The sequence below is a fragment of the Macaca thibetana genome, chromosome 6 (assembly GCF_024542745.1).
Source record: "Macaca thibetana thibetana isolate TM-01 chromosome 6, ASM2454274v1, whole genome shotgun sequence".
Lineage (NCBI taxonomy): Eukaryota > Metazoa > Chordata > Mammalia > Primates > Cercopithecidae > Macaca > Macaca thibetana.
The window spans coordinates 157,989,609-158,133,787 of NC_065583.1; the positions used below are offsets into that span (position 1 = coordinate 157,989,609).

The 144,179-nt window shown below is 36.5% G+C and overlaps 1 long non-coding RNA gene across 1 annotated transcript; it reads right to left on the bottom strand.

Moving 5' to 3' along the window:
• Positions 1 to 11,599: 11,599 nt before the first annotated feature.
• LOC126956278 (uncharacterized) lies at positions 11,600 to 82,704 on the bottom strand. Its single transcript, XR_007726271.1, has 4 exons — positions 82,652 to 82,704; positions 80,805 to 80,832; positions 47,099 to 47,186; positions 11,600 to 11,895 (listed from the first exon to the last, which is right to left on the bottom strand). It is a non-coding gene; the product is annotated as an uncharacterized LOC126956278 (long non-coding RNA).
• Positions 82,705 to 144,179: the final 61,475 nt, after the last annotated feature.

Genomic DNA, 144,179 nt, shown 5'->3' on the forward strand with positions numbered 1-144,179 from the left:
GTGTTCTATCAACTTCCTCTCTTACCTTCACTGTGCCATTTCTCTCCATGCAGGCCAGAGTGATTTATTTTAAATTTTGAATCAGGTTATGACATTTTCCCATTTAACACTCTCTGATAGTTCTCACATCACAATCATTAATAGTAATAATAGCTAATAATCCTCATTACATTTAATATTACTACCAATGACAGCTAAGGTGTCTGTAATGTTTACCATGTGTCATGCAGAGTTTTAAGTAGGTATAAATACTTACAAATACTCTTTCTCCAAATATGATGGTTACTCTCAGGAACACACAAGAAAAAAATAGTGCTGTTGGTTAAGCAGCCTGACACTGGTAATACAGGATAGAGCTAGAATTGAGCCAAAGAAATTTGACTTCCATCTTAACTTTTAATTACCCTTTGTTAACACAAAGGATAATTAAACTTGTGTTACTATAAAGGAATATCTGAGGCTGGATAATTTGTAAAGAAAAGCGGTTTATTTTGACTCATGATTCTGCAGATGGAAAAGAAGCATAGTGCCAGCATCTGCATTTGGTGAGAGCCTCAGGAAACCTACAGTTATGGAAGGAGGCAAAGCGGGATAAGGTGTGTTACATGTCTTCTAAACAACCAGCTCTCATGTGAACTAATAGAGAACCCACTCACTACCACAAATACAGCACCAAGCCATTTATGAAGGGTCTGCACCCAGGACCCAAAAGCTTCCCATTAGGCCCTACCTCAAAATGGCGGGGAGGGGGCACATTTCAACATGAGATTTAGAGGAAACAGATATTCAAAATATATCACCCTTCTACATACATTTTCATTTATGCCCATAGGGACTTTTATGACCTCTCACCTGACAACTTCTCTCACCCTATCTCTTATCATTCCCTGCTTAATTAACTTTGGTTGATACAACTGAGCCTATTTCTCTCTATCAAACATGACAAACAGGTACTTACCTCCCAATTCCAGGTAAGTTCTTACCCAGGTATTTTCAGAGCTTGTTTACTTGCTGGTCACCTCTTCAGAGAAACTATTTGTCCACCTAGTCTACTAAAAATACAAAATTAGCTGGACGTGGTGGTGCATGCCTGTAATCCCAGCTACTTGGGAGACTGAGGCAGGAGGATCTCTTGAACCTGGGAGGTGGAGGTTGCTGTAAGCTGACATTGTGCCACTGCACTCCAGCCTGGGCAACAAAAGCAAAACTCCGTCAAAAAAACAAACAAACAAACAAACAAAAAAAAAAACCGGCATCCCTTATCAATCACTATTTTTTTCATCATGCTTTATTTTTTATCAGAGTACTGATCAGCATGTATGCAGCATTAAAATGTGAAGTCCGAGGCGGGCGGATCACAAGGTCAGGAGATCGAGACCATCCTAGCTAACACGGTGAAACCCCATCTCTACTAAAAATAGAAAAACTAGCTGAGCGTGGTGGCGGGCGCCTGTAGTCCCAGCTACTCGGGAGGCTGAGGCAGGAGAATGGCGTGAACTCGGGAGGCGGAGCTTGCAGTGAGCCGAGATCGCGCCACTGCACTCCAGCCTGGGCAACAAAGCGAGACTCCGTCTCGAAAAAAAAAAAAAAAGTGAAGTCTTCACTGGTATATGTTTCTATAATAAAATTAGTCTCTAAAGGATGGAAACAAAGGAAGATGTTGTGTGAGCCATAGAAGTAGCCCCACGAAACTCATGCACTTCAGGCTGAACATTCCCGGCCTGAGGAAATAAGAACTTTAATTCTCAGGTTGCACTGACAGTGAAATAACTGATACTGAACCTGATATTTATACATAGTGGTTAGAAAATGACTGTCTGGATCAAATCTTTAATTTGCCTCAAATCTTGTCGTGGTCTAACTTAATATATGGTGCTCACGTCTCATCAGATAAATATAGATACTCAATTTTGACACTATGACATTCAACAAGCATTAATTTATTAAAGATTAATTGCATTGTGGAATCTGAAAACATGTAAACAAACTTTTTATACAATAATTTTAAAAATGTTATTCTGTCTTGCATTTTTAACGGATCTTTAATCTGTGCATAATTTTGTATCATCGGGTTCTTGGTTATTTGGAAAGTATTCATTCACTGAACTATACAAGTTTTTCAAATGTTGATGTATTTTATTAAATAATATTTTTAAACTCAAAATTATTCTCTACACTGACTTGATGAGCAAATCCTTCAAGTTGAAAGTTGTCAACCACATCGTGGCAAATAAGAGTTTTGTAAAATTCTAATTTTTTAACTTGAAAGCTCATATTTTATCATGGACTACGAACCCTTGTTTTCCTACGAGTGACAGGTTCACTTCATCTACTTTCAAGAAACTATCACCAAATGCAGAAATCCAATTAAACATAGTTTATCTGTCATTATTTCAAATAAAAATAGTGTTCCACTTTTTTAAAGTGGCTATTTTAGTTTGTAGTCCAAAAAAAATCTCAGAAGCATTTTCTCTTTGAGAGACAATTGTACTTTGGTATGCGGCAAAATGCTTTATGAATACATTTTATTTCATCACTCAATGTATTAAAAATGTATCTGTCCAAAATTTGAGGGTTTTGCTGGTTTTGTTGTTGTTGCTGCTGTTTCTGCTAAAAGAAATGCCTAATTGAAACCGGTGGCTTCTTCTTTCTCCTCCTACCCATCCTCCTCTCCTTTTTAAATCTTTCCTGCAAATGCAAAGACAGTGTCAGCACTGGGAGCCATAGTAAGGCACTAGTAGTTTCACCTACAATTGCTTTTGTACCATCAGTCCAAATATCAATACCATAAAAAAGACCAAAAATAAGTCTTAGCGTTATTTTGAAAGTAATTTTAGCACACAAACTACCTGAATGAGTCTTAGAGTTTCACAAGCATCTATGAACAACACTTCGAGAACTATAGCTCTACAGAGCAGTCAAGTGAGAAGCAACTCCTTGCACACCAAGTCTATGACTACTCTCGAGGTACTCAACTGTAGTTCTCTGAGATTGCATTTTAGGAAATTTCAATAACAATATTTAAATAACTATGTAGAATGAAAGTATTTAAATAATACAATTTTTAAAGTCTTGGGAAAACAACAAAAATTCACAATTATCTAGAACCCACTGAACACAATATCTGAAGCAATGGTTAAATGCCAACATTATGCATGCAAGATATGCCCAAAATCTATCAAGTAGGCTGAAATATACACCATTGGCACTCTTTCTTGGGAGTATTACAGGGTGATAGTTACTGTGAATAATTTCACTTGAAGTCAAGAATAGGCTTCTTAAAGAAGGTTTTTCTAATACAGAAAACAAAATAAACTGAAATAATTATGTGACTTTTTCTTCCACAAACAGAAAACAAACTATTGGTTCATAACTGAATACTGACTTTCATAAAACCTGTAGGATGGTAGGATGTGTTTTTGTTTTGTTTTGTTTTATAATGTTTAAATTTAGTGAAATTATATAAATAGAAATTCTGTTAATCAAGGCTGACTACATTTGCTATAAAATATTTTTCACTAAATTATCATTATTTTCTGCAAACTTCAACTAATTGTTTTCCTTTTGATTGCAATTTTAAGTTGTGCATTAATTAGTTTTCTATTAAATCCAGAGTACCCATTACAGATATAGAGACTGTTGACACTTAGTTTTAGTCAGATCTATGTGTGGGCTTGCATTCAAAATAGTAACATCACCTTTTGCTCAAATTCAATAAAATATGATCTCTGAATAATTAGTTTTCCCTCTTCATTAAATTCAATTTTAATTGTGCAGGCAGTAAATGTATTATTCTTTTTAATAAGGTTTTTCCTTCAAGATAGCCCAAACTTCAACATTGACTGTGACCTCACAATCTCACTGGAGGAAACAATTATTATTTTAAAGTGTATCTTTCAGACAATTTTTGTGCATCGACAAACATAAGTGTATCCATAAAAACATAGAATATTACTTAGATTTAATTTCATTTTGTAAACATTGATACTACACATATTATTATTAGAACTTTGTCAACACAGTATAACTTGCTTTGGAAATACATTCACATTGTTATACACACACACACATACATACATATAGAAAATTAATAATTTTGGTCTATTTTTTGCAATTACATTGTATTCCATAGTATGACAGATGATTTAGTCACTGCTTTATTTAGTTTGCCACAAATGTATCATGATTATTATTATCACTGTTATTATATGCTTTATTTTTTGTTGTTTCTCTTGAAGATTCCATAAAGCAAAATTACTGGATCATACATATGTAGGGAAAATACTCTTAAAGTTCTTATTTTTTTTGGTGGGGTGGGGAAAGCGCCTCACTCTGTGGCTCAGGCTGGAGTACAGGGGTGTAATCTCAGCTCACTGCAACCTCCACTTCCAGGGTTCAAGAGATTTTTGTGCCTCAGTCTCCCAAGTAGCTGGGACCAAAGGCATGCACTGCCATGCCCAGCTAATTTTTGTATTTACTGGGGTCCAGATTTCGCCATGTTGGTCAGGCTGGTCTTGAACTCCTGACCTCAAGTGATCCACCCACGTTGGCCTCCTGAAGTGCTGCTATTACAGGTGTGAGCCACTGCACACACTCAGCCTACCCTTAAAGTTTTGATAGAATATGTTAATTAGCCTACAAAGATGTAATTTTTCTATATGTTTAATAACATGTGATGTGATTCTACATTGAAACCTATTATTTAATTTAAAGCAGATGCTACATAGTATTAAGACCATTTTAACATTTCAGTGTTACTTGCCCAATGTCAAACAACTGTAAAAACTACAACCGTAATAAAAACCATGTTGGTGATATAACATCTTCCTGTTAATATTTTCACTTTGTGTATACATGCATGTTTACATTGCATTGACACAATAAACACAATATTTTCAATTACAAAACTGACTTCAATTTCTTAATTAAAAATATTGTGTTTACTGTGCCATTAACTCTTCGTGTACATGGAGATCAGGGTTGCCATGTAGAGAAACCCACAACTTGGATAGCGAAGCGATGGGTCAAATTGTGCACAGGGGTATGTCACCAAGAGAGATGGGCTGAAGGAAATACACCAGCACTGCAGCACTAGGGTCAAAGGGTATAACTGCTACTATGAAACATTTCAAACTATATTTTGCAAAATGCCTTCAGCATTCAAAATCCTGAGCAGGATAATCCCATTGACTGAAAATGTACCTTAGCTGTGGGTCGACAGAAAAATAAAGGATCTGGTTTTTGTGTCGTGAAACCTTCTCAGCATATATTTGTTACCACCAATAGGTTATTCTTGCAAGTTAGGGAGAGGGTTAGGTGTTGGCTATCTCTAAAAGATAACAGATTTCTAACTTGTTTTTACTCTTTACTGTCTGCATTAATGTATAATGTTGTAGTTTTCAAAACCCATATCATATAGCTTATAATTTTAATTTTAATAAAATAATACAGTTTTTATTTAAACACCAAATTGTACTTAGACCAAAGTTATTGTTAAAACATTTATGTGGTCTTTATTATTCTGTTGATAATATTACACATTTAGAATGATGGTGGATGCTTTCACTACAAACTTGGTACCACAGCATTTTCCGTTTTCTCTTGGAAATCTCTGAAGTTTACAAGACTATGGAGAATGAAGTAGGAACTCCACTGTGAGAAATAAGAAAAATATACTATAAAATATTTATTCAGGTTGTCAAAAGCTTTTTGCATTTTATAATAGTCATGCAAAAGAGAAGGAGAGCAGCCTTGGAGAAATTTCAGTGTTGTGAGCCCAATGTCAGAAAGGAAGAACAAGAGTAATATTTCTGATTCTACCCCATTGATTAAGTGTACAAATAGAAGACAAGCCCGTGTTGAGATTCACAGATAAAAACTATGTGAAAATGTTCTTGTCTTTGAGGCAGTTGAAAGGAAGAAAATCTTTGCATTGTGATTTTTTATTAAAAAATAGATAAACTAAAACCAAACCACTCTGGAATTATGTCTTCCCTAGGAATTCCTTACAAGTAATTGAACTAGTAAAACCTAAATTATTCTGTGAGAGCAACAAACAGTTCTAGAAAACATATTTTGCCAAGGAGCAGATTAAAGTTTTGAACAAGTACTTCACATCGGAGGCTGAAACTAAATTAATCTTTTGGTGCAGACCAGCAAAAATGCAACAATATCTCCTACCGGATGTTTAATAGAGATCTCAAAAGTAATATTGCTAAAACAGAATACCTGATTCTGTTTGTTTTTGAAGAGGCATTCCCCCATTCTTCTCACATTCAATTGCCATTGATATATTTGATTACATAATAATTCCTAGTGTCATTCTTGAGCCCTTCTTATTCTTTAGCAAGACCCAAGAACTCTAGCTCTATAAATTATTTAAAATTCTAAAAATTGTGGAGATTCATAGTTGTCAGCAAAATGTTATGCATATTGAACATTATGTTTAAAAGATGTATTTTTAAATAGGATTTTCACTAGAGAGTCGTTTTCAGCACAAAGAATTTAAGGGTGCTGTACTTGACATCAAAAATATATTTTGTGGGCTGGGTGTGGTGGCTCAGGCCTGTAATCCCAGCACTTTGGGAGGCCGAGGTGGGTGGATCATCTGAGGTCAGGAGTTTGAGACCAGATTGGCCAACATGGTGATACTACATCGATACTTAAAAAAAAAAAAAAAAAAAAAAAAAAAATTAGCCAGTTGTGGTGGCAGGTGCTTGTAATCCCAACTACTCAGGAGGCTGAGGCAAGAGAATCATTTGAACCTGGGAGGCAGAGGTTGCAGTAAGCCAACATCATGCCATTGCACTCCAGACTGGGTGACAGTGAGGCTCCATCTCAAAAAATAATCTGTCTGCCATCTGACTATCTATTATCTATCTATCTATCTATCTATCTATCTATCCATCTATCTATCTTCTATCTCTATCCATCCATCCATCTGTCTATCTACCCGAAATGAGATGTCCTGGTACCACTGAGAAAATGGTATATAAATAAATATGGTACATATAATTAGACATTAGGCCCAGAGGACTTCTCCAGTGCTCTGTGCACTTTTGGACTTGGCAATAATTGGAAATACATCACTTCATTGTGGATGTGCACATAAACTTTCATTATGTAACACTATCAGAATCCATCAGGGAAGAATGCTGCATTCTGACCCTGGACAGCATCATAACTTATATTTTCCGGAATTTGAAGAAATATCTAAAGGTTATTTGTTCTCAATAGCATAAAAATAAAATTAGCTGCATTCATTTTAAGACATTGGTGAATTTACTGTTTTATAGCCAATATTAAGCCTAATCCAAGAATACTCAAAAAACCCAAATCAAAAAAAAAAATTAGTTTATATATTCAGCACCACAACATGTATTACTTTTTGTGAGTACGAATACATATTGAATACAAGTAAATAGAAGTGTAAATCTTCTATTTATATAGTTGTGTAGCATTAAACCATTTTACCACTTAGATTGTTGTGCTAGGTTCATCAGAGACATGTACACATACACATGCACACACATATCTCATTTGAATAAATAAAATCATTGTCTTTCACATTAAATGACATGATATCGCTAATATGGCTATTAACTTGAAACAATTCAATTAAATAAGTTAAAAAACACAGAAAGTCTATAGAAAATTACCAAAAGTATATTAATTTTATTATTATTATTATCATTATTAGAGGCAGACTGTCACTCTGTCACCCAGGCTGGAGTGCAGTGGTGTGATCTTGGCTCACTGCAACCTCCACTTCCTGGGTTCAAGTGATTCCTGTGCCTCAGCCTCCCACTAGCTGGGACTACAGGTGTGTGCCACCACACCTGGCTAATTTTTTTGTTTGTTTGTTTGTATTTGTAATAGAGATGAGTTTTCACCATGTTGCCCACGCTGTTCTCTAACTCCTGAGCTCAGGCAATCCACCTGCCTTGGCCTCCCAAAGTGCTGGGATTACAGGTGTGAGCCACTGCGCCCAGCAAATGTGTATTATTTTTAATAGTTGTCATATGTTTTGTTCTTCCATGGCTAATGAAAAATGCATGTTTCTATGATGTAAATAATTATTTTGCCATGAAATGTTATATTTCTCAAGAATATGTTGAACATACTGAAAAGAGAATAAAAAATTATGGAAAATTCATTTCTTGTAGAGGGTTGATCAACTGGATATTGCTTGAATCAGAATAAAACAGCAGCATTTTCCAGACTATACTGAATAATCCAAAAGCCTCCACAACTTCTTCAATTGAATTCAGTACAAACTGAAGAATGATGGATAATCAGCACTCCTAGAAACATTTACTATCAGAAAAATAGTTAATATAGTGCTACTAAAAATACTTAATGGAGTAAAAAGATATTCTCAAAAAAGTACTCATCTTCCTTCTCTGAATTTGCAAACTGATTATCTTCCATATTATTGGATCAAAGTGGGCTGCAAGTTCGAGTCTCAAAATTTTACTCTCATTCTGAATCTCCTGAATCACATCACAAAAGACTGGTTTCCTGAAGATCCATCCTAGGTAACGTTGCCAGAGAAAATACAAGACACTCAGTTGAATCTGAATTTCAGATAAAAGCAAGATGATATTCCAAAATAAAAGAATCATAAAGGCTTCATGACATATACTAACATATTATTTATTGTTCATCTGAAAAATAAGTTTAACTTGGTGTCCGGTATGTTTATTTGTTAAATCTGGCAATCTTAATTTTAAGAGAGTGCTTATAATTGATCAGTATTTGTGTGGATATTTCCTTGTGGATGTAATACAATCTCTACTACATACCTAATTAGAATAGTTCATGCTTTTAACGTGTAACTCTTTTTTCAAGTTGCTGTCTCATATTTAGCCATTCAAGGAAGAAGACGTAGGTTTTCTTCCTGTTGTAACTCTGTAGATGTGCTAAAAATGTTTACAAATCAGAAATAAGAGAGACAGACTATCCTCACAAACTAGCCGTGTTTGGCGTTGTGAGATTTTTGATTCCTCTACCTTGTCAGAGATATTGTCAAACAGTCTGTCAGGAAATGGGGACTAAGAACAAATTAAAATTTAAAAATAAATGGAAAGCTGGCAGAGTTGTGGTGTTTCAGAGAAAAAAATATTTAACAAAATAAGCCTTACATTTAATTGAATTTGAAAAAAAAAAAAAGAGGTAGAGAGGAAAGAAAGCTTTTACATTTCCATATATATCTAAAACAAGTATCTAATATTTTACTTCCTATAAGGAGTTTTCTACTAGTTTCACTCATTCATTAACATGTGTGAAGCAGCTGCTATATTTCAGACCCCAGGTTAGTTGCAAAATGACGGACAAAATAGGTCTGGCCCTTATAGCTTTTAACATCAACATTAGAAGGGAAATTATTAAATAGGCAATGACAATCAGTCAGTAAGTTCGGTGGATGCCACTTTATGATTTCTGTAAGTAGATACCTCTTTTAAACCACACAATTCCCTATCCTTCCTCTTTTATTCTTTTTTTCCCGACTTTCTTTTTCTGTGTGTGCATGACTGGGTCTTGGTTTGTTGCCCAGGTGGAACTGTAGTGGGATCATAACTTACTGCAGCCTTGAAGTCTGGGTTTGAGCCATTCTTCCACGTTAGCCTCCCAAGTAGCTGGAGTAGTGGGACTATAGGCACTTGCCACCACATCTAAGTTTTTGTTTTTGTTTTTGTTTTATTTTGTAGAGATAGAGTCTTACTAAGTTGCCCAAGTGGGTCTCAAACTCCTAACATCAAGCAATTCTCAAAGTGCCGGGGTTACAGGCATGGGCCGCCATAGTGTCCCATCTTTTTTCGTCCTGTCTTTTTTTGTATGATTTCTGTCTTACCATCTGTTCACTGACTTTGAAATTGCATTGTTAACGTAGGACAACAACACAAAGAAAAAAGTACCTTTCTGTTGTTGTTGGTTCTGTATAAGATACGGAAGGAAAAGTTTTTTTTCAGAGAGAGACAAATGTTCTCAATTTCCATTTTTTTCTTATGGGTCGAAATCTAAGACTTATGGTAACCAAGATAGGGCTGGGGTCCAGAAACCAATACCCCAAAATACAGTGCATTGACGTGGTGAACTGTAGAAGCAGCTGCAAAGCTTGTGTGACCTTCTTTTCACCTGCTCTGTTCCTCAGTCTTCTATCTCTCCCAAAGCACAAGATGAGGCTGTTGTATGAAGTTTCTTATCTACCTAGAAAGCAAGCGCCCAAAAAGGAACAACATTGCCTTCCATCCCCTTCCTGACATCTTATTATCTATCTTAGAAAAGAAAATTGGGGAATGCAACCATACCTGGACATTTCACAAGATAACATCTGCCTCAGAGGCTCATTCACATTCTAAAGAGAAATATTTATAACTTAATTTTGGTCTCCAGATGCATTTATTTTCCCTAAAAATCTTTTACTCCTGCTCCCCTACTCCCTTCTCCCCAATTAAAAGGGCATTCAAGCATCAACCATCTGGCCCTTTTCTTATGTTTTAATGTTTTGTATGACTTCCATATTGGCGTGCACATATGTGCATGCAATAATTGTGTTATGTTTTTCTCCTGTTATCCTGTCTTCTGTTATAGGGGTGCTGTTTTAGACCCTTTATGATGAAAAGTAAAAAAATCGCCACCTATCTGCTCCTACAACTTTAGCTTTCGTGAGTCTTATTAGCTTCAGTAAATTTATATTTTACATGTATAAAGGGGGAATAGAGGAAAATAATGGTGCATAGTCTCTTACTCTTGAATCTACATTTTATATAAAATGAAGTAAACGTGAAAAGACAGCAGAGAGGAAATGAGGCTATAACAATGAGTTCTGAAATTACAGCTACTTGTTTGGGGATAGAAGAAAAACAGTATTGGTGATTCAGTTCCCAAGCTTAATTTTTTCTTTGGCACAGTGAGTTTGGGATCCTGGGATTCTATTTTGCTTTCACATATTGTAAATTCTTTCTTATCTTATTTAAGATGTAAATATTGAGGGGGAAAGGTTTTTTGACAGTTTTACAACACAGGGATCTCTTTCACAAGAATCTGAGAGCCATTGCTTTGAAATGTCATCATCAGAAAGTATCCACATCTCTCTGTTTCTATGAAGGGTGGAAGTGTATCTTTGTGGGCACCTTGCTCTGAGTTATAAAGCAACCTCCTGTAGTGAAGATAAGAAAAAGTTTTCTTCTTCCTTGGGTAAAGCCAATACACATGATCTATGATCCTTCAAACCCCATCTCTTAAAAATACTCCAGCTTCTTGTTTCATGGAAGTTGAGCTCAGACTGTGTTCCGGCCTCTCAGCCCTCCTATAGGAGCCTTCTGCAGAGTGTTCTTTCACTTTAACTTTGTCTTGTTCAACTTTTGCTTTGACAGTTGATTCAAAAGAGTCACAGAACATGATATAAACAAATAGTTCACCAGTAAGAAATAAGACATAATATAAGTGAAGGTTTCACAAGTCAGAATGTGAAAATAAGAAATTCTTCTACCATATCTTGAAAGAGATTTAAAGTAGTTGAAAATACTTTGAAAAAGAAAATATTCAATTAGGTTGTAGTTAAAAATATAGAAAGTTGCTGGTGCTGCACTTCCATTGGAACTCAGGTAGAAAGGTGTTTCATTGAGTATCTGTGTCACCATTGAGTGAAATGGAAGTGTACTGTATTTACACAGAAAGGGGCATAAAATAGTTACCCACCCTCACAGACACACATAGTATCACCCCCACAGAGTCTACCTTGTTTGTTTCATCAGAAGAGATATTTTCAAAGGTTCTTTCTCCTCTCAAGTAGTCCGAGTCGGTACAAGAAAGCCAGTACATCCGTTAAGGCTTCATCACTGAATGGGGCAAGGAAATCATTCACTAAGCTGCAGGTTGGAAAGACAAAACCTGAGAAAAGGAGGGAAAGCAATATTACTGAGTCTCAGAAATTACCAGCATCAGCAAAGAGTGGAATTGAGCCTTATCTTCAGGGAGGGTGATATGGTTTGGCTCTGTGAATCCACCGAAATCTCTTGTCAAACTGTGATCCCCATTTGTTGGAAGACAGGTTTGGTGGGAATTGGATCAAGGGGATGGATTTCCCCCTTGCTGTTCTTGTGATAGTGAGTGAGTTCTCATGAGATCTGGCTGTTTAAAAAAGTGTGTAGCATTTCACCCTTCTCTCTCTCTCTCCTGCTGCCATGTGAAGACCTGTTTGCTTTCCCTTTGGCCTTCCACCATGATTGTAAGTTTTCTGAGGCCTCTTTCCATGCTTCCTTTACTGCCTGTGGAATTGTGAGTCAACTAAACCTCTTTTCTTCATATATTATATGGTCTCTGGTAGTTTTTTTATAGCAGTGTGAGAACGAACTAATACAGAAAATTGGTACTGGGAGTGGGGCATTTCTATAAAGATACTTGAAAAGGTGGAAGTGACTTTGGAACTGGGTAATGGGCAGAGGTTGGAACAGTTTGGAAGGATCAGAAGAAGACAGAAAGATAAGAAAAAGTTTGGAACTTCCTAGAGACGTGTGGAATGGTTTAGACCAAAATGCTGATAGTGATATGAACAATGAAGTTCAGGCTGAGGTGGTCTCAGATGGAGATTAGGAATTCTTTGGGACCTAGAATAAAAGTCACTTTTGCTATGCTTTAACAAAGAGACTAGTGACATTGTTCTCCTTCTCTATGGATCTATTGAAATTTGAACTTGAGAGAGATGATTTAGGGTATCTGGCAGAAGAAATTTCTAAGCAGTAAAGCAGTCAAGAGGAGGCCTGGTTTCTTTTAAATGCCTAGATCATTTGCATTAACACAGAAATGACATGAAACTAGAATTTATATTTAAAACAGAAGCAGAGCATAAAAGTTTGGAACATTTGCAACTCCACCTTATAAAAAAGAAAAACCCATTTTCCGGGGAGAACTTCAAGGCTGCAGAAATTTGCATAAATAAAGAAGAGCTGAATGTTAATAACCAAGACAATGGAGAAAATGCCTTCAGGGCATTTCAAAGACCTTCATGACAGCCCTTCACATCACAGGCCTGGCAGCATAGGAGAGAAAAAAATAGTTTTGTGGGTCAAGTGCAGAGCCCCAGTGCACTGTACAACTTTGGGACATGGTGCCCTGTGTCCCAGCCGCTGTAATTTCAGCCATGGCTAAAAGGGGCCAAGGTACAGCTTGGGCTGTTGCTTCAGAGGGTGCAAGCCACAAGCCATGGTGGCTTCCACGTGGTGTTTTAGCTTGTGGGTGCGCAGAAGGCAAAAGTTGAAGTTTTCAAGCCTCTGCCTAGATTTCAGAGGATATATGGAAATGCCTAGATGTCAAGGCAAAAGTTGGCTGCAGGGGCATAGCTCTCATGGAGAACCTCTATTAGGACAGCACGGAGAGGAAATGTTGGGTTGGAGCCTCCACATAGAGTCCCCACTGGGGCACTGCCTAGTGGAGCTGTAACAAGAGAGCCACCATCCTCCAGACCCCAGAATGGTGTATAAACCTCCAGCTTGCACCATGCACCTAGAAAAGCCACAGACACTCAATGTCAGCTCGTGAAAGCAGCAGCTGGAGCTGTACCCTACAAAGCCACAGAGGCCAACCTACCAAAGGTCTTGGGAGCTTACCCCTTGCATCAATGTGGCTTGAATTTGAGACATGGAGTCAAAGAAAAGTAGCTTTAAGATGTAATGACTTAATGACTGCTCTGCTGGGTTTCAGACTCGCATGTGGTCTGTAGCCCCTTGGTTTTGGCCAATTTCTGCCTTTTGGAATGGGAGCATTCACCCAATGCTTGCACCCCTATTGTATCCTGGAAGTAACTTACTTGTTTTTGTTTTACAGGCTCATAGGTGGAAGGATTTGCCTTGTCTCACATGACACTTTGGACTTGGACTTTTAAGTTAATGCTGGAATGAGTTAAGACTTTGTGGGGTTTTGGGGAAGGTGTGCTTGTGTTTTGACATGTGGGGAGGACATGAGATTTGGGAGGAGCCAAGGGTGAAATGATACAGTTTGGCTCTATGTCCCCACCCAAATCTCATGTCAAATTGTAATCCTCATGTGTTGCATGAGGGGCCAGGTGGGAGGTGATTCAATCATGGGTGAAGACTCCCCCATTGCTGTGCTTGTGATAATGAATGAGTTCTCTTGAGATTTGCTTGTTTTGAAAGTGTGTAGCTCCTCCTCCTTCTCTCTCTCTCTCTCCTGCTACCACGTAAAGACATATTTTCTTCCCTTTCACCTTCTGCGATAATTGTATGTTTCCGGAGACCTCTCAACCATGCTTCTGGTACAGCCTACAGAACTGTGAGTCAATTAAACCTCTTCTCTTCATAAATTATCCAGTCTTTGGTAGTTCCTTATAGCAGTGTGAGAATACACTAATAAACAGAGGGAAAGAGTGAAATAACATCAATCCATTTCTCTGCTTTCTCTGGACAGAGTACATAATACAACCTACACTACTACTAATGCTTTAGCAAAATAAATTGTTCAGACCCTTCAATTATTGGAAGAAGTGGCATCGAAGTTGAATCCCAACTATTGGTGTTATGGAGGTAAAGAGAGTGTCATAACCACATTTGCATTTAGTTTTCCAATTATGCCTGAATTCTAGAGAACAGGCAGGAGCTCATCAAAATGGAAGACAAGAAGATCACATAGGATAGCCCAGAAGTAAAAGGCCAATTAATAAGACATGTTTGAAATAGTTTATGCGGAGAAAGAGAACACTGCTGGAAAAATGTAGCTAGATGGGTGGAAAAATCTGATGTCAATAACTGATAATTATGAGTCTCAATATCTGATTATATTGGGCGTGGCATATGAATATATGTTTTCCAGAAAAGAGTCAAAATGAGTCAAAAATGATTTATAGGTTTCCAGTATGGGCGACTCATAGACACAAAGAGGGTCATGTTATTGACTGAGGTAAGGAATGATGGAGTAAGTTTTAATCACATTCATATTTAAAAACCAGCAAGGTATTAAAGTAGAGCTATCCATTGGGTATTTTGATATAGGAGTATGCATTTTGAAATCTGAATTGTAAATGTAGATTTTGATATTGTTGAAGCCTGAAAATAAATCTTTACCCAAAACTTTAAAATGAAAAACAGAAAGATGATTAAGTTTATACTAATATTTAATATCAGAAAAGAGGAGCAAGTACAAAAAATACCAAAGAAACACCAGAGACCTAAGAAGAAAGGCAACATAGTACCATGAAAGCCAGGGAGAGCATTTCATCAAGAATGGAGTAGCCAGGCAGGTCCACATTTTCAGTAAGTCCAGTAGGATAAAAAATATACGAGTCAATTAACTTTAAATGTGAAAATTTTACTTCATATGTTGAACTTGGACTTTTAATTTAATAAACTTAAAACTAAACTTTTGATAATAAACATTAGTCTTCTCGAATTATAGGTTGAGAAATTGCATCACATATTGTATAGAGCAAACAACTTGTGAAGTTGCTCTACTCCAATTCTCTGGCTCTTTCCATTCAGATATGTTGTCTTCTTCTGGGGAACAAAATATTTTCAATATTTGGGAGAACAATATTTCAATCTTTTGTAACATGAATGTCCCCTGGAAAGGAACACTTTAGTCAAAGAGCTTCATTGACTCAGTCTAATATAAGGCCATGGTACCTACAACCATATGATGGAGACCTCGTGTATTTTTTAAATGAAGATTATAGGAAACGGTATACTCCATTGCCTTACAGTTGTGCTAGGATGCAGTAAAGCCATAGTTAGAAGAAATGTAGAAACAACCAATCTCTTCTAAATATCTCAAGATTTTTGTCATGCTTCTCTAACCCAAGTTAAGCTCAACAATTCAAGATTCCTTAAAATATAAAATAATAAAGCCATACAATTGGCATATCTAAGTAAGGATATTTAAATGTTTCTTCAAGATAGCAGTTAATGAATCCTAGCTATGCCTCTAATCCCCAGAGAATTTCTGTAGATATAGGCATGCCAGGTAATCACATATTTAAGTGCACTCTCACTAAAATAAATTAATAAAAAGTAGATAAAATAAACTAGAAGCCATAGAATCTCAGATATTTTATCATCACCAATAAGTTAGCACTATGGTATCTAGTAGCCACGGGTGATTTTTGAGTATCAGAAATCTGGCTAGTCTCAGTTGAAAACTATTCCAATGGTAAATTCTAGATTTCAAAGAATAGGGTAAAGTAATCCTTTTAATAGAGTTAGTATGGATTTTATGGGTAAATTGTAATACATTTACATATAAGATTAAGTAAAATGTATTATTAATATTGCTATCACATAATTCTTTTTACTTTTTTTTTTTTTTTTGAGACGGAGTCTCGCTCTGTCACCCAGGCTGGAGTGCAATGGTGCGATCTCTGCTCACTGCAACCTCTGCCTCCCAGGTTCAAGGGATTCTCCTGCCTCAGCCTCCTGAGTAGAATTCTTTTTACTTTTTAAATACGAACACTAGAAAATTTACATATATGGCTCACATATATTGGACATTGTGCCTAAAGTATCATCTTACTAGTCTTATTAATTTACATGGTTTTATTCCTTCTAAAAAAATCTTAGAAACTCCAAAGCAATCTTATCACTTTAATATTACTGAGAAAATTGGAAAATCATCTAATTAACTAGAGGAGTGTAACAAAAAAGGAATAATAACAGGGTTATTTTGAATACCACTGGTCATATTTCAGAAAGAATAATAAAGAACTAGACTAGATAGGAAAGGAATTAGAACATTGGTAGCTGCCAGATGTAGCTAGTTATGATCCTAGAGCTTTAGAATCTATCCCTTGACTTAGTCAAATAAGTGTTCTTATTGTGTTTATAACTATTTTTTAAAGCTTAAAATGCAAAGTAAAGTCTAATTTGAAGAGATCAAGCCAGATGTTTTTGTTTCAAATAACTAAATGCATGTATGTACTCAGTTAAGAAACACAGAATTCAGGCTCAGTCATCATTTATTAAGACCATTAAAAGACAGGTTGTCTCCATGTTTATTTCATTTAATTTTGAATTAAAGAAAACTTTTGATAATAAATGTTATTTTCTTAAATTATAGGTTAAAAACTTGTGTCACATATTGTATGGAGCAAACACCTTGTGAAGCTCCTCTGCTCTAATTCTCTGGGTCTTTCCATTCAGATATGCTGTCTTCTTTTTGGTGTTGAAATATTTTCAATATTCGGGAGAACAAAATTTCAATCTTCTATAACATGAATGTTCACTGGAGAGGAATCAAATTTAAATTCCAAAAGCAAAAATGATTATATCAAAGGTAGAGTTTACATATAATCAGTCCTTACTTGCTCAACATTGAACTCAGTAGAGTGCTACATTCAAACTTATTTTTTATCTCACAAAATAAATAAGTGTATTATACTTTGCAAATTAAAAATTTTAAAGGTATGTAACCATGGTTAGTTGACTCTCATAAATAACCCTGGCAACAAAGAGATGTAGATTTTAGTTTTCTAGTTGAAGAAAGTGAGCATACGTGGCACATGACTTCTAAAAGACCAGAATTATTGTCTTATTTTCTTTCCCTAGGTTCAACTTGTGCTAATAGTTATAGATTCTAATTTAATTTTTAAAATGTGTTCCTTTGTTAAGTAAATAATGTAACAACTTTTCAAAAAGGAAATATTTTTGTATAAAAATGTTGGGATTAAAGATTTGTAAATTTTTAAAACTTGCCTATGTGAAATTAGGTGCATAAATAAGTTTGATATTGAATTTATGATAAACTTGAGGGATACATATGACTATATAACTCTTCATCATTTGCAGAATACTATCACGTAATTTTATTAAATTTGATGCACATAAATTACCCTTATCTATTATGCAAAGTTGCTTCTATAAATGCCAACATAGAACTATATAATGGGATTTCAGTTGTACTTGTTATTAATGAATATTTAGCCTAAGCCTTAATTTACAACTGGTGACCTTTTTCCACAAAGAAATTTTTCTAGTGATGTAATATATGCATTCACTTTTGCATGTATTCACTCTAGAATCTTCAAGTTCATTTAAGTTGTCTAAGGTTATTTAAGGGAAAGTGAATACGGCTTGGGTTTCAGACTATGCTAGAGCTCCTGATATTCAGTCTCATCAATTCACTGTGAAGAGTCCCATCAAATGCTTTGCAGGGTGCCACATAATTTCCAAGGTCATTCATGCTTATACAGGCAACTGCCTGATGGCAGACCGGTCAGATACGTGAGAGTAAAAACAAGGAAAGAGCTCTATGAAAGATGCTTTAGAGGCAAGGCATTGATCCCAAATGAAAAACATGTTCTATGAATAAATAGGAGCACATTGATTCAATGAATTCTCTGGTGAGTACTAAAGTTGTTTAATCACGCTAATTAGGTGCCACTTGATGACATTCGTTTATTATCACCATCACACGCACTGTCATAAGCAAAATTTTCTACAGCTCATTAATGAGTATCTGTGTCATCACATCTTAGGAACTTTATTATTACCTTGTATTCTTTAGGTTTAATGATGCCTTGCTCCTACTGAAAAAAGATCATTCAAAAATACATATGCTGAAAGCTAAAATGTTTTTAATCAGTTATTAGCATCTCACAATTCATTTTTTCGGTTCCAAAAGAATATTTTGATTTACCAAGTAGTGACTTTAAAAAGTTTTTTTTTTTTCTTTCTTGAGCATTCCCCTTAGGCCTACTATTTAAGTATTCTGTTTTTGATGACTTCTTAATGACAATCATTTAATGTTTATATTATCTATTAGTGTTATGGACAATCTAATATACATCAGATTCATCTGGAGAAATTTTCAAACATACATGCAGATGCCTTGTTTAATGTGCCTAAAAATGGAGCTGGAGGACATTTGTATTTCTTAAAAGCTCCAAATATGAGTAACCTTCCATGTAATATATGATCTCCCATCTTATCTGTCTTGGCTGCTGAATTTAGTGATTCTACAAGTACTCATTTCATGTTCTATATTCTTAAGGTATTTCAAAGATCTGCCCTCAGGGAACATACGTTCTCAGGATAGATAAAACATAAAACATAATAGGCTAATCACATAAAATATTTTTAAAATGAGATTCTCTTAAGAAAATCTATACCATTAAAAAAATGAAATTTGTAAAGCATGCACGGGAACAGCCACACATACATGTATGTATATATGAACTTGTCCACAAATATGCGCACATACACATTCATGTCCACGTAAGCATCCATATTATTTCTACATCTATATGTTTGTCTCTATCTGTATCACCTGTATTATACCTATAACGACATATACCTGCCAAACCCCCAGACTTACCTTCAAAATGCAATTAATTCCAAATTGTTAAGATTTTCTTGGCACCTGTTTCTTTATTGTTAAATGATGTATTTATAGTGCTCTTGATTTGTCAGTTTTAAACATCAATTACTTGCTTCCTGTAATGATAGTTGATGATTAAACTCATCTTAAGAATTTGTTATATTAGAAGTAAATTTGTGGTTTTATTCATGACTGAAAAAGAAACCTCTATTCTGCCTTCACACTAGCTTTTTTGAGTTTTGTTGGAATTTAAATACTGGGTTAAAAATATTTTTAAGATATTGTATCCTAGCATTTTGGTATTCAATATTGCTGATGAGAATAGTAACATCCGCCTGTTAGGGGAAGACAAATCCTTAAGGTTTCTCGTATATGTATTGCAAATAGAGGCCTTGACCACCCTGTTCCAAGCTACATCTTCAAGGATATTTATAGAGTAAACATCTATGGAATATAGAGATAATGTCTCCATCTGGAGCAGTGGATATGCATATTTACTGCCCATTATAAAATCCTTTTCCCAAAGTGGCTCACTGTGTGTGCAATTGTCACATGGTTCCCTTCACCTTACTTTCTAAAAATTAAGGTTCGGGAAACTGTGTAAGACAATGCTGTTACTATGGCTAATCCTATTGCTGTGAATTTGTTTCTGACCAAGGAGTCTCATATCTTCGCATTCGTAAATTTGTCACAGGTTTGCATGCTAGCTTGAAAAAAGGGTAAAATTTAAAGAGCCTTCAATGTTCTCAACAATATCTTAGATTGCCTCTACTCCCTCCAGCACCAGAATTTGCCAACATCAGGCATAACTTTCCCAGGCCTGATAGAGGAAAATGTATATTTTCACAAGGCACAATCTCTCATTTCCTCAATAATTGTTCCGGAACATATAATTTTTGCAAATTATAGGACCTACCACTTCCCCTTCATCTCCAAGATAATTATAATATGTTTTACTCTTTAGAATTTTAACTTCTGAAATAGATATATTAAACATTTCTCAAACACCCCTTACTTTTTAATACTTTATCTTGAACTATACAATTATTAGCAAACCAACAAGGCAGTTTATTGTTTTTCTGCCAATTATCCTTTATTACAAAAATATTAAAATTTTTATTACATTTTCTTCTAAGCCTGGCTTAATTAAACTTCAATGTTTCTGAAACCATCCTAGGCTACTAAAGTCCTACCTACTCTTATTCCACTCCTACTCCGTGGTATGGTAGCCATGTCCTTTCTTTAAGAATTTCTTTTTTTTTCTTTTTCTTTTCTTTTTTTTTTTTTTTTTTTTTTTGAGACAGAGTCTCACTCTGTCACCCGGGCTGGAATTCAGTGGCAGTCTCGGCTCACTGCAACCTCTACCTACTTCCCGGGTTTAAGCGATTCTCCTGCCTCAGCCTCCCGAGTAGCTGGGATTACAGACGTGCACCACCATGCCCTGGCTAGTTTTTGTATTTTTAGTAGACACACGGCTTCGCCATGTTGGCCAGGCTGGTCTCCTGACCTCAGGTGATCCGCCCACTTCGGCCTCTCAAAGTGCTGGGATTACAGGCACAAGCCACCGCACCCAGCCCTTGTTAAGGATTCTTAAACATTCCAGATGAGTTTTACACCACGGGTGGTACAAGTTTTATACCTCCAAATTCAATGTGCACAATATGGGATTCTTAAAATATTTCCATGCCTCCACTTATTATCTATTTTAACTACTAATGTAGCTCATTCATCTGAATTATACTCATAAAAATTAAAGTAAAATGTAGTTTGTTTATTATTTTTCAAGTAATTAAGAATCCTAAAATTGTTCCAATATTTACTTTAATATCAGTGGCCAACATATATACTACTTAAGTTTGAGGCACTTTTCTGAGTGCTTTACATGTACATAGCTCCTTTAATTACTACAACAATTAGAAATACATTTTTTGTTGTTTTTTTGTTTTGTTTTGTTTCTTGTTTGTTTGTTTGTTTTTTGTCCAAGGACAGTGGCTTATGCTTATAATCTCAGCACTTTGGGAAGTAGAGACAGGAAGATAGCTTGAGTCCAGGAATTTGAGACAAGTCTGGGCAACATGGCAAAACTGTCTTCACCAAAAATACAAAAATTAGCTGGGCATTGTGGCACGTGCTTCTAGTCCCAGCTACTTGGGAGGCTGAAGTAGGAAGATTTCTTGAGCATAGGAGGTAGAGGCTGCAATGAGCTATGATCATGTCACTCACTGCACTCCAGCCTGGATGACAGAGCAGAACCTTGTCTCAAAATAAATGAATAAATAAATAAATGTTGCCTTCTCATTAACATTAATTTTTAAGAAAAACTTTCAAATAGATTTTTCTGTATTATATGTTCCATTATGTACATTTAAAGACTGTGTCATATAATTTATTACAAAGCACTTGAGCTATATGAGACATAATTCAAATTTTTACAAATATAAGAAATTTTATATCACATATTCAGTTTACAAACTTATAGATTTTTGTGTGCAGATGCAGACTCAAATCATAAATATTTCCATTGAAATTTAGAAATGAAAATATTGAAGTTTTATGACACAAATCTAAAAATAGAATTGTTTCTCTTAATTTGAAATGTAAAAGAAACTATGTAGAATTGGATTTGTAAGTGAGGTCCTACAGTTACAATCTTAATCATCCAAATGGACATGCATATATTTCACATTTAATTAGTGATCCCAGTTACAAATTGTGTGGTCGTTTGCAGAATTCTAGGGCAATCTTTCAAGACAAATATCCTTTGAGTTTATTCCCCTGATGTTTTTTAAGTTTAATTGGGAATTTGAATCCATGTTGAAAGTATCAAGGGACATATATAAATTGTAAGTAAACCCATCTCCTGGATACAGATAAAATACCATAAATTGAAAAGTTTTGTTAGAGTGAACTTTATGGTGAGAAATAGTGAAATGAATTATAGGAGATGCCAGAGCATGGTTTCAAGTAAAGGTCTTTGAGCGCATTTTTCTGATCATTTTCTTTAGTATTGTTCAAATACAGAATGCAATGAAGATATGAAAGAAGAGGAAAGGCCCAAATAGTAAATAAAAAAAAATTATATAATACAAAGTGGATTTGATCCACTATGTACAGAAATAGAAAGTAGTTAAATATGCTGAATAAGTCTATGACTTTTAAATTTGAAGGCTATAAAGATTATCTCGGTGGCATTATAACAATTAAAACTGCTAGGGTTGGCTAGAGTAGAGCGAGTAAGTTCCACCTTATCCACAGAAGTGGCTGTATTTTTGGAGGGGAGGGAGAGGTTTCTTGTGTATTTCCCATATATGGTGACATGATGGGCTCGAGCAGGCTTTTTGAATGTGGGGTCTGCAGATACCTGGGGCTCTGCTAGACACTTTTAGGACTTACCTGAGGACGAAATTAATTTACAAAGCTGTTATCTTGTCCTTTTTACTGTCATGTTACCAGTTAAGTTTCCCAAAGTTACGTTAGTTGTGTGACATTATCATTCTCACAGGTAATGGAATATGTGGTTAGGTACTTTTCTGTGTTTTAATATTTTCTTGTTTAGCATATTGCATTTATCTACCAATAGAGCATCGAAGTTGATCATATTTTGTTCTCAGTACCCCTTTTAAAAACTCTTAAGTTATTGATGACTCCAAAATGATTGACGGCAATTGGAAGAGAAGCCTAGGATTTGTGGACAGATAAATAGAGATAGATAAATAAATAGAGAACTAGCTAGATTTTGTTTTCTTTCCTACCTGCTTAACCATCCCATCTCCTGATAACAGAATCTCTCCTGTGTGGTTTAAAGAAGCTTACCTGATTCTCTCCTGACATAACGTGAAGCACAGGGTCTCATGAAGCAGATCAGAGAACAGCCATTTCCTGGCCATTGTGATGGTTTAGGTTCGAGACCTGACACAGTCAGGCCAACCAAAGCTCTTATTCAGAATTTTTCTAGACATTGGGGAGTTCTGTGCTCTAAAATTTCTGAGAAACAAATAAGCCTGAACAAATGACCAAGAAGTTTACTATAATATAGAGATATCTTTACTGAAAATAAAGCCAACAGCTACAAAGACCCAAGTGAGGGATGAATAGAATAAAATCGTGCTGGCATGATCTGTACTCCTAAAGTCCCACCAGTCAAATCTCTGTATATGAATACTTATTGTATTGTATTGTATTGTTTGTTTGTTTAACTATTCTGAATTTGATTTAAATGACCTATGAATGAAAGAACTCTGACAAATATAACTTGATTATTTGGATATTTTAGGCCTTATGATACTTTATTTTTGAGCACATACTGTGCTGAGTGCATTATATGCAGTAATCACAATTAATCGTCCAAACTACAATGTGAAATGAACATCCTCATTTTCAAAATAAGCAAACTGAGACACACAGTCATAGAGATCATTAGTTGTGCAGCCAGATTAAAAATCTATAATTTTCTTTCTCTAGAGACTTTGATTTTATTTACCTACTACAATTTCCTTTATTTCATACATTAAACTATGGAAAGTAAAACCCAATAAATGAAAAACTTTGGGAATACACCAACTCCCCACTGTTTATGCAGCACTGTGCATCTCTTGCTGCCACAAGTCATGTAACAAATTCATTTTCCAAGTTCAGAGCATGTGAATCTGGTTGTTTTTAATTAGAAAAATTGCAGGTAGTATCATGGCACGGTGGCTCAAGCCTGTAATCCCAGCACTTTGGGAGGCCGAGACGGGCGGATCACGAGGTCAGGAGATCAAGACCATCCTGGCTAACACGGTGAAACCCCGTCTCTACTAAAAAAAAAATCAAAAAACTAGCCGGGCGAGGTGGCGGGCGCCTGTAGTCCCAGCTACTCGGGAGGCTGAGGCAGGAGAATGGCGTAAACCCGGGAGGCGGAGCTTGCAGTGAGCTAGTGAGCTGAGATCCGGCCACTGCACTCCAGCCTGGGCGACAGAGTGAGACTCCGTCTCAAAAAAAAAAAAAAAAAAAAAAAAAAAAAAAAAAAAAAAAATTCCGTTTAAGATTTAAGAATTATAAATTTCAGCTTGAAGTGCCCTGGAAGAAAATTAAAGCTGCAGTTTTCTAAGCCAGGAAGTTCAAATGATCCCTTCAGAATTATTAAAGACTTGTTTTTATAAAGCTACAAACACCTTTTTTTTTGTATCTGATCTAATTTTTTTTTCACAAGTGCAATCTCAGGGCAGTTCTGACAGTATTTCTATCTCGTTGTATAAATGAGGAAAATAATGAAAATAATGGCTTAATCTCTTTTTCTTCAGTCAAGGAAGGACGTGACAAAAGTCTCAAAAGAGTCATCCTGTAAGGAGAAATAATTCAAATGAGTCTGAAAATTTCACAGAAACTGTTTTCGTAACAGTCAAACAATTTAACTTCCACATTGGAAAATTGCCAACAATGTGTTCTGCATATGTATATTCTGCTCTAACCCAGACATTTGTGGAAGTTTTTAAAAAGTTCCTTAAAAATTTCAGCAATTAGATCTGCTGTAAATCCAGTTATATTTGTGTAGGTGGTTGGATAAAGTCCTGGAAGGCAATTGGGTGGACCACTATTTGAAACTCAAGCTGTCCTATATTCTTGTAACTATCCAGAGGGACACAATGTGACAATACCATTCATATTATTCACTCCATTGATGTAGCAAACTTATTTATTTGCATTAATTTAAGATAATTTCTACTTTTGAGAAACAATGTCAGACTAATAACTTCTTAATATATATGGTCATTTGATCATTTAGGAAAAGGAAAAAGCATCGAGGCCAGTGTTGATATGAGGCAAGTCAGTTCCTCTAGGGAATATTCATCTCCTCTAGTAGAATTAATCAGAAGGAATGAAAAGGGACTTCTAAGTCCAGAAACATTTTCTCCTTGACCTCAACATTTAGGCCTTCAAACAGACTCCCAATTACATCCAACTGAGGTGGTGACATCTGTCCTCCAGAAACATACGAAATAATTAAATCTCTTTATCTGTGAATTATTCAGTGCCTTTCAGGATGTAATGGTCAATAAGTAAAACTCTCCACCCTTCATCCAGTGACACAGGATTGTCTGCACATTTTAGAAACTAGTGAATAACTGTGTTACTCATTATTACTGATTGTGCTTCTGCTCGGATCCTCCAGGAATCTTTTTATTCAAATTTCAATATAAACTTCCTTTGAGTGTAGAGATGGGAGTAGAGGAGGGAAGCATTATATGATACAGATTTCATTTTGTGCTATAGTTTCATATAAGAGCATCTTGAATTCACTCAGTTCTCGATGTCATTTATACTATGGGCAAGGTATGATTCCAGTCCCTATGGACAAAACTCTAAGCAAAAATAGAAGATTTTCTCATAGAGCTAACCAGCTACTTTTGGCCATACTTATTTTAGAGTTTGTGAGTTCTGTTGTACTTCAAGTATTAATAAATATAATAAGAATCAAAACATTTAGATATTCATCGTGGATTTACCAGTAAATATTTGTTTACATTATTTTCCCCAAATCTCTTCACTTTTCCATATCGAGATGTTCAGAATATACAAAAAATATTCTTGATATGGTTTGGCTCTATGTCCCCCCACAAATCTCATCTTGTATCTCTCATAATTCCCATGCATTGTGGGAGGGACCCAGTGAGAGATTATTGAATCATGGGGTGGGTCTTTCCTGTGCTGTTCTTGTGATAGTGAAATGCCTCATGAGATCTGATGGTTTTAAAAATGGAAGTTTCTCTGCACAAGCTCTGTCTTTGCCTGCTGCCATCCATGTAATATGTGATTGCTTCTCTTTGCCTTCTGCTGTGATTATGAGGCCTCCCTAGCCCTGTGGAACTGTAAGTCCAATAAACCTCTTTCTTATGTAAATTGGCCAGTCTCAGGTATGTCTTTATTAGCAGCATGAAAACTGACTAATACAGTAAAGTGGTACCAGGAGTGGGGTGTTGCTGAAAAGATACCCAAAAATGTTGAAGCAACTTTGGAACTGGGTAACAGGCAGAGGTTGGAATCGTTTCGAGGGCTCAAAAGAAGACAGGAAAATATGGGAAAGTTTGGAACTTCCTAGAGACTTGTTGAATGGCTTTGACCAAAATGCCAATAGTGATATAGACAATGAAATCCAGGCTGAGGTGGATCTTAAATGGAGATGAGGAACTTGTTGGGAACTGGAACAAAGGTGACTCTTGTTATGTTTTAGCAAAGAGATTGGGCACATTTTGCCCCTGCTTTAGCCATTTGTGGAACTTTGAACTTGAGAGGGCTGATTCAGGGTATCCAGTGGAAGAAATTTTTATGAAGCAAAGCATTCAAGAGGTGACTTGGGTGCTGTTAAAGGCATTCAGTTTCAAAGGAGAAACAGAGCATAAAATGTTGGAAAATTTGCAGACTGACATTCCAATAGAAAAGAAAAACCCATTTTCTGAGGAGAAATTCAAGCCAACTACATAAATTTGCATAAGTAACAAGGAGCTGAATGTTAACCACCAAGAACATGCGGAAAATGTCTCCAGGGCATGTCAGAGACCTTTGCGGCAGCCCTTCGCATTACAGGCCCAGAGTGCTATCCAGAAAAAGTGGTTTCATGGGCTGGGCCCAGGGTCTCTGTGCTGTGTGCAGCCTAGGGACTTTGAGCCCTGTATCCAAGCCACTCTAGCCATGGCTAAAAGAGACCAACACAGAGCTCAGTCTGTGGATTCAGAACATGCAAGCCTCAAGTCTTGGCAGCTTCTATGTGGTATTGAGCCTGCAGAGTGCACAGAAGTCAAGAATTGAAATTTGGGAACCTCTGCCTAGATTTCAGAAGATGCATGGAAATGCCTAAATGCCAAGGCAGAAGTTTGCTGTAGGGGCAGGGTCCTCATGCAAAACCTCTATTAGGGCAGTGCAGAAGGGAAATATGGGATGGGAGCCTCCACACAGAGTCCCTCTTGGGCACTTCCTAGTGGAGCTGTGAGAAGACAGCCACAGTCTTCCAGACCCCAGAATGGTAGATCCACCAACAGCTTGCACCATGCACCTGGAAAAGCCACAGGCACTCAATGTCAGCCAATGAAGGCAACGGGGAGGAGAGTTGTACCCTGCAAACGCACAGGGGCAGGGCTGCCCAAGACTATGGGAACCTACCTCTTGCATCAGTGTGACCTGGATGTAAGACAGGGAATCAAAGGAGATCATTTTGGAGTTTCAAGGTTTGACTGCCCTGCTGGATTTCAGACTTGCATGGGACCTGTAGCCCCTTTGTTTTGGCCAATTTCTCCAAATTGGAATGGCTGTATTTACCCAATGCCTGTACACCCATTGTGTCTAGGAAATAATTAACTTTCTTTTGATTTTACAGGCTCATAGGCAGAAGGGACTTGCCTTGTCTTGGATGAGGCTTTGGACTGTGGACCTTTGAATTAATGCTGGAATGAGTTGAGACTTTAGGGGACTATTGGGAAGGCATGATTGGTTTTGAAATGTGAAGATATGAGATTTTGCAGGTGCCAGGGTCAGAACGATGTGGTTTGGCTCTGTGTGCCCACCCAAATCTCATCTCATAACTTCCATAATCCCCATGTTTTGTGGGAGGGACCCAGTGAGAGATGACTGAGTCATGGGGACAGGTCTTTCTCATGCTGTTCTAATGATAGTGAATTGGTTTTATGAGATCTGATGGTTTTAAAAACGGAAGTTTCTCTGCATAAGCTCTCTCTTTGCCTGCTGCTATCCACATAAGATGTGACTTGCTCCTCTGCCTTCCACCATGATTGTGAGGCTTCCCTAGCCATGTGGAACTTTAAGTCCAATGTGCATCTTTCTTTTGTAAATTGCCCAGTCTCAGGCGTGTCTTTATTAGCAGTGTGAAAACTGACTAATATGACTATCAAGCACTATTTTTTTATGGTTGGAAGTATGTTTGAGTTTTAACAATATTTGAAGTTTTTGTAACATAACAAACTGCATGCTAATTTAAAAATTATATATTTCATGCTTTCTATTAAGGATGATCTCTGATACTATGAAGATTGTAAAATGATATAGCTCCTATTTGGGATACAGTCTGTAAATAAAAAGCATCAATTACTAGGATATATGGTTACTTTATATAATTATTTAAATGAATATAATAAGTTATTTACATTGGCATAAAAGTTTTATTCCAAATATTTCTAATGTTTCTTGAACTGCACATTGAAACAAAATACTACTATCAGAAGATGAGAGAATAATTTGGAAGTACTTACAATGAGAGATTCTAGATAGAAAAATACATTACAAAAAAATTAGATATACAAAACTATTAAATGTCAACAAAACACTCAAGAGGTTATTGTGGCTACAGAATGTTTGGTGAAAATTGTCTAGACCAGTGCTTCTCAAACTTTAGCATATTTAAGAAACTTTAGAGGTGAAGTTTGGCAATCTGTTAAAATGTACACTAGTTTAAAACTAATGATTCATGTTGAATTTTGTCTTCTCTGAATTGATTTCCTCAAGTCATTTAGTACACAGAATTTTCTCTCCTAAAATCCGGACTCATTAAACCAGGGTGTAAATCTGCAAGCTGTCTTGTATAGCTAAAACAGGCATCCCAAATTTAACATTTCCAAATACTAGACACATGATTTCCTCACCCAAACCAGCCCCTGTTTCCTGCCTGTTATATTTCAATAATAACCATCTGATTGACAACTCTTTTAGTCTAATCTCTTTGAGTCATCTTTCACTTATTTCTGCAAATCGATGTAAGAGAAAATACCAATGGCTCTAACTTATAAATATATCTACAGTTTGATTTATACTCAAAAGCTGGACCACTATTCTATGAAACCAAACAACCATCATCTCTCAACTGGACTACTGCAGAAACCTTCTAATTGGTGTCCTATCTTTCACCTTTGTTCTGGTTAGTTATTTGACTATCCCAGAGTAAAAGAAATATTTTTAGATGTAAGTCACATTATTTATCTTCTTTCTTTACCCAAATTTGCAATGGTTTCCCATTTCATTTAGAATGAAAACTAAATAAGTCACCATGGCCAACATGGTACTGCAAGATCTGGCTTCCTTTAACCAGTAAGAAATTCTCTTGTATCAGTCTCATCTTACTCGTTCCAGACTTGCAAAAGAGAAGCCTTTGATATTCTTTATAGACAATAATGATTCTTCTTTCAGAACCTCTCTGTCTATTCTTCTGCCTATGATGGAATTCCACCTTAAATATCTGTGGCTATTTCTCATGGTATGGTTAGATAGCATACTCAGTGATACTTTATCAGAAAGAATTTTCCAGAACATCGATACAAAACAGCACCCCCATCCATATATATACATTTTGGCTTTATGTTTCTTTATTAACAGTAGCTGATCTGTTTTATATACATTAATTTATTTGAACATCAATACAAAACAGCACCCCCATCCATATATATACATTTTGGCTTTATGTTTCTTTATTAACAGTAGCTGATCTGTTTTATATACATTAATTTATTTGTTTATTTTCCTTTCCCCCAAGTTGAAGTAAGATCCAGGAAAGTAGGGTTTTTGTTTTCCTTTTTTTTTCTTATGGTTGTTTCTCTTTGTTGGAACTCAAGAATATTAAAGAGAGTCTGAAATAAGTCATTGCTTGTTATGAGTTGAATTTTGTAACCCCCAAAAATGAGTAGGTTGAATTATTAGGCCCCAGGACCATAGAATGTGATGTTGTTTAGAGATAAGGTCTTTAGAGCAGTAATCAAGTTAAAATGAGGCTATTAGATCAGGCTTAATCTAATATGCCTAATGTCCTTATAAAAAGGGAGAATGTGAACAAAGAGTTGTGCATAGGAACAGATGATATAAGAGACGTAAGGAGAAGATAGCTACCTACAAGTTGAGAAGAGAGGGCTTGAGACAGATTCTTCCCTCACAGTCTTCAGCAGGAACCGATTCTGCTGTCTCCTTCATTTTGGACTTCTACTCACTAAAACCATGAGACAATAAATTTTTGTAATGTAAACCACCCATTGTATGGTAGTTTATTGCAGTAGCACTAGCAAACTAATACATTGTTCAATACGTACCTATTTGTTGAATAAATTGAATGAGAAAATATTCCAAAACCAGGTATATAAAATGAAATGGATGCCTCCCCAGCTTTCTTATAACTCATGTCACCTCCACAATTATTTAGTAAATACTGCAACTATGCATAAGTCCTTCCAGCAAAACAGGTAAAAATTATAAAGAAATCAGAATAGAGCATATGTACTGATACTACCAAAAAAAAGAAAAAAAAGAAAGAAAACAGGAAAAGAAACACAAACATACTTGCAGATGAAAATGAAAATCGTGAAAATTATGTAATGAAACAGAAGAAAATTTTAACACAGCACTTATCCATGAGCTTAACAGTTTTGAAGAAGATACCGAGCTTTTGAAAACAAGAGCTTGGATACACAAGAAATATTGTCTTAAAAAATAGAATAAAAAACGGCAGCACTCAGGAAAGGAAAACTAAAAAAAATTATGAAAATGAAAGCTGCACTGGAGAATTAAAAAAGTTAAATAGGAATTGCTGAAAGTAGGGAGGAGTATGATTAGAAAACTTAGTCAACTTAAATACATCTCAATTAAAATGAAATCATTTTAAAGCAAAAAAAAAAAAAAAAAAAAAGGAAACTGTGAACATCTCCATAATCGTTTCTCTTGAATTAAATACTGTAAGGATGAAGCACATGAAACAGAAATATAGTTTTAAGACAGGATGCCCTGTTAATAAAAACATACTATCTGAGGGCATGACAGAGCTGAGGGATTAAAAAATAGCTAGCAGCTGGTCACTGTGGCTCACACCTGTAATCCCAGCACTTTAGAAGGCCAAAGTGGGAAGATCACTTGAGCCCAGGAGTTTGAGACCATCCTGGGCAACATAGAGAGATCCTTGTCTTTACAAAAGTTAAACAATTAGTCGGGTGGTGACATGCACCTGTAGTCCCAACCATTTGGGATTCTGAGGTGGGACAATCATTTGAGCCCAGGAGTTTGAGGCTATAGTGAGCTTTGATGGCAACACCACACTGCAGCCTGGGAGACAGAGCAAGACCCCATCACTAAAAGCTAATCAAATAAATAAAAATAAAATAATTAACACCAAGTTGTATTTTAGTGAAGTTACTGAATAATGGAGAAGAAGGTGAGAAATGACACAATGGGTCAGATATGCACCCTCCCCTAAAAAGTCACCTAAACAAACAAACAAAAAATGATTGGCTTAAAATTGTACCATGCAAAGTTAAGTGCTAGAATACTATGGATCAGTATCTACAAAGCCACATGAAGTAGATTCTTTAAAACTGAAACATCCAAAGATTCTTTAATCTGGCCATATTTCTTGGCGTATCAATTTGCACCCGATAAATGTATAGTAATTAAATGTTCTTAGCAAAACAATTGCTTGAAGTTTAAATCCAGCCAATAAAATAAAAATAGAAAGCTTAGTTGTTTGTTGTAATGGATTAAAAAAATGACATAGCACAGGTGGTAAGCATTAGTATAGATCAAAGGAGAGTTTTTAGTCTTGCTATGCAACACAATCACCTGAATATCTGAGATTGTAAACACTCCTGGCATAATTCCAATATGCTGCCAAGGTTGATAACTACTCAAACTTTTAGCACCTCTGGGTATTACATACTATAGCACACAGTTAGGTGTGTTATATCAAACAATATTGTTTAATACACATTAAATACATAAATATTGTTTAATACACATTTAATAAACAATATTGTTTAATACACATTACACATCTAAATGTGTGTGATCTTGGTAATGTGTAAAAAATAGTATGTAAAACAAAAATCATATAAAGGAAAGAAAAAAAGAATTTGTGCGAAAGTGTTGAATGGTCATTATGTTTAGATGGTTTTCACTTCATGGTGCTGAAAATGAATACACAATATTTACAGGCACTTCTCAGCACTGACTCTCAAATGTGGCTGTATATTGAATTACTTGGGCTTCAAAAATTCCTGGTATCTGTACCTTGCTCTATAAGATTCTGAATTAATCATTTTGTGGCACAGCTTAGATATCAGCATTTGAAAGCTCTCTTTAATTTACACATGTGAAGTCATAGATTTGATAGCAATGACTACTAAAATTGGTATGCATTTCAAGCAAATGTTGGGAGAAATGGGTAGATTCCCCAAACTCAAAACTTAATGCTCATAAAATTGATTTCTAAATAGATCATCACTTCAGATGTAAATAGTGAGAGTATTAAAATATTAAATTAAGATTTGGGTTTTTCCTACATACATTCTTGCATATGACAAGACAATCTGAGCAAAACAACTATATATATATATATATATATTCATACAACAATGAATTTAGTACATAAAATAAAATATTCTGCAAAATAATGGAAAAGATAAATGACAACATGAAAACAATTATCAGTATCCATTTTATATGAATGTTTACAAATAATGAACCCTAAAAACTATAAAAATGAAATCAATAAATTTATTTTATAATGTATTCATGGCATACAGGCATTTGAAAATATGTTCAACCAGTACAACAAGCCAGATAAGCCTAATTAGTATGCCAGTTGGTATGTCTTTTCACGTTACCTTTAGATGATAGGTTTTGTTGAGAGGGAGGTGATAAGATTTGGTTTACTATTAAGATTCAGGATCCTTTAGAAAATTATGATCTTTGAATAGGATTAGGTTATTATGCAAAAATAACACTAAAACTCTTTCAGGCACAACACTTTAAATGCTGTGACTATGCAAAATTAATTGATTAATTTATTTATATATTCCTGAGCTACATTTATCTTCCACAGCATCATGTAGTAAGTATATTGTTAGATTAAAAAATTAAGAATAATCTATCCAGTCCTTTGAAAGTATAATAATACTCTGTCCCTGGAAGGTCACCATCCCATCTCTTCAACGTCAAATGGAATTATCCATATAAAAAAATGACGATTTTTAATAGTGTAAAAGATAAATTCAATATATTTTATGAAATTAATCACAAATAATGTCAGTTGGCAAAGCATAATCCTAAATTACATTACCATCCCTACCACATTTTGAGTTTGTAGAAGTTTAACTTGAGAGGGAAATTTTTATTTCAATAAATATGTATAAAATTTCAGTACATATCTATGACTCTCAATAGAAGTTGGTTTAGAAAAAAATACCAATAATATTTTGATCATACATAATTCATTCCTCTACATGTATAATTTTTAAGAAAATCCTTCTTCCTTCTCAGGGTCACATCATAAAATTATCATGGTTCCTTTTGGGCAGATATCTTAGTTCAATTCCAGTGGGTAAATTAAAAATGAACTCCTACAAAGTTTATTTTATCATTTTCCCTTAATACTAGAGTTTTATCTACTTATTGGCATTCAGATATATAACATAAATGTATAACACAGGAGGCAAGATCTCAAGTAACAAAATGAAATATGATATTTAGTTTCAATTCTCTATCAAATATGTAAAAGTTGATGCACAATAGAGGAAGTACGGCAGAAAATTTTCTTTGTTTATTTCATATAAGTAACTTATCTTCTCCATTGGAGTTAAAAAAAAAAAACTTTACAGAAAACATACATACTGAACAGGCAGGATAAAAAGATTATCAGCAGTAAATCTGGTATCTATCTATCTGTCTATCTCTATTATTTTCCATACTACTACCTACCTATCTGCATATTTTCTTCACATTATAATAAGAGAGCTTACATTCTGTTTTGGAGGTATTTCTAAAGTAGGGAAAGAGAAGTGAAAGAATAGAAATTTTGTTTAATTTGATAGATTTTATTATTCTTGCATTTAGTCAATTTACTAAATCAATAGTTTCAATATTTGGTTAATTTTCTTAGATAGACAAAGTACATAATTATATACACAAATGCTCATGTACACATATACACCCCATATCCTAATATAAAATGTTGAATTACATCAACTTTTATCTAGGCATTTACTGAGATGTTCATTAGCTAAGGACATTTATTCAGCTCTTATGTTCAGTATGGAATTTCCACTCAACTTCCTCTAAAGGAATATTGATGAGTGATTATTTTCGGCTTCATTGTGTTTCCCTTCCTTATTCTTCTGCAAGGCACGAGGAAGCAATATTTTGAGTGGTGATTTTGAGAAGATAAATTGAACATGCTCAGATTTTCCTTTTTTCTCACTCTTTGTGTGAGCCAAGAAAAAGGAGAAGGGGAAGGAAAGAAAAAAAGATATGAAACACAGAGAAGGAAGAGAAGCATGAGAAGGAAATAAAGGATGGAACAGAAGAATGAGGGAGAATAGGAGACAGAGCATTCACACACATAGCACATATAGCTCAACAGACACTATCCTAAATGCCTTACATATATTATCTAATTTAATGCACACACCAATTGTCATGGACTATTATTATTCTCATCTGTAAATAAAACTGATGCACAAAAGGATATAGTGTTTATACAGCTAGTAAGTGATAAAGCCGAGCTGATTACCTGCGGAGTTTGACTCAAGAATTACATCTAAGTGTTAATAATTCCTTTAATTGTCACAATTACCTAAATTTTATGAGTTCATGAGTTCATTCTGTTTTTCGTTAATAAATGTATACATACTTTTTTTGATGTACTTGTAGTTTTTAACCTTCTCACTTCCATCACATGTGTTAAAATTATCTTTAGGTCTAGAACCATGGTTCATGCCTGTAATTCCAGCACTTGCAGAGGCTGAGATGGGAGGATTGCTTGATGCCAGGAATTCACAACCAACCTGAGCAACATAACAAGACCTCATCTCTATAAAACATAAATTAGCCAGGCATGTTGATGTGTGCTTGGCCTATAGTCTCAGCTGCTCAAGATGCTGAGACAGGAGGGTAATTTGAGCCTGCAGTCAGCTTTGGTTGAGCCACTGCAGTCCATCCTGGGCAACACAGCAAGACTGCCTCAAAATGTATATATATGTATTTAATTTGTGCTATTATATCTGATTTTTAAAGAGTCTTATAATTTGCACATATGATGTTTTTTGCATTCTCACTGATTTTATTGTGCGTATATCTCCTAGAAACCAATGCTACAGAATTGTGATGCCAATTTGATTCATATTGTTTTATAAGCGAACTGATATTTTTCTTTCATGATTATCAGAATTTTGATTTTTATTCATTTTTTTCTGTATCATCAATGTGTAATTGGGTATGGGCTTTGTTTTTCTCCTATTGATACTATTTGATATGAGATTGATTTTTTTAAACAGAAGATTATATCTCAGCTCAAAGAAATATATCCTCATTATTATTTTTTTATATTCTTCAATGAAATTGGAAAAAAAAATTTATCCTTATATAGCCACATGGCTATATCTCTCAAGTCTCTCAATACCATAAATTTTACTCAAATATTGCTCTTGTCACCTTTTAAATGAGACCTATCACACCACCCTATTTAAAATGCAAACTACATCCTATTTTATCACATGCAAATCCCTTTCATCTGTTCTACTTCCTTTTCCACTCTCTAACATTCTGTGTAGTTTACTGATTTAGTGTGTCTATTGTTAACTGTCTGGCTACTCACATTACAATATAAGCTTTCTGATAGTAAGAGTCATTGTCTCTTTGCATCCATTAGAATAATGTCTGGCATCTAGAAGGGTCATCAAGAATATTTAAGGGATGAATGAAAAGCCAATGAGACTTTTGCATCTCTCGTCTGTTAGTCTTAAATGTCCTCTCACATTTTTTTGTGTGTTCTGTTCCATAATTATCTCATGATTTGGGCATTTAGTTCATTACATTAGTAATCAGGCATAGCTCCTCTGCTTGCACTTTGCTGCTACTGTTTGTTTCACTGTTGAATATTCAAAATTGCATTGTTAGACTCCTAGCCTACTGAATGTTTATTTTTTATTGCAACCTTCTTTTTTTTTTTTTACTGAGTTACAGATGTGGTATGCTTTCAATTCTCTTGTTTATATTAATTACATTTTATGTTACATGTTCTTCTTTTTTCCATATCACCTCTTTATTTCTCTGGATTATTTTTGTCCTGATTTTTGTGTGTTGTTTTTTATTTTTGCCATATTCAAAGGTCTTTACAATTTGTTAATCTGAGTTATCTGTTTATATTCAGTGATGAGAAGTAAGTGAGCAAGGTTAGCAACTATGGAAAATTTTTGAAGCCCTCCTAAGCATTCAGTTTTCATAATCAATGAATATGATTCTGTTGACAGCATGCAAATGGGAGAAAGCATAGTCAGGTGGTGTGTGCACATTGCTACTCTTTATTTGAAAATGTCCTTCATCACAAGGTGATCATAAGACTCCTTGAATGCTAGGCCACTCTTTGGTGGCAAAATGCTCTTTGTTTACAATGGAGGTAAAAACAGTCAATTGCTCAAAGTTTAGCAAGTATTTAATAGATGCTTAATAAATATCTGATGAATTAATTATTAATGCACTAATATCCCAAGTATGAGTTGCCTAGAACAGCTATTCCTTTATTATTTTTTTCTGGATAAGCCTGAGTAATACAGAGAGAACTACTGATACAACACCTTCATGACACTACAGTATTATCATAGAGTTCTGTGAAACTGATGGTTTGACTGATTCACAAAAGGAGCCTCTTGTTAGTTATTATGATTTGAACCACTATCTCCCTAGGGCTAAATCAGTTCATGTGTGTCTGACTTTTCACCATCTGAAAAGGGTTTTTTATTTTTTAATGAGCATATAGAAAATCACAAATGAAAACCAACTGACATAAACCAAAACACAGTTTTTGTTTTGTTAGGAATCTAGTTAGCCATATAATAAATTATATTAAGGAAAATGAAACTTACTGAAATATTAAATTTTCAAATGAACGGTTTAATCATTAGAGCTATCAGGCAAAATCAATGGGAAAATGTTTTAGGCAAAGAAACTTTGATTCCATTTTGGTTTTGTTGTTGTGGTTGTTGTCGTCATGGAAAATTCTACCCTGTTATCATTTTAAAATTCCTTATCTCTCTTTGCTTCAGTGCTATAATTGCTATTTCATTGACTGGCTACAGCCTCAGAAGCTGGCTTGTTACCATCTGCTTTAGCTTTCTAGAACTGCTGTAACAAAGCACTACAAACTGAGCGGCTTAAACAACAGAAATTTATAGTCTCGTAGTCATAGAGACTAGATGTCCAGACCTGAGGTTTTGACTGTGTTGGTTCCTTCTGAGGCTACGAGGAAACAATCTGTTCCTGGTCTCTCTTCTTGGCTTATAAAGGGCCATCTTCTCCCTCCTTTGCATCATTTTTCTTCATGCATGTCTGTCTCTGTGTCAACACTTTTTCTTTGTATAAGGACACCAATCCTTATGTAAGAATGTTGGATTAGGGCTCACCCTAATCCCCTCAACTTGACTTAACCAATTATGTCTTCAAAGATGTTATGACAGAGAGATAGAGATCAAGAATGATCTATACTAACATAGAGATCTCTATCTATATAAATTCATCTATCTATCTATCTGTCTATATCTATCTATCTATCTATCTATCTATCTATCTATCTATCTATCTATCTATCATCTATCCATCTAATCGAGAGATGATAGAGACCTCCTATTGGTTCGTTCTCTGGAAAACCCTAATACACTCAGCCATTTAAAAAATAAATAAATAAACAACATTTTGTGCTCCATAGACAACTTTTGAGCAAAATGTATCTGTTCTGCCTCCATGTAGTCATAGGAAAGGGGGAATTTCTACTCTGCAGGACAGTGGATGTCTTCTCTTTTCTATCTCTTTGACGGAAAGGGTGGCTTATCTGATTCATGAGTGTGGCAGTAGAGCCTTCATTTCCCTTTGAGTGTCTTACCAGAGCAAGGATTTGCTGAGTGAACTGCTGGCTGCCTGGTGGTCAACCCCTGTACTTGCCACAGTCAAGTGCCAGAAACCACCAGGGAGGGACGTTCTGACTTTTCTTGATGTGACTCACAGCCACCAAAGGAGGAAAAGCCACTTACCACATCAATGAGTTCAAGAGAAAGGACAAAACAAGTTCAGCTCAGTCTTTCTGACATTCTTTTAAATGTTTCTGCCTGCAGATAATGTATTTTTGTTTTGCTTTTTATCTGTTCTCAGCCATATGGTGGTATGGTTGAGGGCAGTATTCACCCCACAGAGGTGGCCAAGATATCGCTTGCTTTTTTTCTTAATGACTATCTAGGTATGCTAATTCTGGGTGAAGTAACAGAAAACCCATTGTGATTGCCTACTGAAGCTATATAATCTACCATCCAGCCTCTATCAGCAGTAGAGTTGATATTTTGCTTCCACGCTTTCTGACTTTTGTGACTTATCTCTCAATTATTTCTGTACGCAAGAGAGGAAGAAAAGGTACAATTTTTATCAACCTATAGCTCCTAGTACCAAGAATATAACAAGTTAGAATTTTTTATTTTCATCGTTATTGAATTTGTCCTACTTCCCATATAATAAATATTAAACAGTCTAGCCTCTTATCCAGTACTTGTGAGAGCAGACTTAATACTTTTTTCTTTTTCTTTTTTAATCACTTCCTACTGTACAATAGTGACTTAAACTCAGTTCCATGTAACTTCACCTGCATTTTATGATCCGCGCTTTGCCTCCTCTACATGAAAAACTCATTTGTCTCCCTTTTTTTGGCAAGAGACCAATTACTAGCTGAGAGCCACTAGGAAGATTCTCTTCCTAAGAGGAAAATATGCCTTGTAAGATGCTCCAGAAAAACTGATCGTTATGAGAAGTGAGTGCATTACTCTATGCCTCTCTTCTGATGAGGAGTTAAAATATATATTAGCATCTCAATAATTGCAAGAGATCCTACAACAAAGGAAAAAACTTAATGTTTAATCTAGTAGTTTCCAAATATTTTTCACAGTGGAAGATTTTGTTTGTGTGTTTATTTGTTTGTGTTCTCCTATGACAGTATCATCTCCTACCTCAGAAATTTTGCTCTGGCTATGGTCCTGGGCCTTGCTCCATTATCCACTCTAGTAACTATCAGCTGATTTACAGTGCATGCCTTTGGTTATCTTTTTGTCTTTTATTTAGCACTGTTTCTCACTATACAGTGAACTGCACAAGAGCAGAACTTTATGCATTGAGTTTTCTATTTTATTACCAATATTTGAAAACATGCCTTTCAATAGCAAACGTTGAAACAAAGATCAACCTCAAAAGAATAAATTTTTTTATGGAGTATTCATTATCCAGTGCTTTTCTTTCTTTCTTTTATATTTCAAATACTGCTATGTTATATCAGATTAAGTGTACTTAAATCTGTATTTCAGCATTTCAGACTCAAAGTTAATAGAGAAAAGCCTCACGTTTGAAAATTTATTTTATTTCCTATGCCTCCTTTCACACTAACATGGAAAGGTTATACATGTATCACAATTTAATATGATAAAAATCTAAAGCTCTAATAAGAATCTGCCTAGTGTATACTTTGATTAATTAAAAACAATTTTGGTCATTTATTTCTATTGACAATATTTCAAAATTAAAAGTAACTGGTTTTGGTCTCTTTGTTTGTTTTACATTTTTCTTGGTCAGTAGTAGTATTTTAGAAAGTTCTAATAGAAACTTCACCCATTTTATTTCATGACCTTGCCAAATTTTCATCCTGGCAGAAAAAGCAATTCTAAATTAGATGTCTAACTTGAAATATTAATATGTTGGAGGTAGTCTTTAAATCAGGACTGCAATGACCGAGCCACTAGCATATGTTATGAGGTCTGGCTCTACTGAAATTCTCATCCCCTCTTGGTTTACTTCTACAAGTTACATGACAAAAACTTAAATAGCTTTCAGCCAGTCCATCAACAGCCCTTCTTCTTTGTAAAATATCTCACTTCATATCTGAACATAACTCCCTTTATGGAAGTGCGAACTGCCCTCATTTCTTTGGTTAGGATTCTGGTGTTGATCTATAATATTACAGGTATGATAGAGTTTCTCTAGGTAAGACTGTGTCTGTGCTAATCATAAAACTTTGCTCTTCACACCTACCTATGGGAAAATGCAAATCTTGCTAGGGATTTCTGTCTGTGCATTTAATAATCCTTACTTTACAGATCTTGTTTTTCACAAAAGCACTGAAATACAGATATATTGTAGGCTGTTGTCAAAGTAAATGCCACTCTATTTAAGGCAATATACAAAATCTTCTTCTTCCATCATTTTCTATAAAACTGTTTTTGCCCATAAATATGTTTTCTATGTTTTTATCCATTATAAATTTCAAACCATCAAGTCATGGCAGGAAGGCAATTTGGATATAGAGAAAGAATGTGTTGCTATGTTAATTTGCTTCACAGAACTTTCTTTTATCTCATCTGGATACACTCTGTTTCATTGTTCAAAATATTCTTCCATTGTAAATTTTGTCCAGTTACAAAAATAAATAGAAAGAAGAAAATAAATATTGAAATACTCTCTTCTCTGAATAGAAAGTTTACTGGCTTTCATTTACTCTCTCCTTAAGGGGAATCAGTTTGTAAATTATTTTTTTCTGGGAAACTCTATGTGCTTTGAGCAAGATGAATCAATTTGATTTTAAAGTGAAGTAATAAAGCCTTGATAAATTGACTGCAAGACACTCACTCGTAATTAGAATGACTTGAGATAGAAGTTTGACAGGAATAAAGGTCAATTCCAGAGTAGGTTTTTCAATTACTCTCCCATAAATCTGCCACTAAAATGCTTTTAGATTATTCATTTCAGAAATATGCTCTGATGCACATTCACACAAGAGCTCCTTTTTCTCTATGATCTAACTTCTATTGCCAACACTTACAATAAGTGCTCTAGTATTTGAGGTCATGTAATACAGTTTGCTGTCTACAAAGAATTCTTGTTTTGTATTATGTCACAAAAGAAAAAAAGGAGTGTAGGTATAAATTGGAGAATTGCAATTCATATGATTTGTGAGAAATTAGCCCTGCTTACCAGAGAAAGCTTACGATATATTTGTAGATATGACAAATGCTAATTACACAGTATCAACATTTTCACAATGTATTAACTCTGAGACTAAGACAAACTTTATTTCCCATAAGTTATGAGTTTTGTGGAGATGGGTTATGTTGGTCCTCTGGGAAGCTGACATTGAAATGGAGTTGAGTCAGCACAGTTTACTGGAGGATAATGTGAGTGAGAGATTAAAAGGAGAAGACAAAGAATTGGGCGGGGAAATCCTTCAGACAGTGATGCAGGTATGACACATGAGAAACAGTGAAATAAGAAAGAATGAGCAGCTACAACAGCAATCCATAATGTCGAGCTGACAAAGTCAACCCAGTGAGTAACCTGAGAATGAAGATCACCTATCAGACATGTCCTGCACTGGAGAGAAATAGAACATCTGAAGTAGAGTTACAGGGGTCATTGATTGGTTTGGGCTACCTGTGAAGAATGTGGCCTCATCTCACAAGCTAAGGAAGCTTCTGAAGGCACTGAGTCTTGATGTTGTTAGCTAAGTGCCCTACTTTGAGGAAGCCCCAAGGAGTGCATCTCCATGGTTGCCACAGTTCCACTCCTATGTCATGTAAATAAACTTCTACATACACATAGAGGGGGCAGTTCATCTGGAGTTCTAGTGAGCACCTCTTAAATGAAAATGAAGAGAGAGATTGATAGGATACATTTAGCCCCAGTTGCTATAATTGTTCTTGGTGTCACAACTGGTAGTCATTATTTCCCTTGGCACTATGCATTCTAAATTTGCTGCCTTTGGCTTGTCACCTTTATGAGGTCCTCTGGCTTCTTGGTGGTAAGACTGAAACATTCCTATTAGAGAGTTTAGACTCTGATAAACATACCCTTCTCAGGCTATTTTTGCTACATTTCTCCATTCATAGTCACAGCCTGGTAATGTAATAACAAGAAGCACCAGAGTGGTGACTTCAGTCCCACACATTTTACTTCCTGCTCTTGCGGTGTTACAGCAGCCCTACCTCCTCCATCTGATTCGGATCAATTATTCATACACAAAGAAGGCTACTCTTCTTGCTTGTTTCCCCAAACACAAGGAGTACAAAGTGTCCAGTTGGCAACACTAGTTTGTGGTGAATGTGACTTTGCTATGTCCATTAGCAAGACTGCACAAGAGTTAGGGTTCAGACCCTCTAGCTTTGAAGAGTCCTTATTTGCAGACATGGAAATGACAGCAAGTAAGGCCACTTTTGCTACCAAACACTGGTCCTGCTAGAGGACATAGCAAAGTCACATTCACTACAAACCAACTGGTTATCAGACTTCTGTGTTCTTTCTACTCAAAAAAAAAAAAAAAAAAAAAAAAAAAAAAAAAAAAAAAAAAGCAACATATATAGGCTCTAATTCAGGGTTGAGGAAATCTGGAGAATGGTACCTCACCTTCACTGAGTATTGTCTCCACTTTGCCTTCAGGCAATTCCAACATTATCATTCCAGCTGCATTTGAATGGAGCATTATGGTGTAGAATCAGTGGATTCCATTGTTATGGGCTCACAACTGTACCTCCTTTACTGTAAAGTGTGGTTTTTTGGTTAGATACTATTTTGTGTGGCATTTGAGTTAATCACTCAATAACCCTGAATGTTGAGGGTGGATGATGATACATAGACTATAAAGGCAAATTTGTACTCAGAAAATTGTTTACTCCAGTGAAGACGATAGCCCTTCAGGTAAAGAAGAATCTGACTTGGCAAACTCCTCAGGAAACAGTAACACAATGGGAGGTCAACATTGTTCTTTGCTGCTGATAGGATAAAGATACAGAAGTGTAACAGGTCAATTGATCTTGACATTTTTTTTTTTCTTTTTTTTGAGACGGAGTCTTGCTCTGTGCCCCAGGCTGGAGTGCAGTAGCTAGATCTCGGCTCACTGCAAGCTCCGCCCCCCCGGGTTCACGCCATTCTCCTGCCTCAGCCTCCCTGATCTTGACATTTATAGCCCATGTTGCAGCTCATCTTGTTGGGTCTATGTGTAGCCTCCATCTGCCATTTTGGTTACTCTATTCATGTGCCCCTTATGCCATTTCTAGATCATGTGAAGATGGAGAAAGGACAATGTCAATTGACATTATTTTGTCTTTCTGGTTGTGCAAGGCTTCTTCCAAAAATGTATGATTTCTGGTGAGAGTTAACATCTAACATAAACATATTTACACTATGTGTTTTCACCATATAGTCATGTACATGGTTCTATTCAAGAACTATTTGTCTTTGATATTTCATTTCTTTTTCTTTCAGGCTTTTGTGCAGTTAGCCACATTATTTGCCACTGCTCATGACTGATATATACAGACATAGTATACTTCCTGATCTGTTCATCATGATATCATGATGTAACATAGTTTTGTGTGTTCTATCTTGATCCAGGTTTGATGCACTAGCAAAAGGCCAGTAAGTTGCCTTTTTTAAGTGTCTAAGTCTACACTTCAACCATTTCCCTCAATAGACCATCAAACTGTGGGCTACTCTGCATCATCCCTAATAACCCCAACAGAATCAGATACCAGACAACCAAGGACAGCCCCTATACTCCAGATGCTACTGAAATTATTCACATTAGCCAATCCTAGACATACTTTTCCTGCTTTGTCCTTTTGTTCTTGCAGAATCCATAATAAAGTATTACTCTGAAGCCTCTTCCCCTTGTTGTTTGCAGGAACTGTGAATATAACAAACCTGTAAACTTTTTCAGTTATCTGTTTTGATCTGTATCTGGTCTCACCATACATAACCTAAGGTAATATAGTGAAATGCATGAGGGAACAGTCAATGCGGTGTTCTCTGGGATGACTAGATAATTCAGATATTTTGGGGTCTCTGTTATGACAGAGGAAATGACAGTTAATAGATCCCTGGATTAAACTGAATATATATATAAAATATATGTATGTATATATAAAGCATATATAATATATGTATGTATATATAAACATATATAATATGTATGTATATATAAAACATATATATAATATATGTATATGTATGTAATATATATGTAGGACTGACATATATAACAAATATATATTAGTCCAATTCATGTAAATAAGAAAACTTTCTGATCATTTTTCCATATTAGACTTACATTTGTCAAACTGATTATCACATACTGTATAGCTGGAGACATATTTATCCACTCAAGCATATTTATTATGGCATCTATGACTGAAACCATTACGTGGTTGAAACTGTGGTATTCTATGGTCATTCTCCAGGATCCCTTCATTTACAGTAAGACCACACTAGTGGGTTAAACAGAAATATGACAGGAATCACCGTTATGCCTCACTTAGATCTTTAAAGGTAGCACAACACACTGCCATCTTGTGTCCCTCTAGAGATGAAATAGTGATGTTCATTTACTTTCAAGGTGAAGTTGGGGGAAGTGTTGGAAGCTTGACCTCCTCCACTCTCCTCAAAGCCCTTAATATACAAATCAAGGACTCAGTAGGAGTATAATCTAACTGCCAAATACTTTAATTGAAATTATAAATTGAGGGCATGGAGAATATAATCACAAGGTGGATCTTCAGACCAATGGATCAATGTTAAACCAAACATTAGTCATAACTCCTGTATGAGGCCATTATTGTATTGCTATCAATAAATACCTGAGACTGGGTAATTTATAAATAAAAGAGGTTTAATTGGGTCATTGTTCTGCAGACTATACAGAAAGCATGGTGCTGGCATCTGCTCGACATCTGGAGAAGCCTCAGAGAGCTTTTACTCATGGTAGATAGCGAAGTGGGGGCAGGTACTTCACATAGTAAAAACAGGAGCAGAATTGGAGGGTAGGTGCCACACACTGTTACATTACTAGATCTCATGTGAACTCAGAGTGAGAACTCACTTATTACCAAGGTGATGGCCCAAGCCATTCATGAGGGATCCACCGTGATGATCCAGTCACCTCCACCTCCAATCTCTAGGGATTACATTTCAACGTGAGATTTGAGTAGGGATGAGTTTCCAAACTATATTAATTCCAATAAATACCTGTTTCCTGTATGCCTCTACTTGAATAAGGAAGCCATGAAAACGCTTCAGGTCTTCAAGTATCGATGCTCACTCATAGCTTGTGTTCAATTGATCTTGATATGTCTAGCATCTCTATTACCTAAGGTATCATCTGAGTAAATAGCTGAAGATCCCTTTGGGGAAGTGCTGGGGAAAACCATTTTCTGTTTAATTATTTTTAAATTGCTGAGTCCTTTCAGTTGGGAACCTAGGCACTTCAATCAGTGTATTCTGGATCTGAAAATTGACTTAGTTTTGGAAACTGGGTTAAAGATCATGACACCACTGAAGTGGCTGCCCTTAGCTTCCTGTTCATCCATGTTTGCTTTCTTTTCATTACCTATTTTCAGCAGAACGTTGTTGACCTCACATATTTTGTTCTCAGACATGCTTTTTTTCTGTTAAACATCTTATCACCTGTCTATGAGTCAATGTCAGCTTGAATATCACTTGGACCTTGTCACCCCTTATGGTTATTGTGACCAATCTCCCAGATTTGGGTCATTACAAGTAGCCACAGGGCTTCTATTACTTTGATATGCCATTATCCCCATTGCTATCAACATGCCAAGCTCTATGGCAGGTTCTCCTGTACTAACCCCTGGCCAAGACTTTTGAGTGATGTCAGTGTCTCACAAGAACGTTCGCAATAATCTTCATGAATGCTGCGTCTTCTGAGCCTCCCTTAGAACATAATCTAGTGTTCTTTTGGCATCACATAATATATCCATTCCAGTGTGACAACTTTCCTGAACGTTTTTATCTCTTCTTTCACTGTCTGTCACATCAGTTCGGGCATTTCAACTTTGCTCAGCATGAAAGTTTGCTTTCTCTAGGCTTCTATGAGACATCCCCTGAGGTCCTTGCTGGGATGTTAAATTCCAAATCCTGAGACAATATACTGTGAATAAAATGTTGCTGATCCAGTTTTATGTTATGTTCTCTTTCACAAATCCAGTGGCTAATTTTTGCATGTCCATTAATGTAAAGTTCTTTCTTCCTTATTAGTCCTGGCATGATATCAATTTGGTTATGCTATGACTTAACCCTAATTATCAAATTGGTGTCCATGGAAAAGGTAAGGATAGAATTCCACAGTATCTTCCTGCAAAAAGGGATTGCTAGGTTATAATAGGAGATGTGAGATGTAGAATCTGTAAGTTCAGAGTAGTCTGGGTAACTAAAATTTTCAAGGATTCAGATGTTTCTATTCTCTATGTCAGGGTTCCAGGTTTTTCCCACCAGGGTTCAACTTTGGCATAACAGATCTGCCTCAGTTGAATTGTGAGTTATTTTGAAATGGCATAAATCTAAGTATAATTTGCTATTCTGCCCTCTCATTGCAGGTAATAAAAGTTCCACTTAAGGTACAAAAAAAAAGGCTCTTGTCTTCACACTTTGTTTTGAATTGCTTGTCTACTGTCCTAACCTTCCATTATCACTCTCTTGGATGTCAATAAAACAATAACAACCAATAAATATAAATATCCCTTGTCTGCATTACTTCTGTACTTTTTAAATACCTGCATCATTGTGCTGGTGAGTGCAGTCACATCCAAATGACCATTTTCCCAAGCCATCACTATCACAATATTTAGCAGTAGACCTGCCATTCTGTTCCAGACACTGTTTTTAGCATGCCTCTTGGTATTGGATTTCTATTATTGACAGAGCAATGAGATATACAGTCCCCAAAACCCTATCTTACCACATCTGCTTTCTCAGATCACTCCTGGTATCTCTCAGTTACGTCCTCTGGGAATCTGATTCTGTAGGAAGTTCATTGAGATAAACTCCTATGGGAAATAGAAGAGAAGGAAGCAAAATCAGTCAAGGATAGCTTCCAGACCCCAAGGAACACTGGAACCATGAGAAAGGAAAGCAAGGAGAAAGAAGAATTGAACAACAACAACAAACTGAAATTTATATCTGACAATGTCTTGGCCACCACAACAGGAAGATACAGTGCAGCGATAATCTATTACCTGAGTCTTATATTGGGTAGATATGGCCTGGGCCTGATACCTCTGCCATTGCCCATTCTTGGAGGGCAGCTGATCAAGAAGAGAATGGGGTCAGCTTGTAAGTGAAGATAGATGTGCCAGGTGACACAGCTGGAAATTATTAGCTATCTGAACTTCTTGTATATCAACAGCTATTACACTCTGGAAGGGAGATCCAACTAGAATACCCCAGTGGCTGACTGAAGATGTGAGGAAAAGAATATGGAATTAATAAGGAGAATGACATTCTGAAATAATTTATAAAAACAATACCGATATGGTTTGGGCCTGTGTCTATGCCCAAGTCTCATATCAAATTGTAATCCCCAATGTCTGAAAAGGGGCCTGGTGGGAGGTGACTGGATCAAGGAGCACGTTTCTCCCTTGCTATTCTTGTGACAGGTAGTGAGTTCTCATGATATCTGGTTGTTGAAAAATGTGTAGCACCTCTCACTTCTTTCTCTTCCTCCTGCTTCAGCCACGTAAGGTTTGCCTGACTCCACCATGACTGAAAGTTTTCTGAGAATTTCTCAGCCATGTTTCCCGTACAGCCTGCAAAACTGTGAGCCACTTAAACTTCTTTTCTTTCTAAATTGCCTGGTATCAGGTAGTTCTTTATAGCAGTGCAAAAATGGACTAATACAGTGAGTGAGTTATCTCAAGATCTGGTTGTTTACAAGCACATGGTACCTCCCTCCTCTATATTCCTGCTGCTCTGGCCATGAAAGACATGCCTGCTTCCCCTTCACCTTCTACCATGATTGTAAGTTTCCTGAGGCCTCCCAAGCCACACTTCCTGTACAGTCCTCAAATCGTGAGCCAAGTAAACCTCGTTTCGTTATAAATTAACCAGTCTCAGCTGTTTCTTTATAGCAGTGTAACAATGGACTAATACAGAAAATTGGTACCTAGGCCGGGCATGGTGGCTCATGCCTGTAATCCAGCACTTTGGGAAGCCGAGGCAGGCAGATCACGAGGTTAGGAGATCGAGACCATCCTGGCCAACACAGCGAAACCCCGTCTCTACTAAAAATACAAAAAAAAAAACCAAAAAACAAAACAAAAAAAAATAGATGGGCATGGTAGCAGGCTCCTGCAATTCCAGCTACTCAGGAGACTGAGGCAGAAGAATGGCATGAACCTGGGAGGTGGAGCTTGCAGGAGGCCGAGATCGCACCACTGCACTACAGCCTGGGGGACAGAGCTAGATTCTGCCTCAAAAAAAAGAAAAGAAAATAGGGACCTAGGAGTGGGGCATTGCTATAAAGATACCTGAAAATGTGGGAACAGCTTTGAAAATGGGTAACAGACAGTGGTTGGAATAGTTTTGAAGACTGATAAGAAGGCAGGAAGATGAGAGAAAATTTGGAATGTCCTAGAGAATTGTTGAATAGTTTTGATCAAAATGCTGACAGTGAGATGCATAGATGACCAGGCTGATGCAGCCTCAGATGGAGATGAGGTACTTATTGGGGACTGGAGCAAAGGTCACTTTTGTCATGCATTAGCAAAGAACCTGATAGCACTGTGCCCCTGCTCTAGTGATCTGTGGAACTTTGAACTTGAAAGAGATTCTTTATAATATTTAGTAGAAGAAATTTCTAAGCAGCAAAGCATTCAAGATGAGGCATGGCTGCTTCTAAAAGCCTATGCTCAGATATGTGAACAAAGAAATTACCCGTAACTGGAAACTTATATTTAAAAGGGAAGCAGAGCATAAAAGTTTGAAAAATTTATGGTTTGGCCATGTGGTAGAAAAAAAAATTTAGGGGAGAAATTCAAGCAGGCTGAAGAAATTTGCATATCTAAAAGGAAGACACATACAAATAGCCAAGACAATGGGAAAAGGGTCTTGAAGGTATTTCAGGAAGTTTCATGGCAGCCACTCCCACTACAGGTCAGCAGGCATACGAGTAAAAAATGGTTTTGTGGGCCAGTCCCATGGCCCCACTGCCCTGCACAGCCTCAGGACACTGTACCCTGAATCCTGGTTGCTACAGCTCCAGTCATTGCTCAAAGGGGTCCAGGTACTTGGGCTGCTGCTTCAGAGGGTGCAAGCCATAAAACTTTGTGGCTTTTACATGGTGTTAAGCCTGCGGGTGTGCAGAATACAGAAGTTGCTGCTTGGGAGTCTCTACCTAAAGTTCAGAAGATGTATGGAAAAGCTTGAATGTCCAGGCAGAAGTCTGCTGCAGAAGCAGAGCCCTCATGGAGAACCTCTACTAGGGGAATGCAGAGGGAAAATGTGGGGTTGGAGTCCACACACAGAATCCCCACTACGGCACTGTCTAATGGAGCTGTGAGGAGTGGACCACCATTCTCCAGACCCCAGAATTGTAGATCCACCAACAGCTCGCACCATATACCTAGAAAAGCCACAGACACATCACCAGACCTTGAGAGCAGCCACTGGGGCTGAGCCCTGTAGAGCCAAAGGGGTAGAGCTGACTGAAGCTTGGGAAGCCCACCCCCTGCATCAGTGTGGCCTGAATGTGACACCTGGAGTCAAAGGAAATTATTTTGGAACTTTAAGTTTTAATATCTTCCCTGCTGGGTTTCAGACTTGCACAAGGCATGTATCCCCTTTCTTTTGGCTGATTTCTCCCTTTTGAAATGGCAGTATTTACCCAATGTCTATACCCCCACTGTATCTTCAAAGTACCTAACTTGTTTTTTATTTTGTAAGCTCATAGGTGGAAGGGTCTATCCTTGTCTCATGAGACTTTGGACTATGGACTTTAGAGCTAATGCCAGAATGAGATAAGTTTTAGGGGGACAACTGGGGAGGCATAATTGTATTTTGAAGTGTGAGAGGGATGTGAGATTTGGGAGGGGAAGAAGGCAGAATGATTTGTTTTGGGTCTTTGTCCCTGACCAAATCCAATGTCAAATTGTAATCCCCAATGTTGAAGGTGGGGCTTAGTAGGAAGTGACTGGATCATGGGGGTGAGTTTCCCCTTCGGTCCTGTTCTTGTGACAGTGAGTGAGCTATTGCTAGATCTGGTTATTTATAAGTGTGTGGCACCTCTCCTCTCTTTATCCTGCTCTAGTCATGTAAAACATTCCTGCTTCCCCTTCACTTTTGCCATAATTTTAAGTTTCCTGAGGCTTCCCCCACCATGCTTCCTGTAGAGCCTGTGAAACTGTGAGCCAAGTAAACCTCTTTTCTTTATAAATTTACAAGACTCAGGTGTCTCTTAATAGTAGTGCAAGAATGGACTGATACAAATACCATTTATAATAGTGTTAAAAATAATAAAATAAATATTTGGGAATATACTTAATGATGGAAGTGAAAGATCTGCATGAGGAAATCTATGAGATATTGATGAAAGAAACCAAAATCAAAACAAATAAATGGAAAAGTATCACATGTTCATGAATTGGAAGAATTGGTATCATTAAATTACTACTCAAAGCCATCTACAGATTTAATGTGCTCTTTATCAAAATTGTAATGACATTTTGACAAAATCACCAAAAACAAATAAAAAATTAGTACGAAATCACAGAAGACTGTATATAACCAACATAAACTTGGGAAAAAGACTACACAAAAACTCGTAACCATGCAAGGTAATGGATGTGTTAACTAATGTGATTGCACTAATAATTTCATAATGTATTAAATTATATTTCAAATTTTTATGTTATATGTCATATATATGCAATTTTTATATATCAATTATACCCCAATAAAGCTGAAAAATAAATAAATAAATAATAAGTTTTTAAGAATTATTAAAACATTTCATCTTGTTTTTCAGAAAGGGAATTTTCAGAAAGTGAATACTTGAAGGTCAAAAAGTTATGTTAGCTAATATAAGAAGGGTAATTGGCTTAATCTAAATCTATCAAAATATACAACTTTTTCCATTTTGCTGAGTATGATATTATATTTTAATTATAAATACCATATCAATATAAAATTATTGCAATTTGTCCAATTAATCATATACTAATGTGAAATATTTAAATCCCAGTATTGAGTGGCTGTTAGATTTTTTCCAATTTTACTAATTATTCCTAATGAAATTGCTTCCCTTTATCCATTATTCCATGAATTCTACTTCCACACTGACTCTAGAACATTGGCTAATATAGTGCATTTGGATTTGTCCTCATACAATATTTCCATAAGTCCTCTAAGCTTCAACAATCCCAAGTCTAAAGACTGTGGTGTAGAAAGAGACCCTGTCATCCCAACTGTCACAGCTGAGTCCAGCCTCCAGTAGATCTGCCAACTGACTATAGAAGCACAAGTGAGACCTAGTGATTCCAGGCAATTTCAGGAGTACCGATCAAGCATTTCACAGAATTGTGAGAAAGAACACATTAAGGTTTTTTGCTGCTCTGCTATGCAACAATAGATAAAGGATGCAAGGTCTTCTCGATATCATTGAGGGTCTATACATCAATCATCTTTACAAAGACAAAAACTGAAATGTCAGTTTTTTAAAGTAACAGATACTGAGGGAGAAAAAATGCTGCAACCTATGTTTATCTAAATGCAGAGTCCAAATTATTCTTAGAAAAGTGTATTTGTAAATGTCAAAGTAGGTTTATTTTTATCTTGTAGAATATAAACATCTAATCTGTCCTTATAAAAATGCTTCTTAAAAAAATTCTATGGTACTAAATTAACATGTTTTTGACATGTCGTTTATAGTATAATTTCAGTGCACATATTTAGAATACTCTGTAGAAAGTCAATCATGAATAAGGTATGTAAATATGAACAGAATTTTATGGTGTTAAAAACTCTACTCAGAAAAATACATTCTAAAACGAATTTTGATTGTACTGTATATTTTGTTTTACCTGTTTCACTTATTTATTAAATGCCTCATATTTGCCAGTCACTAAATTCTACATTAAAACATGAAGTTGAATAAGAAATGTCCTCAACTGGCAAATAGCCTGCAGATATGTAAAATAACAATTAAAATAAAAGGTTGTTACATGGATGACAAATGGGTTATCACAGGAAATGGGTTTTCACAGGATATGGGTTTCACAGGAAAAAGACATCAAGATGAAATTTAAAGATAAATTGGCTGATCTTTCAAGGAGCTGGAAGAATTGTAGAACTGCAGGTGGGAATAAAACAATATGGTATGCTTGAGAAAATATTTTGAAATCTCACAAGAAAGTTCAATAATTTTAATTGTTTAATAACAAATTATGTTATGTTAATGGTTACTTTTTAAATCTGTGTTCTTATTCCTATGGTAGTTCCACTGATGATTAGGTGACTGGACCAAGTCACTACAACAAGGATAGACTCATTTCTGATATTAACACTGGTTCCTTGACAGGAAATTAAATGAGATAATGACTGCGAAACAATTTGGAAAGCTGTAAAGTACCATAAAAATTGAACATTTGAATTTCTATTATTTTTCTTTATTTTGTTAACCGTAAGTGCTTAAACATATATGATAGCATTTGTAAAATCATGTTAACTATATCTTGACATTTAAACCATCAGTGTTGATTTTATAGGTAAAAGTGGGCTAGAAAGGCCTTATTATTTGAGTGTGTCAGTAATCTAAAGGTAAAACTAATAAAAAGAAACTCATTTATGCAGCTCTATTTTCTCCTTCACCAAATCTCAATGTTACAGCTATTACAAGCAGAAATCATTCTTAAATATAACTTTTTAAAATTTTGTATTGCATTAAAATGTTTTAAGAATTCTAACTCAACATTTTTTTCAGGCTTTCAATAATGATATGCCTGTTATTTAGAGAAAAATGATTTGCTACATGAATGTGATAGACAATGTGACTTACAGTTTTTAAAAATGAGAGAAGCACAAATCAAAACATAGTTGCTTCAAATCAATTTGAAAGTAAATTATATTTGTAATTTGGCTTTTAGCAAGCAGGTTTGTTCTAACTATGTTTAACTGATTTTAAAATGATGATATTGTTATCTCCAAAAAGTATAATCTAAATATCCACTTAAATTTATGAGCATTAGATATGACATTGATCATAATATCTCACTTCAGCTTTTGTACTGCCTTTAAAAGGATATAATATGCCTAGTCATATTTCCTTGTGTGGACCTTTGAAATGTGTGCTAAATATGAACATAAGTTAATACTGGTGCTGTCACTTATTTTTGCCTCCAGGGTTCTACTGCCATTCCAGAGACTCTGAAGACTTTTTGTCTCTAAAAAGAAGAAGAAGAAGAAAACTTCAGGTAACCTTGATTTAATCTACTTAGCTCAGCGAAAAAACAATAAAGAAATTCTCACCTGCCAGCAATTATTTCTCAAATTCCCACTATAATAAGAAGGATTATAAACATTAAATGGTCCCCTAGGAGTGTTCAGCTAGAGCACTTTGGAACATAGCAGGTCGATCTCATCTAGTTCTATCACCCTCCATTATAAACTTTGTCAGCGTAGCTCCAAAAATACATAGGAATACATTTTCACCTTTCCGAGGGCTGCATTGTAGAAATGCCCACCACTGTGCTAGCCCCAGTGCATTATTTTTATCCCTTTTGCATCTACAATTTCTTTCTCTACTAATTACACCTCACAGATCAGACTATACCAGAGTCCAAAACTTGGGAAAACCAGAAGAATATAGTTGATCCATGCCATTTAATGTGTGCACACAGTTCTGTTTCAGCTACATTATCTGACTTTACCAGTATTTCATACTGTTTGGAATATCCATTTCTTTTTATTCTTCCCTGTTTGTGTTACTAAAAGATTCAATTGAATTGCAAACATATTATAATAAGAAATATATAAAATTGTTGTCTATTAACAAACCAATCTGAATTTGCCTAACAAGTAAGACACTGTAGAGAATAAAGAAGTGTAGGAAATAATTGCACATGTACATTAGTACACACATATATACCAATATCACATTGCAACTAGAAGATAGAAAGATGGAGGAATTCCCCAAAAATATTTTGATACATTTCAATAGCAATTTTAATGCTATTAGGTAACAATTGTCAAGAGTTGGCTGTCTTTATTTTAATGAATGTTTTACCCTGAATTGTAGTTTGGGTGATATTAAGTGTAATGTGTAAAGTCCTGATTTACCCTTGTTTGAATTTGTCTGAGTGAAGTTTGCTTGTTTTATTTTTCCTTCATTGAGTCACTTTTGTTTTTTGAGATGTCCCTATTGGAAACAGTGCACAGCTGGACTTTTTATAAGGCTATACTTTGATGATCTGAGGTTTAGCCAATTTTACTCTGTTATTACATTCGAAATTCTTGCTGTGTTTTCTGTAATTGTTTCTTTTTAATATGTTATAAATTGCTTTCTTTATGCAATATGCTAATATGTTGATTTTGTAATGGAGTACTGAGAGAGGGAAAAAGAAGAGGTGTTAAACGTCTTGGCTATAGGGCTTAATTTTGGTCTAAGACATAATATCATCAATAATATAGGTTTTTTAAAAAATATTCATGGCAATGTAAGTTTGACTGCACATTTTTAACATATTTAATTGTTGAGATATAATAACAATACATTTACAGAAATCTGATAATAATCAGGAAAACAAGAAATCATCTATTTGCTAAAATTTATGGTAGTTTACCCAATGTTGTTCCTTTGCACATTTTCTTTCTTTGAGACTGAGTCTCACTCTGTTGCCCAGGCTATAGTGGCACAATCTCAGCTCACTGCAACGTCTGCCTCCTGGGTTCAATGATTCTAGTGCCTCAGCCTCCCGAGTAGTTGGAATTTAAGGCGTAGGCCACCACTCCCAGTTAATTTTTGTATTTTTAGTACAGTCGGGGCTTCACCATGTTGGCCAGGCTGGTCTCGAACTCCTAATCTCAAATGATCCACCTGCCTCAGCCTCCCAAAATGCTGGGATTACAGATGTGCACCACCATGCCCAGCCCCTTTGCACATTTTGCCACACCTAACTGAGTTACAATGTTGCTTCAAGCAAACTGATTTCTGGAACCAAAGGAATAGACACAGAGCCTCATCACTACTCACTGTCTCTTCTAAGATATGAGGGACTATGCAGAGGGCAGAATGAAAGTAAAGTAAAATTTCCTATGTTATGAGAAAACACCAAAAACCTAAAAATGCTGAGATATACACTGAACCATCAAAAAAGTTCATCATGAACAATTTGGAGTATCAAAGAGTAAAATTTAAAACATACTCTCTGATTTAATTCACTAAATAATTTCAGGTAGCTGAATTATCTATTACCAACTTTCAATTTACATTGTGAATTGAAGTGTATATACAGTGTTATTTTACCAAAGTATTTGTGAAATTTAAAAAGGTGACTGTGCATTGTGTATAAACACGTTCTCTAATTTATAATAGGTACTAATAATTTAGTAGTTATTTCTATCTGATTATTAGGAAAAGTATCAGTGTGCTAACATCAGAAATAACCCAGAGTATTATTCATTTAAAATAAACTGTAATTTTGATAGCAATAAAGAAATGTTCATTATTCAGAAGTTTAAGTTTCATCTTTTAAAACACAAAGCACATGAAATATGATGTTTTTAAACACATATCCTACCTTTCATATTATGCTCCATGCATTTATATAGGAAATTCACCATTGGTTTCTGATTCTTTACGTTATAGTATATGTTAACATTCAGAATGACTACAAATTTAGTTTGATTACTATGTTAAAGAATATAGGGAAATGTTTCTAAGAAGTGGAATGACATTTAATGTCCATGGTACTGATTGCTCAAATTATGCAGCTAAAACACTTTCTATAGAAGAAAGAACTATTTTCTTTCTCTAATAGAAAAGAAATTATTGTTAATACCCAATGATATTTTTATATCCATTAATAATTTTCTAAATAAAACTATTCTAAAGTTTTATTTAGAACTACTCTAAGAACTAACTTTAAGAAGTTAAACTTAGTTTCTTAAGAACTGTTTTATTTAAAAAACTATTCTAAAGTTTTATTATATGTATGTTATATATATGCATATCTAAGAATTTTTAGGCTAATTCTCTTTAGGTGGTTATCAATAAACATGGGAAATTTAGTCTGAGAAAATATTATTAATGAAAACAAAACCTCAGGAATAACAGGATTATTGAGGATTACTAACAGGACTATTAATAATTAAGAAGGATTATTAAGAAGACTTCTGAGAAACATCATGTTATGAGGTCAAATGTATAATTTCCATATTTCTATCTCATCAGGTCAGTGCAAAAATTATCACAGTTTTTGCCATTGAAAACTTTTAATGGCAAAAGCTTTTAATGAGAAACACCATGATATCATTTGCACCAACCTAATAGATAGCAACTGAAATGACCAACAATACTGATGTGAACAGCCATAAATAAATAAATACATAAATAAGTAAACAAACAAACAAACAAACCTGGCTAAATAGTTGAAACTAGGGAGAGTAATGCCCAGAGACTTAAACTGAGATGGTGAAGTACAGTCTGTCCATTAGGGAGTCCAATGAAGTACTGAGGATCAGTGTCCCAGTTCTCAGTCCCATGCAAGTGGATAAGTGCCACGTGGGGTCAGAGGAGGAGAAGATGAAAGAACTAGCCCATTCTCCTGGTTCCTACGAGGAGACCAAACCATGGGAGGTTTAGGGATCACTGAATAAACTGATGTTGAGTCAGCCTTTTCAAACACATGTAATCTTGTTCCTAAAATCATAATAATGCAGTCATTTCAAAAATACTTTTGTAGGACTGCAGATTCTGTGTGTAGATTTTCTTGACACAATAGCCGACTTCACTTTCTTGACCCACTGGAAATTGAGCCAAAACATGTCAATCCTCACCACATTGACACCTGAAGATGATGGCAGGTTGAAAAAAAGCAAATGCAAAAAGCTAGTGTCTAGCACTGAGTTGTTTTGTTTGTTTTGCTTTGTTTTTAACTCAGGAAATAATTTATAAGAACTAAATTTTCTAAACCCCTCAGAATCTTATCCGAGATGCTTTGACCTTTAACTGGAAATATATGTTTGCATGATCCAGACATCTAATGTATTTTTACATTGTTCGTGAAATAATGTATTGTAAACATAATTCAGTAGAAACAATTCTATGTAAGTGTGCATAAGTGGACTCTAATATACAGTGTAGCAGAGCATGATTTACTCTCTGAAGCAACTCAATCAACAGGACATGCACCAAACCTTGCCACTTAGGCACTTCAAATGCTAAGATTGAAATTTCCATCATAAGGTGTGTTAATTAGTATGAGAGGTGTTAGGGAAATTTACAGAAATAAATGGTATTCAAATACGTGATTTGGAGAAAGCCCATGCATGAACGAAGGAAAAATATCAGGCAAGATCAGTAATTAATACTTCTGAATTTGCACGTCAAATGCAGAGCTCTGTTGGTTTGAGTCCTCTGTCTTCTGATTCAGTTGGTTTTGTACCAAGATTATATTGCAGTTGCTTTTCATGGGAAGTACTTGTTGAGAATGGATGGATATGTACCACTCCCCCAAGTGCTTCCAACATTTTAAGACATTAATATCGAATAAAAATCCTACAGAATGTTAAGCAGCTAAGTTGTCTCAAGTCTGTTTGTGACACATATCTAAGAACAGATTTGTTTTTAGCCCTAACTAGTTGAGCAATTAGGGAGAACAAGTGGTAACTAAACCAGACTGTTCTGTGTTTTTCTTAAGAAGTAAACATACACTGGAAACATTCACATACACATGTACACACACACACACACACACACACACACACACACACACACCCCTCTCAGCAGATATCTGGGAAAACTTCCTGAAACATAAAAGACAAAACACAAAGCATAGCACAGACAAAATAGATAAAGATCATAGTAAGTGACAAAATAACTGCTAAATGAACTAATGTAAATTTTAGGTAAATTATATGTATATATAATTTGCTATGCATGTTCTCATTGAACAAGAATTCTGAATTAAGAGATTAACCAACATTTCTAAGGTAATTAAAATGAAAATGCTGGCAGCGTAAAAGTAAGATTATTGTGTATGCTTTTCTTTCAAATCACTTCACCACTGGTAACAGATCCAAATCTCATGGCATGAGGTGTGAGCTCATAACCTATGATGAAATCCACCCAGCTTTAGCTGCAGTGATTGGTTCAGAGAACATAACTGTAAAGCGTAGGCTACAAAAAACCTTCCTTGGATCCGTTCTTTCAGGAACTGGCAGTGCAATGCCTCCTTTCATTTCATTTCATTTCCGAAGCTCCATGGACATGAGCCTAGAACCATTCGTGTTTATGGATTCAATCTCATCTGAGCAGCTGGTCTAAGAGATTCAAGCCAAAAGGCAGAGAGAAACACATACAAAAGAAAGAGAAAGTCTCAACAATATTCAAATTTTATGAACCGCTAAAGCCAGCTCTACTCTTTGTACAATTCAATTGCAGAAATGTATACAAGTCCTAACGTTCCTTCAGTTGGTGTATGGGGGTTCTGTTATTCAGGAACTACACCAAGATAAGCAGGAAGAGGGGCTGTTACCAATGACAAGCCATAAAATGGAAAAAATGGTGGAGTCACAGGGGCTGGGAAACAAGGGCTGCCTATCCCTCAGAAGCTCAGGCAGTGTTATGTGTTAAATTGTATTCCGCCCAAGAATTTACATCCTTCACTTACTCAATCAGGAATTGAGACGTCAAAGTCAAATTGCCTAATAGGGCAATTTTCCCAGGTCTAATGTAAGGGATCAGATTTTCCATACAAATCAGAAGTCCTAACCCCTAAGACCTCATAATGTCAGCTTATTTGAAAATGAGGTTATTGCAGATGTAATATTTACTTAACATGAGGTCCTAAGGATGGACCCTCATCCAATATTACTGGCACCCTTATAAGAAGGGAAGATTTGGACACAGATGTACATAGCAAGAAGACTATCTGAAAAATTAGAGGAAGATGGCCATCTCCAAGCCAAGGAGAGCAGTCTGGAGCAGAGCCTTCCTCCACAGACATTAGAAAAATGAAACCTTGATGACACCTTGATTTTAGGCACCTAGCCTCCAGAACCATGAGGTAATACATTCTTGCTGTTTATGCCACCTAGTTTGTGGTAATTTGTTAAGGCAGACCCAGAAAACGAATACAGATTCTAACAATCCAGGTTCTGAGACCGTAACCAGGTATTAAAATACTCTTGTAGTATCCCAGTATTTGAACATTGCATACATGAGACTTTTTTTTTTTTTTTTTTTTTTTTTTTTGAGACGTAGTTTTGCTCTTGTTGCCCAGGATGGAGTGCAGTGGCGTGATCTTGGCTCACTGCAACCTCCATCTCCTTGGTCCAAGTGATTATCCTGCCTCAGCCTCCCAAGTAGCTGGGGTGATGGGCGCCTGCCACCACACCCAGCAAATTTTTGTATTTTTAGTAGAGACAGTGTTTCACCATATCGGCCAGGCTGGTCTTGAACTCCTGACCTCAGGTGATCTGCCCGCCTTGGCCTTCCAAAGTGCTGGGATTACAGGTGTGAGCCACCACGCCCGACCACACTGAGACTTTTTGAAAGACTTTGAAATTGAAGGGGGTTACTTTCTTTCTGCTTTAAGTAAAAAGTCTGCAAGTTAGAAACAAGTTGAAATGAAATGGGGCTTATCTACAAAGAAAAGTACAAAACAAGGCAGATCTCCAACACTGTTGAAGGAGGACATTTTGGTTTGTAATATGCAGAGCCAAGGAGAAAAGGCCAGTTAATAACAAGAACAGAATCTACAAATACTGGGTTAGTTTTGATTAGAAGTTGTTGACTTTGGAGGTTTTCTGCAACTGTTTGTTAGCCAGTGAAGTTGACATTCAGTCAATTGATAATTTAAAGTTCTTAGACTGCCAGAGAAAAATCTAAAAATTTTTCAGCAATTGAGGAAATCCCCAGTCTCCTTCACCCACTCGACTGGGAACTGAGAAACCAAAGACTGTCAACCCTAATGGGGCAATTTTCCCAGAGCTAATGTAAGGGATCATAATTGTAAAGTTAGCACGTACAAATCAAAAACCAAACCCGGGATGGTTGTTTTATTTGTTTGTTTGCTTGATTGCTTGCTTGATTTTTGAGACAGAGGCCTCATTATGTTGCCCAGGCTGTTATTGAACTCTTGGCCTCAATTGGTCCTCAGCCTCAGTCTCCTGGGTAACTGGGATTACAGGCTTGAGCCACCATGCCCGGCCATGTTCAATCTGAATAATTTCAAGTATTCAAGTAATGAAAAGCCTCAAGTGAAGAAAAGAGAGGTCTAAGACATTGTATACAGGTTCCCAGGTTTTTCTTTATCACATCAGACATACTCTACAGCCAAGGATCATGTATACAATCCCTAATAAGGTATGTGGGTTAGTGGTTCAACTAGCAGAAAACATTTGTATTATAAAGTTATTTTATACCCAGATAATCACTTATGTTTTGTTAAAACCGCCTTTGCAAAGATAATGACAGTGAGAGAAATCTAACATGGCTGACTCCATCTTGCTCCTGGCTCACAGTCAGGCTGTCTTCATTCATTCTTGGGTGTAGGTGAAGCTAACCATGGGAGGAATTTATTTATATTTTAACTTTGAAGCAAGAATGGTAATAATTCCCCCTTAAAAGGGATCCCCTCCTTGCTTGGAGGCTGAAGTTGCCTTCGTAAAACTAATGAAAGACCCCAAGATGAGGATTCTGGGAAAGGTCTGAATTCCGCTAAAATGTGGACATAGTTTCTATAATCCCTTACTGCTCAGGAGTACTGTGGCTAGAGGTTACATTTATAACTTTGCCAATTGTTTGTATAGATAGCAATGCTAGTGTAGAACCTAAGATTGGTCTTTTGAGATGTATGTCAGACCTGTACTTGTGACTCATAAATGGTCCTGCGACCCCTACCCAGAGGCTGATTCAGTGCATAAGGACAGTTTTCCACACCCCTATGATTGCATCCTCAACCAGCCAGCAGCACCCATTTCCTAGTCCCCGGCCCACCATATTATCCTTGAAAAACCCTAACCTCTGATCCTTCAGGGAGACTGATTTGAGTAATAATTTTGTCTCTCATGTGGTTGGCCTCATGTTAATTAAACTCTTTACTGCAATATTATAGTCTCAGTGAATTGGTTTTATTATCACATGAAAGTAGATTATACATGATTGGGCTCAAATTTGTCTTGAATATGTAAGTAAGTAATGTAAAGTGGCACAAATGATCATGGCCACTACTCCTACTACCTTCTCTTTTCTCTCTTAGACCATACTTAGGGCCTCATGGGGAGTTCTTTATGACCAGTTGACTGAGAAAGTGAAAACTAAAGCCCAATTCATGGATGGTTCTGCATGACATACAGGCACCATGGAAACTTGTGTGGACAGTTGTAGCATAACAGATCTTCTTTGGGACATTCCTGAAGGATAGTGGTGAAAAAAACTTCTTCCAGTGGCAGAACTTCAAGCAATACACCGGGTTTTCACTTTCATCTATGAGGAGAAATAGACAGAAGTAAGAATATAATATGATTTATAATATGAATGGTTCGGTGGAATGGTCAGGGATTTGAGGGAATACAATTGGATGTTGGTGACAATGAGATCTAGGAAAAATGTATATGGGTAGGCCTCCCTGAATAGGCAAAGAGTTTGAAGATAGCTCTAACCCATGTTAATGATCACTAAAGGCAACCTCAGCAGAAAATTATCTTGTTAATCAAGTCAATATAATGACCTGCCATTTCCCCAGTCAGCCTTTCTCTAGCCTGTCTCCTTTCATTGCCCAATGGTCCCATGAAGGAAGTGACTTTGGTGGCAGGGATAGAGGTTATGAATGGGGTCAACAACATGGACTTCTCTTCACTAAAGCTGACTTTGCTACAGCCACTGCTTGTGTTCCTTCTGCTATCAGCAAAGATCAACACTGAGTTCTTAACATGACACTATTCTTTGGATTGGTGCGCCTTGTGGCATATTGATTACATTAGATCATTTCCACCATGGAAAGGGCAGTTCTTTGTTCTCAGTGGAATACACATTCTTGTTATTAGTTTACTTTCCATGAATGCAATGCCTCAGCCAATATAACCATCCACGGTTTAACAAAATGCCCTATCCACTGTTGTGGTATTTGAAATAACATTGCTTCTGATCAAGAAATTCACCTTGTAACAAAAGAAGTGCAGCAATGTGTTACTAATGGTGCTTTTGCCATTTTCTCCGATATCCTGAAAGCAGCTGGCTTGAGAGAAAAGTGAAACAGCCTTCTGAAAACTCAGGGATAGCACCAGCTAAGTGGCTGCACATTGCGGGGCTGGGTAATGTCTTCCGTGATGCTGTATAATCTTTAAATCAGTGTTCGATATACGGTGCTGTTTTCCTCACAGCAGAAATTGTGAGTCCAGGAATCAAAGCATGGAAATGGGAGTGTTTGCTTACACTAGGAGACACAGCAGTGATTCCATTGAATTGGAAGTTAAGACAGCTGCCTGGATGCTCTGGGCTCCTTATGCATTTGAATGAACAGTCAAGGAAGAGTGTTACTATACTGGTTGGGGTGACTGATTCTATTACCAAGGAGATATTGGGCTGCAATGGAGGCAGGATGGAAGTAAGGAAGAGTATATCTGGAATATAGGAAATCCCTTAGGACATCTCTTTGTACTATCATGTTATGTGATTAAAATAAATGGAAAACTCCAATAGCCCAATTTATGCAGGACAGCTAATAGCCCAGACACCTCAAGAATGAAGGTTTGGGTCACCCCTCCAGGCAAAGAGTCACAAGCAGCTGAGGTACTTGATGAGTGCAAAGGGAATAGAGAATGCAAGGTGGATACTTGATCTTAATTGAAGTTTCATTTCTTATATTTTAAAATTCACTTCTAAAATAAAAAAGAAATTCTGATAAATCAAGTAATTATCTGAAAATCATATGACTAGTACGTGGCAGATTCTGAAACGTAATCCATGATTCACAGCATGTTAAAAAAAAAAAAAAAAAGTAGTGACTAAATACGAAAAATTATTAAGAGGAACATATAATGCATTAGTTTACAGTGTTAGCTTCACATTAGCAATTAGACCTGGACAGTTGGAAAGTGGATGCAAAAAGTTTGCAGAAGCCACTGACGGTAGCGTGATTCCCCCTGTGTCTTGTTAAATAATCAAACCATGGACTGCAACGATAGCTGAATTTAAGTGCGAGGACAAACACCAAATTAAAGAAGTCCCCTGCAGACAGCAGAGGCAGACACCTAAATTTCACACATTGCTGAAAACATAAAAAATGCATAGCAAAGAATTTTTAGAAGAGAAATAGCAAATCACTAGGGATTGAAGTTTCCAGACTTCTAAAAGCCCACACAGTTTGCTGCCTTCTATCTTGTAGCAAGTTCCAGAGCCTCTAGGGCTTATTACACTTCCATGATTCCATGAATATAGTCTTATAGGTTAATGACTTTAAGAATAAGAAATCACTGAGCTGTATTTCTCAAACACAAATGTATATGATGATTAGCAAGGAGAGGTTTTCATATATTTTAAACTATTCATGGAGAAAAATAAGTGGGAGAATGTTTATAGGTTCATCAGGAAAATAATGATCTGAATTCATGCTGGTAGTATTTTTCTTTTTTTATTATTTTATTTTGTTAAGTTGCAGGGTACATGTGCAGGATGTGCAAATTTGTCACATAGGTAAACATGTGCCGTGGTGGTTTGTGGCACCTATCAACCCATCACCTAGGTATTAAGTCTAGCATGCATTAGCTCTTTTCCCTAAAGCTTTCCCCACCTCCTACCCGCCCCACCCCCGACAGGTCCTAGCGTGTATTGTTCCCCGCCACGTGTCCATGTATTCTCACTGTTCAGCTCCTACTTATAAGTGAGAACATGTGGTGTTTGGTTATCTGTTCCTGCATTAGTTTGCTGATGATAATGACTTCCACCTTCATCCATGTCCCTACAAAGGACATGATCTCATTACTATTTATGGCTGCATAGTATCCCATGATATATATGTATGTTTTATCCATTCTACTATTGATGGGCATGTGAGTTGATTCCATGTCTTTGCTATTGTCAATAGTGCTGCAATGAACATAAGCATTCATGTATCTTTATAATAGAATGATTTATATTCCTTTGGGTATATACCCAGTAATGGGATTACTGGGTTAAATGGTATTTCCGGTTCTACATCATTGAGGAATCACCACACTGTCTTCCACAATGGTTGAACTAATTTACATTCTCACCAACAGTGTAAAAAGTGTAGTAGTTTTCTTATATTAAGTAGTACCTAACTCCACAATCTAAGAACCAAACTACTTCCCTGACTTAGCAAAACCGGCTAAATTCAGGCTGTGATTATATTAGCAACATTTCCTGGTCAGTGGGTCTCCATGTAACTTCAGAAAATGAAGAAGGCTAGAATTATGAAAATGATACTCATATATCCCTGGCAGTAATCTGAATCACCTGAATACAACTGTTTCTTTATTTGGTAAGTAAACATTTGCTTGCTCTGTGTCTCAGTGCTTTTCCCATGAAACAAAATTCATTATCCACATAGTGTCCACTTCATAAGAATTTTATCTTTATACCTTTAAAAAGATATATTTCCCCTTAATGATATGCTACTAAAAAGGAATTGCAAATGCATTAATTTTAAAAGTTAGTAAGCTCTAAGAGTCATGCCTTCAAAGACTTTAAATGTGTAAACCCCTTTACATATTACAATGTTTTTATAAAGTGAGTGCAATCATATTCCCATGAAATGTCAAACTTTTCCAAGACTTTGTAGCTAATAAGAGACAAAACCAGGATTCCAAACTTGTATAGTCTGAGTTTATAGGTTTTGCTTTTTTAGCCTTATGCTACTGATAATTGACATTCAATCAAAAGTCAATAACATTGACATAATTAATTATGTAAATATTTTATTCAAAAACTAAAACTAATAATTCTATTTAGTAAAGACAAATGGATATTCACAATGAAGCCTTTGTACTTTATTGAATAGTTATGTGCCATTGCGACAAATCCCAAAGATGACATCTCAACTCCTAGGTTCTTGACAATAACTTAAATACCAATATTACTTTTTAGCTTGTTTGGATTGGATAAATTAGAGAATATTTGCCACCCACAATGGTACTGATAAGACTGGTGGTGAATGAACCAATGAAGAATCATTTGGTTGCAGTTAATAAAACTTACTTAGACTGATTTAAATAATAATCACATTTCATTCTGGAAAACATAAGGACATACATTCTCCAGGTTTAAAACAGAAAGTAAACCCAGCATCCAAGTTATAGAGTACTTTTGTGTCATTTTTGAAAGCTGGTTTCTTAGCTCTGATTTTTTTGTATCTTTCAATTTCATGTTTATTTTCACATGGAATGAACTTTTTCTACTTTGTCATGCACATGGCAGAAGATATCTGTTTCACTTATATTGTCTAAATGTCCTGATACAAGGAATCAACAGAGACCAACCTAAATTCCAAATTACCAAGAAAGGAGTACTTTTCTTGAGTCAATGTCGACCTCTTGTCTCATCAGTTATGGTCAAGTTAAGCGGATCACATAGTAAAAACATGGCTTAACTGCAATCACCTATAGGAACTAGGAGAAATGGTGATTTAACCTGGAAAATATTTAGATGTTATTTATTTATTTCAAAGTACATTCTGAAGAGCAGCTTTCAGAGGAATTTTATAACAGAAATTGACAAAAATAATAGATGCACTCAGGATTCTGTTTAAACTAAAATACTACCTTGTTCAGGATATACCACAGAAAATGGGATATGTAGTGATACTCACTTAAAGATAGAAATAATTTAAAAGTATTCCAGAAATATTTACTTATGTCGCTATATTATCTCCCCGTGAATAAAGCCAAAAGCCTATGGAATTAGTCTAAGTGAATATTGAAGGGACAATTTCATTGTGCACTAAATTTTATCCTTGTTATATTTTTATGTACATTGTCTCACTCTCAACCAGAAATAACTAAGTCAAATGATTTCAGCCACCAAGAACAGAAGATAAATAATTGAATCAGCATGCTGTAACATAACTGTTGAATGATTCAATTTGGGATGTCATTCAGACTAAGAAAAGCATATGGATAGACCACATTAAGCCCTGCCTTCCCCAAGTTTATTGTCCTCATTCTGAAGAGTGATGTTCAAGCTATATTTCTAATTAAGTCCATTTAGAATATGTTTTATCAATATGGTCAATTAAATATGAGAGATAGGCAAAATTGTATAAAAATCTCTATCTTTCTATTTCATGTTTATTTTCCCATGGAATGAACTTTTTTCGCTTTGTCATGCACATGGTAGATGATATCTGTTTCACTTATATTGTCTAAATGTCCCTGATACAAAGAATCAACAGATCCATAAATAGCAAACGTTGGTATCTGATATGTTGCAGGTTTCCGTCAAACATTACTGCATTTTCCTTTCCATGCAAAGGCAGGAAATCCACATGCACACTTATTTTTCTTTTTCTCAGAGTCATACAAGCACATATAAACAAGAGGTGCTGAGAAAATATTAGATCGCAAGAATAGAACCGCATGTGGTAAATATTAGAAACAATACAATGAATGCCGTCTTAAAATTGTCTATTTGTTTCAATTTAATAAAATGGAATTAGAAAGAGGAATATAGCAAGTTTCAAATGCAGTTTTTTAGACTGAAGCATATATGACTGAATGTTAGAACTTGAGAGAGATGAGTAGTGGCACGCAGTACTGTTTATGCTTTTATTTTTCTGAAAACTGAAATATTTAATAATTTATTTAAACATTTAAAAATAATTAAATGGATGCAACATTTATAGCATACTGACTTAAGAATACTGTCTTTATGTCATATTTATCTACGTATTTTACACTTTACTTTTGCCTCATAGTCTTCATTTTAAAAATTTTATTTATTTTTAATTTGTAAAATATTTTAATCAAAAAATAATAATTGTATATATTAGTGGTGTACATAGTAATGTTTCAATACGTATAATGGGTGATCAGATCAGGATATTTAGCATATCGATAATCTCAAACACTTATCATTTCTTTGTGCTGGGAATATTCCATAACCTCCTTCTAGCTATTTGAATCTATGAAATACATAACTGTTAACTATAGTCATCCTATAGTGGCATAGAACACTCGAAATTAGCTCTCCAATCTAGATGTAATTTTGTATCTTTTAACAAGTCTCTCCCTATCCTTACCCTTCCCCTACCATCCTCAGCCTCTGTTCTACTTTTTACACCTAGCAGATCAACATTTTTAGCTTCTGCATGTGAGTGAGTACATGTGATGTTTAACTTCCTGGCATGGCTTGTTTCACTTAACATGATGTTCCCCAATTCCATCCACTTGCCACAAATGACAGGATCTCATTTTTTTTATAGCTGAATAGTATTCCATTGTGTATATATGCCACATTTTCTGTATCCATTCATCTGTTTATAAACACATAGGTTGATTCTATATCTTGGCTATTGTGGATAGTGCTACAGTAAGCATGAGGGTACAGATGTCTCTTCAACATAATGGTTTCCTTTTCTTTGAATAAATTCCCAGTAACAGAATTGCTGGATTATATGGTAGTTCTATTTGTAGTGGTTTTGAGGACACTGCATACTATTCTTTATAGTGGCTGTGCTAGTTTACATTCTCGACAAGGGTACATGAGTCTCCTTTTCTCTGCATCTTCAAGAGCGTTTGTTAATTTAGGGTTTTATTTTTCTAATATTAGCCATCCTAACTGGGGAGAGATGATACTTCTTGTGGTTTTAAGTTGCATTTCCCTGATAATTAATGATGTCAATCATTTTTTCATATATTTTTGATCACTTGTAGGTCTTCTTTAGAGAAATATCTATTATGATCATTTGCCATTTTTTAATTGGATTTCTTCCTCGCTCTTTTTTTTTTTTTTTTTTTACTATTGAGATGCTTCAGTTTCTTGTATATTCTGGATATTAAGGCCTGTTAAACAAATTCACAAAGGTTTCCTCACACTCTGTTGATTGTTTTCTTTTTTGTACAGAAGCTATTTTGTTTAATATAATCCCATTTTTTTATTGTTGCTTTTGATGTTTGTGCTTAAAAACTTTTCCCCAACCTCTGATCCTAAAGAATTACCCCTATTTCTTCTTATAATCAATTTATTGTTTTGGTTCTTATGTTCAGATCTTTGATCCATTTTGAATTGATTTTTGTATAGGGTGAGAGGTGAGGGTGTAGTTTCATTTTTCTGCATATGGACATCCAGATTTCCAGCATCATTTATTGAAGACATTGTCTTTTGCCCAAAGAGAATTCTTGGTACCGTTGTCAAAAATAAGTTGGCAATAGATAGGTTGATTAATTTCTGAGCTCTCTATTCTGTTCTATTGGTCTATGTGTCTGTTTTTATGTAAGTACTGTGGTGTTCTGGTTACTAAATCTTTGTAGTGTATTTAGGGGTATGGTAGCGTAATACCTCCAGCTTTTTTCTTTTTGTTTAGGATTGAAGCTAAGGAATAATATGTCAAAACCAAATAAATCTCAGCAAACTAATCCTCTGGCATTATATAATTCCTCTCAAAACTGCTCATTTTCATATTCCTCCCCAAAAAGATATGTCCAAAGGACACAACAATTGTTTACCAACTTGATGTGGATTCCACATTATCATTTTTCTCTCTTTCTGCAGAGTTTTTTCATATCCATTGATAGTTTCACATGGAAGGGGAGAAAGATTAAAAATATTCATATTCTATTCACATTCACTGAATGGTTAGGATGGTATTAGTCTGTTCTCACACTTCTTTGAAGAGATACCTGAGACTGGGTAATTTATAAAGAAAAGAGGTTTAATTGACTCACAGTTCCTCATGACTGAGGAGGTCTCAGGAAACTTAAAATCATGCAGGAAGGCACCTCTTCACAGGGTGATAGGAGAAAGAATGAAAGATGAGAGGAGATGAGAGAAGAGGGAAGCTCGTTATAAAACCATTGTATCTCATGAGAACTCACTATCATGAGAACAGCACGAGCATAACTACCCCCATGATTCAATTACCTCCCGCTAGGTTCTTCCCATGACACATGGGGAATATGGGAAATACAATTCAAGATGAGATTTTGGTGGGAACACAGCCAAACTATATCACCAAGATACTATGTTGAATGATTTCCCATATCATTTCATATGTCCTGTTAAAACCAGGGGAAAATAAAGAAATAATACTCAATTATCAATCTGTAGTGTTTTTCATAACAAATCATTCATTACTATTCTTTAGGCTTATTTTATCTATATAGCCTTCAAGACCAATATGAAAAATAAATTCTTATTAGATGCTTTTAGGTCATATAGGAGAGACCAGAAAAAAATCAGAATAAATTATATAATATTAATTTTTTCCCAAAATGTGTATGGGTAGAAGGTTAAAAAAAGGCTACAATATACAAATAAACCATAGAAGTAGTATATAACAGGTTCTCAGAGACTTTATTTAATTTTGCTAATTTGAAATATTGTTTGGAATGATGAAATAAGACCTCTAATTAGCATTCAAGATGACCATTTAAGAAAACTGTGCCATCAAAAATTCAACCTTACTAGAGATAAGACCTTTATGTTCTAAGAATTTCTAGAGAGCCCTACGAGAAGTTTTTGCAACCATCTTTTTACTATTTAAATGCAATTGCCCCATTTCATATTGAGATGTCAGTTGTCTAACTCATTAAATACATTGAAAATTGCTAATAGGTTGAAATTTTAATTAAGGTTTCTCCACATTGGAAGATTAAGAGTTCCTGGAGAGAAAACACAGAGAAAGCTGTCTGATCATGATATTTAGAAGTAAATCTCATGTTTATAACTAGAATTAATAAAAAATGACTGCACTCCAAAAAAATAAAACTTAACTCATTAATATTATTATGACTTTTATAATCTTTCTTTTTTGAAATTATCTAATTTAGGTAAATCATGCGTTGTATCCAAACTTCCTATTACAGAAGCAAGTCTGTGTTTTGTCACTTTGATTCACCAAACTTTTCAAACTATTAGTGTTGTTGTTGTTGTTATTTTTAATGGACAAGATCAGGCACATTCAGCATTGTATGGAATGGGCAAAAACATGAACAGACATTTCTCAAAAGAAGATATACAATTGACCAACAGGTATACGAAAAAGTGCTCCACATCACTTATTATCAAGGAAATACAACTCAAAACCATAATGAGCTATCTCGCCTCAGTTAAAATAGCTACTATTAAAAATACAAAAAATAACAAAGGTTGGCAAGGATGTGGAGAAAAGGAACACATATACAGTTGGTAAATATGTAAATTAGCAGAGCCACTATGGAATGCAATTTGGAGATTTCTCAAGAAACAAAAATGGATGTATCATACAATCCAGAAATCCCAGTATTGTGTATTTACCCAATAGAAATCAGTATATAAAAAAGATACCTGTGCTTACATGTTTATTGCAGCACTATTTACAATAACAAAGAATATGGTTTGGCTGTGTGTCCCCACCACATCTTGTCAAATTGTAACCCCCGGGGTTGTGGGTGGGTCCTGGTGGGAGGTAATTGGATCATGGGGGTGCAATTCTCATGAATGGGTTAGCACCATCCTCTTAGTTCTGTTCTTGTGATAGTGAGTGAGTTATCCTGAGAGCTAGTTGTTTAAAAGTGGATAGCACCTCCCTCTTCTCTCTCTTCCTCTTGCTCCTGCCACATAAGACATGGTCCTTCTCTCGCTTTCCTTTCTGCTGTAGGTAAAATCTCCCTGAGGCCTCCCGAGAACCAGCTGCTGCCATGTTTGCTGTACAGCCTTCAGAACCCTGAGCCAATTAAATCTTTTTTCTTTATAAATTACACAATCACACATATTTCCTTATAACAGAGTGAGAGCTGACTAATGGAGCCAAGATCTGAAATCAACTTAAGTGTCCATCAATAGATGAATAAATAAAGAAAATTTTGTATATAGAAAAAATGAAATACTATTTGGCTGCTAAAAAGAATGAAGTCATGTCACTTCCAACATGGATGGAAGTGGAGATCATGTTGTTAAGTGAAGTAAGCCAGGCACAGATAGGCGTCTATCACATGCCTTCACTTACTTGTGGTTCTGAGAAAGCTGATCTCATGAAGGTAGAGAGTGGAATGAGAGATATCAGAGGTCTAGAAGGATGTAGGGTGTGAGGGAGGGAATGAAGATGGTTGGTTAGTGGATACAAACCAACAGATAAAAGGAATAAGTTCTAATGTTCAATAGCAGAGTAGAGTTACCATAGTTAACAACAAAGTATTGTATATTTTGAAATTTTAAACAAAAGGACTTGAAACGTTCCCAGCAAACAAAAATGCTAAATATTTGAGGTGATGATTACCTAAATATCCTGATTTGTCATTATACATTCTATGCATATAACAAAATATCACATGAAACCCATAAATATGTACAAATATCATGTATCAATTAAATTTTAAAAGAGAGAAATGCAAGGAAAAATCAAATTATTTTAATATTTAGGAAAAATAATAATTATAAAATAACTTACTAACTACAAAAGAAATAATATTCATAATAGGTGCTGATATTCAATGAGAACTTTTCCCATACATTTTACTAACGGTTTTGAATTTTTGACTGATTCAATTCTTACAATAATCTTATCAACTAAATGTAATTATTATTTGCATTTTACTAACAGAAATACACTTGGCTCAGAGCCACTGTCCTCTTCAATTATGTAGTTAGAAATAAAATCCAGACATCTGTCTCCCAGAGTCCTGCTCTTTCTTTTATTATTACATCTATTTTAACTCCATTAACATTAGAAAATTTAAGTCAAAAAGTATAATGTCTGCTTCATGATAATGGCTAAATCTCTTGGTGGGGGAGGTGTGCTGACATGATTTAAAATGTTCTCCATACATATTTCTTTATAGTTGCAAAAAGAAATAACTGTACAGTGAAGAACAACGCCTTGACCAGATGATTAAAATATCAGTAAAAGGGTAGATAGACATCATGTGCTTCAGAATATCTTACCCCGAGAATGACACAATGACATGTATGTGGTATTTTGTTTGGAATGCATACCCTGAATATAATAATAATAAATTATTATAAAACTGAAAATGGGAAACATTTTATGTAAAAAAGGTGGGTTTGTTATTTTTAAAAATTAATGTCAAAAAGACCAAGGAAGACAAATTTTTTGCAATTAAAGAAGAGTCAAGAAAATTGACAAGTAAACACCTGATCTTAGATTTGTTCCTGTAATGGAGGAAAATAATTACTGTAAAGAAGATAATTGGGTCACATAATGTAATTAGAATATAAACAGTAGATTAGACAAGAGTGTTGCATCAATGCTAAATTGTCAGAAGTTGATAATGGTACTGTGGTTATTCTTAGTGTGCTATAAAGGGTTAACTCAGTAGACATATTCTTGGTATAGAAACAGAAAACCATTCTTGGTTTTTTGTTTTTTTTTTTTTCCTTGTCACACTTCAAAGATGTGATTTTCCTTTCTAATGAATACAAATATATTCTATTATAAAACTGGCTATGAGTGTCCCTTTGAAAATTGTGTCTTCTTTTTCCCTTTGGCTGCTTTACAAATTTTCTTTTTAATCATTGGTATTTAGCAACTTAACAACGACATGCCTAAAGAATTTTTTTATGTCTATCCTTCTTGCATCTGTTGTTCTGTCACTGAACAGTATCAGAAAATTCACAGATAATATTCTTCCAAATATTGTTTTGTAACAAGCTTTTTTCCAATCCTTTTGTATCTACCTCTAAAAACAACATGTTCCACGTTATTTACTTTCTAAGTTCTTTCATGTGTTTTCAATTTTTTTTCTTCTGTTTCAATTTATCTTCCATTATTTTATCTTGCAGTTTTCTGGACCATCTTCTGCTATGCCTAACCTGCTCTTGAATGCCTCTATTGAGTCATTAACTTAATCTATTAAAATTTCCATGTATAGAATTTCCATGTGATTTTTGCAATCACCTGGCAAAATTATTCACAATTTTAACGTTATTTCCTACATCTGTTTTCTGTGTCTTCTTGAGCATGTTATAGCTGAAGTTTCATTGAGATTCTGGATTCTTTTCATCCAACTTGCCTCACAACCAAACTAGCAATACCCAGCAACAGATATTGGCTGCATCCCCACATTCTGAGATAAAGTTTCCCAGAGTCCTGGTTTCATCAGTAACTCCCAGATTTGTTTGAACATATCTCTTTTTTTCTTTCTTTTCTTCTTACTTAATTAGATTTTTTTATTCTCACTATGAGTGTTGTATTCTGTGCTACTCCTTTGTAGCTGGACGTAGACATCTAATTTTGTGAGTTTAATTCATTGATTCCACAGAACCCTCTCTCTCTCTCTCTCTCTCTCTGTCTATACATATATATATACACACACACACACGTACATATACATATATACACACACATACACACATGTGTATATATACACACATATATTTATATTTATGTTTATATTATAAATTAATTATTAGCAGAGAAGGAGTCTCACAATTTACCCAGGCTGGTCTCGAACTCCTGGCCTCAAGTTATCCTCCCTCCTGCCTTGGTTTTCCAAAATGCTAGGATTGCACTCATGAGCAAAAATGCCTGGCTACAAAACTGTATTTGACACTGTTTGACCTTAGGTACTATTCTATATGCATGTTTTTATAAGTGAAGTCAGCGAAAAGAATGAAAGCTAGTGACAATATCAATTCCTTTCATATTTTTTAAAAATTTTCTCTCTCAATGCATAAGAAAGTTACATGTATGAGCCTAAAATAATGTTGACCTATGTTTTAATTTCTCATTTCCTGAAAGATAATCATGTATAATTGAATTTAAAACATATAATTCTCAGTGGTATGTCTTTGAAATATTAATTTGCACACCTCACAGGAATATGAAAATATAAAATCAAATATGGTACGTAAAACATTTGATTGATTTTCCCAAGCATACTGAGAGTTCAGTAAATGATAGTAGGTGAATTCCCAGGCTTAACTCATTTTATAGAACAAAAATTACGGGAAGTAATATTCAGTAACAGTGGAAAATTGCTTGAAAATTAATTTTCATCTGAGAAAAGAGCAATTGGCACTTTGATTTTGGAGGAAACACTCATTTGCTTGTTTGGAAAAAAATACTAAATCTAAACATATCACAAACAAAGTTAAATAAACTTTCTCAACCTAAAGGAAGAAGCTGAGGCACAAAATATAATTTCAATGAATTTACTTGAGCTAAATCTAGGAAATTTGCCCAGAAGATTCAGATCCAAGTAACCTTGGATATAAGCTCCTGTTCAGTTCAGGCTTTGTTACAAGCAGGTAACAAGGACCAAAAAAGTAGGTGGAAGAGCAGGAGAGACAAGTGGGCTGATGCAAAGTTGTTTGTCAGGTTTTTCATTGGTTTACAGCAGTAGTACTGATCAGTGATTGGCTATACATAGTTGAACTACAGGGTATGAGTTATGGTGTCTCGTGTGTGGCATGGTTTGGGTAATTCATGCAGTCAGTCTAGAGTCTACATAGTAACCGCTTCAAGAGAATAACTTAGTTAAAGGCAGGATATGGGACATGAGGCTGCCTCATTCCTGTGCCTGTCTGGGCCTGATCATTTACAGGAGGCTTGCATTCCTCAGATAAAAGATTTCTTTTTCTGTTTTTTCTTTTTTTCTTTCTCAACTTGAATTTGTATCAGATATTCTATTTTTCCTTTAGATGGTAGACTTGATTCTGCTACTTCTTAAATGGTTCCCTTTTAATATCGTTTAAAAAAATTGTTGTATGATTATAAATCTTAGTTATCTCTTCAATTATATTTATTTGACTTTTGGAATTATGTATGCCTCGAATCTGTACAGGATATTATTAATATCCCACAGTAGTTTAAATATGGAGTGTAATGATAAATATCTGAGGTGATGAAGCAATTAACTACCCTGATTTGCATGTATAATGCATACATGTATAATTATATGAAAATATTATATATAGAAATATATACAACTATTGTTTGTCCATTAAAATAAAAAAATTACTATAATGAACAATTTATATATCCTTAGAAGAAAAAACTATAATGATTATTCTAGACTCACCCAAAATAAGAAAACAACAAAAGTTCATCAGAGTTTTTAAAATGTACCTATGTTATCTATACATAATGTCATTTGATTTTGATTCATTCATTTATTTTAGAGTTTCCTTAATACTTTTCATGTATGGTTGTCTGAATATTTGGGATCTTATGACAAACAAAACAATAAGATCTCTCTTCACATACTTGCTTTGCATAGTACTTGAGGAAACCAAAATTCGGTAAACACATAAATAAATATGAAGATTTCAGTTTAGATCCTATAAATACAATTGAACAAATAGAGTACAATGAAATAAATATGTGAAATATTATTTTATAGAGGTTAAAGTATATCAAAAGTGGCAATTCTATGAGAGACTCGGTGAGGTATAACCTGACTGTAATGACATATCAAGTCACGCAAAAATTTAAAGGAAGATGCCAGCAGCTGCACCAGTAAGTACCAAGGCCCTGAGGTAGGCATATGCTTTAAATGGTCAAGAAACCAAAAGAAAAACAAAGCCTAAATATAGTTACAGTAGAGGAGGGTATTACTATGTGAAATTAAAGTACTAATGGTAGACCAGAAGACCTTAATATTGTGAGGACCATGATAAGGAAATGAAAGTTATTAAAGAGATTTTAGCAAGGTGAGATGTGATGTGATCTCTAATTTTATATAGTGATTTTGATCTCCAGGTAGAAAATAACACATTAGAGGACAAGAGAGGAAACAGGAGGCTTTCAACAGGGAAATGTAATAATCAGTGTGAGATATCAATGGAGTTTCAGAGGAGGAAGAAAGAAGAGGAGCTGACTGTAAAAACAAAATGGGTCATCTAAAACATACATGTCATTATAAAAGCCACTATATGTGGCAACTTGCAAATGTAAATCACATGTTTTCTGTTGGCTCTCAAATTGAATAGACAAATCTGAAATTTAGAGAACAATTGCTGATTGAGATCAACACTTCAAAACTAAGTATGAACAAATATTCCATATTATTTCATTATTTTTGCATATATCCAGACTATTGATTTGTTTAATAAGTAAAATTTTTGTATAGACTTTTTATTAAATAATTTTTAGAATTGTACGTTTTTCTCCAAAGCATATAAAGAATTACAGTTTTCAAATATTGGAAGATTATCTGTATTAATGTGAGGCATTTATGTATTAATACGATGATCACCTTGGAGATAATATTGTATAAATGAGAAGATGAGGAAAAATATGCTAGTATAAAATTTCTTTTCAAATATGTTACTTTTCATCTTTCACACTGAATTACCTAAACAAATGACGTACAATTTAATGCATATTCATTTTCTCTTTATTTTTTTGTGTTAGTAAGTTTGGGGCATATTAGACAGCAGCTTTGGGAATATTGAACTAATGTTTCTCAAATGACATATTATTCAAAAAATAAATGAAGACTGTAAGCTAAAAGATTTCCAGTATGTTGTTGAAGGACATATGAGACCATATCTGCGTAGAATTAATGAGCTGCCTAAAGCCAGTATCATTTTAATCTCTTTCTCAAGTTCTTAATCCTCTAAATTTAAAACGCTATATCCTTCAAAAGTTCTACTGCCTATTTACATTCCAGATATTACAAGATATTCACATTTCACTGTCACTTTTATGAAACAAGTTTGAGAAGTCTTTGTGAGGAGAAGTAACAAATGTGTTTTAACATATCCCTAAATTCTTTGCAAATTATCTTCTATTTATTCTAAGAATGGGCATAACTATACTTTAGATAGCTATTATAAAAGCAGCAGAGTCTGGGTAAATTGTGACATTGCAAATTTGTCAGTGGAAGTAACATGAATTGTTTGCAAAAATCAGTCTGCATCATATGATCGATGAAACCCTCAAAGTGCCTGATTTTATCATTAAATACTTTAGGCTAATAAAATGCCCCTATGAATGAAATAAATGATGGTATTCTGTAGTAGATAGTGTTTGTTGTCAAGTAGTAATAAATACGGCTCAAATACAATGTTCTATGAACATTTTTACTGAGTAGAAAGCAAAATAGAATTAAATATATATACACGTATATATATACATATGTGTGCATATGTATAGCTACGTGTGTGTGTATATATACACACACATACACACATACATATTGAAGATTAGAAAACTAGCTATTGTGCCAAAATGAAAGGTAATTTAAGATAATAATCAAATTAACCATTTGAATTTTTAATGGTGAATGAAAATAAAATTGTAGAACTAAAAACTGAGGAGTAGGAGTTTGTTTTATCACTTTTTGCAGATTTCAAGAATGGAAAAATTATTTAAATAAAGCAATATTTGAAATCTGTCTTAATATTTGAAATATAGATTATTTGTGGGTTTACGTACAAAAAGTCATCACTGTCTTTAATTGCTGCTATTTTCCTTAGAATATATTGTATGGTATACTCTTTTATTTTCCAAATTATAACTATTACTTCTTATTATGTCAATGCATTTTTTCACCTATTGAGATATAGAGAGATGTATATAATCTGGATATAACTATTTTTATTTATATAATTTAATAGTTTTCCACTCACACTGTATATTCACACAATTTCATTATGCATTACCCACGTAACTGTTTCTCAGCCTATCTATGTCAGTGAGTCACTTCTGTCTTCCCTTTGGGCTCCCTTTCTTTTCCGCATTTGAATGAGAGTTCTTCTAAATGGAATTCTAGAGTCATAAATCTAAAAACAAATGGAAAGAAGTACCTTTGAAATATTCTGGGCAAAGGAGTACATCTGTCATTTTTAAAAAGACTTTCAGAGTAGTTTTCTCAAATTTCTTGCTAACTTATGCAGGCATTCCTATTGTTTCCATTACATTCAAATCAGGTATATTCTGAAAAATTACAAGCATATTTGTAAAATGCATTCATGTTAACATCATAAGAGAATTTAGTCCTTAAATATGTGTATGTGTGTGTGTGTGTGTATATATTTGCATAACTTTCCCCAAACTGGATTCTGGATTAAAAACCCTTATTGCTGCCAGGCGCGGTGTCTCACACCTGTAATCCCAGCACTTTGGGAAGCCGAGGCTGGAGGGTCACCTGAGGTCAGGAGTCAAAGACCAGCCTGACCAACATGGAGGAACCCCATATCTACCAAAAATACAAAATTAGCTGGGCATGGTGGCAGGTGCCTGAGGAGGCTGAGGCAGGACAATCGCTTGAATCCGGGAGGCGAACGTTGCGGTAGGCAGACGTCACGCCATGGCACTCCAGCCTGGGGGACAGAGTGAGACTCCATCTCAGAAAACAAAACAAAACAAAACAAAAACCTTATTGCTAACTGCCTTTTATCATAATGTGCTGAAAGTTAAAGACAAGTTGGTAAAATAACTAAAGATAGGACTCTAACCTACTTGAAACTAATTCATATTGAAAAATATAACATTACAATTGGTAACTTACAAAATTAAATTGAAAAGAAATTATAAAATGCACTTGATAAGAAAAAGAGTAAGAGTTTACACTTTAAGATCTTTCCACATTACTCAAATAATTCAAATATTTCAGACAATAAAATGCCAAAAGACTTTCAAAGATTTTGAACAATTTAGACCTTGGGCAGCTTAACAGACTTGTTGAAGCTTATACAATACAAATTTCCTTATGATCTGCATCATGGTTATTTTTGTCAAAAGATGCATGTCAATTTTATGGAATTAAGCCCTTTTCGCATTTGCTTCGAGAATACTTGCCGGGGCCTGTGGCTGCAGTGTGTACCCTGAAATAACACTGCCACAAAATATGTTGCTTTTATTATATTTTTCTCAGTGCTCTAGTATATTGACTTTGGAAACAAAATACCTTATTCTGTTTATAGCTTTCTGTGGTTAGTAGTGGTATTTCTATTTATAAAATGTAGTAATTCTCGATCACTGAAAATGTCAAATCCTACAAAATGTGGGATCCCTACGCATGATGTTAACATCATTTGCGAACAGTTGTTGGCCGAAGATTCATTTGATGAATCTGATTTTTCCGAAATAGATGATTCTTATGATTCAGGCGATTCCATTGTTAGTTCTGTTTAGAAATAACTCGATGAACAGTTTTAAGATTTCATTTTTACATTGAAAACCAATCAGATATTTTTCAACCTCAAAAGGCGTGTTTACATAAAATTAAATGAGTGCTGGCAGCAAGTTGCACCCCTTTTTTTTCTAAACAGGAAAAAGGTTAATGACAGGGCATATAGATTATGTTTCCAGTTTATTAAATATAGTAAGAAAGTTTCCTGAACTCAATCTTTTTGTCATGTTTTTTCTTCTGACATAAAGGTTTTATCCTCTACATATATGGAATAAAAAAACTCAATGAACTAAATATATAAACTTGATAGTGCCAACTTTCAAGGAATATAATATATGCATATATTACATATACACACATACATATATATACACATTCATATAAATGATATATTTCCTATTCAGTTCAAGCTTGACAAAAATGTAATACAAAGCCTATATTATTTTAGTTTATCAGAGAATTGCTGTTCCCTTGATTTGCCATTATCTATTAACTCAAAAAGAGAATTTTTTAAAAGAAATACCTTATCAAACACAGTAGTTTAACAATAGAAACACTAAAATTTGTTTTAATCTAAAATAATGTCCACTTAAAATATCTATGTGAGAAATTTATTTCAGATCTCAGTAATAGGGAAAACAATTTTGACTTCATTTGTTGCTATTTTAAGAAAATCAACACATTTTAAACTAATTATTTTTCTTTGTATTTTTTACTTTGAAACTCAAGGCCATAGGCTACCCTTGCTAGCACCTAATGGTATGCAGATTTCACACTAATTTTATTCCCCTTGTCATCTAACGTTTCTACTGTTGTTTCTCATGTTTAAATTTTGTCATTACATATTATGTGGTATAGAATACTATAAGCAAATTATTTTATTTTTCTTTTGATGTTTTTATATATTAATTATACAAGGTAAAGAGATACTGAGTAGGTAAAAATTTTTCAAAAATATGTTGCACATATTTAGTATTCATTGTACTTACACACTTCAGACTTTTAACTAATGTTAGTTAAGTGATTAACTGTATTGAACACATTTAGTGGATAATTTTGAAGCTGGAATATGATATAAAAGTTCAAACAGTAACAGCAAAGGTACAGTTACTTCAGCACTTAGTCTAAGCCAGGAACTATTACACACTTTATATGCATGTGTTTAATTTTATAAATATCCTAAGATAAGTACTTACCATTTTCAAAATCATGCGATAAAGTGACCTGAAATCACAAAATTGGTTAAGTTGTAGAATCAAACATTTTTATCTGGTGTTCTCCAGTTAAAAGTACAAGAACGTCCTTAAAATTATGCTTTTATTTTTTTTAATAGTCCAAGAGGGATAGTGTCTATGTTTTATAGTTACTTGCATATTATTAAAATTCTTACTTTCTGGGTTGCAAACAGAAAGCTGATAAAACAAATGAAACATTGGTATCACATAATCTTGTCTTTCATTTTCTTCTCCACAAGTTAAAGTTATCAAGAAATCATTACAAGTACCAATATATCATTGGACAAAAACTGAATTTTAAAATGCATAATTTAGAAAACTCTAGGAAACTTATTAAGAATTATATACCCAAGAACCCCCAAGTAATCTCTTGGCACTTCCTTCAGAAAAGTAGCTAAAAAGTCTGTCTGGCTATGAGGATGACTTCCAGTCTCATAGTTGATGTTTCCTGGGTACTTAATGACATTCCTAGGGAAGGAGTCTTAAGATAATTGAATTTAAACTTCTTAGATAAAGAAATTCTAGAGAGTCCCTCTCAGTGCTTCCAGAAAGGTGATCAGAGAGACAGGGAGGCGGGCAAAAGGTCACAGAGAAACATTGTTTGGGAAGTTTATTTCTGAGTCCTTTCTATTTTCAAAGCATGCATCATGCTAAAGCTCCATATTTTCAGGAATTGTTTTTGTGCCCCAACATTCCGCTATCTAAAACTTCCCTAGAAGTTTCACACATTAAAAGCTGAGTTGGTGGCTGTGAAGAGAAAAAAAAACAAGCTAATAGCCGATTGGCAAAGGATCCCATTAATACAGCCTTCCTCTTCTGGGAATAAGCCAGTTCATTTAAGCAATTTGTATCATTTTAGAAGAAAGCATTGTAGATGCATTCTCAAAGCCAGGACTCTATATGTGATACAGGCAACTGAATCTTCATTACGAAGCATTTATATATAAATAAAGAAGAAAAGTAAAATTCAATGTCTAGAGTAGTCTATAACTACTTTTTCTGGAGTCTCTGAGGCATCTCCATTCGGAATGGGCAGACAGTGGCAATCTGATAGATTTTTCTGCTTTCTGGTTTGTATGTCACAAGATTGTTTATACATAAGTTACAGTCTTCTGGACCTGAAGACAAGGGAATTTCAATATTTAGTGACTCCAAGTTGGAAAAATGGAAGAAAACTTAGAAACATAGTTTGAAGATTTGTAACCAGGAAATAATTCAAAATTCGGTCCAAATTATAGGGCAATAATTAAAACTCAAAAACAATGAACAGGGCTAGAATTTAATAAGAGGTGCATCATAGTTTTCTTCTGAAACAATTGTAATCTCTCTAGTTCCTCATCACTACCAAGAATAAATCATAGTAAGATGAATTTATTTGCAAAATAATTTTTATTCTTATTATACTTGGCCTAATTATTTACATAAAGTATAGCAAGAAGAGGGATTGTCCATATGTGTTCTTTCGAAGTTGACTTTTCTGGAACTATTTTATAAGGAATTTCAAATTTGACTTTTAAAAACCTTGAGGCTTAGGAGCCAAGCCAAAGGCTATGCCTGTAATACCTGTATAAATTGGATACATTTCTCTCTTCTCAAGGTCTTTAAAATATCCTGAGGTTCCTAGGTCTGACACATAGTAGCACCAGAGCTGGGTATGCTGGCTCATGCCTGCAATCCTGGCACTTTGAGAGGCCACGATGGGAGGATTACTTAAACCTGGAGTTTAAGACCAAGGCAGGAAACACAATGAGATTCACTTAGAGAGAGAAAAAAAGAGAGAGAGAGAGAAAGTAACATTGTTTACTTACCACAAAGTCAGAAATTCTGTAAGAGGAACCATGTAGATAAAGTACCAGACCAGTTTTTCCAAGGGACTGTTTTGTTGTTGTAGTTGTTGTTATTTTTAGACAGGGTCTTACTCTGTCACTCAGGCTGGAATGCAGTGGCACAATCACAGCTTTTTGCAGCCTGGATCTCCATGGGCTTACCTGATCCTCCCACCTCAGCCTCTCGGGTAGCTTGGACTACAGGCTTATGCAACCACACCTGGCTAATTTTTATATTTTTTATAGAAACAGGGATTTTGCTATTGTCGCTCAGGCTGATCTTGAACTTTTGGGCTCAAGAGATTCACCTGCCTTGGCCTCTCAAAATGCTGGAATTACATGCGTGAGCCACTGGTCTGGCCCCCCTTGAGGAGATTTTTACTGAATTCATGAAAGTCAACCTCAATCCCTCAAGTAGTCATATTTGAAAATATGACACTCCCATTAAAGCATTGGTTAAAAAGCCTTCAGTTTCTCCAATTACAATTGACCTTTGAATAACGGGTTGAACTAAGTGGGTCCAGTTATTTGTGGATTTTTTAAAAATAAATATGCCAAAATTTTTTTGGGGGCATTGTAATAATTTGAAAAACCTTTAGATGAAACATGTAATCTAAAAATATTGAAAAGAATAAAAAGTTAGGTATGTCATGAATGCATAAAATATATGTAAGTACTAGTTCATTTTATAATTTACTACAATAAAGTATACACTAGTCTATTACAAAAAGCTAAAATTTATCAAAAATTATGCACATAAGCACAGACCATCCACAATGCCATTCACAGTTGAGATAAGTGTAAACAAATGTAAATATGTGTATTAAATTATAACTGCACAAAATTAACTCCAGTACATACTGTACTATTGTAATAATTTTGTAGCTGCCTTCTGTTGCTATTGCAGACAGCTCATGTGTTAGAAGTATCTGCTTAAAACACTTGTGATGCTAATCCTCTCTGTGTGAACACCTCATCTCTCTGATAAATGGATGCCAAAGTAACACAAAAAACATAGAAATTTGCCACAAGCTTTTGTAAAGAGACCAATTTTAGTTATATAGATAGCTGCCAGTCTATTCTGTTTTTCAACTGGACCACTTAGGTCTAGGAAGAGCCTATTAATGAATAGGGCTGACAAAGCATTGAAGTTTCCAAGGCCAAATATGTGAAAACATGTACAGCTGGAAGGCAGAGAAACTACATCCACAAAAATCCAGGATCTCATTTTTACACTGAGCCCAAAGTGCACCTCACTGTAAGGACATTCCTTTGAGGTTGGTAGATGACCCTGGCTTTGCAAAACTTATAACAGTGAGAAAATTAAGACAGTGACAGAAATCTGACTTAACTGACATCTTGCTTCTAACCTCCAAGCTGCCCTTTATCCTTCCTAGGCATAGGCTGAACTACCTTTGGAAGGAACTTACATTATAATTTTACTTTAAAACAAAGATAACAGCTCTTTTCTGAAACAAACCCCATCTAACCTGAGGACCAGACTCCCTTTGTAGGACTAACACGTTAGCCACGAGATTAGAAATTACGGTCTAGGACAGCGATCCCCAATATTTTTGGCACCAGGGACCCGTTTTGTGGAAGACAATTTTTACATGGCTCTGGGGTCAGGGAAGATGGCTTCAGGATGAAACTGTTCCACTTCAAATCAGGCATTAGTTAGATTTTCATAAGGAGCACACAACCTAGGTCTCTCTCATGCGCAGTTCACAAAAGGGTTCGTGCTCCTCTGAGAATCTAATGCCACGACTGATCTGATAGGAGGAGGAGCTCAGGTGGTAATGCTGGCTTGCCCACCACTCACACTCACGTCCCGCTGTGCAGCCTGGTTTCTACTTTTTGTATTTTTTTTGAGACAGAGTCTCGCTCTGTCACCCAGGATGGAGTGCAATGGTGCGATCTCGGCTCACTGCAACCTCTGCCTCCCGGGTTCAAGCGATTCTCCTGCCTCAGCCTCATGAGTCTCTGGGATTACAGGCATGCGCCCCCACACCCAGATAATTTTTGTATTTTTAGTAGAGATGGGGTTTCACCATGTTGGTCAGGCTGGTCTCAAACTCCTGACCTCATGATCTGCCCACCTTGGCCTCCAAAAGTGCTGGGATTACAGATGTGAGCCACCATGACTGGCCTCTAATTTTTGTATTTCTAACAGGCCACAGACTAGTACCAGTCGGCAGTACAGAAGTTGAGGTCCTCTAGTCTAGAAGTCAGGCAGCCAGAGGCAGCAGGATTCCAAACCTCCCCAATAGCTCCCAAAGATGACATCGCTATTGTAAAACCTCAGATCAGTGTTCATGATATTTTTCAGACCCTGCATTTTGATGCACCAGCTGGTGCCACCTAGACCAGTAAACTGGCTATCTGGTCTCGTGGTGCCTATTCAGGACCAACTCAGTCAAGGAGGACAGGCTCTGACTCCCTGTGACTTGATATCCAACCTGACCAATCAGCACTCCCCACTCCCTGGCCCCCCAGCCACCAAATTATCCTTTAAAAACCCCAGTCTTCAAACTTTCCAGGAGACCAACTTGAGTAATAAAACTCTGGTTTCCCTTTCATCCAGCTCTGTGTGAATTAAACTATTTCTCTATTGCAATTCTTCTGTCTTGATAAATTGGCTCTGTCTCAGCAGCAGACAAAATGAACCCATTTGGCAGCTACAACCCAATGCCAATCAGTCAACTCTGTGATCAGCTTACCCCCTAGAAGAGTCTATTCCTCCATGACAAGTGTTCCCATAGCCTCTAAGTATCCAAACCACACTTTTCTTATGTAAATGCACAAAGAAACCAGTAGCCTCCTTCAAGTAATACCTATGCACTGCAACTTGTCAGCCACCTTTAAAACTTCAGTCCTTGCCAGTGACTCACTAGTCTTTGTACACTGAAATGTCAAGCACTTTCTCACAGTACAAAGTAAACCCTCATATTCCTCAAAATCCAAAGAAATCAGGAAACTCAATGCAAAAACAACAACAACAACAACAAACAACAGAACTTGAAACTTGAGACAATCTGCTCATGACTCTTGGGGAGCCATGAGAAAACAGAGGGATCCCCAAAATGGTGTCTAGGGTGCCTTTTTTGTTGTCGTTGTTGTTCCTCAAGGGGTCTCAGAGTCACTAGAAGTCTCCTCTAGATCTTGCCATAAGAAATTGAAACTGACAAAAAGGAAGGAGAAATAAGTAAAAGGAAGTAGAAGAGCGAGCCTTAGAGGAGCCAATTTTTCGAAGATTTTAAGCTTTCTAAAAGGCCAATAAAACCTCACATTTTTCTCAGCAAGAATCATGCCAAAAAGAAAGCAAGGTAACAGAAGGACTGAACATATAATTAACAGAGGCTTCTGTGAACTGATAAAAACTCCCAGAAACAGAACCCAAAAGAGAAAAAGCAGAAAGACCTTAAAAAAAAATAGCCTGAATATCAACTTTTAATTAAGCTAACTTCTGACCCCAGAGCTCTTAAAAAAAATTTTTTTATCAAGCCTTATCCAGGCAAAAAGCAAACATTCTTGTTCTTGGCTTTTCCTTATAGAAATTTGTACCAAGAAGAAGTTGCACTGGGGCAGGGGTCATTGAAGGGTTGTGGGTGGATATTTGTTTAACAGAGGTTTAGGTTAATCACTATTTTAATTTTTCTTTCTCTTTTTAAATTTTTAATGAGCAGTCTTATTTCAATGTCTCAATTTCTTACAATATCTGCAAGCATCTTGAGATAGATAGATGGACTTTAAACTGTTTTTAGAGGCACACTGCTGTTTTCACAATGCCTCTGTAGCGTTGTGAATCAGGGAAGATGACAAGTCTCAATCATTTTAGGAGATTTATTTGCCAGGGCTAAAAACACACACCCAGGAGACAGGTCTCTGTCTTTCTCCAAAGATGATTCTGAGGGCTTCAATATTTAAAGGGGAAAGGGCAGGATATTGAGAACTACACAATTTTCATGTGAGAAGGGAGTAGGGGAAAGTAGTCATTCATGACTTTGTCTGGATGAGTGAATCTACATTTTTATATAAGATAACATAGACAGTAGGACAGAGGAAACAATCAGATATGCATTGGTCTCAGGTGGGCAGAGGGATGACTTTGAGTTCTGTTCTATGTCCCTGCACCTGAGAAGATAATCTATCAATTTACATTGCCATGGTGAACTTTAACAGAAATGCTATATGGTAAAGATCTTGGGATCCACAAGAAATTTCCTTGTGGGCAAAATGTGAAGCAGGTATGTAGCTTTTCATCTTCGTAGTCATCTTATTTAAAAACCAAAATGGGAGACAGGTTTGCATGACCCAGGTTCCAGCTTGACTTATTCCTTTAGCTTAGTGAGTTTGGGGTCCAAATATTTATCTTCCTTTCACAGCTTAAAGAAGGGAAAAATCTGTTAGCCACAAACGGGGAACAATTTACATTTGTGTCCTGCAATATTCTGTAGGGTGTCACCTTCTCAGCTGAAGATCTGTTATACACAAAGATCAACCTTCTTGTGTGTCCCATAGATGGAAAATTAAAATGGACAAAAAAGAAAGAGAGAGAGGAAGGAAGGAAGGAAGAAGGGAAGGAAGGAAGGAAGGAAGGAAGGAAGGAAGGAAGGAAGGAAGGAAGGAAGGAAGGAAGGAAGGAAGGAAGGAAGATGGAATTAGAGTTTTTCCTGAAACGCCCCTCATGGTCATGCCATGGGACTAGGAGAGGCCTGTATTCCATGTGAGAAGAGAGAGAGAGGGAGTGGTTCTAGTCTTCAGAAGATCTACCCTCCTTCCTCAAATTTCTGGAATCACCTAGGGCTCCTGTGCTGTAACAGCAGTTTGAGCCACTGGAGCTAGGGGTTTGAGTCCTGAGACCCATTAGTCCTGTTGGATCATCTCTGAGACTGGTTCTGAACCTGGTGACCTTTGTCTCTCAGGGCAGCCCAATTTCACATGGTTCCCACCATAGGATGGACAGGGTCAAGGTGTCCATCAGGTCAAGGACAGATCTCTTTCTTCTGGACCTCCTCCTTGCCCCTATGATAAAAGACCAAGGTGGCCACCCTCAGGAGATTCTCCAAGGTGCTATCTTATCCTATAGCCTGCTTCCATAGTTTCCTTCTAATATTGGGAGCTGCCTGTGTAATAAACTTGTTCTTTAGGATGAGCTGTCCCTTGACTGACTCAAGGGAGAAGGAGGTATGTTTTATCAGTATCTCACTCAGTCTTTTCATAAAGGACATGGGATTCTAAACTGGCCTTTGGTCTATTATGGAAAGTTTAGAGTAATTAACAGGTTTGACTCTAGTTCTCTATAGGCTCTTCAATATGCACATTAAAAAGTGTTCCCTTTTCCATTAATCTATGGCGTCAATGGGGTTCCAGTTAGGGTTGTTAAGAGAAACTGCTTCCCTTCCTATTGGAAATGGCGTTGCCATTATTTCTTCACCTTCCCTATCTACGTTTTTCATTTTTAGGTTATGAGAGGAGACATGTTGTTCATCTCTAAAATTTTCTGCTGCCTGCTTCTCAGCTGTGGTTAAGATTTAGCTTAGGAGCTGCATAACATCCCTCCATGTGAGGTGAAATGGCTTAGTTAAGTTTTCAAAAGCTTCTATGTACCTATCAGGGTCTTCAGAAAATCAGCCTAAGTCTCCCTTTCTTTACTTAAGATCCTGCAATAAGAAGGGAACTTGAGGTTCCCCAAATGAGGGGGATTCTCAGATGGTTTCCCTGGAAGTTGCTTTTCTAATTTTGGGATATCATTATCTATAGGTCTGCCTGATATGACTGCTAAAAAAAACCTGGGTTGATCTTACAACATTCACAAAGGTCTAGTAAAGAGGCCATGCCCATGTGTAAAAGAAAATGAGCTAAGTTTTTTTTTTCAAATTCTTGGATTTAAAGGAGTCCCGGTGCTTCAGAGTGCATTCCAGAGGAGTGCAGGCCAAAGATTGTCTGTTACCCATCTAGAAAAAGGTGTCCCTGTGTTCTCCTTCCTTTCAGTGTGAACCAGGGTGGAGAAGAAAACAGTGGGGATGTCCCCACACCCTGTTTCCCATTCGTGGTTCCTGGGATCACAGCACCTTGTTAAATGTGCTGCCCATGGTTGCAGCTCTGACTTTCCCAGCTATTGAACCAAAGGAACTAAGTGATGGGCTTAGTCACTATCGCCCATGTGACTCTAGTCCTCTGCCTATGATTTGCCTTTGACTTCCCAGACTTGTGTGCCCTACTTGGCTCCCAGAAAGATGGATCTTAGGAGAGACTATGTAACAGGTGTATTTGGGCAATTGTTGCAATTCCCTCATTAAGGGAGGTAGTGCACTGATTTGAGCTCTATATTCTGCTATTATGGGACATGCTGAAGCATTTACCCTTAGAGAATGGTTCTGGTTAGCTTCTGTACTTAAAATCCCCTTACTAATTAAGTACTAATTGGAGGCAGAATAGGTGCCTTAAAAGAATGTAGGGACTGAGTGTCCATTTTCCTTCTGATAGGATTGCATTGAGACTAAAATTTGGCTCTGGAGGACATTTTACACCTAACTGTTGAAGGCAAAGTTCTTCTGTTCACAGAAATAGTATAAAGCCTGGTTTCTAGTAGAGAGGTGCAAAAAGGGGACAGAATTGGGAAGCTAGGAAGCGAAGGTGTTTTGGTAAAGGACTGACAGTGTGCCTCATGGAGATGATCCCTATACCACTATGTGGTGCTATTGAACTTGATATGTCATATGCTCTCTAGACCAAGAGCAGAGTGACCTTGACATGCTGTATGCTAAGAGAGACCTGGAAATGCCATGTGCTCTCCAGACCAAGGAAAGTGAGAAACCTGGAAATGCCACGTGCTCTCCAGACCAAAGGCAGAGAGAGAGAAATGCTCACCACTGTGATCTCTATAATTCAATCACCTCCTATCAGGTCCCTCCCTCAACACTGGGGATTACAACTCAGCATGAGATTTGAGTGGGGACACAGAACCAAACAATTTTATTCTATTCCTGGTGCCTACCAAATCTCATGTTTCTCTCACATTTTAAAACACAATCATGGCTTCCCAACAGTAGCCCAAAGTATTTACTCATTTCAGTATTGACTCAAAGTCCAAGTCCAAAGTCTCAAAATCTCTTTTGCCTATAGGCCTGTAAAATAAAAAACAAATTAGCTACTTTCAAGATACAATTGGGATACAAGCATTTGGGTAAATATGGGGTATAGGCAATGGGTATATACTCCCTTTTCAAAAGGGAGAAACTAGCCAGTGCAAAGGAGCTATAGGTCCATGTAAGTTCAAAACCCAGCACGAAGTCATTAAGTCTTAATGATCCAAAATAATCTTTTCTGACTTCATGTCTCACATCCAGGGCATGCTGATATGAGGGGTGGACTTCCAAGTTTCTGCAAGGTACAGCTCCAGTGGCTGCTTTCATGAGCTAACATTGAGTGCCTGTGGCTTTTCCAGGCACCCAGTGGAAGCTCTTCGTGGATCTACCATTCTGAGATCTGGAGGATAATGGCCCTCTTCTCACAGTTCCACTTGGCAGTGCCACAGTGGGGACTCTGTGTGTGGGCTCCAATCCCACGTTTTCCCTCTGCACTGCCCTAATAGAGGTTCTTCATGAAGGCTCTGCTTCTGGAGAAGACTTCTGCTTAGACATTGAGGCTTTTCTGTACATCATTTTCTGAAATCTAGGCAGAGGATCACAAGCCTCAACTCTTGCACTCTGTGCACCTGCAGGCTTAACAGTATGTGGAAGCCACCAAGGCTTATGGTTTTCACTCTCTGAAGCAGCATTCCAAGTACCTGGGCCTGGGAGGGCTCCTGTGATAGTCCCTGAAATGTCTTCAGGGACTGTTTCTCATTGTCTTGGCTATTAGTACTTCCCTTCCTTGTAGTTATGCAAATTTCTGAAGCCTGCTTGCATTCCTTCCGTAAAAATAGGTTTTCTTTTCTACCACAGGGCCATGCTGCAAATTTTTCAAACTTTCATGCCTTGTTTCCCTTTTGAATATAAGTTGCAGTCTCAGCTCATCTCTTTGTTTATAAATGTAAGCATAGGCTTTTAGAAGCAGCCAGGTCAAATCTTGAATTTTTTGCTTCTTAGAAATTTATTTCACCAAATACCCTAAGTCATCTGTCTCAAGTTTAAAGTTTAGCAGATTCCCTAGAGCTGGGCAAAATGTCACCAGTCTCTTTGCTAAAGCATAGTAAGACTGACTTTACTCCAATTCCCCATAAGTTTCTCATTTCCATCTGAAACCTTCTTAGCCTGGACTTAGTTGTTTATGTCACTATCAACATTTTGGTCCCAATGACACAACACGTCTCTAGGAAGTTTCCAAGCCTTCACTCATCTTCCTGTATTCTTCTGAGCCCTCCAAACTGTTTCAACTTCTGTCTGTTACCCAGTTCCAAAGTCACTTCCAGGTTTTCAGGTATCTTTATAGCAATGCTCTACTCCCAGTACCAATTCTCTATGTTAGTCTGTTCTCACATTGATATGAAGAACTACCTGAGACTGGGTAATTTATAAAGAAAATAGTTTTAATTGGTTCACAGTTCCACAGGCTATACAGAAGCATGGCAGGCGAGGAATCAGGGAACTTATAATTATGGTGGAAGGTGAAGGGGAGGTAGCCATCATCTTCACATGGAAGAACAGCAGAGAGAGAGAGTAAAGGAGGAAGTGCTACACATTTTCAAACAACCAGATCTTGTGAGAACTCACTATCACAAGAATAACAAGGTAGAAATCCATCCCATGATATAGTCACCTCCCACTAGGCCCCTTCCTCTACATTGGGGATTACAATTCAACATAAGCTTTAGGTGGGGACACAGAGCCAAACCATATTAATAACCTAAGACAAAATTTAAACTTTTTAAATTCCCAAATGCCTGTTTTGGATTTCCTTTAATATTTACAAATGCTATATTGCACCCTGTAGTCTAGTGGTTATGATTTGGTTCTGTCAACACTTCAGCCTGGGTTTAATTCCTCATCATAAGTTTCTTAAAAATGTAAATTCTTCAGACCTAAAGAAAAAAGAGACATTTATGTGAATTAGTTTAAATCATTTGTTATGAATTTATATTCTTGTGAATCAGGGAACCATTTGTTATTTATCATTTTCCCCTTCATGAACAGCTTTGAGTTTTCTCTTTCTTTTCTTTTCTTTCCTTCCTTCCTTCCTTCCTTTCTTTCTTTCCTTTCTTTTTTCTTTCTTTTTCTCCCCTCCCTCTCTCCCTCCCTCCCTTCTTTCCTTCCTTCCTTCCTTCCTTCCTTCCTTCCTTCCTTCATGCCAGAAGCCCCACTCCTTTATTAGACAGAGATATTTTAGCTTGCATGCAGACCAGCATTCTTATAGCCTCAGGACAATCTTTTTGTCTCCCCCGGTGGAAGTTAATATAAATCCAGAAATGTGGGCAACTCAAGGAAGAATAGATTGATCTGCACCCGCTAGGCCAGTCCAGATCCATCTTAAGGATCCCACTTCTTTTCATAACCAGAAATAATATCTCCTAAAGCCAGAGGCTAAAAAGGAGCTAGAAGATATTATAACCTGAAGATGCAGTGCCTCTTCAAACCCTGTAACAGCCCCTGCAACACCCCAATATTAGGAATGTGAAAACCCAATTGTATTACCTCAATTCAGGACTTCCACCTCATTAACGAGGCCGTCGTCCTAATTCATCCAGTAGTACCTAATCTCTGTACCTTGCTGACCCAAATATCTGGGGGACAGTCCTAGATTTAAAGAATGCCTTCTTCTGTATACCGTTACATCCTGACTCTCAATACCTGTTTGCCTTCAGAGATCCCTCTGGTCAAACTGCTTAGTTAACATGAATGGTGCTGCCTCAGGGATTTCAAGATAGCCCTTTTTTGTTTGGACAGGCATTGTCAAAAGACTCTCTCCAAGTTTTCCCATTTTCAGGTCAAGGTTTTGCAATATGCAGATGATATACTGCTCTGTGCCCCAACTGAGAAAGCTACTCAGGGAGCCACTGAAACTCTTCTTAATTTCTTAGCTAACAGATGTTATAAAGTTTCCAAATCTAAGGCCCAGCTTTGCAAAACATCAGTGAAGTACCTCGGTTTAGTGCTGTCTGAAGGGACCAGAGCATTAGGGGAATAAAGGATTAAGCCCATTTCCTCCTTCCCACTCCCCAAAATCCTCAAGCAAATAAAAGCATTTTGGGGCATTACAGAATTGTTCAGGGTATTGACACCTGGGTATGGTGAAATAGCTCATTCTCTGCATTACATCATAAGAGAAACTCAAGTGGCTAAAACTCATTTCCTAACCTGGGAACCTGGAGTTCAAGAGGGCTTTAACCAGCTAAAGCAGGCCCTACTTAAGGCACTAGCTCTCACCCTTCTTTAGGAAGGGACTTTAATCTGTATGTATCAGAAAGGAAGGGAATGACATTGGGAGTCTTAAGGCAGACCTGATGACCAGCTCAACAGCCAGTGGGTTACCTTAGTAAGGAACTTGATTTGGTGGCTAAAGGATGGCCAGCATGCTCTGAGCCACTGCCATGGTGGCCCTGCTGGTCCCAGAAGCCTCCAAATTAACTCTGGGAAATTACATAACTGTTTATACCCCCGCATAATGTGGCAGGATTACTGTCCTCTAAGGGAAGCCTTTGGTTAGCAGACAACAGTCTCCTTAAATATCAAGCTCTACCGTTAGAGGGTTCCACCAGTTTAAAACTTACTCTTACTTAAACCCAGACTCTTTACTCTCTGAGAGAACTGGGGAACCAGAACACGACTGTGAACAAACTGTGGTACAGACCTATGCAGCCAGGGAAGATCTCAGGGAAACTCCCCTAGAAAATCTAGACTGAACCCTCTTCACAGATGGAAGTTCCTTTGTAGACCAAGGAGCCCATAAAGCAAGATATGCAGTAGTCACTCAGAGTAATGTTATTGAAAGTGTGTCTGTCTGTCTCTCCAGGCACAAGTGCTCATCTAGCTAAACTGATAGCCATTATAAGAGCATATGAGCTAAGCAAGGGAATGGTAGCTAACATTTACACTGATTCTAAGTATATTTTCTGGTTCTTCATGCTCATGCTGCCATTTAGAAGGAAAGGCACTTTCTTTTTGGTTTGTTTTGTTTTTTGTTTTGTTTTTGAGACAAAGCCTTACTCTGTTGCCCAAGCTGGAGTCCAATGGCACAATCTCGGCTCACTGCAACCTCCACCTCCCAGGTTCAAGCAATTCTCTTGCCTCAGCCTCCCAAGTAGCTGGAATTACAGGTACCCACCACCACACCTAGCTAACTTTTGTATTTCTAGTAGAGACGAGGTTTCACCATATTGACCAGGGTAGTCTTGAACTCCTGACCTCAAGTGATCCGCCTGCCTTGGCCTCTCAAAGTGCTGGGATTACAGGCATGAGCCACAGTGCCCAGCCTGGAAAGATACTTCCTCACTGCCAATGAATCTCCTGTAAAATACCATCAGGAAATTAACAGGTTATTATCCACAGTTTTCTTTTCATGAGAGATAGCAGTGATGTATTGTAAGGGAAATCAGAAGGGAGTGGACAAAATAGCCAAAGGAAACATGCTAGCCGATCAGGCAGCCAAGTCAGCAGCAAGGACACCTCATGACATCAACACTCTTGAAGCCCCTCTAATCTGAGAAGGCTCTATAAGAGAAATCAAACGTCATTACGCCCCTGTAGAAATAGAAAGGGCCACTTCTCATGGGTACACGTTCTAGCCCTCAGGAAGGTTGCAGTCAAAGGATGGCAAGCTCCACTTTCCGGCCCCCAGCCAGTGGAAATTTCTTGAATTCCTTCACCAAGCATTTCACCTGGGAAAGGATAAAACTTATTAATGTGCCCAAAGATCATTTTCAGGCGAGAACTAAGGACAATAAAACAGCTTGTTAATGCTTGTGAAGTCTGTCTTAAAAATAATCCATCGCCGGGCGCGGTGGCTCAAGCCTGTAATCCCAGCACTTTGGGAGGCCGAGACGGGCGGATCACGAGGTCAGGAGATCAAGACCATCCTGGCTAACACGGTGAAACCCCCTCTCTAAAAAAACAAAAAAAAACTAGCCGGGCGAGGTGGCGGGCGCCTGTAGTCCCGGCTACTCGGGAGGCTGAGGCAGGAGAATGGCGGAACCCGGGAGGCGGAGCTTGCAGTGAGCTGAGATCCAGCCACAGCACTCCAGCCTGGGTGACAGAGCGAGACTCCATCTCAAAAAAAAATAAATAAATAAAATAAAATAAAAATAAAAATAATCCATCAACAGACAGCTCCTTCCTCCTCAAACCCAAAAGACTGGAAGCTATCCCGGGGAGGACTGGCAAATAGAGTTCACCCAGATGCCAAAGATGAAGGTCATCCAATACCTCATGGTATGGGTAGATGCTTCCACTAAATGATTAGAATCATTTCCATGCTTTACAGAAACTGTCCCAAGAAGCTCACCTTACTTGGTTTACTCTTCTTTCCATAGTTTTACTGTAGGTAAGAAACACCCCTTCAAAGTTAGGTCTAAGTCCTTTTGAGATGCTAGATAGACAGTCTTTCTCACCAATGATTTCCTGTTGGACCAAGAGATCTCTGAATTGGTTAACCAGGTAACCTCTCTGGCTTGCTTTCAACAGAAATTAAATAAATTAGCAGAAGCCCAATCCCAAGAAGTAGAGTAGAACCACTTTTATGTAAGCTAGGAGATTTAGTATTGGTACAAGCTTTCCCTTCTCTCCCTCCTTTCCTTAGCTCAAGCTGAGAAGGTCCCTACATTGTTCTTCTTTCAACCCCCCAGTGGTAAAAGTTACAGGTATCAATTTCTGGATACATAATACTTGAGTCAAAGCCTGGAAAGCCAAGAATGCAACCCCTGACAGCTGAGAGGAATGTACTGGATACCAAGGTGAAGAAATAGAAGATCTTAAGCTGAAAATCATAAAGGATAAGTAAATGAGCAAGGGCTAGTCATCCTGCTCAGTTCCACCTTTATGTTCAGTAATTTATACTTTTCCTCTCAAGATGCACCGCCAGATATTGGAAATTCTTTTTGATGCATACTTGCAGGGAGATTTTAATTATTCATGGGATTGCATTTGTAATTTTATAGACCCCCAAAAGGGAAATGTTACATCTTGGGGAGTAAAATTTTAGATGAAAATTATCTGTTACACCACACTGATGGGAATTGGCATATTCACCCTATTTGCAGTGTAACACCTTCTAACTGAAATATCAGACAAAGAGTTTCCATTGCTATAGTATTTTGCTTAATTATTATCCTTAGAGCAGGGATAATAGTTACCAACAAAAAAGAAGCATGGAAGTTTTATTATCACTGAGCTCACTGGGATTTTTCATTGGGTTTGGTAATATGTCACACCCTGGCTATGCGAAGAAGGTTATAAAGAAAAGAGATTTTATATAATAAAGGATCTTGTATGATAAATACTAGTCCTAGAGAAAATAGTTTCTTGTTTAAAAGAGAGATGTTAAGGACAAGTCAGAAGGCTTAAGCATGTTGTAGATGGTTCATGAAAGTGACAAAAAGATTATAAGGATGATAATTACTTGTCCTAAAGATAATAGTGTGCTGTTTATAAAGAAAGATGTTTAGGACAAATCAGAAAATTTAAACATATCATGGATGGTTTGTGGAAGCCTTAAGGGAATTAACTGAAGGAAAGATTTATCTAAGGTTAACATTAAATTACACTAGCCACCCAATAATGTATTTCTTCTAATCATATTGCAAGTTATAAAAGATGACCTAGACCTAAAATTATCTCCCAATGGCAAATCAAAGGGGAAATTCTATAACCAGAGGCCTCTTCTGTTTTGCTGGTATTCCTCTTCTTGAAAGGTTGGTACTTAATATTTCCATTATGATGAAACAAGCATGGAAGACAACAATAGGAGCCATAGAAGCACAAAAGCAATCCATAGATTCTTTAGTCTCAGAAGTAGCACAGAATAGATGGGTCCTAGATGTCCTTACAGCTGAGGTAGGGGGGTGCCTGTGCAGTCTTAAATGAAACATGCTGCTTCTGGATCAATACCTCTAGTCAAGTAGAAAAAAAACTACAGATGCTTAAAGATCAAGCGAAAATCACTGACAGGTTAAGAGAAAATGCAGGCTCCAGCCCTGGATGGCTACAATCCCCTTTAATAAATTCCATTCTTCTTTGTGAAATTGGTTGACTCCATTATCAAGCCCTCTCTTGCTCATATGTTTTATATTAATGTTTGGACCTTGTCTACTAAATACTGTAACTCAAATTTTCTCCTCACCTCAAGAAGCAATCAAACTTCAAATGATGCTGAAGGCAGAACCACACATGGACATGCCTTTCCTCCAAGGACCCCTTAGATTGACCCCAGGAGAAGCCCTAGATACCATTCCCCATATGATGTCCCTTGTCAGCAGGAAGTAGCCAAAAAAGTCATCACCAAACACCCCCTTATGGCAATTAGGGTTACCACTCCAGAGGGGGGAATAATATAGGAGTTAAGAAGTAATTACTTAGGCAGATAGCAAAGGTATGGGAGTTTTCACTAAGGCTTTTATTTTTAGTGAAAAGCACCCCCAAATCATTTTCTAACAAAGACCAACCTGTAAAGTTAAGCTGCAGACATAGACAAGCAAGCTGGGAGCTTGCATGGGTGAATGCCAGCAGGAACTAGGAACAAGCCATGTTCAAGGTGGCAGTTCCATCTTCTGTCTCTGCCAGCCATGTGTACAGTAAGAGGCAGACAAGTTGGCACCAATCAGCTGGAAAGCCCATTTGCATAAGAAGATTAGGGTAGGGTGACTAGCCTTCCCTATGCACCATGTAAATGTCATACCTGATAAAACTGATCTGTGAGCCCTGTGTAAATCAGACACCACCTCCTCAAACTGGACTATAAAACCTCATGCACTCGCTGCCCCCTGGTCCTTTCCACTTGGAGACCCCTTTCTCTATATACCCCTTTCTCTATGGTTTCTTTTTCTCTTCTCTTCTGCCTATTAAAGCTCTACTCCTAAACTCCTCATGTGTACCTGTGCCCTAAACTTTTCTGGCACATGACAGCGAACACTTGGGTGTATATACCCCAGACAATGTAGCCCCTTCACCACTAATTTATTGTTGCTTTTTTAGAGATGAGGTCTTGCTATGTTGCCCAAACTGGAGTGCAGTGACTATTCACAGGCATAATCCCACTACTGATCATCACAAAAATTTGACCTGCTCTGTTTCTAACCTGGGCTGGTTAATTCCTCCTTAGGCAACCTGGTGGTCCCCCACATCACAGACGTCGCCATACTGATGCCAAACTTAGTGCAGGTATTTGACTGGCAGAGTACACTACAGCCCAGATCTCTGGGACTCGAGTGATCCTCCTGCCTTAGCCTCTTGAGTAGCTGAAACTACAGGAATGACCATTGCACCTGGCAAAATGCCACTATTTTTATATACTTATAGACAAAGAAACTAAAGATAGCCAAACGTTGGTGTTCTTGTCAGAATGTGGATTTAAGTTTCAATTCCTTTAAAAATGTTCCCAGGGATTTTTTTTTTTTAATTATTTTTCTTCAGTGCCTTATTTACAGGCACAGTTATTTGTAGAAACCAGATGATCCAGGATGGTGCCAGAGCTTCTTGATCCCTAACAAGATATCAAGGGGAGAAAGACCCTCGAACTGACCCAAACTGGAACAGACAATCTCTAGTTACCTTTAGATTATTAACATATCATTATAATACTAAAATTCTCTCCTCCTAAAAGAAAATCTCTGCCATTATATATACAAAGGTTGTATGAAGATGTATGTTTGTAAATTTGAAACTGCCTTTGGAAAAATCAACAGGGAGATCTGCTGTAGCCAACATCCCCCCACTTCGCCTTTAGCTTTCAAGCTGCATTAATTATCTTTGGACTTCAGTCCAAGAAACTGTCAGAGACGCTTAGGTTATAGTTTAAATGATAATTGACCTTCCACAAAACTCAACTGCCTCTGTAAAGCTAATGAAAGGCCAGCAGGCTAAATTCTGCTAAGGTGTAGACATCAATAATTGTCAACCGTTATTCTGGAAGTCCTGCAGATAACATCACTGTTGTAGAATCTAAGAGTGGACTTTTGAGATATCTTTTCAGAATTTTTGCACATTTGACACTCATGGCTCCAACTGGACCCACTGACAGATGGCTCCTGTGGTCCCACCCAGAATAAATTTAGCACAAGAGAACAGCTTCAACATCCTACAACTTCATCTCTACCCCAACCAATTAGCAGCAAGCACCCATTTCTAGCTATCTCCACCTTTTCCCCTAAACTACCTTTGAAAAACTCCTGACCTATGAGCCGGAGACAAGATTGATTTGAGTAATAACTCTGTCTCCTGTGTGGAGCGGCCAGCCTTGGGTCAACGAAACTCTTTTGTTACTGTAATGCCATGGTCTTTATTTGTGAAGTGGGCAGGAAGAATCTTTTGTGTGGTAATAAATTGATCTGGAGTCCCACACTGCATGTGCTAACCTTCCTCTTCCTCCTCATACCCAGTCCTCAAAACCTCACACCCTTTATTGTTTGGAAAGAAGGAGTATTCTGGATAGGAGCTCACCCCTTCTTCATTTCTGTCCAGAAATAAAGCCTGCTTGACTTTTTTTCCAATTGGATGTTCTTTCTTTATGACTGATACAAAGTAGGGAAAGCCCTCAGTTTACCAGTGACAAAAGAAGTTCTATTATTGATATAAATGTAAATATCTCTCATCAACTTTTAATACTTTTTTGTCAGAATGACGCTTTCCTCAATAAATTACTGTCTTTAATAGTGTTGGTAAAAATACACTCGATTATTACAGGCAAGCATTAAGTTTCACATCATGTAATCACCAAAGGAATCTTTATTTAGTATATATTATTAAAATATGGATAGTATAAGGCTAAATGCAATATCTAATAAAAATGATTTTAAAAAAGGGAGTTACCTTTTTCTTTGAGGATTTACTTTGGAAAATTTGTAAAGTCTTCCTTTGCCTCTTTCCAATGTTCATAAATATTTTAAAAGTGAAAGGAACCTCTTTTCAGTTTTACAACCCAGGAATATTTCTTCAAGGGTCTAAGAGCCAACTCTCTAAAACGTTATCAGGAGGAAAGAGTCCCTATCTCCCAATTTCTTCCGGAGTCAAATGTGTGCCTTGCTCAAATTGCAAATCTACTTTCTATCGTAAAGATATGAGTTTAATTTTTTTGATAAAGCCAGTTAGCACAAATGGTCACCCCAATTGCTAGGTGAATTTAGGTGGAAATACGTGTGACAAATGGTGCTGTCAAGTCCTCTTACTTGAGGACTAGTTATGATTTACCTTGAATACTTGTACGCAATGGATTGTATCTGCTTGACTATATACAAGGGTAAGCTTTCTTTCTGTCTCTGCAATCTCTTTAACAATTGCCTAGACAGAATGTGCTGCACCTCACATTCTGGCTTATGCTTATCCAATAATGAAGCAGTTATTTTTCTCTTCTACCTTTGAGGAGAGGAATTCTGAGTTAGCAGTAGATAGTGCTTTTAATACTTCCCCAGCAATTTTCTACATAATTTTCTATTTCAAATCTTTTTCCTCGTGAAGATCTTTAATGAATAAGGACAATATACATTTAAACTATTTTTTTGCTGAAACAAGAATATGCAAATATTAGAAAATTGAAAATTTCCATGAGTTAATATAGAATGGTATACATTGCATATGTTAAAGTCATACAATATAAAAAGTCACAAAACTAGTATGTTTAACATTTATAACAGCATTATGTGGAGACATCTCATACCATGCCATTTTCTCTTCAAAATGAGTTTTTTCTTAACTGTATATAAGTTTACATTAGCAGTGGCAAATTTGTACAGGCCTACAGCAACCTCAATTCGAGGAGGCAGAAAGCAGAAGGAGGGACCGAGGCAAGTTTTAGAGCAGGAGTGGAAGTTTGGTAAAAAAAAAACTTTAGAGCAGGAATGAAAGGAGGTAAAGGACTCTTGGAAGAGAGCCAAGCAGGTGATTTGAGTGATCAAGTGTGCAGTATGACCTTTGACTTACAGTTTTATATGCTGGCATGCTTCTAGGGTCTTGCATCTCTTCTCCCCTCATTCTCCTCTTGGAGAGAGCTGCCTGCATGCACAGTGGCCTGCCAGCACTTGGGAGGGCGGCAAGCTTAGTGTGTTCACTGGAGTTGTATGCATGCTCACTGGAGACATTCTTCGCTTGCCAGGCAAATGTCTCTAGAAGATCATATACCAGTTAAACTCCACCATTTTGCCTCTTAATGAGCATGCTTGAGCCCAGTTGCCCACTCCTGAGATTTTATAGGAAAGCTGTTGATCACCAGTTTCATGTATTTTTTAATCTACTGGGAGACTCCCTTTCACTGGTGCTAGCCGTGACCAATTATACTTTTAGAGAGTGAGTTTAACAACCTCCTGACCATCACCTGATGGTTGCCTAACATCCCTGGTGTGTGGCAGTGGGAACCCTCTCCCGTCCTGCTCATGTCTGACTAGATTACCTACTGTAACATCCCCATATGTAAAATATCAGGCAAGTCCTTAGTGGACAACATGATCTTTACAGAATAACCTAAAACAGCTCTTTCTCTTTTTTTTTTTTTTTTTTTTTTTTTTTTTTTGAGACGGAGTCTCGCTCTGTTGCACAGGCCGGATCTCAGCTCACTGAGATTTTCTGATCTGTGCAGTGGCCGGATCTCAGCTCACTGCAAGCTCCGCCTCCCAGGTTCACGCCATTCTCCTGCCTCAGCCTCCCGAGTAGCTGGGACTACAGGTGCCCGCCACCACGCCTGGCTAGTTTTTTTGTATTCTTTTAGTAGAGACGGGGTTTCACCGTGTTAGCCAGGATGGTCTCGATCTCCTGATCTCGTGATCCGCCCGTCTCGGCCTCCCAAAGTGCTGGGATTACAGGCTTGAGCCACCGCGCCCGGCCACAGCTCTTTCTCTTTTGCTTTTATTTTTTTTTCCTTGTCCCAAGGCTATCCTACTCTAAAGATTTAGATACTGGATGCAAACTTCCAAGTATAATTCAAGGACAGAAGCTCAGGTTTTATTGAATTATACGGCATAACAGAAATCAGTCTTACAAAAAAATTACATTTTGGAGAGTCTCCAGAATCATCTTATTACACGTTCTGCACATGTACCGAAATTTCACAAACACCCCATGTAAACTTAAAAGTATCTGAGACAGGTCTCAATCAATTTAGATGTTTGTTTTGCCAAAGTTAAGGACCATGGTACATGACAGCCTCAGGAGATCCTGAGAACATGCGCCCAAGTTGGTTGGGTTATAGCTGGAATTTATACAGTTTAGGAAAACAGAAATTACAGATGAAGACCTAAATCCATACATGTAAGTTATACATTGGTTAGACCTGAAAAGGCAGGACATCTCAAAGTGGGGGTGGGGTGGGGAGAGTTGGGGAGGTGGGCTTCCAAGATCATAAGTGGATTCAAAAATTTCCCCTTTTTTTTCTCCTTTTTCTTTTTTTTTTTAGATGAAGTCTCGTTCTGTCACCCAGGCTGGAGTGCAATGGTGTGATCTCAGCCCACTGCAACCTCCACCTCCCAGGTTCAAGCAAGTCTCCTGCCTCAGCCTCCTGAGTAGCTGGGATTACAGGCATGCACCACCATACCCAGCTAATTTTTATATTTTTAGTAGAGACAGGATTTCGCCATGTTGACCAGGATGGTCTCAACTCCTGACCTCAGGTGATCCACCCACCTTGGCCTCCAAAAGTGCTAGGATTACAGGAGTGAGCCACTGCTCACTCCAGCCGGATTCAAAGATTTTCTGATTGGCAATTAGCTGAAAGAGTTAAACTCTGCCTGAATAGGTGAAGTCAGCTTGAGTTAAGTAAAGGTGAGTGGTTGTGGAAGCCAAAGTTCTTGCCAAGTGGATGGAGCTTCCAGGTAGCAGCTTCAGAGAGAACACATGGTATATGGCTTTCATCCCACCTTAAAAGGTGTCAGACTCTTAGTTAAATTTCTCCTGGATGAGGGGAAGACCTAGAAAGGGAAGTGGATTCTCTACAAATGTAAATTTCCCACACAAGAGGCCACTTTGCAGGGCTTTTAAAAAATATATCAAGGAAATATATTTTAGGGTACAATATTTTGATTTCCTTTAAGGCCTGTTATCTGTCATGTGATGCTATAGCAGAGTCCGCTGAAGTTGATATCTAATTGCTACCAAGAGTCTGTTCTGTTCATCTTAGGATATCTATTTTCATGTTAATACTGGTCAGTTGTGTCTAAATTCCAAAAGGGAGAGGGTATAATGAGGAATGCCAACCCCCTCTTCGTGACATGGCCTTGAAACTGCCTTTGCAAAAATTATAACTGAGACAATTATTACATTGGAAGAGGCCTGACCTAACTGACTCCATCTTGCTTCTACCCTTTAAGCTATCCTTGTTCATTCTTGGGTTAGGCCAAACTAACTTTGGGAGGAACTTCGTTTATGGTTTAGCTTTCAAACAAAGACAATAACAGTCCCTTCTCAAACCAATAACCCTTCCTACCTGGGGACTAGACTGCCTTTGCAGGACTAACAAATTAGACACAAGATTAAAAATTATAGTTTAGGAGTCATGCAGCTGGAGGCTGCAAGATTCTAAACCACCCCAAATTGCTCCTGGGGATAACATAACTATTGTAAAATCTAAGATCAGTGCTGAAAATATTTTGCAGCCCTGCACACAATGGATCAGCTGGTGATACAGGATTTTTCTCAGACCTGTCGATGAACTCATGGAAGGGGCGTCCCACTGTGCACAGTGGGCCAAGCAGATGGGACGCCCCTTCCATGAGTTCATCAACCCCTTGTGGGAGGGAGCACGTGAGCAAGTAAGTGTGGGATCTGGCTGGCCGCTCCAGGCATCAATACAGGAGTAAGCTCCATGCAGGGCCTGTGGCCAGACCAGGCACTTCATCTCGAGGACAGCACAGCACCCAGGTGAGGATGCCCACAATCCTGAAGCCCCACAGGGGTGTCACAGAGCTCCTTTGGTTCTGCCACCCATGGATGGCAGTGTGTTACCAGCTCAACAGTCCCTTGAATCATCATTCAGGGCGGCTGCCCTCCACCGGTCAGGGCAAAAGGCCAGTGTGGCAGTCTTTCTGAGTACCCACACTTGGTGGGTACTAAACTCTTGTCCAACATCCAAGAAGAATGAAGTCATACAGATGACTGAAGGATTGTGAAGGCAAACAGTTTAATACAGTGATGAAAATGGCTCTTAGCAGAGAGGAGAGCTGGAGAGAGGGCAGGAAGGGCAGGTCCTTTTCTCCAAAGTCAGGTTGTCTCTTCCCCAAAGTCAGGCCATCTTCTCTACGGACTGAGTCTAGGGTCTTCATAGACGCAGGATGGGGAGTGCACGCCAATTGGTTTGTAAGTATGCAAACTTTGCTAAAGCAAAGACACCACTCAAAGGTGGGCATGACAGTGCAGAAAGCCAATTAGGAGAGGGTAGGTATATGTAAAATAGGTGAAGGGCAGGAATCAATCAGAGGAAAGCGCATCATACTGGAAGACAAGTTCTCACTCCTGTCAGGATTTAACTTGTAGCTTGGCTTTCAGGCTGTAAACTGTCTCTGGCTTGGAAGTGGGCTTCGCCGGGTACCCACCCCTATCTGCCTAGACATTTGGCTGCCTCCTATCACTGTCACCGGCAGCACCAGGTTTACGAAATTGGCTCCTTTTGTCTTGTGGCCCTCACCCAGGAATTGACTCAGCTCAAGAGAACAGCTTCAGCTCCCTCTAATTTCATCTCTGACCCGACCAATCAGAACTCCCCACTCCCTGTCCCCCTACCCACCAAATTATCCTTAAAAACTCTGCTTCCTGAATGCTCGGGGAGACTGATCTGAGCAATAATATAACTCTGATCTCCTACATGGTCAGCTGTGTGTGAATTACTTTTTCTCTGTTGCTATACCCCTCTCTTTATAAATCGACTCTGTCTAGGCAGTGGGTAAGATGAACCCTTTGAGCGGTTACAGCCTGAACTCATTTTTCAGGTTTCTCTGTTATCTCCTTGGCTGAAAGGGTGATCCATTCAGTCAATTGAGGGGCTTAGAATTTTAATTTTGGTTTATACCCATAAATATGTGCAAATATAATGTATCAAACAATTTTCATAAAAACAACACAATTTAAAATAGCTTTCAGAAGACAATATGTGGGATATAATATGCAGTAGTCACTCAGCTTCTTTCCTGCATACCTATGCAAGATATTGATTTTTTTTTTTAAGGTTAAGAAAAATGCAGCAACTCTGAAAAAAAAAATGAACTGTTTTTTGCTCTGTGCGCATTAACTTATATATAGACTCTGCCCTTTAAGGTAAGCTCTGTGAGTTATTTGAAATCTCTTGCTTCTGAATTCTCAGCCTACTTGGCTTATTTTATCTGAAAGTCAAGATCTTGTTAAATATAGGCATAAAGTAAAATATCCTAAACTTTTCAGCAAAGTGTGGCTCTGCTTCCTACCCCATCCCACCTTCTGCATTGGTGGCCTCTCTTACAATGTTGTATTTGTTTACTTTTGTCAATCGATAAAAAATGACAAGAAAAGTCTAAATCATTTTAGGTTTATTTGCCAAAGTCAAGGTTGTGCATAAAGACGGCAGGTCTATGTTTTTCTCCAAAGGTGATGCTGAGACCTCCAAATTTAAAGGGGAATGGGTGGGATATTGAAAAGTATACAATTATCATGTAAGAGGCGGGTAGGGAAAAATAGTTATTCATTTCTTTGTCTGGCTCAGTGAATCTGCATTTTTTGACATAAAATGGCATAGACAAATGGAGTAGAGAAAAAATTCAAGGAATCTGCATTTTTCACATAAGCTAACATAGATAAAATGGGGCAGGGGGACAATCAGATATGCATTTGTGTCTAGTGGGCAGGGGGCTGAGTGCACCTGTAAATACAACCTATCAATTTACATTGCTATGGTGAAATCTTAACGGAAACCCCTTAGGGTAAAGATCTTGGAGCTCATGCCCGGGCGCGGTGGCTCACGCCTGTAATCCCAGCACTTTGGGAGGCCGAGGCGGGCGGATCACAAGGTCAGGAGATCGAGACCACGGTGAAACCCCGTCTCTACTAAAAATACAAAAAAAAATTAGCCGGGCGCGGTTGTGGGCGCCTGTAGTCCCAGCTACTCAGGAGGCTGAGGCAGGAGAATGGCGTAAACCCAGGAGGCGGAGCTTGCAGTGAGCCGAGATCGCGCCACTGCACTCCAGCCTGGGCGACAGAGAGAGACTCCGTCTCAAAAAAAAAAAAAACAAACAAAAAAACAAAAACAAAACAAAACAAAAGATCTTGGAGCTCACTAGGAATTTGCTTGTGGGCAAAAAAATACACGGAAAGGAATTTCCACGTACCTTTTCATCTTGTAGCAAACTTATTTAGGAACCAAAGGGGAGGGAGTTCCCAGCTTGACTCTTCCTTTAGCTTAGTGATTTGGGGTCCCCAAGATTTAGTTTCATGGCTTGATCACTTTGAAACTAATATGTAATTGAAATATTTATTATTTTTGTATTCACTTTTTTCCTTCGACTGGAATGTAAATATTATGAGCGTAGATATTTTTGTCCATTGCTTTCCCTAACATCTGGCAGATAAATTGTATTCAATAAATGTTTATGAAATACGCTTCTAGAATAGCATGAGTTCAATGAATGCTACTTGAATTTGAATATCAATTAAAGTTGTGCCAGATCTTCAAAACAGTATCCATTTATATGGAGTGTTCTTACAATGATTACTTAATTTGATTGGATGGAACTTCAATAAATTTTTTTTTATTGAAAGAAAACTCAAAAGCCATACACACAACCTCATACCAATGTCTCTGAAAGAAAGTTTGTGACCTCTGAATAAGTTCCCAGGGGTGTCTGCTTGACAACACAGTACATTCCATTTTTTAACCAGTTATGTTGGTAATGTCGATCTTCGAGCATGCCAAACTATTAATTATAACTTTTCCTCATGGCAATAAATTCTCACATCAACCTTCAGGGATGAAAGAGAGAAGCAGCCATGGGTTCAGCCAGGTCAAGTGCTAGAGATGAGACTAGCATGGCACTGGATTCAGTGGCGTTAGATTTAGAAGCCTGTAGAGCATGTTAGCAATAGACTCCCCAGGACATTCAAGTAAAAGCTGAGGGCCAGGTTTTTGAGATGTTAGATAAACGTGAGTGTTTTCAGACAGGAAGAAAGCATGAGGACAAACTAGAAGTGAAGGAATTCTAGCTTCCTCTACCAGTTCATACCCACTGTAAAATCTATTTCCACCATAAAAATCAAAATACACTTGTGAGCTTTGATTAACTTAGAGTAAAAACTATAGTTTTACTATATGATTTAATATTATAGTTATATTGGTGAAGCCTGTTTATTCTTGATTTTTAGTAGACACATACTTTTGGCGAAAAGCAGTTAATACTGAGCATGAAGAAAATTAACGCCATTAGAAATCTTCATCAGGATTTAGTACTAAGTCAGGACTTCCTTAACCTGGCTTTGTGCAATAGACTCTGTGAATATAAAATTAGGGCTGACTTTCTTTTCATTTTAAATCTAATTAGTGAGACTATCCTCTTGCTTTGCCAACAATTGTATTTTGATGCTAGAAATCAACCTTTAGGCTATCCCTTCTAGATGTGTTAAATTCATGAACTAATTAAGGTATGCTTTCCTTTTTTTTCCTATAAAATGCTTAAAGGTTGGAATGGTGAATGGAGTGAAGCAGCCAGGGCACACCGTGAAAGACCTACTAGAAAATGACTATGCCAAGTGCTTAGCTATGTGTTCGACTTTAGTTATTTCCTTTAATTTCCACACCATAATTAATAGATAAAAATAAAGCTCCAATAAAATTAAGCAGCTCATTCAGGGATCATTCATGAATTAAGTGATTGAAGAAGAATGAAATCAGGCTCAAAACCAAAAACTCAAATTTATTCTGTTGTATTCGGTCCAATACTGTCCTATTCCATTTGACTCCATTCTATTTTTGGTTTTGTCAAATTGTGTTTAATTTTGTCCCCTGTCACGTTACTGTAATTTTAAGACGTCTTTGCAGACAATGACATTTAAAACTACAAATGGTGCTTTGATCAAATCTAGATAGTTTGTTAGTATAATAATAGAAAGAGAACTGGAACATTTGAGTTATTCTTTCCACTGTGGTATGCTGCCTGTTATTGTCCTAGAATTTTGCTACAGAGTATTCAACCCTATGAGATTAGATGGCTAAAGTATTGACACAATTTGTAATGATTTCTCACATATGACTGACAGAAGTTTCTAAATAATGATTGCATTTTTGTTTCTTTGTTTTGTTTTGGTTTAGTTTGTTTAAATTCTGACTTATAAATCACTCAGCCTGGAGACAAGTTCACTTAAAGCCAGAGAATTCCCTTTCACTATTTTTTTCTCTTACACATAAGTTTAAATATACTTGATTTACTCCATAAATTTAAATATAATTGCTGAACTCTGGAAGTTCATTTTGCTTAATGGGAGAAAAACCTGTAGATTATTTCTGTTCTATATGTCTTTTGTTAACATTGCGCTATTTGTCCCAAGCAGTGGCTATTTCTTACTTCTTTTTTTCCCTTGAAAAAAGCATAAAATATTAACTAACATCTACAAGTTTTACATTTAAAAACAGCATTAAGTATCTGCATTGCAAAATAGGAATTGGTTTAAAGCCTCCTCTTGATATTCCTAGTGGGAAAAAGAATGTCTAAATTGATCAAACCATGACCCTAGGCATATTCTCTATTCCACACAGCTCAATGTCAATTAAAAACTAAATCATGCCTTTATTTTGGGGTTTAAATCTAAAATACAAGTATATTAATGTTTTGATTGTTTTTAAAAATACAGAAAAACATGGTAAAAATAAAACATTGCTGTATAGACAAGTGTTTAATACTCAAAATCACCATGATTTACATGTAATTATAAGAAATGCCCATCTTTCTATGTCAATAAATACAAAAACAAAACAACTAAAAATCCTCAGTTTTATTGCTGAATTTTATTGTATGGCTTAATATACTAAATAACTTATTACTAGACATTTGGATTGTTTACATTTTAGGGGCATCAATAGTAAGTTGCAGTCAAACTTCTTTTTTACAGTCCAGTCTTAATTTGATTGAGGTTCTAAAAATCAACTGTAAAAGTGCACTATCTCAGTTACAAGTCTGTACTGTTCAAGTTTTTAAAACACGTTACTAAACCACTGTCTAGACATGCCATACCAATTTATATGGCAAACCTTAATGTACAGCCATGTGTTTTCCTAAATTTTAGAAAAAACTCGATACTCCCATTTAACATAATGTTTGGCTATCTATTGAGTCAAGAATAATATTGCACTTTTACTTTATTTGGCATATTTAAATCCTAATAAGACTAATCATGTTTTTGTATGCTTTTCTTACAGTGCTTTCTTAGTGTGCTTGACCAAAGTGTTTCAAGAACACTCACATGCCTGGAGAACCAGAGTTGTTTCTGATAGTCAGAAAAATAAACTGGCCAGGTGTGGTGGCTCATGCTTGTAATACCAGAACTTTGGAAGGCTGAGGTGGGCAGACCCTTAAGACTAGATGTTTGAGAACACCCTGAGCAACGTGGCAAAACCCTGTCTCTACAAAAAATATAAAAATGAGCTAGGTGTGGTGGTGCATGCCTATAGTCCCAGCTACTCTTGTGGCTGAGGTGTGAGAATGCCCTGAACCTGAGGAGGTCAAGACTGCAGTGAACCAGGACTGGGCCGCTGCACTCCAGCCTGGGCAACAGACTCAGACCCTGTCTCAAAAAAAAAAATCACAAACAAAAAACAGAAACCGAGAGAATAATTAAGTCACAATTTCTTGAAATAGAAATAAAGTGTGAAAATGTACAGTCATATCCAAAGTAAAATTCAAATAGAATTGATCTCTAACATTTTTTTCGTCTTTGACAACCCCTAAAACAAATTACGTATTGCCAGAAACAAATTTCAAAAGAAATATTTCAACCATGTTGTCCAACTACCGTAACATTTTTAAAGTACAAAATTTGTTAAACAGATCAAGATAAATGAAATTCAGATTTTTAAAAAAATTTACAATAACTTAGAGAAAAAAATCCTACTCCTCTGCCTGCTTCTGAACTGTTCTAAAACTTTCCAAGTTAATGGAGCATCTTATGCTCTCTCAAAATGAGGAAGAGTTGCTAAGTCTCATTTTTTCCAAGGTCTCCCTTCTTCCCTATAAAACACTTGTTTCACTCTGAACACATACCCAAACATCTCTATTTCATCCGAAGGCTTTTGTCAACAGAAAATGGACCAAAACATTTTGTTTCTTTTGACAACAAAACAGTTATAAATCTCATTTTACTACCATACTTAAGAATTGTAACTTTATTCTATTTTAACTCAATTGCTTATTGCCCTCAGATTTTTAAAAATTAATAGGTGAGAAAAAATTGTTTTAAAAAGTAACTTCATATGATTGTAGCTGTGGCATAGCAAAAAAAAAAAAAAAAAAAAAAAAAACAAAAAAAAAAAAAAAACCAGGCCCACTCAAGGTCCACTCTGAATGTAGTGCTGCTGGCCTCTGTTCTAACAACCCAAAATGGGAAATCAAAGGTTGATGCCTCTGCTGGCCAGCTGTCATATTGTCCCTGACCCAGGCAGTAAGTACTGTGATTTTGGTCAGCTTTATGCTTTCAGCAGAACAAAAGGGCTCTTATTCAAAAGAGTCCCTGGCCACTAACCTGTTGGATCAGTCTGACTGGGTGAGGGTCGGCTCTCCAATCTCTCTAAATTACATATTATTTTTATTGTTCTGCCTGGGAGCTTGTAACATTTTCTCTTTGTCCTTGGCATTTTGTAGCTACAGCAGGATATGACTAGATTTGCCCTTTCTTACCAAGCTGCCTGAAACTCTGCGAACATTTTCAATTTTCTGATTCTTAGTGCAAGGAAATTTTATGCTAACGTGTGTGGGGTGTGTGTGTGTGTGTGTGTGTGTGTGTGTGTGTTGTCTCGCCTGCTCTATTTCTAAGGTTTTTTTTTTCATTTTCTGAACTCTTATTATTCACATGAGTGTTTTCCTGGATCTAGAAATGCAACATAACGTAAGTCTGAGGACTGTGTGCTAGGTAAATACTTTCCATAGGTTGTATGAGCAGCAGTCCTACCTAATGAAACCTCTGGATTCTTAACTTTCTCCCCCGGATTTCTAGGTCTGTGTATATTTGTTATAAATTTTCAGATGTTTCTTTCACTTGGTTGTCCAGATCACCAATTCAGGTCTTAACATTGACCATCCTTTAATATTTTTCCTATTCATCTACTAAAATGTTTGAATATTACTCTATCTTAGTGACACAAAAATATTTGTCTGTGTGCTGGAATACATTTTCATGAAGTATTCGTCGTGTTATTGTTGTTTGCATTGAAGTTGATATCTACTGTAATGAATTGGTATTTCCCTAAGAACAGTTTGTTTCTGCACTTCCGTATTTTCTTCTCCACGCTAGGTGCAGGGTGCATGCTAGTGTGCATTCATTGACCTCAGCTACTCATTGAAGGTCATATCTAGTTGTCGGGCATCCTAGGCCATAGTAACTCCCCCAGGCAATTGTCTATGTCGTGGTCTTTTTTCCTATGAGCCTGTGGTGTTCCAGCCACCAAGTTGGCTCCAGGAAAAAATATGTTTCCACCTCTACTGATTCAGTGGCAGGGGTTGTGGCTCTTTCAGTAGTAGGAATAAAAGCTCATTCAGGTTCTCCTGCTTTCCTCAGCTGGCCCTCCACCATAGTCTTTCCCTGGTGGGGCTACCCTTCCACTGCAGAATGTATGTGGATTTACCCATGTGGAATGCCCTGCAGGATGATGCGTTTTTTGAGATGGAGTCTCCCTCTGCCGCCCAGGCTGGGGTCCAGTGGCACCATCTCGGCTCACTGCAACCTTCACCTCCCAGGCTCAAGGGATTGTCATCTATCAAGTCCGCAGAGAAGCAAAGTCCTGGCCACGCTTTTTAGTAACCTAGATAAAGCCTTAGGTCTGATATTTACTTTCCAGGCCCTGTTTCTTTGTGAACACAAGCAGCGACTTAGCCTAGAGAGATCGCAGTCAGTTATTACATCTTAAGCACCTCTAATTGAAAATCCAAAATCCTTCAAAATCCAAACCATTTGAGGACCCATATGATACCACAGTGCAAAATTTCACACCTGACCTCTTGTGATGGGTGGCAGTCAAAATGCAGTCAAAACTTGTTTCATGCACAAAATTATTACAAATATTGTATGAAATTAACTCCAGGCTGTATATATAAGGTGTATTTGAAGCACAAAAGAGTTTTGTGTTTATATTTGGGTACCAGCCACAAGCTATCTTATTATGCATATGCAAATATTCCAAAATGTTTAAAAATCCAAAATTTGAAATATTTCTGTTCCCAAGCCTTTCAGATAGAGATATTCAACCTGTAAATCACACTTGTGAGGGCCCAGCAGAAGGTTACTATCAAACCCCATTTTATTAAGTCTCCCCAAGGCTAAACCAGGACTTCATTTTAGAAAAACATAGAATTACATTTACTAATCTCTCAGTTGAGAAACACATTACCATTTACTACTGGAAATTTCATAAATATTAGGTAGTATAAGTACTACCCTGTTGATAGGTATAATGGTAACATCAGTATTTATAAGTTTCACTTACAGGTTTTAGGCAATTTGCATATTTGGAAATATAAGTAGCAATATTAAAAATTGTGATTTAATAAATACAGTATCTTTGAGAACCTCCAGTTTGGCATAGTGGCTCATGCCTATAATCCCATCACTTTTGGAAGCCAAGGTGGGAGGATCCATTGACCCCAGGAGTTTAGAATTGGAGACCAGACTTGGCAACATAATGAGACCCTGTCTCTACAAAAAAATTAAATAAATAAAAACATTAGCCAGGCATGGTGGTGCATGCCTGTAGTCTCAGTTACTCAAGGGGTAGGTGCATGCTTGTAGTCCCAGCTACTCAGGAAACTGAGGTGTGAAGATTCCTTGAGTCTAGCAGTTCGAGGCTGCAGTGAGCCATAATCGTGCCCTGCATGCTATCTAGCCTGGATAACAGAAAAAAATAAAGAGAGAGACCCAACCAGACCTATTGTATTAGACATGCATGACTGATCATTAAACACACGATTTATTATTTATTTAATATTGGTAATGTTAATGGCATTAATTTCATCCTAAGCAACATTACAAAAAATGCAAATGTAATACAAATTATGATGGATACTTGGATGGTTTAACTCACATTTAATAGTTTTCTGTTTGAAAGTTAAACCTGAACATTATAGAACAAAAAGATTACTATAAGACTTATTCAATATTTGGATAATCAAATATATCTGAAGTTCTAAGGAAAATAAAGGTTTACCAATCATTCATTTTTTAAGACATGTAAACTTATTGAAGGTTAGTGAATTGATTATATCCTGTGTTTTAATGTACAGTGGCTTTTAGGATGAAAAACATTTTTATCAGCTTCCTCAGACAGTGGTTTTTACAATTTTGTTTTCATCTTCGGCTTTATAAATCCTGCTAATTCAAAATGCTCATATATTTGAAATACTATTTTCTAAAAATAACAATTATTTTCTTCTAGACAATGAATTCATTCTATATTTATTTTTGTTCATATGTTCTCTTCTCTTCTCCTTTTCCCAAGAGCTTACAATTTTCTAGCCTGGTAAATAAACTAAGTTTACCATATTCATTTTATATATTCATTGCATTCTTTATCCACGTATAAATGTTCTAATAAATTATACTAAATATAATATGTTCTAGGGATACTCTATATGGTATCATATACTTTATGAAAAAAGAATACATTGAAAATATTTCCTTAAAGTATAGCTATGAAATCTACTTTCATAATTAGGCAGACATAAGGCAGATGGAAGCTTTAACATTACTAAAATTGAACTGAATACTACATTACTTTAAAAATGGCAAAAACTGCAATTACTTTTGCATCAACCTTAATAAAATTGAATATACTTACTTATGTACAGGTAGTTTATTTGAACTTTTTCTTTTCTTTCCGTGTTCTTTGTTTGTTTGTTTTGTTTTTTGTGATTTTTTTTTGACAGAGTCTTGCTCTGTCGCCCAGGTTGGAGTGCAATGGCATGATTTTGGTTCACTGCAACCTCTGCCTCACAGGTTCAAGAGATTCCCCTGCCTCAGCCTCCCGAGTAGCTGGAATTACAAGTATGTGACAATGGGACTGGCTAAGTTTTGTACTTTTAGTAGAGATGAGATTTCACCATATTGGCCAGACTGGTCTCCAACTCCTGACCACAGGTGATCAGCCCATCTTGGCCTCCGAAAGTGCGGGGATTACAGGAAAGAGCTGCCACACACTGCCTTAACTTTATTTCTTGAGCTATCATATCAATACTTTTTCTTTTTCTTTTTCGAACCTAATAGTTAATGACAAATATCCAATGCCTAACATTTAAAGTTGGAGAAGATACAATAAGTTAATATGTGCCCTAAGTCTACCAGTTAAAGAAACTGTTCTATAATTAGCATGGTATCATCTAATATTTTGTCTACATGTGCTTAACAAAGGTATAATATACATAATATATTAAAAATGTGTTTTGGTATAATTTGATTATTTCAATTGAGTGAAAAGGTATGAAAACAGAGTCTATTGTGAGACATTTAATATTAAGGCTTTTCCCCGTATTTGGCTTTCATAATGCAGTAATGGCTAAGTAATACTGATTACATAATGTCACACTAGAATACTGCTTTAGATACATATTCTGCATTTTTAAGATAACCTATTATGCAAGTGTTTTAATTTTGTTTTATAAAGTTTGTCTTGGTTCAAAGTTTAAGCTATTTCCCACAGAATAAATTAATAATTGCATATATTGTATGTATTTTAGAGGTTTCTATTCTTCAAAAACTATTTAAAATACTATAGGAAATAGCATTATAAAATATAATTTTGTTCATATTTTAATAAATGGAAATGCATACCGTGATACACTCTTTCAAAGCAAATGACTAATTATTTGCAAATTAAATATGTGACTCTTCCTCACAAAGCTAAATTATTATCTACTATTTGTATTCTCACATCATCCAAAGCCTGCAAGCTCATAGCTACTGTTTGTAATACAAAGCTGTTATAGTTGACTGGAGTTAGGGAAGGTGTTACATTTCATAAAGGCAAATAAAACTTAAACAGTTTAATAATATGTGGATGTGTGTGTGCATATATATGTATATATATGACAAGATATAAACTTATCACAAAACTGATGATGCTAATCGAGATTTTCACTTTACTGCTTTACATTTTTAATTAAAGCAAATCATCATAAAATGAATGATTAAAAAATTCATTACAGCATCATAGAAATATGTACAGGTCTAAAATGTAATTAACATGTTTTGCTTTCAATGTTTATGTGCAAATTAATATATACAATCACTGAGAGATTATTTCAATACAATAAATAAAATCCACATAGAGGCACCTAAACTTAGAGATAGCTCCTTAATTTTGAGAGATTTTTGTCTCAAATACAAAGCATTAGTTATTAAATGTGGGCTTATTAATTTATGATACCTGCAAATAAATACGTAGCCAGTAATGTTTTCTTCCTAATTTTATTTATTCATTTTTCAAATGCCTTATGAAACTTCTGTCTTTAATTTAACTTTTGATGTGTCAAAAGTGTACTCTCAGAAAATTTCACCTAAGACCCTGGCATAGTCGTTCACACCTGTAATCGCAGTACTTTGTGAGACTGAGGCTGGAGAAGTACTTGAAGCCAGGAGTTAAAGACCAGCCTGGGCAAAAAAGAGAGATCCTCATCTCTACAAAAATTTAAAGAAAAAACAACAACAACAACAAAAAACCAAATCTAGGAATAGTGGTGCATACTTGTTTTCCCAGCTGCTTTAGGGGCTGACGCTGGAACCTTGAGCCAAAACTTGGAGGCTACAGTAAACTGTGATTGTGCCACTGTAATCCAGCCTGGGCAACAAGTGGGACACCGTCTCTAAAAAACAAAGAAAAAGAAAATAAAATTTATCTATATTGACTTTAATGACTTTGTGCTATTTATAAAGACAGTTCTGATTAGATGTTGAGATTCATATAATAATTTATATGAGGCATCACAATCCATCAGTGTTACATCTCTCTCCCCTTAGCTATTGCTTTCACTGAACATAAAATTTTTTTTCAGTATATTTGGATAACAATTACTATTGCGAAAGAATAACATTGGGGTTTAGCCCAAGCAAAATCAGTACTTACAGAGCCAATGAAGACACTGTATTTGCTTTATGCCAATTTTTTCATGACAGTTATACCAACTGGAAACTTAAAGTAGACTATTAGTCTTTTACCATTTTAAGAGAATATTTATTTGATTTATAGACTAAAAAGTTTTTAATATGAAAGCAAGCAATAATGGAAAATGACTGTTGAATATTTTTCTAAAACCTACTATTACAATAGAAATATCATTGTCCTCAATTAAAAATTAAATTGAGCCAGATGCGGTGGCTCATGCCTGTAATCAGAGCACTTTGAGAGGCCAAAGTGATGGATGCTTGAGCCCAGGAGCTGCAGACCAGCCTGGGTGTCATAGTAAAATACCATTTCTACAAAAAAATACAAAAATGACCCAAGCATGGTGTGCATGCCTGTGGTATCGGCTTCTTGGGAGGCTGAAGTGGAAGAATTGCTTGAACCCAGGAGGCAAAGGTTGCAGTGAGCAGAGATCATGCCACTGCACCCCTGCCTGGGTGACAGAGCAAATTCCTATCTCAAAAAATAAAAAAATTAAATTGAACATTTTTTGTGTGTTTCATAGGCATTGAAATGAATTAATATTGAAATCTCTCTTAAATAAATGATATGTTGTTTCTAAGTTATTCAAAATCATATATCTATAATTATCAGAAGTTTTGTCAGGTACTTATGTATTATTGTGTGTGTGGGGTATACATTTATATGTATGTATATATATCCATATATATACATACATATGAAACATTTATTTCTAAATTACAGGTTTTGAAATAGAAAATATTTTATACAAAGAATTTATTCTGATAATGTATATTTTTAAGGTAAAATCATGATTCTTGTAAAAATGTGCAAGTCAAAACTCTTATTTCCATGTTTGAGAAAACAAGTAAGATGTTACCACTGTTTCAGAAAAGACTCTAAAAACAGACACACATATGAGCATTAGAGAACACTAGGATGACTGTATAAGTAGATGCAAAAGTGGGAAAATTGTCAATATTTATAAGGTTCTAATCAACCAATTGAATTTTAGTGGACACAGTTTGTATTCTATCAGCAACATTAATTTGTGTAACTATCAGTTTTAAATGCTGTAAAATACTTCAAAGACAAGGAAAGCCTCAGAGCTCCCTTAGAATCAGAATAAACCCAAGGCCACGGTAGGCAATGCATTGTTTTCCACTGAAGTAATTCAATAATGTTTTGGCTTATTTCAAAGCCTGCATAATTTTTCCCTTCAATGTCTTTATTCAACATTACTACTTAATAGTGTCTTTGAGGTAAAAAAATTGAAAGAGCTTTCTTTTTTACTAATTAAAAGTTCACATATGAAGGAGCTTTCTGAGGATCTTTGAGTGAAAAATAGTTTGTAAGAATAATCCTTTTTGATGGCTGCATAGTATTGCATGGTGTATATGTGCCACATTTTCTTAATCCAATCTGTCACTGATGGACATTTGGGTTGATTCCAATGAATAGTGCTGCAATAAACATACGAGTGCATGTGTCTTTATAGCAGCATAATTTATAATCCTTTGGGTATATACCCAGTAATTTTTTGAACATAATGGGATCCTATTGCTGGGTCATTATGGTACATCTAGTTCTAGATTCCCACCAACTTGTATGATTGAAAAGTTGAAAATTCCTTGAAGAATCGCCATACATATGCTTCTTGAGGATATTTGAAAAGTAAAGAATTAACTTACAAAATAAGTTGAAAATTCTGCCTATTATCTTAAGACTCAATTGAAGATTTTATTTTTACCATTTTTTCCAGTTTGCCCTATCTCTTTTTCTAAGTAATATAATTGAGTACATTAACAGCGCATTACAGTTTTCATAGTCAGCTTCCAATAACTGATCTTTTTCCAGTGCACCCAGAGTAGAAAATCGTGCTTTACCTCTTTTCCTAAATCCTCCCAAAGCATCAATCCACTTTTCAAGTTCTGTCAATTTTCTACTCAAAATATTTTTATGTAGACACTAATCTCCATCTAGCCCAAGTGACATTACTTGTCCCCTGCATTACCTCTCCTCTTCCTTAAACTCTTGCCCCTGTCACCATAATGACTGATGATACATCTTTGAAATATATTGCTGCCCTTTCACCTCTTTATTTAAGCATTACCTCATTTTCCATTATTTGGGGAGAAATGATATATGTAAACCAACCCTACATTATTTAATCCCTGCCTTATTTCACTGGTTTGTTATCCATTTTATTGATGACTCATACTCTTTTAGTGACTTAACCCTACCAGATTCACTCCCACCTCTGCTGACTTGTGGACTTCCATCACGAAGCTCCCTAGAGCGCTACTTATTTAACACCTGTTCAACCTTCACATTTCACATTGTTGCAGAACATTTGCTCTTAAGTTCAGCTGAAACCAACATCTTGTTACATGATCAGGAAAAATTAGATGCATGGACACGCTGAAAGGTGAGTAGAGCAGAATTTATTGGTTGAAAATAAATAAAAAGCTCTCAACAAAATGAGAGGGGGTCCTGCTAACAGGCCCCCATCTCACAGATTGAATGCCAGGCCATCACATGCAAGCTGAAAAGGCCAGGCTCCTCCCTCCTACACAAGACGTGAATTTCGGTGTCCATGGTTTTTCATCTCTTTCATTTCGTTTATGACCTTCTCTGCATTAATTACTCTAGCCATCAATTTCTTTCCGTAACTACTTTTTTTTTCAAGATTTTTAGTTCAAAGTCCTTTCGTAAGCTGCGCTCCTTTGCGGGGGGAAGGCGCGTGGCTCCACCCCATACTCCCAGTGTGCAGGCATGTTAGAGATTATCCACAGGCCCTCTCCTTTATCTGCCTCCTGCATCTAGTATTCACCCCTTGAAAGAAGTCCATCTAATTGCCATTAAAATAAGGATAGGATAAGGATAAGGATAAGAAAAAGGACGACCGATCTTTACTGCTTCTTGATGATGGGGGTGCTGTTTTGGGAAAATGGCAGTCAGATTTCCCTCAGAGGCCTATCTATGGGTCCCCGGAGAAAGGGGCCATCATCTGAGGCTCCAGTTGCATGACCATTTGGAGTCTGATGTTCTGAAGGTGAGAAGAGACAAACCTGGTTATTAAGAAACATATATCAAAACAAAACCAGAGACGGGGTAAGGACAACTCAAAAAATACTGAGGGCATTTACCAGTTTACACAAGGAGAGGGAGGCCAAAAGCCCAACTGGCAAAAACACTTTTTACCCTTTTGTCCCACTGACCAGCACTGATTCCCCAGTACCTCAGTTGAAAAATGCAGAAATCACCGGTCTTCTGTGTCGCTCGCGCTGGGAGTTGGAGACTTGAGGATATCTCTTTTTCTAAGTAATATAATTGAGTACATTAACAGCGCATTACAGTTTTCATAGTCAGCTTCCAATAACAGATCTTTTTCCAGTGCACCCAGAGTAGAAAATCGTGCTTTAACACACTTTTGCCCTATCTCTTTTTCTAAGTAATATAATTGAGTACATTAACAGCGCATTACAGTTTTCATAGTCAGCTTCCAATAACTGATCTTTTTCCAGTGCACCCAGAGTAGAAAATCGTGCTTTACCTCTTTTCCTAAATCCTCCCAAAGCATCAATCCACTTTTCAAGTTCTGTCAATTTTTACTCAAAATATTTTTATGTAGACACTAATCTCCGTCTAGCCCAAGTGACATTACTTGTCCCCTGCATTACCTCTCCTCTTCCTTAAACCTTGCCCCTGTCACCATAATGGATGTGAGGATTCTGGGTTCTCTTCTCCCAGAGCCCAGTCCTAGCCCAAACAGTTTAAGGTTTGGGAAATTCACTTTTTCCAGTTTGGAGGATGCATCCAAGGGGAGTGTCCAGTAGTATGGAGACACAATTACCTATTGGTGGAGAGAGGACAAAGGTGGATGAAGAAAAAAAAGGAGACAACTTTTCAAAGGAGTCCCAGGTGTTCAGGATGCATTCAAAAAACATATAAACTGAAGACAAACAGCTACTTATCTAGAAAGAGGGGAGTGAGGTGTCCCAGCTTCCCTTCTCTTCCTAGCAAATACACAGGGCATATGAGGGAAAAAAAAGTGACACATCCTCTTTCCTTCCTCTGTCCTTGTACCCCCAAGTCCTGGTGACCATGACAGAGCACCATCCATAGGTGTTAAAGCAGCTTTCGCCCATGTTAACAGGGGGGCCTAGGGAGTGGGAATATCTGCTCTTCCTCACATATGTCCTATTTCCCCTGCTGTCAGAAGCCTTTGAATTCCCCAGACCTCGTTTATGCCATGGATACTAGCATAACCTTTATCCATGAAGCACAAAGCTTGGATTAATTGAAGGAAATGAGTCACTCTTACCTGTGCTGTGCCTTTAACTTCTGTTATTATCTGCCCCTGGATCCCTCAGATCGAGTGTTCTTTCCTAGGGCTTTGACTCAAGGCTTGGAATTGAGTTTGGGACAAAAATGTGTCTTGGAAGAGTTGCATGGATTCCTTATTATAAACCAAATGTTAGGGTGAGGCTGTGAAATTGAGTTCTCCTCCAACAAGGGAGAGAAAAGAATGTCTTGTAATATGCCCAGATAACTGATGGCTATAATTATGCTTGCTATGATTTGGGAGCATGGGGCTTGGATTTGGTTACCTCCCTTGGTCTTACTTTCCCAAAAAAGGAATCCTCCAGGTAATGGGCATCCTATTTATTCCCATCACCTGGCAGAATTTGCAGGAAAATTGCATGAACTAGAATATTTATTCAGATTCTTATACCACCCATCCCTTTTGTACCTTCTGGGCTAGTTTGTTCACAGGAATAAGCAGAGTTAATCTAAAACAGGCAAAAACTTTAAAACAACTAATGAGTATAGAATTTAATGACAAATGTATGATAAATTTTGAAACATAATTTCTCTCTCACAGGTCCTCATTTCTGTTAAAAACAAATCATGATAGGACTGAGTTGTTTGAAAAACAGACTTTAGTCTTTCACTTGGCCTGGTTATTGGCATAAAGTGCAACAAGAATAACTATTTTTTCATAGGCCTTTGAGATTGGCTTTGATGGAACTCTGTTCCACAAGGAGTCTCAGACAGGACTTCTAAAGCCGAGTCCAGCCATGGGTTTGTACCCTCAAATACCTGTTGGTAAACTCCTCTCTTCTTGAGGTCCCAAGATAAACTTGGAGCTCCTGTGTCTGTCAGAAAGTAATATTCTTTACTTGCCACAGGTTAGAAACCCTGAATGGAGACTGTGTAGACAAGGTATAAGGACAGTTTTCTCAAGGGTCTTTATCAGCTCTGCAAGTTGGGCAAAACAAGATCCAAGAAGAGAAAATAATAAAGGCCTTTTAAATATACGTATAGCTTGGATATCCATTTTTAATTAAGCTGAGCACTCTTTAAGAAAATTCTTTTAAATCAGCTGTTACCTGACTTTAGCTGCACAAAGCTGCAATATTTCTGGCTTTCATACTTTACTAAAGGTGACCTCCCAGGTATTCAGAGAAAGGAAAATACGTGGTGGTTCATGAAGGGGAAGAGAATCAACAAGAGGCAAAGGTCACACAGATATCAAACCAGAAAGAACTAATTGCCTAGGCCAGGATTAAACCCGGGTTGCCATTATAAAATAGCAGAGGCTAAAACAAAGCATTGCCATGTGGTTACAGGTCACACTTTCAAGGATGTAAAACAAGATGGAGGCCTGCAGCAAAGTTTGCTACTGACCATACAGAAAGACATGTAAAGCACACCAGATTGGCTGCAGCTTAAGACCAACCTCACAAATCTTTTCTTATAATTAAAATGTTATATACAGTATATATAAATGGTGATGTTTATCATTCCTGACCTCATAAAATGTCTTCTAAAAAAAAAAAAAAAAAAAAAAAAAAAGCCTCTCACGTAAAAGTTAACTCCTAAACTGGGAGAGAAAGGAAAAAAAAAAAAACCCTTGGCCAGGGGAAGGGGAGACTCCACGGATGCATGGCGGGGAACACTGGCCGGCCTGCCACTCAGCGTCCTTGGGCCATGCACCCCGGTCCCAGCCAGGAGAAGAGGAGGGAGGGGAGCTGTCATTCACCCATCGATCCCGTGTGCCCGTGGCCAGTGGGGTGGGGTGGTGTTTAGCTTCCTTTACCTTCAGAAGAAGTCTGAGAACAAAAAGGCTTAGAAGTGAAAGGGAAAAGACTTTTTTTGGTTCGCATCTTACTCACCCTTCCTCGGTCCCCATATAAGCCACCAAAATGTTGAAGAATTTTTGCTCCTTAGTTCAGCTAAAACTGGGTTCTTGTCACATGAGCAGGAAAGATGAGGCACGTGGACACACTGAAGGGTGAGTAGAGTGAAATGTATTGGGTAAAAAGGAAAATAAAATCTCTCAGCAAAGCAAGAGGGGGTCCTGCTAACAGGCCCCCACCTCACAGATTGAATTCCAGGTCACCACAGGTGAGCTGAAGAGGCCTGGCTCCTCTCCCTCTGCACAAAGTGTAAACTTCTCATGACTCCTCCCCGTTCTCCCAGTGCTTAGGCAGGTCAGAGACTCTCTAGCGACCATTCCCCTTATCTGCTTCCTGTATTTATCAACACCAAACATAATTTTCAGAGATTTTCCTATATCTTCCTGAATATATGTCTTTCTGCTTCATCTTCCCATAGCTTGTCATTCTTTTCTTCACATTATTTTTATAGTTTTTTTTGTCTGTAGTTATCACTAAAACATCAATTTTATGCATACTGTGATTCTGTTTTCTTTACCCTGGTGTGATCAGAAGTTAATATTGTGACTAGTCCACCCTATAGTGAATATTTACTTTCACTCCTCTCTCCCCTGCCATCGTGTTCTATTGCATTGTTATATATCTTGTTTAATCAATGTTAGGCAATGATTATCCTAACACATGTGATAATAATAATACCATTAACGTTTTTATCATTATGGTTAACCCAATTCTTTGTCTCATTTTATATAAACTATGTTCTTTTTACTTCAACATTATTTAAGATGCTAACATTTAGCTCTGTAATATTTAAAAAGATTTCTGTGATTTATGGGTTAAGTTTTAAAATTGAGAATCAAGATTTTATTAGGATTTTCTAGAGGGGCAGAAATTATATATATGTATATATAAATAGGATATGTATATATAAATAGGATATGTATATATAAATAGGAGTTTATTAAGGAATACTGACTCACACAATCACAAGGTGAGGTCCCACAATAGGCTGTCTGCAAGCTGAGGAGCAAGGAAGCCAGTCCAAGTCCCAAAGCTGAAGAACTCAGAGTCTGATGTTGAGGAGCAGGAAGCATCTAGCATGGGAGAAAGATGTAGGCTAGTAGGCTAAGCCAGTCTACTCTTTTCATATTCTTCTACCTGCTTTTATTCTGGCCATGCTGACAGCTGATTAGATTGTGCCCACCCAGACTGAGGGTGGGTCTGTCATTCCCAGTCCACTGACTCAAATATTAATCTCCTTTGGCAACACCCTCACAGACACACCCAGGATCAATACTTTGCATCCTTCAATCCAATCAAGTTGACACTAAATGTTAACCATCACACAAGATAAACATTTATATTGTTATTTTTCAATCAACATGCTATTTTCTGTAGAATCACAGAATGAATTAGGAGTAAATTACGTTCTTCATCACAGGGCCAAACAAAGGAAAAGACGTTTTATAGTCTTACACTCTATTATTCAGCATTTTGATTTATCTAAAATTCACGTAAAACTTTTCTGTTATCGCACAAATATTTTTAATCATGAAGTTTTTAAATGTCTTCATTTCTCCTTAGTCACACCACCGCATGAATGTGCTTCCAGCATATTTTCAAGTATATAGAACTTCTTAATTGTACATTTGAATTGAGTAACCCTTGAGGCATCACTGCTAAAGCTTCAACCTTTCTGATCCCACCGGAACCCAATGTTCTTTGGACCCACTGCACTACTGCCAGCCTGGCTTATCTGTCACTATCCTATTATGATAGAGTGATGGTTTTCTGGACTCCTCTTTCTCCCACTTAGTATCACTTTATAGTTTGCTGGACTGGATTTTGTCCACTTCAGTGGAAAGCAAAATTACCCGAATTCTTGATTGTTCTATGGTGTTTCTATTGTGCTCTCAGCACTTTGGAAAAATTGCTCCATTTTCTTTTAGCATCACATGTGCTTGATGATGTATACATTTTAAAAATTTTAACATTTAATCATTTACATATATTTAATATCCAAAGTTTATATCTGGGCCCGTGTTTTTACATTAAATTTGTTTAATTCTTGATAGATTGTTTGCAATAAGAGTCCATGAGTTACTGCTCCAGGAGATTCTGTTGTGTTTTTATCAAAGCTCTCTCTCTAAATATATATACATATTGTTATATATAATATATAATAATATGTAAATTATGTATATAATATACTTTGGAGGTTGGGAGACTTAAACTAGTCAATTACACTAGTCAATTATTAAACTACCTTTAAAAATTGTTCTCTTCTCTTTCACTTTCTTGTTGATTTGAATATAAGATGTCGCTGATTTCTTCCATTTTATTTTCATATTATTCTGTTGGATCTAGTCCATTTTTTAATTTGTGTGTGAATTTTTCTCATCCTTTTCTTGTACCCTTAAGGATGGAATATAGTTTTGATCCCTCTGATTATACTAATTATAAGTTTAAAGATTCTTTCATTGTTCCTTTTTATTGTTTCTGTTTCCTGAATTTTCTGTTAAGCATTTTAAGGAAAACATAGAGTTGTTTTTTCTGCGCTTTCATATTGGACTTTCTGTGCGCTGCTGCAAGCTTTTTATATTATGCTTGGAAATCACATCTTTTATATTCTTAGTTAAAAACAAAGAATTAGATACTGATGCTGCTTTCTTCAGCTCATTATAGAAAATTTCCCTTCAAATCTTCAGAATAGGAAGTCAGACAGTTTTTTTTTCTTAAGTATTATTGAGTTGTCGGTTTCCCTAATTGCAATACATGACATTTATTCTTGGGTATCAATATCCCATGGGATTGATTACATTTACACAGAGATGAGCTTTCCATTTTTCCTGGAGATAAACACGGGTTGTGTGAGACTGAATACGAAAATAAACAATGGCTGGACCATATATAAAAATAAAATTATGAGTCATAACCTCTGCAGCAGTTAGTCCAGATCATCCAGGAGTAACTACCTGCTTCCCTAATTTTTGTTTTTCATTTCAATCTAGGACCAAACCAAAGAAAGCCAAATACATTTCTCTAACCAATCACAAAGGATGCCCCTGTTCTAGTTAGCTTGCCTCCAGACTCCTCATGCCAACAACTTCAAATCAAGTCATACCTGATGCTTTTTCTTATTTATATTATAGGGATGTCTGAATTCTCTGCCTGCCTTTGTGCTTCTGCCAAATATAATTGATGGTGGAAGATTCTCTTGCTATAGCAAGCTGTGTGTCAGTAGCCTCTGCTTGTTCTCATTTGGATGGTCTTCGTTTATTTCCATAGCTGACAGATTATTCAGATGAGAATAAGGAATGTAAGGGAGGGTGGAATTTGGCGAAAACATTTATTTATTTATTTATCCATTTATTTATCTATTTTGAGACAGAGTCTTGCTCTGTCACCCAGGCTGGAGTGCAGTTGTGCAGTCTTGGCTCACTGTAACCTCTGCCTCCTGGATTCAAGCAATTCTCCTGTCTCAGCATCCCAAGTAGCTGGGACTACAGGCATGTGTCACCACAGCTTGCTAATTTTTGCATTTTTAGTAGAGAGGGGGTTTTGCCATGTTGGTCAGGCTAGTCTCGAACTCCTGACCTCAAGTGATCCAACCACCTCAGCCTCCCAAAGTGGAAAAATATTTATTTTGAAAAAAGATTCTTATTGCATCCTCCAGCTAAGTCATAATTTCACTTTCTGTGAAAATTCTTTCAAATGGTGAACCAGGTGACTCTCTTGGCAGGTTGGTTCTTGGCAGGTTGGTTCTGAAAACTTTCAGTTTTGAACAGCATATTCAGTTCTATATAATCTGTTTTCCTTTATCTTCTTTTCCTTTCCCTTTTTTCTTTCCCTAAGAGACTCTTTTTTATATAATGTCTATATTTATAGTTATTTGTTTTTTCTTTTATACACTTCAATATTTTATTTCAGGTGATTTCTCTAAAACAATAATCCACATTCAGTTGTTAAGATGAATTAATTATAATATTTGTGTAGAGTTGAACAGATTTATTGTCTTACAGATTTGTCTTCTTAAAAGACTATATGAATGGAGTAAGTTCAGGTGATCCAAAAGTGCTGACTTATCCTTATCCCACATACCCATAGTACCCTAAATACAAGCCTTCTACTACATTTTAAGTTGTCCTAAATTCCGCATCTTCAAATAGAAATAATTTTTTGAATATTTTCAAAAAATTGTTGTGTATAAAGTTCTATAATCATAATAGTTATCCAGCACATTTTAATATTTCCTGTTAATAAACAAGAAAACACGGTTTACCAGAAACACATAAATATATGTGTTGCATTTAGAAAACAAATATCTCCACTTAAAAATAAATTGTTAAAGTCAACTTCTTTTATATGTACCCACTGTGCATTTAATTTATTTATAGATGTATTTAAGTAGTTTTCTTTACCGATATTTGTCTTTAGGTAACATCCAGTTCACAGAAGGTTATCTTCTTACTGTTCATAATAAGAAGCAGAAAGACAGACAGAGAAACATCTGGTACAAATGGCACACCCTGTAAAGAGTCGCAGTATTGCATTATACAACTGACAATTCACCAGAAGATAAAATGATCAAGGAACAACCTCTAGAACTGAGCATGTCATGTTAGAGATCTTGACTATGGTATATAAACAATTTTCAGGTAAATTTCTATAAGCAGCCCCTATAAGAAAAATGTTAATGTCCATTTTCATTCTGAGCTGCCCCGTCTGCTTTTTATTTTTATTTGCTAATCTAGGAAAATTGGCTATTTACAAGAGGAAATGCAGCTATATTTTAAAGACAACTTATATTTGCTCTAATTCTGTTAGACTATCCAATTTAGGATTATCAAGGTGCATTTTTTGCCTTCAGAAATTAAAATAAAGCATTGAAAAATGAGGCTAGTAAGTCAAAAAGAAAAGTATAGGGATCTCAATAGGAAAATAGTCGTTTGTAATTAACAAACAGTATTTCTGAATGAGATTTCTCCTTTGCAAACATCACAACGTCTATGAATATATGATGCATTTTTTGAAATGCATCTGCTTGTTGTACATGGCTATAAGCTCCTTTCTCTTACTTTTACTTTTCATTTTATTATTTATTTTGCAAATCAGGCAACTCCTGAACCAGAAAAATTCAGAGTCTCTGTGATTGTAAGCTTTTTAGTAATAATATTCTACTTCTGTAGAATATGTACTTTTAAAGGTTTTCTGCATTTTGAGAAGTACATTTTAAAAATGTGAAGGTGGAATTATTCTCTCCAAAAAACATACACTCCATTTAAAGTGTTTCTCCATCAGCAATATGCTTTTTAATAAAATGAAAGTGTATATTTATTTTTACAAATCTCATGTTTTGCATAGTTTGAAGTGTAATATATGACTTGCAGTAATCTTGGTAGCTCTTGAACAATACATGCTCAAATGGTTGAAATTTGTTTCACTAAATGGCAGATAGGCAAAGAATAAAACTGATGTCAAGGATACAATATAGTCACATTAGGCATCTACACTTTGAGAAGGGAGTACAGCTACCAAGACAAATTAATCTCTTGGGAATTATAAAGCCATGCTTTATGTTACAGCAAAAATATCAATGAAGCAAAGGTATCTATCCTGAAAGTCATTAGAGAAGCCTGAGATGAAGTGAAATGTAAGAGAACAAACCTTACAAGAGAATGTAAATTCAGAACCCTGCCAAAACTAATGATGATGCCCATTTGAATGATGTCTTGAATATTATAGAGTGTGGGTGTGCAGTTTATCAGATTAGATTTCATGCAATCCTGGCCCAATTATAGGCTAGTTTCTCTCTGCTCCATATTGATCCCCTTTACAGGTGTCTTATGTTTAAGACACCTAACTGTAGTTTACAGCTGAGGCTGTAACGTGCCTAACATTACAGTGATGTGGGGCTGGGACTCTGCAGATTGCAACTGTCTTTACCAAATGACTTCCAGATACTATTTGCTAAAACCTGTCACAGCGGCAGACTGGAAGGCAGGAGGAGGGGGAAAGAATTCTGCCTTACTATATGCTTGAAGTTTCTGGCAGACCCACCTCAGCAATGACGCCTCATCACAGCAGTGCTCCCCAAACCAGCCTCACTACTGAATCCCTTAAGAGATACGAACAGCAGTTGAATTGTTCTGCTCTCTAAGAGACCTGGGTCCGTGTCCCTTGATTCTGATATACTGAAATCTCACCTTTGTTTCCTCAGTCCTAGGGACAGAGGCTACTTTGTACAGTTATTTTTTCTGGGTTATCTCAATGCTCTTTTTGTGTTCTTCCATCTGTCAGATTCTGATGTTACAAATCCTTATATCAAGTTCACTTTGCTAAAATATCCAGTGAACTTTAGAGTAGCCTAACCATACTGACAAAGATAACCTGGTGACTAATGATCTCCACATATTCAATTAAATATCCCAAGTATTTCTGGTTCAAAAGTAAGATATACTGTCCGAAACCTCGGCTGTACAGCCACTACCATTTTTACAGCTTGGGAAACAAAATGTCTGCCCGAATGTGTTCTGTGTGGTTTAATTTATTATCCTCCTTCCTACCAGACAGAATTAAACACTGAACAACTTCATTTCCCAATTAATGATTATCGATTGTTCTTATTTCAGAAATAATTCTGTTTGTTTAGGTTTATTTCACTCTTTGTAATTTATCGCCTTAGTGATTTAATAATTCAAGCTTTTATTGTTCAGAAATAAGACAGTGTCAGTGCCTCAGCTGTAAACTACCATTAGGTGTCTTAAACATTTATAAATATCAGTAATAAGATCATTCTAAGGAGATAGCTGGAATAAAAATAGAAGCATGGGGACAAGTAATAGGAATATTAGACGTAGAATAGTTCAGTTGGAAAATAATGCGTATTATCAGTATTATTTATGCTTAACAGTGATAGAGCTAAGAATGGAAGCTGCCACACCTTAGAGTATATTTAATGGTGGATTTGCATTTCTCCAATTCATTCAGTAGACATAGAAAATACACTAAATAGCACAGGCATCTCAACATCTCTCTCAGAAACTGAACAATATAGTAAATAGACAATAAAAATAAGGTTTGCACCTGTTGTGGAACAAGGGAAGAATGCTATTTATATTTATAGTGGGTGCTACAGACATAGTCCAAGTCTCCCATTCAAAGATGGAAACACTCAGGTCCAGCTGTTAGGATTGTTGGCTCCAGACTCCATAGACCTGATTGTTGCTGCTGTTTCCACAGCCAAGGGAGATCCTTCACCCAAAGTCACAAAATGACATTGGTGCTATGTCAATACTAAGGACCAGTCACAGTGGTTCAATTCAGACGTCTCTGGGAGACATCAAAGCTTCAGAGCCTCACACTTTCTCAGTGGAGGATTCCATTGTATTTGCATCACAGTCAAACTCTCCCTCTGCCTGACCTTGGGTCCTAATATTTCTCTTTCTTACAGGTGTTAGTCTAGATAACATTGGGCTAACTGAATCTGAATGTCAAACACTACCTCAGAATATGTTTCCCAGGTAACCATACCTAAAAGATACTGAGATGGGGTGGTCATAAGAACAAGACCCCAAAGTATGACTTTGTAACTGGAGCACCTTTGAAACTGGTGAGGAACCCTTCACCAGGCGAAGGTAGAACACTATAGTTCAGGCCATCCCATAGTGGGGTAACTTAAAATTTTCAATCCTGCTAAATTGCATTGATAGAAGTGGAAAAGAATAACTGAGGGGTGGGATATCTCAGGTGCTTGAACTATCAGGAAAATGTTCATTTTAAGGTCTGAAGGATCAGATGGCTCTGACTGGGAGCTGTCAGGGTACTGAAGGAAAACAATGAAAAGTACAGTGTAATTAATGGAGATTTAAAAGCCAAATGTGAAAGCCAGAGGACATCCTTGGTAACTCCTATAGAAACTTTCATCTACTGTATTATACAGCAGAAAAAAAGGAAGGATCAGCATATAGTTATAATAGAGCTGAGAAGGTTGAATCATCAAAACAAACAGGCCAACTATAAAAATGTCAGGGTCCTAATGCTAAGTGTGATTCTGAGATTTGGGATGGGAAAAACTAGGTTGTGCCCTTGGAATTATTGAATTCCTGAATTTCCTGTACCCCCTGGGACTGCAAATGTGGTCCACTCCTTAAAATGTAGGGCTTTTCTCTTGATTGAAGATAATGCAGAAACTTCTGCATTACAAGGTAATAGATGTCCCCCTCGCCCTCATCTCTCCTTCTGGCCACCAGGCCATTAACTACAGTTAAATCACAATATCAGCCTACTGTGAAACTGCTAGAGCAGAGAAAAGTAACCATGCCGGGAACACACTGCAGGAACATACTACTTATCTTGAGTTAACTTGTAGTCTTAAGATTCTGAGGTGACCAGAATAACAGGGATATGGGGGGTAGAGCAGAACATAAAGTTGGATAAAGGAAAGTGCAATGGACCAATATGTATTTCTCCCCAAATCCAAATGCTGAAATTTTATCACAATGCAATGAAATTTGGAGGTGAGACATATTGAAAGTAATCAGGTCATGAGGATGGAGCCCTCATAAACCTGATTACTGCCCTGTTAAGAGGACAGAGAGCTAGTTTGCTCTCTTTCTTCTATGTAAGGACATAACATAACTCCAGCAGTTTGTAACCTGGAGGAAGATCCTCTCCCAAATCCAAAAAGGTTGGCAGCATGATCTCTGACTTCCAGACTCCAGAACTGTGAGAAATAAATTTTTGTTGTGTATAAACCACCCAGAATATGGTACTTCGTGACAGCATACCAAATTAACTAAGACAGAGAGTTTCACAATATGAAAGCATGCCCCAATGACAGAATTTAACGTGATGACAAAATCGCAGGGGTCAATGCAAATGTGCTATCAGCTGGCTTTTGAAAGCTTGGAGATAATGATTATCTGCACTAAGTGACATAGATTTGTCAACACTATCATGGCAGAGAGTAGCAGAAGTGATCAAACAATTCAGGAAAGAGGAATGCTACGGAAGACTAGAAAATTAATCAAGAGACTATGTTCCATGGTAGGGCCTGCAGGACAAAATCTTTACCAAAATAATTAGTAAATCACAACTGAAACAGGCACCAACATCACCCACATACTCATTAGTGGCTCTGCTCTGTATGTGAGGGCTAAAGATACGAGATGCTGTTGCTGAATTGGATTTTCTGATAGCAATAGAAAAAGTAGATTTATGAAATCATAGAGGTCAAGAGGTGGTGATTAATCATCAGAAGTAAGGTAAGTAAAATTATTTTAATGAGTAGAAGAATCTGATTGACATCCAGGGGTGCTTGACCTGCAAATAATTCTCAAAGTGGTTAAAAACACATAGCAACACTAGGGCAAGAATGATCAGCATTCAACAAAGGTAGTGCTCTATCTATGAGAAGCAATCAAGGATGGATGGTCAAGAGGTTGAATGCAACTTCCACAATTAAAAACAATCCAATTAAACTTGCCCAATGTTTAAACTTAAGGCAGTTTTCAGACTCAGAACCCAGTGACTGCAAGAGAGTTCAGCTCTCCAGGAGAAGGGATTCTACAATGTCATAGCAAGTGAATATGGAAATAACCAACATAATTATTTCTCAAAGGGGAATATGGCTTTTACAAGAGTGTCTGTATGTAAAGAAAGGTAAATACTTGCACTTAAAAAAAAATCCAGCAACCTTAATTCACTATTGCCATATAATAACATATTCACAGGTTCTGGAGATTATGTTATACTCACCAGTGGAAAAATAGATTTATGAAATGATAAATCTATGATATCCTTAGGATACCATTGTTCTGTTTTGTGTTCCACATAGCTGTAACATATGGGGCTAGTAATGAAGTGATAACCATCTCTGGCCTGGCTTGTGATGAGTCCCATAGGTTGACGGAACCACCCAGTGGTCATTTTCTTGCTCTTCCAGGAGATAGTCGGAATGAACATACTATACATTTCGTAGAACCACCATGTCGGTTTCCTGACCTGTAAATAAAAAGCTAATGCAGTGGGGAAAGCCAGGTTGAAGTCACTGAAACCACCCAAGCCACTGTCCAAGAGAGTAAATCCACAATCATATTACCTCCAAGGGAAATCATATTACCTCTGCATGTCACTATCCTTAAAGAACTACAGTGTTCAGTGATGGTGAAGGTTTAATTGTGTCGCCATTTAATTCACTCTTCTGGCCCCTAGGAGTCAGACGCTGGAAGATGATAGAGTGCTACACAAACTCAACCAAGTGGAGGTCCTGATGTTTTCCTTCTGTATGAGAAAGAAGAAACAGGCCGGGCGCGGTGGCTCACGCCTGTAATCCCAGCACTTTGGGAGGTCGAGGCGGGTGGATCACGAGGTCAGGAGATCGAGACCATCCTGGCTAACACGGTGAAACCCCGTCTCTACTAAAAATACAAAAAATGAGCCAGGCGTGGTGGCGGGAACCTGTAGTCCCAGCTACTCGGGAGGCTGAGGCAGGAGAATGGCGTGAACCCGGGAGGCGGAGCTTGCAGTGAGCTGAGATCGCGCCACTGCACTCCAGCCTGGGCGACAGAGCGAGACTCCGTCTCCAAAAAAAAAAAAAAAAAAAAGGAAGAAGAAACAAAAGCACTTTTAAACTCATGTGAGACAGCAATGTATATTGATAATATACAGGAGATAATTGGAACGGAGGATATGCTATACATTTCATATAACCACCATGTCAGTTTCCTGACCTGTGAATAAAAAGCTAACGCAGCGGGGAAAGCCAGGTTGAAGTCACTGAAACTACCCAAGCCACTGTCCGAGAGTAAATCCACAATCATATCACCCCCAAGGGAAATGACTCTGCATGTCACTATCCTTAAAGACCCAATGTTCAGTGATAGTGAACATTTAATTGTATCGCCATTTAATTCACTCTTCTGGCCCCTATGAGTCAGATGCTGGAAGATGCTAGGGTACTTCACAAACTCAACCAAGTGGAGATCCTGATGTTTTCCTTCTGTATGAGAAAGAAGAAACAAAAGCACTTTAAACTCATGTGAGACAGACAGCAATGTGTACTGATAATATTGCCTCAGAGCTATGTTAACTTTCTCACCTTCCATAATAGTATAGTTCTGTAGGAACTGCACCAGCTGTTCAGTCCACAGAATAACCTAATGGTCTACCACTTTCATCATGTTGTATTATTTAGACCAGATGGTCAATATATGGTAAGAATATTAAAGGTCTTGACAAGATATAAGTGCTCTAGAGATTGAGAGATAAACAACCCTAAAAAGATTTGGAAGCTCAGTGAAGTTTTTAGAATGTCAAAGGTCTTGGCCATGTTGAAAACGTCCCTCCAAATAAAAGCCAAATTATTGCATTCTCAAGTGTTTTATTCCCCTTCAGAGAAAACCAGTTATTCCATCTCAAGTTTACCTCCACTTCAAATTTTCCTCCATCTCAGATGTTCCTCCATCTTAAGTTTCTCCCCTTTAGGTAGGGAGGACAATTTTTGGTAGGTCTCTTCAGATGGGGCTGCAGCTTGTTACATTACTGGGAATTCTGCTCCAATCCAGTTACTGAGTGGCAAAGAAGGCTGCCCTCTTTGAGTGAGACAAAAGCACTTTGTAGCAGGTCCAGGTTGAAATTTAAGCACACTGCCTTTTTAGTCCAACAATCTAGTAGACTCTATTGTAAGTATGGTATCTGTGGTAGGATATGATGTAATCGATGGCAAAAGCCAATAGAAGAATCACCATGAAGAGCCTAGTGTGTTCTGGAACAAGGTCCTACCATCTGCCTGTTTTAAAAAAATATCATCTGAAAAATAGAGAGAGAGAGAGAGAAAGAGAGAGAGAGAGAGATACAGAGACCTTTTAGGAGCTTCACTTTAGAAACAAAATTGAGTAAAAGGGATCAGATTTACCCTTTGATTTTATGAAACAACAACAAAATATATAAAGAAATGGTTTTCAAGATTTAGACATCAAGAAAGAATTCCTTAGAGAAGGGAAGCAAATAAGGGGAGTCCTGTTATTGCCTTGAGAGGGTTTCTATGCATGTTCATACAAAGGCTTGTACATGAAACTTTTTAGTAGCTTTATTTGTAATAGTCAGTGGAAACAACCCAAATGTCAATAAAAAGAACAAATGAACAAATTGTCTTATACCCATAGAATGGAATGCCAATTGGCAATAAAAATTGATACACAATGTAACATGAGTGAATTTCAGCACAACTAACTATGCTGAGTGAAAGGAGACAAAAAAGGGAAACATAGTCTATGACTTCATTGACATAAAATTCTAAAACTGCAAACTAATCCATGGTGACAGAAAGCAGACCAGAGGTTCCCTAAAGATGAGGGAGATAGGAAAAGACAGGAAACAAGGATTATAAAGGAGCATGAGGAAAATGTGAAGGTAAATTTGGAGGAAAACTGTAGGTAAATCACCTGCCTGTGGTGACAGTTTTTATTTATAGATTTTAATATTTATTTCTAGAAAACCACATACAATTAAATTTGCCAATTTGGTCTGTATTTGTAACTACTTTTACTAAATTTATAAGTTTCTAAAAATCAAAAGGCCACTATTTATTCAACATTATAAACCAAAATGACTGCCACCAATGTACCACTTTCTCATTAACGGTATCTATTTATAAGGACTGGGCACTTACTCTCTTTGAAAGATTTGACCGATAACACACACTAAGGTATTGACTGCAATGGCTTTTTTTAGACAACAAGTGTTTTGTAGGGCTCCCCCAGACTTCTATCCTGTAATAGCTTTAGAGGTTTATTTGTAAGGGTAGTAGTATAAAAAGTCATTGCACCTCCAGCACTCCAGGATTGGTTTACGAATAGGGCTCCAAGCTTTTCATGATGTCCTCCCTGATCCTTTTCAAAGTATCAGAAGCTACCAAATGAAATATTCGTCTCCAAATTATTATAAGTAAGTTCTTTGTAGGTCCTGGATAGGTGGTAGTGGTAGCATTTATGCTGTGGAGAGAAGGGAGCTTAGGTAGGACTTACCTGTTTTTCACCTATCTTCTTAGTACTCTTTTCTCCTGATGGTTAGTGGTTTGACAGCTAATCTATTCTATCATACATGGGATGATTGCCAAAACCACTTTCACTCTGACTTCTTTAATTGTTCAAAGCTACATCTGATGCATACATGATATCTTAGGGGATAAATCTGTTTTCTTTAAAAAATTACAATATTCTCAAAGAATAATTTGCATACAGAGTTGGCCACCTGCTTTATATTTTCCTCCCTACCACAATCACAGAAACAGAATTTTAGCCTTACATTATAATAATTTTGTGCAAGTACCAGGTGACTTAACTTCAACCTTTGTACAGCATACAAAAATTACTATCTTCCATCATTTGTGATGGTGATGTTTCTTCAACAGGATCAAGGAACAAACAAAATGTCACATGATTCGAGACAAAATATTTAAAATCTTTATGTTTTTATCAAATCACTTTGGGTTGGGCTCCTGTTTATTAGAATTCAAAATTTGATACATGGTAGCAATGCTATAGGTAATAATATTATGTTAGAATATTTCCAAAAGAAAGTTGTATACCAACTACAAATTGTGACAGAGAGCAAAACCATGAAAATAGACAAGATCTCATCCCAAAATATCACAGGACTTCTTTAATAATATATTTAAAATCTCATAAGCAGTCTTGAAAATTTAAGGGAGGATGTTGGTGCCTTAAAATAGAAATAAAAAAGTATATGTGTGTGCATGCGTGTGTATACCGGAAACAATAAACTGATATGATAACATAACATTTATGCATATATGCATGCATATTTATGTATTATGTATGTATTACATTATATTTTGTCCCATTAATTTTTTTAACAAAAGAAAAAAAAGAAAAGATATAAACAGCAAAACTGAAATGATTAAAGACAAACAGCAAGCTGGAAGGCAAGACCACAAACATTTTTATAGTCAGAAGGAAGTAGGAAAGCTAGGGAAAATACTTAAAAAAGAAAATGCTAAGTGATATAAAATAGTAAAAAGGCCAAATTAACGAAATAACCTAATAACCAAACAAATAAGAGAGAAAAAAATAGAAATATTTGGATTAAAAACGACACATGAATTCCAGAACTAACGAAAGATAAATGTCCTCCAATTCAAAAAGCTCCAAGAGTGCCAAACAGAATAAATGAGAAAAATGGATAGCTATACTCTTAAGATGGAAATTTTAAAAGCTAAACTGTAAAAAGATTCCAGAAAGTGTGTAGCCTGCAGAGGAATAAGAATCTTATTCACATCAGGCATTTCAATAGTAAAACTTTGAAAATACCTATTGCTAATTTGATTGAGTCACTCACTAAATATGAGAAGAGAAATGAGGAATGCTTGTAAAGCAATAAAAAAATTAATTTTAAACCTAGTTTTTTGTATGCCAAACTTTTATTGAAATGTGAAAGTCAATAAAGACACTATCAGACACACAAGGCCTTACTATGTTTAGTGAACAAAGATCTGTTTTTTGAAATGCAAAGCACAATTAGAGGCAGTACTCTGAAAGGAAGAAAAATAATTAATGGAAGGTTCTATAAGAGATATGAACAGTCAGTATTAGAAAGAAAATATAAAATATCATGAAACGGAACAAAACTATCAGGCTGAGAAAATACATACAATTTCACAAGCCATCAAACATCTTATATCTAAAATATACAAGGAATTTCTGCATTTCAAAAAATTCCAGTAAATATCATATAGATACTACATTTCAATCCCAATAAAATATAGAAATATTTCTTTTTTTTTTTTTTTTGCTGAAGAGAAAACAGAAATGAGGAAGACTGTATGATTTTTTCAAAGTCACACTTTCAGTGAGTGACTTGGGAAAGGCTATTTAGACATCAGAATTAATGTTTTCCACAAAAGCAGAGAAGCAGGGGATTTTGTACCACTCTTGGGACCCAAGAACAATGACCCTCTTGCATAAATTAGGATGGTTTTATCCATCACTTAAAACTTGCTAAGATTAAGTTTATTTCTGCTTGTTGACAGGAGCTTAATAAAGTCATTAGGCAAATGAATATAAGAGAAATGGACAATTCACTGTGCAACTCAAGGATTTCCCTGGATTTTGTTTGCAGGAGTGTTCATTGATTCATTCATTAAGAATTTATTGAATGTCTTACTTGAGCCAAATCAATATTCCCATTGTGAAGTGTAAATGTAAGTGATAGAAAACCCATACCTGTGGTTAGGAGAGGAAAACTGATGATGACTTCAAAAAGACGGTGCAAGATATCCAAGTTCATCTTGCACAATGAGAAGGCTTCTGTGTGAACAAATCAGCAGTAGCAATTGGAAAGATATGGAAGCCTTAGTGAATGAGAAATACTAATTGGAAAAAAAATCCACATAATATATAATTGATTGTCCTGTAACTTAAAAAGCTATGTAAATTTTTAAAAATGTGATAGAGTCTTTAATATTAGTAATCGTTTCTTCAGTAAGGCAGTCTTATGAACATATCTCCTTTGGCAAGATTCAAAGAAATAATTGAAGCAATGTCAGGCTAAAAAAAAAAAAACCGTCGTAATACTAGAATATTAGTAAAGACAGTAGCCAATAAAGGACAACAAAATGGCGATATCTAAGGTACAGAGGTGAATATGAAAAATAAACTAAGAGAATCCTTAATGCAATACATGCAAAAGAGAACATTAATAAAAATAACAATTTTCACTAACCATACAGCAGAAGAGAAGCTATAATAAAGAATAAAGTACTTATTATCAATAAGGCCATAACAGCTATTTTCAAAGTTAATATGATTTTATTAAATTTCTCAATTAAAAACAAGCACTCATTATTGAGACATAAGAAGGAAGTTCTGATACAAGCTACAATATGGATGCACCCTGAAAACATGCCAAGTAAAATGAGGCAGACAGAAAGGAGAAATTATTATGATTCCACTTATATATCTTTTTTTTTTTTTTTTTTTTTGAGACAGCCTCTCACTCTGTCGCCCAGACTAGAGTGCAGTGGCAAGATTATGGCTCACTCCAGCCTCAATTCCCCGGCCTCTGATGATCCTCCCACCTCACCCCCTGAGTAGCTGAGACCACAGGTATGTGCCACCCTGCCCAGTTAATTTTTAAAAAAATATTTTGCAGACATATAGACTCGCTATGTTGCCTGGGCTGGTCTCAGCCTCCTAGCCTCAAATGCTTCTCCTGTCTCAGTCTCCCAAAATGCTGGGATTTTAGACATGAACCATTGTGCAGGGCACTGAAATATCTAAAGTAGGGAAATTAATGGAGAGAGAAACTATGTTCGTTACCAAGATTCGAGAGAGAAGGAGGAAAGAAAACTTGCTGCCTAGTTTGTATAGATTTTCTCTTTGAGGCGATGAAAAAGTTATAGAAATAGATAGTGGTGACGTTTGCACAATACTGCAAATGTAATTAATGGCACTAAGTTGCACACTTAAAACTGGTAAAAGTGGAAATTTTTATGTTATGTATCGTTGACTATAATGTTTTAAAAAGCCAGACCACTGGGTAAAAACACAATCATAACAGAAATAACTTCAGCTACTACTTTTAAGAAACTATGGCTTCAATAAAGTCTACAGAATGGTTGACTGTAAGAAATATTTAAATGACACCATGAAAATGCTAACAACAAAAATAAAAGACATGGTCATGTCATGAGAGATCAAAAGGTAATTAAAATGAACAATTATATCTTATTTCTAAAAGGATCAATATTTTATAAAGTTCTAATAGTAAAAAAAGTGCATATTTCATTCTATAAATTTTTAAAATAAAGCAAATGCCTAAAGTAGAGAAAACATTACATTTTATTTTTCTTTCCAATTTTTGTGTTAGGCTAAGGGGGTATGTGTGCAGGTTTGTTATATTGGTAAATTGCCTGTCACAGGGGTTTGGTGTAATTTGGTAACTCGGGTAATCTGCATATACCCAAAAAGTACTTTTTTCAATTCTCACCCTCCTCTCACCCTCCATCTTCAAGTAGGCCCTAGTTCCTATTGTTCTATTTTTGTGTCTATATATACTCAATGTTTAGTTCCACTTATACATGAGAATATGAAGTATTTGATTTTCTCTTCCTGCATTAATTAGGTTAGGATAATGGCCTCCAGCTACATCCATGTCGCTGCAAAGACATGATTTCATTCTTCTTATGGCTGTGCAGGATTCCATGAAGTATATGTACCACACTTTCTTAATCCAGGTCATCTATGTTGGACATCTGGGTTGATCCTATGTCTTTGCTATTGTGAACAGTGCTGCTATGAACTTATGAGTGCATATGTCTTTATGGTAGAACAATTTATATTCCTTTGGGTATATTCCCAGGAATGGGATTGCTAGGTCAAACGGTAGTTCTGTTTTAATTTCTTTGAGAAATCATTAAACTGCTTTTCATAGTGACTGAACTTATGTACATTCTGCCAGCAGTGTGTAAGTGTCCCCTTTTCTCCACAACGTCACCGGCATCTGTTATTTTTTGACTTTTTAATAATAGTCATTCTGACTGGTATGAGAAGGTATCTCATGTGGATTTGATTTGCATTTCCCTACTGATTAACAATTGAGCATTTTCTTTCATATGTTTATTGGCCACGCATATGTCTTCTTTCGAGAAATGTCTGTTCATATCTTTTGCCCACTTTTTAATGGGATTGTTAATTTTTTGTTTGGTAAATTGTTTAAGTTTCTTACAGATGCTGGATATTAGACTTTTGTTGCATGTATAGTTTTCAAATACTTTCTACCATTCTGTCAGCTGTCTGTTTACTGTGTCGATAGTTTTATTTTGCTGGGTAGAAGCCCTTTAGTTTAATTAGGTCCTGTTCGTCAATTTTCATTTTTGTTGCAGTTGCTTTTGGAGTCTTCCTCACTAAGTCTTTGCTAGTTTGTTAAAGGTTTTTTGTTTTTTTTTTTTCATTTTCATTTTAATTTTATTTCCAGGGTACATGTGTAAGATGTGCAGGTTTGTTACATAGGTAAACATGTGCTATGGTGGTTTGCTGCACCTATGAACCCATTTCCTAGGTGTTAAGCCCAGCATGCATTAGCTATTTTTCCTAATGCTCTCACTCCCACTGCGCCATCTGCTGACAGGCTCCAGTTTGTGACGTTCCCCTCCCTGTGTCCATGTCTCAGTATGCACTCCCACTTACAAGTGAGAACATGCAGTGTTTGCTTTTCTGTTCCTGTGCTAATTTGCTGCGGATAATGGCTTCCAGCTCGATTCACGTCCCTGCAAAGGATATGATTTCATTCCTTTCCACAGCTACACAGTATTCCATGGTGTATATGTGCCACATTTTCTTTATCCAGTCTGTCATTGATGGGCATCTGGATTGATTCCATGTCTTTGCTATTGTGAATAGTGCTACAAGGAATATACCCTTGCATGTATACCCAAAGGAATATAAACCATTCTATTACAAGGGTTTTTAACATTAAGGAGTGTTGAATTTTACTGAAATTTTATTGAAAGCCTTTTCAGCATCTTTTGAGATAATCATGTGGGTTTTGTTTTTATTCTGTTTATGTGATGAATCATATTTATTGATTTGCATATGCTGAATTTCAGGAATAAATCCTGCTTGATCGTGGTGAATTAGCTTTTTGATGTGTTGCTGGATTTGGTTTGCTAGTATTTTGTTAGGAATTTTTGCATCAATGTTCATCAAGGATATTGGCCTGAAGTTTACTTTCTTTGTTGTATCTCTGCAAGGTTTCGTATCAGGATGATGTTGGCCCATTGAATGAGTTAGAGAGGAGCTTCTCCTTTTCAATATTTTGGAGTAGTTTCAGTAGGAATAGTACCAGCTCTTCTTTATATATCTGGTAGAATTTGGCTGTAAATCCTTCTGGTCCTCAGTTTTTTCTGGTTGATAGGCTTTTTATTAGTGATTCAGTTTTGGAAATTGTCATTGGTATGTTCAGGGATTCAATTTCTTCCTGGCTCAATCTTGGAAAGATGTATGTTTCCAGAAAATTTTCCATTTCTAGGTTTTCTAGTTTGTGTGCATAGAGGACATGCTCATAGTCATCTCTAGATTTTTTGTGTGTTTCTGTGGGGTCAGTGGTAATTTTCCTTTAGTCATTTCTTTTTATTTCTTGTTTTTATTTTTCAAAAATTTTGTGGGTACATAGTTAGTGTGTAAACTTTTAAGGTACATGAGATGGTGTGATACAGGCATACAATGTGAAATAAGCACATCAGGTAGAATAGGGTATCCATCCCCTCCAGCATTTATCCTTTGAGTTACAAGCAATCCAATTACATTTTTAAGTCATTTAAAGTTATACAATTAAGTTATTATTTACTGTAGTCACTCTATTGTGCTATAAAATAGTAGGTGTCATTCACTCTTTCTATTTCTTTGTACCCATTAATCATCCCCACCTCCCACACAATCCCCATTACCCTTCCCAGCTTCTGGTAACCATTCTTCCAGTATGTCCATGACTACAACTGTTTTGTCTTTTAGATCTCACAAATAAGTGAGAACATGCAATGTTTGTCTTTCTGTGTGAAATGTTGCTTATTTCACTAAACATAATGATCTTCAGTTCCATCTTATTGTTGCAAATGACTGGATCTCATTCTTTTAAACAGCCAAATAGTACTCCATCATGTATATGTGTGATTTCTTTATCCATTCATCTGTTGATGGACACTTAGGTTGCTTCCAAATCTTAGTTATTGTAAACAGTCCTGCAACAATGCCATTTCTGATTGTGTCATTTGAATCTTCTCTATTTTTTTTTCTTTATTAGTCCAGCTAATTATCTGCTTATCTTATTACTTCTTTCAAATAAGAAAGTAAGAATTTGTTGATCTTTTGTATGGTATTTTTATCTCCATTTCCTTTCAGTTTTGGTTATTGTCTTCTGCTAGCTTTGAGGTTGCTTTGCTCTTGTATCTCTGGTTTTTCTAGGAGCATTAGGTTGTTAATTTGAGATCTTTCTAATTTTTGTTATGAGGGTGTAGTGCTACAAACTTCCTTCTTAACACTGCATTGGCTGTGTCCCAGAAAACCTGGTATGTTGTGTCTTTGTTCTCATTAGTCTCAAAAAATGTCTTGATTTCTACCTTAATTTTATTATGTACCCAAAAGTCATTCAGGAGCAGATTGTTTAATTTCCATGTTTGAGTCATTTTTTTAGTACTGATTTCTGTTTTTGTTGTGCTGTGGTTTGACAGTGTGGTTGATATGATTTTGATTTTTCAGAATTTGCTGAGAATTGTTTTATGGTCAATCGTGTATTCAGTTTTAGAGTACATGCCATATGCAAATGAAAAGAATGTATATTCTGCTGTTTTTGGATGGAGAGTTTTGTAGATGCCTATTAGATTCATTTGGTCAAATGTCAAGTTCAGGTCCAGAATATCTTTGCCAGTTTTCTGCCTTGATGATCTCTCTAATACTATCAGTGGAATGTTGAAGTCTCCAACTATTATGATATGGTTATATAAGGCTCTTTATAGGCCTCTAACAACTTGCTTTATGAATCTGGGTACTCCTGTGTTGAGTGATCATATATTTAGGAAAGTTAGGTCTTCTTGTTGAATTGAGCCCTTTACCATTTTACCATTACATAATGATTTTGTCTCTTTTGATTTTTGTTGGTTTAAAATATGTTTTGTATAAAATTAGAATAGTAACCTCTGCTTTTTTTCTGTTTTCTGTTTACTCGGTAGATATTTCCCATCTCTTTACTTTGAGCCTGTGAGCATTGCATGTGAGATGGGTCTCCTGAAGACACCATACCATTGGGTCTTGCTTCTTTATCCAGTTTGCCACTTATGTCTTTTAATTGGGACATTTAGCCTGTTTACATTCAAGGTTAGTATTGCTATGTGTGGATTTGGTCCTGTCATTGCACTGTTAGCTGATTATTATGCAGACTTATTTGTGTGGTTGCTTTATAGTTTCACTGGTCTGTGTGCTTAATGTGTTTTTGTAGTGGCCAGTATTGGTCTTTTCTTTCTATATTTAGCACTCCTTCAATACCTCTTGTAGGGTAGGTCTGTTGGTAATAAGTTCTCTTAGCATTTGTTTGTCTGAGAAAGGATTGTATTTTTTTTTTTTTTTTTTTTTTGTAAAGCTTAGTTTGGCTAGATATGAAATTATTGATTGGAAATTCTTTTCTTTATGAATACTGAATATAGGCTCCCAATCTTCTCTGGCACATAGGATTTCTTCTCAGAGATTTACTGTTAGCCTGATTGGATTCCCTTTGTAGGTGACCTGCATCTTCTCTCTAACTGCCTAAGAAAAGATTTTTAGAAGAATTTAGTGTAGTTTAATTGTATGGTGTTTATAAAGTCTACAGTAGTGTACAGTAATGTCCTAGGTCTTCACGTTTACTCACCACAAACTCACTGACTCACCCAGAGGAACTTCCAGTTCTGAGAGCTCCATGTTTAACCATTAACTTCCTTTTTATATATTTTTTATATATTTTATACTTTTTAACTTTTTATAGAGATATGGTATTGCTATGCTGCCCCAGCTAGTCTTGAACTCCTGATCTCAAGTGATCCTCCCTCCTTGGCCTCGCAAAGTGTTGGAATTACAGGCACAAGCCACTGTCCCCAGCACCAGAATGTATTTCTATTGATGAGTGATATCGTGTTCTGTAAAAGTATGGTATAAAAGATAAAATATCATACATCTGTATAGGGCACTGAATGTTTTCTTTGTTTCTATCCTTATTCTATCTACTTTTTTCTATTTTAAATTTTTTCATTTTTACTTGCTACACTTTTTTGTTAAAAACTGAAACATAAGCACACATTAGCCTCTGCCTACACAAGGTTAGGATCACTGATATCACTGTCTTCCATTTCCACATGT